Source organism: Dendronephthya gigantea, unplaced genomic scaffold, assembly GCF_004324835.1.
Source record: "Dendronephthya gigantea isolate DGI-Jeju-01 unplaced genomic scaffold, DenGig_1.0 000128F, whole genome shotgun sequence".
NCBI lineage: Eukaryota > Metazoa > Cnidaria > Anthozoa > Malacalcyonacea > Nephtheidae > Dendronephthya > Dendronephthya gigantea.
The window spans coordinates 303,676-447,854 of record NW_021163138.1 but is presented as its reverse complement, the minus strand read 5'-3'; the positions used below and the strand labels follow the sequence as shown (position 1 = coordinate 447,854).

Below are 144,179 nucleotides of genomic sequence, written 5' to 3'. Positions count from 1 at the left end.
ATATAGTAATTTTCACTCATGCCTCACAAGTAGGTTGGGGGGCTATGATCGAGAATGGAATTTGTACTAAGGATATATGGTCTAGGCATGAAGCCTAGATGTTATCTTTAACTGTAGTAAAGATAACCTGCATACACCTGTTGGTAAGCATCCGTTGGTGTGTAGATATGTTAAAGGATATTTAATAACAGAAACCTGTACCAAAATACCGTAACATTTGGTCGGTTGATAGGGTGCTTGAATTTCTTCGTTTATATTGGCCGTTGGAGCAGCTTTTTCACTTTGCGTTGACTCAACATCTCAAACAAGACAGGCCAGGCAATGTGTTTGCTAATGTTAGGTTATACCATTATCCAGTCAAGGAGTTGTGCGTATATGAGACACTGCAGTCTTATTTGCAGTTGACTGCCCCTTTGTAGGGCTTGTACAAGTTTAGTGTTATCATATGTAAAGCGTTTTAAATCTGTCAAGACATCTACAATCGGTCGTAGGGTTAAGACAGTGCTCGCCCAGGCGGGGATAGACACCGGTGTGTTTACGGCACATAGTACCAGGAGTGCTGCGACTAGTAAAGCAGCTACAGCTGCTGTTCCCTTGGATGTTATACTCAATAGTGCAGGGTGGTCTGCGGACAGTACATTCCGCAGGTTCTATAAAAGACCGGTAGCTTTAACTGATGAATTTAGTGTTGGCGTGTTACAAAAATGATTTAGTTATTAAATGATTACCATTTGGTGTATCGTGCTTTAAAGTCTCATGGTAACCCGTATGTGCATGATGATTTAGTAGAATTTAAAATTAAACGAGACTTACCTGTAAGTTGAAGTTTGATGATAATTCTTCCAAATCATTATTGCACAGTAGGGTTAACATGCCCATTAAACCCTAGGTTACCCACCTATGGTTTTAACAGGGTTGTCTACTAACGTCTTTCATTGGTTCTACCATAGTCTATCATTAATAGAAAATGCTTGTTGTCGCTGTTGACGCGATCCCCAAATGGTATACTTTGAAGGACTGATTCACGACAATTCACGACAATGCATGCGCATCTCATGTTAACCCTACTGTGCAATAATGATTTGGAAGAATTATCATCAAACTTCAACTTACGGGTAAGTCCCGTTTAATTTTAAATTATTAACGGGACAGTGTTTACACAACGCAGCATAGCTCTCCATTTTCGTTCGACCACGATTAGAAAGTGTGGTCGTGTCGCTGCGGCAAATACGTTATCGAAGAAACTGCTCCGGTGCAGTGTAATCGAGGTTTTGTTACCATTTTGCACTATTTTCTGACTGGTCGGGAGCAGTGTAAGACCAAACATGAACAACATAACTACATGAAAATTTTATTGCTCAAACGGCATAATAAAACCCCACAGAATGAACAATTGAAACTAAACAAATAAATCTACTTGATATTTAAAATAAAGTGTTAACTTTAGGTTCTTAGACACCACATAGTTAAAGTTAGACCTAAGACCAAGTACGTCACTACATACACACACATTTGTGCACTCCTAAGTAAATTTCTTTTAAAATAAACGCATGTACACTTTCTACACTGCCGTTTTCACGCCGAATACTACATCATAACTGGATTTTGACAAGGACTAAAATCTACTCCGTGTCACTGAGCATATCAACAGCATAATCATCTACAACAGATTGCCTGATTTCCTGAACTTCATCGTCGTTCAATACTGGGTTAAATTCGCTTGTATATACGCTGTCATTGCTCTATTATCTATCCCAGGATTCAAATCTGTAATTTTACTGGCATGGCCAATACTCTGTTCGAGATTAAACTGATATGACTTAAGTTCAGTAAAAACTTTATCTAGATTATTTTCCTGGATAGTTATTTGTTTTTGTAACATTTTACAATCACTTGACCATTGTTTCAGTTGGCCGTGAAAGTCTTCGATTTACTTGTACACTTTTTTACGATTCAAAAGCGGTCCAATATTTGTAAAAAAATGTTTTCTTCACTGGCTTTGTCAAATTTTGTATTTCGAGCTTTGATATTTTTTATGTATATATATATATTTCATACATATTTTTCCGTTAAAGTTATTTGCCTTGTCTTTTGTGACTGTTATGTTATAAAAAAATCCTGGTTGCCTGGCTATAGACTTGAATGGTAGAAGCAAAATACCACGGCAGATGTCACAAATACATCCTCCTGTCTGTCGTGAACCTCAAAAATACACATCTATGGAACATTGATGGTTTACTTTGTCCAGAGATACATGAAAAAGTAGTATTCTGATGATGAAAAAAAGAACTTGTATACAAGACATTTTAGGTTCACACCATGGCTCTTTTAATAACAGAAAATTTTAGACGAAAGGATAAGTATTTTGGCGTTGTAAGAATGTTCCGAAGACTGCAATAGCGCCTTTGAGAAAAACAACTGCACTGATTATAATAACCTATTTAGAGCAATACAACACAATGCCATTTGCAATGGAGAACAATAGAATTAATTAGTTCCACAAAAATATGTTTGATCAAAAGCCCTATTGCAAACGTTTAAATGGCTTGCCCTATGGTTAACAAAGCAAAAGTTGAAAGAGACTTAAGCTAAAAAAGCTAAAACCTCAATATACGAGCTAGGCTAAAACTTCACTATGTGCGAGCTCCGCAGAGCTCAGGACACATTGAAACAAAATCTAGGCGTTAAAAAGTCCAAATTAGCAGAATAATTTCAGCTAACATTGTCATTGGTTTACCTAGCTGTTTAAAAAGGACCAAAAAAAGTTCAAATTGCCATGGACATATAAAAACAGACAGGTATCAAAATGGCCATGTTGCAACTTTTGCCATTAAAGTTTGATTTTGTGAAAAAGCATGGCTTTGCAATGTTTAGTTTAAAGTTAGCAAATGTTAGAGGAAGTCTGTACACCAACATTCGTCATACACAACACGCAACCAAAGTGGTTTAAGTTTATAGTCATATAGACTAATGATTCTGATTGTTCATATATCAATGTAAGGATTATAAGATTGGGATTAAAGTTTGGTCCTACAGTGTAGCAAATTGCTAAACTTATGGAAATACTAATAAAATTAAGGGAAGGACACAAAGTATAAGAATTTTATCGGGAGAATAGAGATGAAGGTTAATTATTTACATATAAATTTGATCAATTTTTTCTGGTTAGCCAACCCTCTTGATATATTTAATCATCTGTCCATTGGCATTGTTATATTGTTTGATATTAGTCCCATATGGTCAATTTTTTTGTGTTTTGCAAGTCATCCATAATTTCGCAGTATGTTATGTCTTATGATGTAGGTTCTATAGTGGCTGACACCTATGATAAACCTGTTAATTTTTTATGACACTTTTCCCTAGATTAATGTTTAGTATAAAGTGTATATAACCTTTGAAAATTTAGTCTGATCAGTTAGTCTACCTAAATTTGCCAGGGCTATGTAAATGCTCGCTACAATTGTAACACGTTACAGTGTACCTGCCGGACCGCCAGCGCTGTGAGTAATTACATATTTTAAGACATTTAACAAAAAACTTAATTAATTAAAAGAAAAAGGAACCTGTTCCTTTCTAAGGAGAAAATTGAAAATTCCTTTTCTAAGTAAATTTCGACAAAAATATATATGACGCGTAGCCTACATGACACAGAAGACACACCATGTATTGCGGAAGTGTAATTGCCAAAAGTGCAAATGAAATACTTAATTCCCTTATAGTCATGACTGATTTTTATCTTCAGAGACATTAATGGATCAGAATATGTCCTTGATATGACCCTGATTCCCTGGCTTTCTCAGATATGTACAATTAGATCTGAAACGTTTAAGTTCTTTCAAAGATTGTTAAAAACTTTAAGCTTATCAATAACAAATAAAAAATCAAAAAGTATAGGAAATTGTCAGACAAACAACACAAAGAGCACATAAACAGAGATTTGAACTAATTGCATCCTAAACCCTAGGCTTTACATGCTTAACAAAGTTAAAATGTACTACTTTTGACTATTATTCTATTTTTCATGTTTATGAATAAAAGATTATTGATTATGTACATTGATAAAAATGTCCCAAAAGGAAACTCATGATGTTTGAATAATTAGTTAGGACTTAATTTGGAGAATGGCTATAGGACAGTTTGGGAATTGGGGATAAAATGTTTAAAACCTTCTCTAACACAAATCTGGAATTAATTATATCACAGTGGATTATAATAGAAACACTTGGAATTCCAGGCACCTTCTTTTAGAAATAACAATTTCCAAGGGTGGAACAAGAAGTATTCAAATATTCCAGGGACTTGAAGAATATTAGCCATGGAATTCTAGGGTAGTATGCAGCATTCTGTTAAGGGCAGAGTCTTGATATATCTAACAGGAGCACAATTGGTTCTTTAACTTTCTAACTTAGATATGAAAGCTTACCGATCTTTTGATCAAAGACTAACACCTGTATTCAAACACCTCACTCACACTCACTGAGTGTGACATATAAATTTTGTTAATATTGATCAATGAGAAAGTTTTCTCTGAATAGATGGAAAGATATAAGGTAAATCACTGGAAATCAAGCCCCTATTCGGCTGGAAATACCGCCATTCAAACGTTATGAGAAGATTAAGATCTCACACTCAATGAGTTTGAGTGTGAGTGAGGTTTTAGAATACATGCGTACGTGCCTAGCTTTGTCAGGAGAGTTAGTACCGATTGATTAATTACCGATTGTGCTCCTTTGAGGCATACAGGCTACCACCATAGCTTGTTGTTTAAATTTATTATTTTTAAACACTAAAGTCTGAAGAAAGTTAATATGCTGTACTTCCCAATTCACTTTTGACAAGTTATAATGCCACCATTAAATAAATGTTGTTTGAGAAATAATGTAATGTAAACAAACCATACTCATGAACACTGAACAACTTGAACGGCCAATTGTCTAAGTTGTGTAGGCATCTCTACACAATGAATGTGAAAAGGTGTTTGCAAATTTGATGAATATGTTATAATTTGTAAAATATTGAGATTTTCATTTTATTCAGCTTCTAGGAATTGCCGGTTATGAAATGCTGATAAATGCACCAACTGAACAAGTAACTGCAAAAAGCACAGCAATGGCTATCGTCATGCACTGTTGGAAAATGAAATTATCATCACGGTACATGTGGCTTCATATTTCATAAGAAAATTCTTACCTACATACTTTTACTTGGTAATACATGTATTCCACAAATCAAACTTTCTTTTTCTATTTATTTCTTGTTTTATGGCGAAAGTTTATAAGAGAAACTGGCCTTGAAGGCGCAAGAAAAGTAAAAGATTTCTGGTGCGCATATTACCTGTGGAAGATTGTACATTCATACCGTACTGCGATTTTAAAAATACCATAATCAAGTATTTACAGGTGGAGAAATAATAAAAAAGATTTGGCACAGATGTATACTCCAAGGATTCATTGACAATAAATAATACATCAATGACGGGAATCTTGTTGCTGCCGAAGGCAGCTTCCTATTCCTGGCAGGGTAGGCTAACTTTTCGCCAGAGTTCAATAGACCCAGTCTTCAGCGCGATGTATGTATTTGTGTATGTAGTCAAAATCTCGATTTGTAAATGTCTGTCTGTCTGCGTAAATTTATGCAAAATTTATGCAAACTGAAGGAACGTTACACAACTCACATTTCTTGCCATCATTGCTATTGCATATTGATCATGAACTCGAATGTATTTGTGTATGTAGTCAAAATATCGATTTGTAAATGGGTCTCTTCACATTTATGCGAAATCATTGCTATTGTATATTGATCATGAACATGATCATGAACATGATCATGAAGGGAGAAAAGCAGGGTTCGAAATAGCCGTCGGGACCTTCGCAGTTTCAGGACCTTACTGGCGATTTCTTATTTCAAAGCATAGGCGATCAGCGAAAATATTTATTCACCGATGACTCCATTACAATAACACGAACATATAGTTAACAGTTATATATTTAACATCATGACATCGACTTTGCTTTGTATTCTTCCTTTGCTCATCATGCTGCTGTGCAGTTGCGAAAATTCAGTGGTGAAATTAAAAGTCAAGATGTTTTTTTTTCGTTGTTTTTTTTTCAAGTTGCCCGCGTTTTTTATGTTTATAGCGGCTTCATTGGTACTTCATCTTACATACTAACGCAAGTTGTGCATTTGTAGCGCCTTGTCACCAAATAACTTTGCGCATCGCCCAAAGAAACAAAGGACGCAGATGAAGTAGCACACAGCATCGCCAAGCTCTTGAATACTCGCGTTTGGATGGAAGACGCCACTGAGGACAAGCTGTCGGTACAAATGGAAGCAATCTCCAATGTTTTCGAAAGCTTCAAAGATGTCGACCCACTACGACAGATCAGCAAAGAACTTTTGCAGGAGCAGTATGTTATGTTAGTGCAGTGGGCAACCGCATACTTTAACATAGCTGTTATTGACTCCATTAATCTGTGGCCAAGGCTCTGGAAGATAAAGCTTGAGGAGATACTAGGAGGAAGTCATTTATTTGTACTTGCAAGTAGTCAAGACTGACTGGCGCAACTGGTTGAACGAATGCAACCTGACTGATTTAATGCGCATTGAAGTGATTGGTCCAACACTGCACGTTTTCCGTGAGAGTTTTGGTGAGCTTGCTGTGGACATCTGAAATAATGAAAAAATTGCGAAGGAAGAACCAAGGGAAAGGAAAGCAGTATGCTGCAAGAGAAAGCGCATCAAAGAGGACAAGGGAGACAGAGAGGGAAGAATTCTTAAGAGATTGGTTGAAAGACGTTGGAGCTGAGTGCGGAGAAAGAGTGGGGAAAATGAACAGGATATGGAATCTGATGTGTCAGAGGAAGATTCCCCAGGACCGAGTCAAGAAATCCCACCAGTTCAATCTGCTCAGTTGGAGTTGTCGGACAGTTTCCAAGACTGTGATTATTATCGCGAAGACCCTCTCCTGGGCGGAATGAGAAACAGTGACTCTAGTCTCAACTCTGAGTGACCGTAACTGGTGGTGATTCCAACTAAACTATATAGTACTGTAGTGTTTATAGTGAAAAGATATCCAAAATGAACTGAGCACCAGATAAGTAGACACACAGCCGGAAAAACAGTTTTTGGAAAACAGCCGGCAAAAATTTTCACTTACATTACAAATTAGACATATTATTAGAGCGTTATTTCGAACCCTGGAAGAGATACTCGCACAAATAACTAATTTTTAAAATTAACACAACAATTTCCCAAGTGGCAAGTATAAAAACATTTAGAGTACTCTTGTAACAGTCAAATATCTAACAACAATTACAGTAATGCTCACTTGTGATGTTCAGCCAAAATACCCAAGTTAATGTTTACTTGCTAGGTACAATCAACAACAATAAAATAATATATTATTTAGAAATATATGCCCAAGTAATGTTCACTTGTTCTGCATTCAACAGACATGACAACTCCCCTGATTTGTGCGGGAGACTCCCGCTTTTGTTGCTCAATTTTACCTCCCACACTATTTTGAAAAATTACGTAAAACTCCCAATTTGTTTACAGCATGCTAATTTTAAATTCATATTAACTAAAAAGTTTTATTTTATTTGAATGTGCAAAGCATTCGTTTCGAAATCTGCCATATTGTTGGCAATAAATATATAGCTCAAGGATGCGAAAGGTACTTATAGGGATTTTCCCTGCTTGCAAGGGACATAAGAGGATAATAAAGTTCGTCACGTCACGTGGAAACTCTAAAATCAAGACAGATGGCGGAGTCAACTCAACCAGTTCCAAAAAAGGAAGAAATATTTTGTTAAATTCAAAGACTTATGGATCGAAAAGTTTAACTTTATCAGAAAATCTTTTAAAGGTGAGAACTTTGCTTCATGTTCTGTCTGTAGATGTGATTTTAGTATTGCACATGAGGAAAAAATGACATTAAAAGACATGCCACAACTCCAAAGCACAAGGAGTGCGTTGAATCTTTGCAAAAGAAAAGAAAGGCAAAAGCAAAGAAAGTTAACTGATTGGGGAGCAAGTGCAGCAACTTCAGATTTGGACCAAAAGATAACCAAGGCTGAGTTACTTTTTGCAGGGTTCTCAGTTGAACACAACCTTCCTTTAGCCACCACAGATCATGCTGGGAAATGATAATGCTGGTCGCACTAAAATGTCTCATATGCTTACTGGATCAGTCGCAAAGCACCTTACTGATGATTTGAAGGAAGAATTGTCATCAAACCAGTGGTATGGTTTAGCTACAGATGGAAGCAGTGATGAGGATGATAAATTTTTACCAATTTTGGTTAGACATGTTGGAAAAACCTCTGGTTTAATTGAGACCTCATTGCTTGATATGACAAATATCAACAGTGGGTCTACAGCTCAAAAGATGTATAATGTTTGCAATGAAGTAATAGATGACTTCTCATTGGATTGGAACAATTCGTCGGACAACACAAACTCAATGGTTGGAGCACACAACAATCTCCTGAAGAAAATAAGACTCTCAGAGTGACCAAAAGGTTTTTGACATTGGATGCCCCTGTCACTTAGCCCATTTATGTGCTGGAAAGGGAGCAAAAGAATTGTCAGTCAATGTTGAAGATTTTGTAATTGATACGTACTATCACTTTCGACGAAGTGCAAAGCGTAAGGCACAGTTAAGGTGGCTCCCTACAGTTTTAAGAATATTGAAAACTAATGATTTAAGATTGTAATTTTTGGCAGGAAATATCTTCCTAGACAAAATTTCTTCGTAAACGAACATTCTAACATTCGAAAATTGTCTTTGAGCATCACGTCATTACCGTTGTTATGGTAAAAATGGCGATTCAATATGGCCGTCATTTTATCTATTTACGCATTTTACTCGAAAACAAGTTTGGTTACGCAAATTTTTTATTTAATAAAAAGTTTTCTTACAAAAAAATGGGAAATTTCAGCAAGTTTGGCAGTAAAATTAAAGGATAATTAAAGGATAATTGTCTCATAAGTATGTCCCCAAGAGATTAAAGAGTAAGTGAAATAAGGATGAACTAGAGCATAATATAAACTAACAAGAGTTGCTTGATCAACAAAATATCTTACTTTCGAAAGTAGTCCAACATTTATAAAAATCTTTTTCGTTAAATAATTAACATTGTAGACTTTAACTACGACTCTTAAACTCTTAACCTTTGAATGTTTTATTTGATCTAACTCAATTCAGCGCTACGCGCTAGATTCAAAGTTATTCGTTTTCGCGAATAGAAATAACTCAAAACGTGCTATCATAAAATCTCTATCTTACACTTTCAAAATCAAAAAACGTTCTTACTCCGTACTGTTCGCGCCCGCGATACTCGCCGAACACTTCATGTCTCTACACGCTCCACCTCGGAAAGCGACGGAGGAGTCTTTCTTAACAAATATTAACATCATAATGTATAAACTAATCAAACGTTCCAGTTAACCTTTACATCTATTCGTCTAGAAGTTTCTTCTCTAGTAGGCATATCTTTCTGATGTCTCTTTGATAAATGCCGTCTGCTGTCCGGATCGTGACTCGTCGCACAATTCCATCGACGTCTGGAAAGACTTCCGTGATCAATCCCTTTGGCCATTGACCTCGAGGGACGTCTTTATTCACCAGCATCACTAGGTCCCCGACATTATGATTAGGCGTTTTCTGTAACCATTTCTGAGTTTGTTGTAAGGTCGGCAAGTATTCGCTTACCCATCTTTTCCAGAAACTGTCGGCTAACATCTGAATATATTTCCATCTTGCGTTGTAACCGTCTAGATCTCCAAACTTTCCCGCTGACGTGGAGGAATTCTTACGAAGCAATAGTATATGGTTTGGCGTCAAAGCTTCGAGATCATTTGGGTCACTGGATACTGGCGTAATAGGTCTGTCGTTCATTATTTTCTCTGCTTCTACCATAAACGTTCTCAGGCTCTCATCGTTTAATTCACGGTTTCCAACCAATGAACGGAGGATCTTCTTAGTAGAACGTATCAGACGTTCCCAAACACCTCCCTGATGGCTCGCAGCGGGAGGGTTGAACTTCCACTCAATATTCCTTCTCGATAACGAACCTTGTATTCTTTGTTGGTCCCATTCTTTCAACGCTTGGAGTAGATCTTTCTCTGCACCTTTAAAATTCGTGCCGTTGTCACTACAAATGATGCGTGGGGCTCCTCTTCGACCAATGAAGCGCAAGACAGCGTTGATGAAGCTATCGGCAGACAGGTCTTCTGTTATTTCGATGTGCACCGCTCTATACTTCAAACACGTGAAGATGCAACCGTAACGTTTCCCTAACGATTCGCTCTTTTTCGATCTGGTTCTCGGACCAAGCTTGACGTACAATGGGCCGAAGAAATCTACACCCACCGATTCGAACGGATAAGCGACGCCGACATCGTCATTCGACACTCTTACGCTAGGCAACGGCGCCATCACTTGTTCTCCGACACTTGCATTCTCTCGTTTGCATACTTGGCAATTCTTGAGTACTCGCTTTACGTACGAAGCTCCATTAGTTATCCAGAAATGTTCTCTCGTTTTTGCTAAAGTTTGATGACATCCTACATGACCGTTGAGACGGTGATAGTGCAATATGATCAGCTCTGAAACTGGGTGGTTCTTGGGAAGTATACACGGGTGCTTGGCATCATAGCTTAGATTCGATCGATCCAGTCTTCCTCCCAACCGTATTAGATCTTTTTCTTTAAATGGTTTGAGTTTGGCGAGGCCACTCCTTTTATTCGTTGCCACCTTTTCGTCAAAGGATTCTTTCTGAACATTCTCGACAATTTTTTCTTCAGCTTCTTTCAACTCCTTAACAGATAAGAATGGTCTAGTCTGGATCTCACCATCCCGATAGCGTTCTTTCTTAGATACTGCTCTCCAAACACGACAAACTCTGATCAACCAAGCTACTGTTCTTCTAAGCTTTTCCCATGAGGAGTATCGACGAAACAGTGAGTTCCAAAATTCGACTGATATCGCAGTTCCCGCAATAACGATCTTTTCCTTCTTCACTCCTTCGGCGTCAGCGTCGAGGCTTTCCGCAAGGTCGCGAGGTTGGACTGGCCACTCTTCTTTCGACTTCCATAAAAACTCTGGTCCGAGTCGCCATCGCTCCAGTTTTTCTTCTTCGGAAGCTCTGATGCCTCTGGAGGCGTAATCGGCTGGATTAAGCTCTGATTTGACATGACGCCACTGTTCTGGCTTAGACTCTTCGCGGATGGCTGCGACGCGGTTGGCAACGAAGGTGACGAAGCGTCGGGACTCGTTTGCTATGTATCTGAGGACGATCATCGAGTCCGTCCAGTATAGAACTCTGTCAAGGTCGAGTCGCCCTTTCAACTCTTTGACGATGATTCTGTTTACTCGCGTTGCCAATGCTGCTGCTGTAAGCTCTAACTTCGGAACCGTGACTGCCTTCTTTAGGGGTTTGACCTTCGCTTTGCCCATGACGAAGCTGCAATGTACTCTTCCAGCGTCGTTAACTAGGCGCAAATAAGACACTGTTCCGTATCCATGTTCCTGTGATGCGTCCGAGAAGTGATGCAATTCGACTTCCCTAAGCTTTCCGAAATCCTTTGGTTTGAAACATCGTTCCAACTCATATCTATCGAGACTCGCCATATCTTCTTTCCACGTGATCCAACGTTTATGCAGTTCCGTTGGGAGTTCGCAATTCCAATCAAGCTTCAATCTGCATAACTCTTGATTTATTTCTCTACCGGGCAAGATCAGAGGACTGGCAAAGCCCAAGGGATCATAGATCGTTGCTATCGATGATAAAACACCTTTCCGATTGCTAGGCTCCTTCTTGTTACTAGCGACAAGGACAATAGTGTCCCTTTGAACGTCCCATCTAAGACCGAGAGCGTGATCTACGGGCAAGGCTTCTTCCGATTCCAAATTCAAATCTTTGACTACAGGAGCTCGAGATTCAGGTGGGAATTGTTCCAGCACTTCGCGTGAGTTCGAATTCCACTTGGTAAGTTCGAAGCCACCTTTTCCCAACAGATTCTCTAGTTGCTTGCTTACTGATACCGCTATGTCCGGGGTTGTAAACGACTTCAGGAGGTCGTCCACATAAAAATCACGGAGGACGGCGTCAATCACTTCAGGGGGATGATCTTCAGCATTATCTTTGGCGGTTCTTCTAAGGGCGTATCCCGCGACGCTGGGGGATGACTTGGCGCCAAAAAGATGTACTAGCATTTGGTACGTTTTTGCTGCTTTGGTGATGTCACCATCCGGCCACCATAAGAAACAGAGCGCACCGCGATGTTCTGGAATCACGTGAACTTGGTGAAACATTCTTTTAATGTCTGCCGTTACCGCCACAGTTTCGACTCTGAATCTAAGCATCACCCCGATAAGCGTACTCGTATTCTCTGGTCCTCGCAATAGTTCGTCATTCAGTGAAGTTCCTTCTGTTTTGCTCGCGCAATCGAAAACCACTCTAGGCTCTCCCGGTTTCCTTGGATGCCATACCGCATGGTGCGGCAAATACCATAAGGGCTGTAGCTTTGATAACTCTTCTTCGGGGACTACTCTAGCCGCTCCTTCTTCTTGGTACTTGTTCATAACAGTACTGTATTTCTTTCGGAAGTTCTCGTCTCTTTCCATCCTTGATTTCAGGCAACTTAATCTTCTTTCTGCTGTGGGAAGGCTATTCGTGAAGTGTGGAGTGTTATGTTTGAAAGGTAGACCGACTTGATAATGCCCGTTTTTCAGAACTGTCGTTTCAACCATCATTTCTTGTGCTTGTCGATCCTGAAAGGACGGGTTTTCTTCGACGTCATCACTCAGATCATTGAATTCCACGTTGTACATCCGCTCTAACTTCTGCTCTAGGACTTCGTATTCAGAACGTGAATAGTTAATTGAGACCTTCTCGTCTCCTTGCGAACCAATCGGACCGAAAACCGTCCACCCTAATGGCGTCCTCACAGCGCAAGGTTGTCCTCTTTGGCCGTCTCTTCTTTCAAGATAATTATCAATAATGTCCGGTCTATCACCCCCTATCAGGATAGTGACTTGCTTGTCTCCTGTCTCGGGCAAGGTAACGTCTTGGAGATGTGGCCACTCTCGGACTTCTTCATTGGTTGCGATGTGACTTGTATTTACTGGTAAACGATCAGTGGTTAGAACTCTTTCAAGCCGGAAGGTCTCGTTGCCGGTCACTGACTTCACATCAAGCTGTATCTCGTATCCAGATTTCTTTTGTTGAGAGTTCACAGTCGTCATGGTGTATTCTGCTGACTTGGCGTCATGAATGCCGAGTTGGTGGATCAAACTCTCCAGGCAGAGTGTGGTATCTGAACCACTATCTAAGAATGCATGCGTGATAAGTTCGGTATCACCTGTTACACTCCGAACCTTTACTGGCACCACTTTAAAGCAAACTCTTGGTCGACTAGTTCGAATCGCGCTGACGTTTGCAGCTGAGCTCGATTGTATCTGTCTGGAGGCATCTTGGCCCTCTGGGGGTTTCTGGTCAATCTTGGCAGGGTCGGTCTTGGTCACATCTTCTTTATTAGGGGGATCCTTTTCTTCTTCGGTGTTGGGATGTATCAGTTGATGGTGAGGTTTTCCACATCCAGGAATGCGGCAGGTAAAACCACTCCTACATGCTCTAGCGAAGTGACCTTCGCCAAGACACAATCTGCACAGCTTTTTTTGATTGATCACTTTCAATTTGTCCTTAAAGGACAACGCTTTGAACTCCAAGCATCTCCAGATTCCATGTTGACCAGAACATTGTTTACATGTCCTATTCCCTCTTCGGATGCCTCTTTCTTCATTCTGGGTTGCATACACATGGATTCCCTTTGTTTGCCCCGACTTTAGATTACCCTGATAGTTCTTAACGTCTTTCTCTGACTTGAGTTCTCTTCCATATCTATTATTTCTACGCTCAGCAACACTCTTCAGGAATTGAACAAAGTCATTAAATTGTGCGATGCCCTTTGTTTGGATCAGGTCTCCTGCTTTGTCAGCCCATTTTCTCTTCAAGTTTTCCTCCGGTAATTTCCTCATCAACATGATAATGATGTCCTCGTTATCGAGCCTGTTAGAGTAATTGGAACCCATGCTCTTCAGAGTTCTCTCGCTATCTTCCAAGTGACGAACAAATTCCATTAATGCGCTTGCATCAGCTTTTCTAATTTGCAGTCCTTTTATCTTCTCTAGGTGGGCTTCAACGATCATGTGAGACTTGCCAAAGTTGCGCAGAAGGCACTCTTTAGCTTCTTTGTACCTTGTACCAGCTTCAAGATTCACACAACTGCGAATCGCCTCTCTAGCTTTGCCGACACATTGTGCCAATAGACGAGTGAATCTTTGTCCTTCATCGAGAACCTGGGCTTCAATGTTGTCTTTGAAGTTTGATGTGAACTCCGCATATTCCAATGGGTCACCGCTAAACTTTAAAAGCTCAATTTTTGGGAGAGAGGGTCCCTCTCTTATTGCCTGTGCAATAGAATTCCATGCTTCAGTTTGTGCAAGCGTCGGTTGGAGCTGTTGTTCTTGTGGGATCACGATTTCCTGTGGCTGAGGTTGGGGTATGAATTCTTTCGTAGATGGGTCAAGAGCGACTGGATTTTCATGAGCGGGATTATTCTCACCTTGTGGAAGCACCTCTGATTTAGTTACGTTTTTCTTCATCTGGTGATCTTGGAGGTATGCATTCATTCCGTCCATTCCTTCATCTTCAGGTACTTGATCAATCACGAAGTCCATCTCTACCTGCTTGAGTTCTGTCTCTGCAGCGAGCAAATTTAGCTTCCTATTTAGCTCAACCTTAGCCTGTTCTGTCACTTCGAGTTGACGTTCCAACTCGTGTTTTTTCTTCATGGCTTCCATCTTCAGTTTTACCTCTTCTATCGCCTTTCTCCTTTCCTTCGCACTACTTCGGCTTGATGATGCTTTGCTCCTTCTACTCATCCGAGAGGCTACACTGAGATTGAATTCAGAAGGTGGTGCTGCAAACCGTTCCTTATTTATCTCCCACATGCTAATTACACAATCTATTTGCAGCTTGAGGTCTCTCTGGTTGTTGTAACTATCCGTCATCAAGTTTCGTTTCCCTTGATCACTCTCTTGTTCTATATACCGCTCGTGACTAATGACGAATTTATGAAATGCATCTTCGTATTTGGCCTTGCTTGCTTCTACTTGCCTTGATTCTGTCTTAAGATCTCTCGTGAGTTGTTGTATTACACTTAGTTCCTTCTTAAATTCTTCCAGCGATTTATTCCTTTCTTGCTCTACGTCGGTGGCAGTTACTGTCCTTTCTCCACCACCCTCTGACTGTCCCTCGCTTAATCGTGCTTCCACTTGAATTTCCTGAACACTCTTTTCGCTTGTTGCCATAGTAACAGTTCAATCCTGACTTTCGAATTTAACTCGTGAATAATTCATATCTTTTAGCTTTGTAATCGTTAGACACACTCATATACTGTAGCACCTTGAACACCTTTCGTTCACAAATACTGCAATCTTCTTCTTTCGCAATCCTTTCGATTCGAAACAACTTCGTCTTCGCTTTATCGTATAATAACTTTGAATGATGTAGACTTTAACTACGACTCTTAAACTCTTAACCTTTGAATGTTTTATTTGATCCAACTCAATTCAGCGCTACGCGCTAGATTCAAAGTTATTCGTTTTCGCGAATAGAAATAACTCAAAACGTGCTATCATAAAATCTCTATCTTACACTTTCAAAATCAAAAAACGTTCTTACTCCGTACTGTTCGCGCCCGCGATACTCGCCGAACACTTCATGTCTCTACAAACATGTTCTTTCCATTTGAGATGTCTATCAATGATAACCCCCAGATTTTAGAGCATTGACTAATGTCATTAATATACAATAAAAACAATAAAAGTCCGAGAACAGAACCTTTAGGAACTCCTCATGGATTAGTAAGATGACTTGAACATTTCCGACCAATTGAAACAAATTGTTTACGTTCAGTTAGGTAAGAAACGAACCAGTCATACGCGACTCCACATATGCCATAGTGCTCAAGTTTTTTAAATAAGATTGAATGGTTTACAGTATCAAATGCTTTACTTATATCTAAAAAAATACCCCATGAGAATTTTCCATCCTCGACTGCATGTTCAATTTTATCTATTATGGATAAAATAGAATGTTCTGTAGAATGGCATTCTCGAAACCCAAACTGTTTGCTATAAAGAATATTAAACTTCTCAATGTAACTAATTAATCTTTTGTACATTAACCTTTCTAGGAATCTATTAAAAATACTTAATAAAGAAATTGGTCGATAATTTTCACACAGACATTGAGTCCCCTTTTTGAAGACGGGGAGTACTCTAGCTAGTTTAAATTGACATGGTACCGTACCTGAGGAAAAAGAAAAATTAAATAAAATCTCCAGTGGTTTAGTAATCAAGACCTTTAAGAGCTTTAAAATTTTTGTGGGAATACTAAATGGCCCAGTGGCCTTGCTTTCATCTAGATTTGAAATTTTATCCACTATATCTGATTCTGATACAGAAAAAAGATAAAAAGAATTTGCCAATTTAGAAGGAAGATATTGCAATGGGGTAGTATTACTTTGTCGTTATTAGCCAAATTGGTCCCAATATTGCAAAAAAAAAATTAAATTTATTTGCTATTTTTGTGATATCAGTTATTTCAATACCATCTACTGTTATTTTTTGGGGTGGTTGAATTCTTTTTGACTTACTAGTTATAATTTGTTGCCTTGCCATTTTTTTTTGTATTGTTCTGGTTATTTGTAAAATAGTTTTTTTAGTAATTTCGTTTAGATACTTTAATTAAATTATTTAGTTTATTCCTATATAACTTCAATTTTGTTAAGACTTCACTTGATCTTGTTCTAATAAAGTTTTTAAACAATTAATTTTTTTCTTTTATAGCAGTTCTAATACCAATTGTAATCCAGGGTTTTTTTTCTTCTGTTTGAATTGCTTTCGTGATAATTTTCACAGAGAGACATGCTTATCAACTATATCTAAAATCATCGAATGAAAAGTATTAAATATATCATCAGAATTATGGCAATGAGATAAAATTTCTCTCCAATCTAACATTTTAGTCTCATCAAATAGAGCAATTTCATTTAACTTTGAATGATCTCGAGTATAATTGTCTGTTCTGCAATGTGAAATAGGCATATGATAGATTTACAAAAAATTTTGGAGATGATCAGAAATGTCACAAATCAGATTCCCACTTATTACATCATGGTCAATAGAATTAAAGAAAATATTGTCTATCACAGTTTCAAATTGATCAGTTATTCATGTGGGCTGAAAGATATAAGGTTATAAGAAACAAATAACCGTCCCGTAAATTGATTCCCATGGCGTCCGAAAGATGCACGTACAGGAAAAGGCTTTTAACCGGGGAGACCACTGAGTCAGCACATGTATGCACCGCGAACGTATGGATATTGTTCCCTCTGAGTGTTTTCCCGAACGTATGACGAAACAAGAGTCTTTCCTTGTTGGGCAAAGAAAGAATTTCCTTGGTTTTGACACGTCCCAGGTCCGAGGCACGATCCTGAGAATAAAAGACTAGAGCGAAAAGGCAAGGTCGTGAGTGAGTAGGTAGCGAGATTTGGGTGGTTTATCTGTAGCCAAACTTTGTTGGCGTAAATATGCACAAAGAGACTTGAACTTATCGAAAAAGAAAGGCGCGGCTGCACCGAAAGATGTGCAGCTTCACCGAAGGATGTGCAGCAGGATTGCTGACGTTGGAACCTATGGACACAGTGTCTGATTGACCAGTCGAAAGAAAAATAGTTTGTAACTTGGCGATATTATTATATACGGTAGCCGCTGCTAACCGTCTGGGACAATCACAAGTAGTTTGTCGCGCAGTCATACTAAAAAGGGGACAGTAATCCTTGATAAGAAAACGGATTAAATCGTCCGGCGTAGCTGAGAGAAGTGACTTCGATATGGTAAAGAAGCTAAAAATGACTAGATGCGGAGGCTGCACTTGTCCTATGTGTCCTACAACTTGTAAGGACCCATGTTCGTGATGAAGAACCGCTCAAGAACCATGTTCGTGATGAAATCTTCAAATCAACGACATGAACTATTGTTAGGGAATATAGTGGGTGGTGGGAGAGCAAAATCGTAGTTCTTGTTAAAAGTACCAGTGAAATGACGCCAAAAGGAGTGCACATCAACTCCATTGGTGATACAGGAGTGTATTTCAGTGCGCTTGATGTGGTGGCGTAGAATATGTTTCCAAAAATGGGCGTGTTTATGGACCTCCCACACAATAAATGGCCTGGATGTCAGAAAGAAAGCTAAGCTGGAGTGGGAAGCACCCGGCCCAAAGCGACCCATCCTAGTGGAGGGAGCGGTCCCTAGGGAAGTGGTCCCCTAGGGACCGCTTTTTCAGTCGTGGAAGAACACCATTCAATGTGATGCACAGTATGTAAAGCTTGTTGCAAATCAGCGTCAAAATTGTGGAAACTCGGCTCTGCCTGTGAAACAAAAGGAATCAACACTGTAATAGTTTATATTTTTATTACACGCAATGGCATATAAATATTGACATTGTAGATATAGGAGGAAGATCGCCATATAATTTAAAAATAATTCAAGAAAGTACGTTTAAATGCCATGAGTCGCTGAGTGTTCGAGCAGTGTCAACCGTCATTTGGGATACGGACAGTTTCGCGCAAAATGACCAACCCAACAACAGTTGTAGCAACAAAATCTAGATTGGTTGTACGGATGAGGACGAGCAACAAAATACACCAATGTTGAAATGTGCAACAGCATCATACACACCTATCTGGAAGACATCAGAACCAACAAATACTGTTTTTGGAACTCGTTGCCATATCATGCCATTGAACACCTCATTTTGGTTCTGTGTCTTCCCATCTAGGCATTTCTTCAATAGTGCCTCATTGCTTAGTGTTGCATACACTGGTTTGATGATGTGTGTAACATCACGAGGCAAGCCTTTCCCATGTTTGTATGTTTTAGTGTTGAGTGCTTTGTCACGCATATAGCTGCACCAACTTTTTTCACCAGAAGGACAGTATGGTCGTCGGCCAAGGATGGTCGTCGTTTGATGCACAATGAAATATTGTAGCAAGAGTTCTTTTTCATTGCCCCAAGATTTCCAATTTGGTAATCGCAATGCCATAATAATTCTGCATTTTATCTATCATAGCATCTGTAAGCTTTCCTTTCCCACCCAATCCTTTCTTCTCTTTCTTCAACTTCCTCAATGCAGTTCCGAGGCGTTTTTGCACATGGCCAACACATTCCTTCTTTTGCACCACCACACCAGACTCTTCCTTGTAAATGTTCTCAACTGCACTGAAACTCTTGCTATCTCCATCACCAAACAGTTCATCATACTGGAGCTTGTGAGAACTCACTGACCGTTTAAATATGCGTGTAGCACCTTCAGACTCCATAGCTGGTGCCCACCCACTGTAGTTTGCCTTGCACGTTAAGGCATGCTCAACCCTCTTGACTTCAGTAGAGACATCAACCTTGCATGTGTGGCAAACTTTACTTAAAGGTTTCACATCCACAATCTTGCCTGTTTCCATCGAGATTGCTGTGACGCAACGTGCAATGATGAAAACCCTCGTCTTTGCCATGTACCATCACATGAAATAGCAGTCTTAAAACTGCATTAGTATCAACTTCAGCAGTTTTTAAACTATGAAGTCCCTTAGCAGCATCTTGAATTGTGGATTCAGCAACATCTTTAGTTGCCCGTAGAATGGCTTTGTTTGTGTCGACTATATGCCCTTGGTTTTACTGGTGGCGGCATATCCATTGTCGAACAGAATTTCTTCATTCCTGATAAGCTACAGCCAATCGATCTCATGCCATAAACCATTCTTCTATTGACTTTGTAATAGTGACCAATCTTTTTTGAAGAATAAAATTCTTCAGAATGGCCACATGAAGTACATGTGACAGAGAAGCAAGAAGCATTCCCCATCCTCTAGCTATCATGTTCAACTAGCTGTACCTTGCACTGTAAACATTCCTTACAATGGCATTGACTGAAACATCTTTCCCAGAATGGCAACATCATGATTCTATAACCACCCAACTGATGTTCATTTGAAGAACAAGCACATTTTAATTTACAATTTTATCTACGACACCAATTTTCCTAGCCAAAACAGACAAACACGTGTTGTCAGCTTGTCATGCAAATGACTTTGAGATGACTCACCACTTGAACTTGCGGTCGACGTTTCACTTGTTTTCAAGCTTCTTGAAGTTGTAGTGAACTGATTGCCGCTAAACTTACGTTTTTTTGAATACTTTGTGCGTTGCTTGCCCATTTTCAAACAAAGAATTACGAAGAAAACCAAGCAGAAGGATTGAACGAACAACTTTCACTTTGCTAATTTTAATATTTCGCATTGAAGCTGTAAGCCAACAATGACTGGTTATTTCATATAAGGCATGTTATAATGGTCATATATTATTGTAACGTGGGAGGGGTACGTGGGTACAAAGTATGATCACAGAAAAAGTGAGCAAATGGGACGAATTTTACAATAACAACTGGTTGCTAATGCCATTGCTAAGGCCGTTGCTAAGGCTTATTTTTAATTACCTGACTTTGAAGCACAAATTCACCTCTAAATAGTCAGAATATGACAAAACGAATATGCTAGCCTGAAAGTACATATAATAAAGTCCGAAAATTGATGAAGTCCAAAAAAGTGGAAAAATGAAAAATTGAAGGCATAAGAGCACCTTAGTGGATGGAGAGGGTACCGTTTAGGTTCCATATCTGATGGACGTACGCATGATTGAAAATGACAGTAAAGACCATTAAATGGTACTTAGCACCTTCACATCGCCAACCTCTTTCGCTTCACCGAGCTCGTTCGCTTCGCCGTGCTGCCGTCTCCATCTCTACCGATCCGCAGCGGGCATAACTAGCTAGGTTACTATATTCACAGTATTCACTAAGCCTCGCTTAGCCTTGTTGGGCCTTATCTGAGTATATTAAATATATATACATATACATATACATATACATATACATATACATATACATATACATATACATATACATATACATATACATATACATATATGTTGCATGTCAATCGATGAAATAGTGTTCAGAGCATAACATGTATTTTAAGGCTTTGAACCAGAAATTATTAAATAATTGGTCTAATAAATGATTAAACAAATTATTCCCCTACTGTTGCTGTTTAATATAAATGCTCATAAATAATCCCACCAAAATAATTTTAATCTTAGCAAAGCAACAGATAGCCTGCGTCACAGAGGCTGAGCCAACGACAAAAGGTGAGATCGAAGGGGGCCCGAATTTCAAAATGAGGGCGCTCATAAGCGCCTGTGCAGCAGCGACGCTTAAGGTGTTCTATAATTTATTCGAACGCCAGATTGTGTGTCGTGTGGGGGGGCGCGGAGAAGCCAAAATTATGCAGATTAAATGACTATTATTATATAAGTATTGGATTTTATTCTTCTTATGGCTTCACAATTTGCAGACACGCCATCTATAAGCGAATTTATTGAACTTCAGAAGAACAAGAATACAAGAAAAAAAACACTTCAGGACATTCGACTTCTTCAAGAGTTTTTATCGTCGAAGAATGAATCGCGAAAAATCGAGGACATTTCCGTCGAGCAACTTAACGAGTACCTGAGCGAATTTATCATTTCTGTCCGAAAGAAAGAAGACAACAGAGAATACGAACCTAGTTCCTTACGCTCAATGTTTGCTAGCTTCAAAAGATACTTGAAGAAAAAGAACGGGTTTAGTATCATAATGGACAAGGGTTTTGTACGCGGAAAAACGACCGAGTGAAATGAACACAGACGAGGCACCGTTTTACCTTGCCATAAACCACTGCAAGAAGGCTTCTCCAGTAAGGCTTGGTTCAAAAAGTCTGCTATTGGCGTGAACAAACTTAATTCGCTCATGAAAACAATGGCTCAGAAGGCTGGCCTTGGTCCACACATCAGCAATCATAGCGGGCGAAAAACGATGATGCAGACTTTAACCAACAATGACATTCCTCCCACGGACATAGTTCAACTATCTGGGCATAAAAATGTGCAAAGTGTCACGAATTATTCAACAGTATCGCAAAACCAGCAAATGAAAATGTCTAGAGCTTTAGCGAATTTGTCGACATGCCAAGAGTGCCCTGTACGACAAGTGTTACCGAATACACACCAAATACGGATGTCAGCGAACTTCACCAGCACCAACAACAACAACAACAAGCAATGGCTTTGTTTTCTGGTGCAGTAATCCGTGGGGGTGAAATAAGGATTTCGATCAACAGCTTAAATCAATCTCCCGTGGCAGTTACAGAAAATGTGTCGCCACAAAAATACAAAAGACTACGATTAATCGACTCTGATTCAGAGTAAATGTTACGGCTCGTTGTCTATTTACATTAATTCTTTGAGTGACACTTCGTTTTTAATATATCATTTATTGAAATATTCGCTGTTTCATTTAAACTTTGCCTAAAAAACAATTGCTGATTCAATTGTTGAATTTTATAAATTAAAACACGGTATTTGCATGAAGCAACTCTACGATTATTGAGGGGAAACTGTTGTACTAATTTAAATCACAATGTAGCTACTTTTATGCGAATTATATGTTTTTGAAACGTTTGAATTGTGTTCTTGATCCCGGGGTAAATTTTACTAAAAATCCAATACTTATATAATAAACAAATTACTTCATGGTTGGCTTGTTTGTACGATTTTTATTATGCACTCGTTGCGAAGGATCGCAAACTCACTCGTTCGCTACGCTCACTCGTTCGTTTTGCGATCCTTCACAACTCGTGCATAAAAATCGTACGCACTCGCCAACCATGAAGTAATCTCTATATATAGCATGACGTTTAGGGGGCTTGGAGAAGCGAAAATTATGTAGATGATCAAAACATGTCGGACATATGTATATTATGTCTGCTTGTTATTGTCAAAATTACTGAAAAACTTCGCGTCGAAGGCAAGGGGGCTTTTAAGATCATTCCTGAACTTGAAAGTTTACCTGTCTAAGTAGAAAGAGTAAGTGATTTTGTCTGCGCGTTCTGCGTGAAAAAGCTAAAGAAACGAAGAAACCTTCTCGAACAAATTGAGTCAATCGATGATTTCTATGCAAATAACCATACTAAACTTCCTTCGTTGAGTTCTTCACTAATGAGGACAAGTGAGATTTGTTTGGAAACTGATGGTGTTGGTGTGAAGGTACATCGTGGCAACGAAGGAGAATATTTGCAAAGGACCGAATCGCAGACTGAACCGAGGAACCGTTTTGTAGTTCACCTATACGCCAAGCAACTATGCCAGCAATTATCAACGCCAATCCGCAATGGCCTGTGTCACCAATTTATCCTCGGAAAGATCCCGAATCCACCAATGTGTCTGTGAGAGTTGAATGGCCAAGTAAAAAATACGAAAGAAAACTGTCAAAGGATCTCGAATCTCTGGGAAAAATGCTTGTGCGAGGAACATATAAGCAGATAGCTCGCGCAGCGTGGAAGAGTGCCAGCCTAAAGAAACAACTCCAACTGTTAGTTTTAAAAGAAGTGGATCGAGAGTGTACAAATCTTTGTTTGAAGAAAAATCCCAGTTGCCTAAGAAGCCCAACCAAAGAAGATATGTTGAAATTTTCAATCGAAGGCCTCAACAAAATGTTGAACATTCCAGCTTGGATGCTTAAAGATGGTTGTCATATTTTGGCAAAACCCTTGACAGATATGATGAACAGAAGTTTAGCTGAGGGCAGTATCCCTACTGAATGGAAGCACGCTACTGTTACACCAATATTTAAATCTGGGTCTAAAACTGACACCTCAAACTATAGACCTATATCGGTATTAGCAGTTTTCTCCAAAATTTTGGAACGTGCCATGCATCGAATGGTCTATACATATCTTCAAGAAAATAAGTTTTTATCTATACAACAATCTGGATTCCGCCCTTTACACTCAACAACAACATGTTTAACTGACATCACAAATAGTTTACTCTACAGCGTGGATAAACGTCAATTGACTGGCATGGTGTTTTTAGATCTCGCCAAGGTGTTTGACACTCTTGATCACACAAAAATGTTACAAAAACTTTCTAATCTTGGTTTTTCATCTTCAGCTGTGCAATGGTTTAATGCCTACCTGTCGGACAGAATGCAGAGTGTTAAAGTAGATAATGTTCTCTCTGATCCACTACCAATCCAGTATGGGGTCCCCCAAGGATCAATATTGGGACCATTACTCTTCATAATTTATATTAACAATATATCCTCTGTAGTAAACTGTTGTCGTATTCAGTTATATGCTGATGATACACTACTCTATGTCAGCAGTCCTTCGGTAAATGTGATTGAAATTAGATTGTCTGAAGACTTGGAGCGGATTATAACTTGGTTAAATGGAAACTATTTGTTCTTACATTATGAAAAGACGAAAGTGATGCTGGTTGGAACTCATCAGAGATTGAGTAAAGTTACAAACTTCACTGTTAGGGCAATGGATGCTGATAATCAACAAATTACTCTTGAGAGAGTTTATACATTCAAATATCTTGGTGTTATTTTAGATCCAGCACTTACTTGGAATGATCATATTGATTATATTGCCAAAAGGATATCATCAAAATTGGGATTGCTTCGTAGGGCATGTAAGATTTTACCAAGACAAGCATGCGTTATACTGTATAATGCAATGATACTGCCATTATTTGACTACTGTTGTGTTATATGGGATAGTTGTGGTAAAACAAATCAACAGTATTTGGACAAACTTCAAAAAAGAGCGGCAGGAATCATCGAAGGTCACAGAGTAAACCAAACTGACCTGATCCACACTCTCAACTGGCAATCATTAAAATCACGAAGAGCCTACCATATTTGTCTACTGGTACATAAGTGCCTAAATAATATGGCACCTGAGTATTTATTAGACGAGTTTCATCATTCAAGTGAATTCCACACATATAAATAACACAAGAAACAGAGACCTACTTCGTCCATCTGCTGCAAGAACCACTAAATATCAAAGTTCATTTAAGATAAATGGTGTAAGAACATGGAATACTCTTCCAAATAATCTTAGAAATGAACAGAATTTTCTAACTTTTAAGAGACGTCTTAAAAATTACTTAAAAGGACTTTAATTATTAACTTATTCATTTAATCTATATCGTTAAGTATTTGTCTGGATGTAGTATTGTTTTTGTATTGTGTAAGAGTTTGTAATTATCATAGACACAGGGCTCCTTTTAAACCAGCTTTTGCTGAATAGGACATCCCTGTTTAAATATTATTAAACTCAAACTCAAACAAAGAATTGAAGGAAAGAGCACCATTGGCATTCTCTGTGCTAGTAGCCGCTTCTGTGAACACTCAAAGTAGATCCAAGAAGAATGCACACCTAGGAGAAGATTTCTGGTCGCCTGCTGTTGGTATGGCTGCAGCAGTTTGCTTGAAAAATAGGTCAAAGTATATGAATGCATTACAAGCTACAGATTACAATTTTCAATTATCACTCAGGGTGGCAGGTATGTAGAAACAACGTTTATTTATTTCCATGGTTATGTTTATGAATTTTAGGGTAAAGTCGAGGGAACATGCTTACATAATATATGTGTGCAATAATAAAAATCTAACATACTGATAACACTACCAAGGTGATCAACGTGCAATATGCTGCCTAATGCACCTTAGTTTGCAATTTTAATCTGTGTACGTAACATCATGTGCTTGCAGGATAGCTACAAAATAACTACAAGATTAAATTTGTGTATACACAATAAGTTCTTTGCTGATACTTTCCATTTGTAATCTTATATTATAATACTTTAGGCTACTCTTGCACGGCTGGCTATACTACGAATTATGACATTGCATTCATATCTTTACAAGAAGCTGGATGAATATGGATCTGGGTATCGTGACAAGATTTTAAAAGCTGTTGACAACCAGTGTCAGTTCATTAGAGAGAATGAAGCAGATACACAGCTATCATGCAACATTGGACGAAAGATAACCAATGACAACTTTGACTACCGGGAGAATGTACACCATATGACAGAACAGCACCAGAACATTGCTGTTCACCTTGTTTCTGTGATGTCAACAGAAAATCGTGTTGGAGGCATAGAGTTCAGTGATGAGAAAAATGGTCCTGCAATTATGAAGCTTGAGAATGGGACATTCATACCAAGTGATGGTGACCATCAACTGCATAGGTCGAATTTTATCACCTTGGTTGGTTGCATACTTGTGGATAGTATACCATGTCTGAAATTCCTTGCTGATATTGTCACGTCCCATATTCAACATAAATACAGCTCAGAGATGGCAAAGAAGACAGATACTGTAAGGAAATTTTTTCTGTCTATTTTGATTTTCATCTGGCAGAACATAATACTTTAGACCTATACTTATCCATCCATAATATATAGGTATTGTTATGTGTACCGAAAATGTCAGTTTAATTTTATGTGTTATGAACGTACCTCTAGACATTTATGGGTCTCATTTATGAGAACGAAAATGATGCAGATGGTATCACAAACGTCATCAAAGAATTGCATCAGTACGTGCCCCACGGTCTGAATGATGATGAAACTGATGGAAAGTATGGTGAACAGGGGATTGTTGGAGACCAGCTTACTGTGGAAAGATTTGTCAACGCACATTGCTCTCTGGCAAATGGATTTACAGAAAAGGAACAGTGCAATGGCCTTCATCTTGAGATAGCAGATTGGCATTCTGGTAATAGATTCTTACAGGTACAGTATATATGAATATATAGTATTATTTTTTTAACAAGACTTCCAGGGAGAGTTGCCTAGCGTGGCAGCATACTGCCAGAAAATCTTTCAGTTGTAGGAACCACTGAGTATACACAACAATGGTAACTCTGAATAAAGTAAGCATTTTTATTTCGTTAATGTTTCGACTTAATTTAGTCATGATGAAAACCTATGATCTAAACCTATATAACTGACCTATAATCAAAATCAGGCTAAAATTTAAACTAAACCTTTAACTATGTGTATGTTTATATTATGTTATGTACATTTTTTACAGTTAGCATTCCAGAACCTGTACAGCCCATCATCAAATTTTGACAAGTGCACAATGTATGCTGACCGTACTTTAATCAACCGACGAAATGTGAAAAGTGAAGTATCTTCTGCTGCAAATCCTTGCCGACAGTTTTTTACCTTGGAGGTAAAAGCTTGTGTCATTGCTGGCTGGGTTGACAGTGTTGAAAATGGATAAATTAGAAGACGAACCAGCCAAGGATTTGTCCTTTTCTGGCGATAATTCCTCGAAAGTTGAGAAGACGAATTATCTCAAATCCATCTCTGCAAAGGTAAACTTAATTATTTTTCTATTATATGCTAGTAGTCATGCCTGTAGAAAAGCCCCCTGGATGTGCTATGCCAAGAAAAATCAACTGAAAAATCATCTTGCAAGTTGCATGCAAAAAGTAAGAAATTAAAAAGGAAGAACGTGACACGGCACACAATCAGTAGGTACAGTATCTAACTGTGAGCAGGCTAGGATGATATAGTACACAACTGAGAGGAAACAGAAGTCTAATATTATAATTCCTATATACTGTAGGTTGTTGATGAATTTATCATTGATGGAAGAAAGAATGAAAGAATCCTTCAGTGTATGGATAACATTGATCTTTGCAAGAAAGCTAAAGAGTTGTCACTGGATGACAATAATAGATACCGATGTAGATATGAAGGTTGTTCAAAAACATTTGCGCAATATGGCAAGAGAATGAAGGACCATGAGGCGAAACATGATCCACCTATATTGGAGGAGGTGAAGCAGTCAGTAACTGTGGATACCACATCCGATGAAGACCAAGATGACATGTTTTCCTATCAGAAAGCATTACTGGAGTATGGCATGCTCATCTTGAACTTTTGGGATGCCATTTCTGAAGGGGATGGTGAGCGTATCATGAGATGCTGGCGGTTCTTTCTACTGTTGTTATCACCACGATGTATCCTTTTCAGAGTTAATTATTGACGTTATAGTGAACTTTATAGATTAGAGTGATTGACAGCTACGCTGGGGGTAATAACGAGGAAGCGTGCGATATATATTTTGATATTTTGTGGGAAAAGTAACATAGAACGAAGAACATGTTAATATAAAGAGTTTAATAAGAACATATCGATTGTTATAAAGCTGCAAGGTCATGTAAGTAGATCATAGAAATATTGTTATTGTTATAGTGGATTGATAGTAACATTCTATTGCATGTATTTTAGTGAATCGCCTTGATAATAGCGCCTTGAAATAGCGCCTGGAAAAGTCTGAATAAAATAAAGAGAAACCAATCGATCATATATGGTGATATCTAGCCTTGTAGCTATCTTAGAACTGAAATAAATCACGAAACTGAAAGAATATAACATCATTCAATGACCTTGCAGATTTCGATCGAATCTTGACTTTGTTTGGTGGAATCAAATACACGAACGTCTTGTTTACGTATTACGCATTTGAAATTCTGAACCGAAACGTATTAAACTCGAACAAGTTATGCGTTTAAAACTGATATAAAACGTTATAATGGATAAACCGAATGAGAAAGGCGAAGAAAGTGTAACGTCTAGTGAAAAAGGCGGTGAAAAACCGCCCGAAGAGCCTGATATTCATGACAAATATGCGAAAAATAATACGAGCAACACCCACGAAAATATCGAAGCTGAAATCGAACTAGGTCTACGGTGTAGCAGAAGACAGAAAATACCGAATTATACTGATAGAGAATCTGTAGAAAATGAGGAAATATATCGCCAAAAGCGTAACCTAGGCGGTTGCCAAGGGCGTGTAACAGCCATGATAAATCATTTAGATAGTTGTATCGCGAACGGGTACGGACCCGATGACATTATGGGGCTCATAGAATCCCTTGAAAATGCATGGAAACTTATAATATGGCGTACGGAAAGTATATCTCGAAGAACTTGCCAGAAGAAGAAAGCTGAAAGCAGAGGCTGCTCTCGCAGAGCGAAAGGCAGAACTAATACAAGATGATGACAGTGATGACCTGTCGAGTCCGAATTGCGAAAACAAATCTAGCATAAGTAATAAGTCTCTACCACTCAAGAATACACAATTAACAAAGATAGAACAGACCGAGTTATGGGCAAAATCATGTCTAAGCGTAACATCAAATGATCGCACCGCCTTTAAAAATTTAGAGCCCACTTGGTGTGATGACGACAAACCAAAACGGGATGACAACAGAAATGACATGGTAGAAAGTAAAACTGGAAAAAACGAACATGGTAGTTTACACCATACCAAGACTGCTGGATGTGAAAATCCTAAACCGGAAGCGAGTAAAAACCAGATTTCGGATGCTCAAGCAGTAATGTTAAAAGTAAATATGCTTCAAGCGATGCAACCCGTGAAATTTGATGGCAACCCAGCGGACTTTCCTACTTTCAGAAAAAGGCTAATCGACAATCTTGAGGATGGTATTCTAAATGACAGTCTTTGAGTTTCTCCCTAAGTTTGTGTCGGGAGAAGCGTATGAAACCGTTAAAAGAGTTACCGGCTGTTCTTACCCGGATATCGTCGCGATTTTGCAAGAACGATATGGCCAGCCAGCAAGAGTGGCTGCCTCTTGTATTGAGTCCTTGATATCCGGTCCAAAGTTAACGAACACTGACTACAAAGGATTGCGTAACTTTGCTGAACAGCTCACATCGTCTGTGAAAAGACTTGATACTGAATACGAACAAGAAGCAAGCACAACATCGAATTTAAACTTGATCGCCGCCAGGCTTCCAAGCTATCTGATCAACAAATGGGGAGACGCGTCATACTCGATAAGAGAAAGTGGAAGAAAGCCACAACTCAAGGATCTTGCACAATTTGTCAAAAGACAAGCGGCCATCAAGAATGATCCTGCATTTATAGGATCCATCACTGGGAAAAACATGGATGTAAAGCCAAAATTGGGCGGATGGCGCGGACGGAAGAACGAAGACACCAAAAGAATGAGGGAAACCCTGACATACAATACCGATCTTGAGAAGAAGAGAACAGAGGAAGGTCGTGAGAAAGATAATAACAACCCGAAACCCTGGAAAACAAAATGGCCAAAATGTCCATGTTGTCCACGGTCCCATCAACTCGCCTTTTGTCCAGAATTCAATAAGAAAGATTTGAATGCAAGATGGGAAATCGTGAAGGAACAGAGACTATGTCATGTGTGCATGAAGGTTGGACATTTCAGAGAGAATTGTCGCAGTACCGACTCCTGTCCCTGTGATAGTCAGAGGAAACATCACGTGCTGCTCCATAACACGAGGAAAAAGGATGATAATAATAACTATAATGACAAGAAATTAACCGAGGATACAGAGGAACGCAACAAATTACAATGTGATAAAGAAAAGAAGACCGAACAGTATGCAACAATAACAAACACGGCCTCGAAATTGGTGTTACTTCATGTAGTTCCTGTGCAAGTAATATCTCCTGAGGGAGCATCGCTGACCACATATGCTCTATTAGACAATGCCTTTAAGGAAGAAATAACGAGGTTAGTAAAGAGTCTGACGGTCAAGGGCAGTAGGCTGGCAAGTTTAAAACCGATCCTGGACGAAGAAGCCATCATACGAGTCGGGGGAAGAATATCAAAGGCACCAATTTCCCGAGATGCCGCAAACCCAATGATATTGCCAAGGAAGCACCATGTGACTGAGATCTATATTCGTTTTTTGCACGAACAGAACAGTCATTGCAGGCATGAACAAGTTCTGGCGCTATCAAGAGAATTCTGTTGGATCCTGAAAGCACGTGCGGCGATAAGAGAAGTTTTAAACGGATGTATCAAATGCAAACGACGAACTGTAGTAAGACAGGACCAAGAGATGGCCGAACTGCCTAAGGCTCGACTCACTCCATACGAACCAGCCTTTACCTATTCAGGAGTGGACTACTTTGGCCCCTTTTTTGTTAAGCATGGAAGAGGAAAAACGACCGAAAAACGATGGGGAGTGATATTCACCTGCATGAACAGCAGAGCAGTTCATCTAGAAGTAGCGAGGTCGCTAGAAGCCGACGATTTCATTTTAGTCTTGGTTCGATTTTTAAATCGAAGAGGACACGTGAAAGAAATGCGTTCTGACAACGGAACAAACTTCGTCGGCGCCGAGCGTGAAGTCCGAGAAGCTATCCAGCAGCTGGACGAAACGAAGATTAATAACGAGTTATCTAAGAGAGGATGTAAATGGGGTTTTCATCCACCAGGAGCCTCGCACATGTCCGGTGTATGGGAAAGACTGGTTCGAACAGTGAAAAGAAGCTTGAAAGCTATAGTCGGGAAAGATCTAGTAAACGAGGAAGTTCTGCAGACGGTTTTTACTGAAGCTGAACGTATTGCGAACGCACGACCGCTCACCCGGAATCCACTAAGCCCAAACGACGATGAACCCCTTACGCCAAACCATTTCCTTAACGTTCGTCCAGCGATTTACCTACCCCCCGAGATTATTTCCGAGAATGACAAATATAGTAAGAAGAAATGGAGACGAGCTCAACTACTTGCAAATCATTATTGGAAAAGATGGCTGCGGGAATATATACCAACATTACAAGAGAGAAAGAAATGGAATGAGCCCAAGAGAAATTTGCAAGTTGATGACCTGGTACTTATTGCGGATGATAATGTACCCAGAAATACGTGGCCAATGGGAAGGATCGTAGACGTATTCCCTGGTCCGGATGGACGAGTAAGGACAATTGACGTAAGATCAAAAAACTCGGTATACAGACGTCCGATCGCGAAAGTTTGCTTACTAGAAGCTGCTGATGATCAAGATATGTAAACGGACAGTCGTTGAAACGTGGTGAAAATTAGAATCGGTTTATGATGAACTACATCTACAACAGATCGTTCATGGGGGGCGGGATGTTATCACCACGATGTATCCTTTTCAGAGTTAATTATTGACGTTATAGTGAGCTTTATAGATTAGAGTGATTGACAGCTACGCTGGGGGTAATAACGAGGAAGCGTGCGATATATATTTTGATATTTTGTGGGAGAAGTAACATAGAACGAAGAACATGTTAATATAAAGAGTTTAATAAGAACATATCGATTGTTATAAAGCTGCAAGGTCATGTAAGTAGATCATAGAAATATTGTTATTGTTATAGTGGATTGATAGTAACATTCTATTGCATGTATTTTAGTGAATCGCCTTGATAATAGCGCCTGGAAAAGTCTGAATAAAATAAAGAGAAACCAATCGATCATATATGGTGATATCTAGCCTTGTAGCTATCTTAGAACTGAAATAAATCACGAAACTGAAAGAATATAACAACTGTACTTAAGAACAGAAGGTCAATCAGCTGTGAAATACTCGCTTGAGGGTTTATACCTTATGTGCCAAGCTAATGCTCTTTTAAGTCCACAAGCAGCTCCCAGATTGATATGGAACCAGTCGGTGAACAACAAAGATGGGCCTGGTGGCAACATACTTCTTGACCTCCAACTTGAGTTTTTCAACCGAATCATGAAAGCAGCAGTTAAGAATCTTGGGCCAAATGCTTGCAAATCATCACTTAACAGAATTTCACATTCCATGGGTGTGACAAATGTGTTGATGAGGCAGTTCGGACATGAACTTTCTGTTTACAGATGGTCTGGCAGACATATTACTACCTCATCAAATAATGATTTGCTAAAGGTTGTAAAAGAACTGCTGAGTGAGAGAGCATTTCATGTTACTCCCGGGAGAAAATACCACCACTTTAAGAACATGAAGCAAAGTTTATTGCATGGTTTAGACTTGCAAAAGCTATTTAGCTGGATTAATGAACACAAGAAAAACCTTGTTTTACATAGAAGAGCTAGATAGTTGTGGTTAAAACTGTAGTTTGGTTCTATGTTATATTCCATGCACTGTACATATTCTAAGCCTAGTTTACATGCACACTTGATTACACTAAGAGTCCAGTAGCAAGGTAGCCTGACAACCTGATTATGCTATGCAAATTTCAAATCATTATCATCTCTTTAGAAACGTCTAAAACGTATTTGAACACGAGAATGTTTGCATAGCATGACATCCAATGATTTTAACATTGGAACAATTTTACTATATTTTAGTGAGGCATACACTCTCATTTGAGGGTTTATCATTCTAAATACAACTCTAAATTAGTTAAGTAAGTTCTGAAACAAGCCACTGTTACCAGAATAGTTTGAGTCCATCTCAGACATCTCAGTGTCACCAAGTGTCGTGTCTGCAATTGTGTTATCAACACTATCAAACATGTGGTTAAATGAAGAGTCGTTCCTGAGTTCATTCCATGCAGAATTAATTGATTCATCAAAAACAGAAGTGTTTCCAGCACTTAAATCACCTGGGATGTCATACTCAATATCATCAAAAACCTCTGCAATTACTTTAAGTATAACACAAGCATACTGATTCCGCCAAATTTCAATCCGTTCATGAACATCGGTCAAGCTAAATAGTAGATGGCAGTTGTCTAAAACTTGCTTAATATGGAATTTGTTGAATTCCATTAAAACATTAGGACATGAAACGTACTTTGTTGCATCCAATCTGTTGGTCAATAGTTTTTGAAATTGCAACAATTTCTGTGCCAGGTCTTCCTTATGTTCATCAAACACTTCGAGTGCGCAAACTACTATTAGTTGGGATACACAAATAATCATCATCTTCTAAATCAGCGTCCTTAGAAACCAAACACCAACTCAGCCTACAGTCCAGACCATTACAATAGCAATTAGCAGCACATACATCACAGTAATTGTGAGCAGGGCTTACTTCAGTGCAAGCATGTGTGCTAAACTTCCTCATTAACTCTTGCCGTCGGCAGGTATCTGACTGCAAGAATTCCTTCATGTCATTCTCACAGTATGCTGCAAGCCACCCATTATAGAGAATGGTACATGTACTGCTCTTCCCATCTCCCAGCTCTTCCAGACTTTGAACATACTGTTCTAAGTTTTTGATGGCCCAAAATGGATTACACGTCTGATTTCTTTACAATTCACTCCCATGCCAAAAGCAATTGTAGCTATTAAAACACGCAAGTGACTGTCAATAGCTGTCATATTTGCTAAAACATGGTCTTTCACAGACTGTGGTGTGCCAGCATGGAACATCTCCACAAGCCGATTGAGGTAAACATGAACCATTGTACATGTTAGCACTAAGATTGATTTCAAACATGCGGAACAATACTGAACATTTTTCCTTGTCTGACAATAAATTATTGTTCTTTCAGTTTGGCACTGAGTCTTTGAAGTTCAGTTCCTGACACTTCAAGACCACTTTCCTTATCCATGTAGGAGAGCATATACATTAAATTCATTCTATTTGGGTTCTGCTCAACAGTATACAGTTGATCCACATTAATGTCAAGACTTTCTAGTATTTGAGCTTTGGTGGCTTTTGTTGCTGTAGCAGTTACAATTACAAGCTTGGTGTTCTTTGGAACTAAGGCTCGGAGTTCTCCAAGACACCCAAACCATTTTCTGAAGGGGATTTTTTTGTTTCCTGCAGACAAGCCCCTAATGAAAAAGCTAGTATTAAACCCTTATTTTAAATGATATATACTTTTGCAATTCAGGGTTTGTTTTGCATACGATAAGTACACACGAAGATAACACTTTACACTTACCACTGAACAATACAATGAGATAATACAATGAGCTTTATCAATAGCTACGCCACAACTTTCGACGTGGACTCCGTGTCTGAAAATATATCTCTCCACGTCTCTGATGACAGGAAGCATTCCGGGGAACCATAAACGACTGTATAAGCACCATTTTTAACTTGCTGAATGGTGTCTGGGTCAGAACATAACTCGTCAACGACAGCCACAGATGGTATACCAAGATTCTGCAAATATTCCACTTGGTCTTTCATCAACGCTTTAAGTGGTGATATGACAACAAGAACGCTTGTTCCTCGAGGGTTACCAAACAACGAGTCAAACACGACCGTCAAACTCTGAAATATTAGAGATTTCCCTGCTCCAGTCAGCAAGCTAACAAAAAGATTCAAATCTCTTTCAAAAAATGCTTTTATTGCTTCCTCTTGTTCTGGATACAAACTTTCAATGTTAAATTAAGTTGCAACAGAAGAGAATGCTTTTCCCCAACGAATTGCCGCCGCCATGTTGCGATTATATAAAAAAATTTTACTATATATAAACATAAATTAACCACGGCGAACCAATGAAACGCCTGTATTACCTGGCGACCAATCACAATGAACTATCCAGATTCTGGATAGTAGCTACGTCACAGAACACGAAAAGTTGCGCTGATTCATAGTCTGTTTCTTCCGGCAAAACAAAATAAAGCAAACAGACTATGCGTAGTCTAAGCAACAGAGCAATTTCAAAAATACTGTGTTAAAATACCAGACAACAACATACAAAATATAGTAGCTATGCTCGAAAAACTTGTTAATGACGATTAGATGGCGGATTGAATTGGATTGTGAACCTACATACAGGATACTTATAAGCCATAGCATAACTGAAATTATATATTGGAATTATATATGTCAACGCACGATATGGTTTTGTGATAATTTATAGCTTAAAACCGAACAATTTATGATCAGTGATGTAAAATGATAAAAGAACGCTGGGGTACCCTAATGAGAGAAAAATATAAAAAGAATTTTGACGAAAACTAAGCCTTTAAAAGACCTACTGACCTAGTCAGGAGGGAGTTCAAATTTGATGGAAATCGCTTCGCGGGAATTATGATTGTATTAAAGTTATATCGCTGCAGTTAGAGATATTTAAATATAGAAAGATATTAGATCAATAACTTTAAACTAACCTTTTAGGAATCTTTGACTCTTGCTTGTATTTTTCGAGGTAATTTACATCACTTTTGATGTGTCGAACAAATTATTGCGAGTTCTGCTATTCTGTAAGTTTGTATTTGCATTTAGATAATATTAGATAATATTCAAATAGAGTAAAAAAGGGGAATTGCAGATATTACAGTACCTGTAGAATGGAGAGAAAATTTTAGGATGTTGAAGCAATCATTTACGTTATTATGCAGAGAACTAAATCACTTTATTGCCCGCAAAAAAACACATCTCAGAATTTGCCAAGGGTGGTAACACTCCACAGGAACAATTCTCTGGGTATCGCCTTTCATCTGCTAGAATGGTTGTGTAATGTGCTTCTGGTCGTCTCAAAGCTCGTTCTGGGATCTTTCAACGCCCTATTGATCTAAACATGGACAGCATACCAACAACCATTCATTCTTGTTTTGTTTTGCAAAATTTTTGCGAAATGCATAAAGAATCAATTCCTGATGACCAGACCAGAGCAGTGACTCTGCATGACCAACAATTTCAACCTTGAGCTGAGGCAACTGCAGAAATGCATAACAATGAACGTGATGGCAAAGTAATAAGGAGTGTATTCATGAAATATTTTGAATAAAACAATTGCTACAATAAATGCATAAAACAAAGGTAGTATATTTAACTTTAACTGGGAACATTAACTCGTTATATTTACGTCTTGCAGTAATATAGCACAAACTATAATACCCTACTGTTATGTATACCCTACTGTTTACTAATAGTTTTTATACTATTGTTACTATAATTAATGTTAATGATTGTTTTTGTCCATAACTTCTTGGGCATTTCACAGTAGAAATGTTTAAAGATATATACTATAGCAACTATAGTATAGTATAGCAAGACAATATGAACCCTACTCTTTTATAAATTATGCCATAATGACCTAGCTGCTAAATTAACATAAAAACTGTAAACTCAAAAGTAGTTTTTAAACCTAACCTGGTAGTTGTTTTTGTCCATCACTGCTTGGGTTGTTCATGAGTGAAAGAACTGGTGGTATTGAAGCAATTAGATGGATAGTATTGATTGAAAGCCAATGGTATTTCCTGATAGTTGGCAGAAGGAAACCTGCTATTATAATAGATGGGTGGTTTCTGTTGGCCTTCATACATCTTTTCCATCAAATTCATCAAGGCATACAGATTATTGTCAAAATTCTTCATGATTCCTTCAAAAAGCATTCTCATGAAATGGGTGGCAACATTTCCAACTGCTCCTGAGTTGACCCCTGCTGGGCAAAGGAAGTGCTAAGACAAAAAGTGCAAGTTATGAGTGACATCATTTACATATTAAAATAACTTAATTGAAAATAACCTTATGAAGTATGATCTCTATTTTGATGAAAAAGTCGGAACCTGGGAAGACATAAAAATTGTGTACAACAGAGATCAGCAACAATCCCTACGCTGTTGTCCAAGGCTCACACAAAGGCATAAACTGTAAACCCGAATACATTTGAAAAGATGAAAGTTTATAAATATGCGACACAAGCTCTTAGCCATACAGTTGCCTCAACCGTTTGCCTATGTATCTCTTGGTGCTTTACCACCTGCTGCTGCTGGCACAGCTGAGCTGCTTTGAAACTTTGACAACATTTTTGACTGCCTGGATATCTCTTCACTTAACAGTCCAAAGCTTTATAAGCAAGTAATTGCAGCAAATTCCACCCACCAGAAATTCCTGAAAGATATGTTGAAATTCATTTCATCAATAAAGGTTATTGAAAGATCAAGCTAAGAAGATGTAACAACGGAATTGTGATGCCTTAAAGGATGCCAAATGACTACAAACAGAGTTTTAGCATTGTGGAATGATTTGCAAAGAAACCATGGAAGAACATTTCTCAGGACCAGATGCTTAAAGCAAGACCCGCTTGAGAATTTCCTTGGTCTCATCAGGCAACAAGGTGGCAATTCTGACAACCCGACAACCACTTCAATTTACCAAAGCTTTTCGAACACTTTTCTTTAACAACTATTTGTCCACACTGCCTTCATTTAATTGCACGACTGATGCAAGCACATGTCTAGTGGACATTAAAGACGAAACCAAATCGAATGATTGTCTGGGTAATGAGAACAGATCAAAGAGTGCTAGATATGTAATAGATGAGAAAGAGTATAAAGACAACAAGCTTGAGAAGAATTTATTGTCTGTTAATGCACTGACATATGTTGCAGGTTATCTACTGAAAAAATGCCTCTGCAAACAAGAATGCATTACCTGTGCTAAAATATTTTGAACCACCAACCTGACCAACAGCAGCCAGTTATTTTGCTATTTCAAGGCCTACAATTAAGAAAATGGTGACTTTGGAGGATTAACAGTCCCTAATAATTAATTTGTGCAATATGTTACAGAAATAGAGAAAAAAGTGGTGGGGGAGATAGGTTCTTGCATCCAAGCACCTAAAATTACAGAGCACCAGATTGAAAACTACCATTGTTTTATCTGCCTGAGTTTTGGTAGTTCCCAAGCAAATACCTCGTCAAGCTCTTTGTAAAAATGCGTTTGCATTATATCTTAAAATTTAATAATCGAGAACTTGGTAAAAGATGTGTGAAAACGAAAAACAAAAAATATATTAAAATTCAACACCTGTAAGAAGACCATCAGTTTGATTGAAATAGTGTTGAATTCTTATAAAGAGTATTAAAGTACTTTTGACTCTCTGGATTTGAAAAATATTCACTGTAGCATTTTGAATATTGAAAAGTGCTACATAATTTAAACTCTAATCGATTGAAATTTTGTTCATATTTTGTCTTTTTAAAGACCTTAACTAGCAGTCCAATTTACGTACATATTTTATGTAAAATAGAAGCAATACAATAATAAGAAATTTGACTTTCTAATCTTATTTTCGCTATTGTTAATCGGCGTAATGATGACCATGTTTCGAAATTTCAAAATGTCTATGCGGCCTTGTGGCACAATATTCTGCTATTTTTAATCTGAAATTTTTAACAAAAAAAACTCTTTCGAAACAGTAAATATGTTATATGAAGTACTTACCATTCTTCTGCAAAATACGAGTCCCAAAACGTCCATTGTTTAAAAAACCTTTGTAAAAGAAGCATTCTTAATCGTTCGAATGCTGTTTTGCTAACTATTTGTATATAAATTCAGCCACCGACAAGGTCTGACACAGGGCGCTTATATATATAGGGCGGTGCAACGCCAGTACTTTTGTTGATCGATGTGGGGGATTGGTGGCTCAAAGCAGTTTTGCTTGATCAGTGGTGTTGCTCATCTATTTAACATCGCTTGTTTCCCAATTAAATCCAACAAGCTCAAAGCTTTAAATTTTCTTTAAAATTTTGGGGGGAAATTTTGTCGATTATTTGTAAAATAGAATTACGTAACAAAGGCAATTTATTACTCTAGTGATTACTACTTCAGATAGCATTGTATATTCTCGATACTTGTGCAGTGTATACGTAAAAATGTTGTGCGTATAAAACAAGGCTGAGACCTCAGGATAAAATCAATTTATTTCACCATGCAAGTAAAATAAATTTCATCTATTTTGTTACAAATATCCCTTTGGGGACATCTAAGCGGTAACAACGATGCAATAATTTGCACCAATTTTTTATTTACCATGTCTATAGCAATTTCGGGTATTGCAGTCTGTACCTCATAATCATTTCAAAATAAAAAATATATAGCAAAATTGCGATTTATCTACCACGGATGTAGACTCTTGCAAGCTTTATTGATATTTTTCCAAGATTGCTTCTGTGACGCCGACGTTATAACTGCGGTGGTAAGCAACCATACAACATTATAGTAGAAAGCGTATTTATGCAAAAAAGATTGAGTGGTTCGCAATATACAGCGTTGCAAAATTCATGGGAAAATTTTGTGTCTTATCCGGACAAGACACCCAAAGGCTCAACCAGTGCATCACAAGGCATTTCTCCAGCAAATCATGCAGCATTTTTGGTCAGGGAATTGTAAAGCAGAAACCAATTCAAAAAGCGATGAGTGCATGAATGTCAAACATTTCGAAGCTAATACAAATTGCCACAAAATGAGCGAGCATGAAACGATCAAAGATCATGCTGGATGGGCTTTGAAGAGATCGAGAGATGTTATTACAAAAGGCTCAAGCCAAATACCTCTACAAGAGAGCAATTAAGCATCATCAGTTTTATTTGCAGACCGATCGTCTGCATTGAGAAGTATTTCCTCCTTGGACAACAACTATAGGTTTGTTGTGAATGATAATGTCATTCCTTTCTTCGTGTTTCTTCATAAACTTGTCAAAGATATAATTAGACGAATCAATTTTGTGGCTCACAGAAGTGAAATTTTGTTGAAATGCCTAGAAGAGTTAAGCCGAAGCAAAGAGTTGAGAAAAAAATGGCTGGTTTTAATTTCAACAAATGCTGATACGAAAGCTGCTACTGTTGTGTTGCAACCATTGGCTATAGTGAAAAAAGAAAAGGCTATAGTGCAAAAGGGCTTAAGTGGAAAAAAAAGAGAAAAAAAATCGCTAAATCCAATCTGTTTTCTCTTCACATTAAGCTCATTTTATGACAAACAAATAGCAGTTCAAAAAGGAGGTCGAACTTCGAGAGCACATCTTTTACAAAAAAATGATAACAAGGCTGATCTGCTATACCGGACATTAGTGCACACCAAAATGCAATCGATATCCAGTCAGCTGGATTTTGTATTGTTCGTTTTTTAAACTTTCAATAACAATTTGTGAATTTGATTAACATAGATAGTATTGTCATGCAAATTATAAACCATCTAAAGCATATATAAATAGCAACAACTAAAGTATGCATACCGCATCATTTACACCATTTCCCGTTATTAATCTCCAATAGGAGAGTTATTAAGCTCCAGAGAGGGCGGAGCTGTTTAGGGTGACAAGGAGGCAAGTGACAATGTGTTTGGTCTGGGGATAGTGTTACAACTTGGAGGTGTAAAGATGCTCTTCAAAAATATACAATTATTGTTGATATGTGTGTGCTGGTTCTACAAGCTGGCTTATAAAATCTAATCCCTTTTTTACTTTTGCAATTTAGCTGAAACGTTGAGTTCATCCTAATGGCATCCCAAATGGAATTATTAACATGCAAAAATGATTGTGTTGCATATGTAGTTTTGATTCCATTTTGTTCTGTAGCGTAGCCAGCCTAAAAATTTGTCCTGCTATACATGCTAATATTTTGATGTTCATTTGACTGTGAAAACAATAAATTTCTAAAGAAATGAATAATTATAATAACTTGAAATTTATTTCTTTCAAATCTTTCAATCCATTGATGGATATTTAGAATGATTGAAAATATTTCTTTAATGTATGCAACAAAAGTTATCCCTTAAGTATATACTTAAATGCACTTTTGTTCAAAATTGAAAGTTATACGTTCAACAAAAGGAGATGGTTAACCATCAACCTTCTTGAAAATAGGTGTAGCGTGAATTAATGTAGACGATGAAGGATCTAGCAAATCTAAATCACTGTTCTCAATAGCAGATCCAGTGCATACGGTACATTTCTCAAGCGTTTCTATGACATGCAAAAGTGGACAAAATTACTTTTCCCAAATATATACATGACTCAATATTAAATATAAAGCAACAATACAAACATAGTACGAACTGCCTGGTATATAAAACCTGTAGTAAATATGTAAAACCATTTTCAAATATAAAACAAATTTATTTAGATAAAAAATCACCCGTTTCGCCAGAATCTACCAAGTGTAAATACTGTCAGATTGGTAAGGCAGGCGCAGTATTTTTTATACCCAGATTACCAATCCCAGGAATGTAGAGAAACACTACTCCCGGTCTACCGTTAATCATAGAAACATGTTTAAGATGGCGACAGTTAATGAGCGGCGTGCATTATGCTGTCTTTTATAAAACTGAAATATGCCTCGAAACATCAAACGAACGCTCCCAAGAGGACCTAATTTTGAATTTGTCGCATTCACAGACTCTTCCCCATCTCCAATACGACAAAGAATAGAATTGGCATCTCCACAAAATTGTGATAAAACGTCTGCGTGTGTAAATGAAGTCGGTGAATGTGAAGATAATTTAGGAACGTCCATGCAAACTTCATCATCATTTGTTTTCAGTGAGAGAGATCTCACTGGGATATTTAGTGAAAGTGATAGTGATAGTGAAAATAATGAGAAAGCTCCAGGAAAGTCAATTAGCTATGCTAAACAACAACAAAGCTCGACAAGAAACTGGGAAAATATATGGGAAAGCATATGGTAGATTGATTAAACTGCATTTCCCTATTAATGGAATATTTATATTTATTTTTATTCCTTAAATTAGCATTCTTTTTTCTGCTAAGGATGGAATGTTTTTACCAAGTCCAATGTTTAAGAGAATATTAAATCCTCGACCTTGGCATTCCTGTCTCGCATCAGAAATAAAAACAATTACTGCTATATGTGATGATGGTAAGTCAGAAAATCCAGTAATGGTATGTATGCCATATAAGAAAGCATTGTACACTGTAGCATTAAAGAACAAAGTCAGGCGCACATTGGCCTAACAAAAAGTGAAATACAATGAATGTTACATCCATTTCATTCTCAAATTCATTCAAAACCAATAATTATCAACTCATTCCAGGTATTATTTAAATGAGCTATTATTAGGGCTAGCTGTGAGTTAGGAAACAATGCAACATTTTGAAAATTTTGTATTTTCAAAAAAGGCTTTTATTTACACTGTAGAGTCATGTAGTTTAATTAATTTCCAAATATCTGCAGGTCGAAGGCATGAACTTGGTATTATGTCTTGTTCATGTGAAGCTTTTCCTGTATTCTTAGCAAGATTATGGCTGTGGCCAACATGTTCAAAGAATCCATCTATTGTTTTATCATTTGACCTTTATGATTGGATGAAAGCATCACTTTTGGAGTTCCAAGTTTCACTGAACGATTTTTGTAGAGCATTAAATTCCAAGATATGTCAAGGTAACATACGACCCATTAGTATTATTTCATGGGCGGGGTGTAATAATTTTCAAATTTTTCAACATTTCAACAGTTTTGAATGTCAGCGAATGCAATTAAACATGCCTTCACCATATTTGAGTACAAGACAGGTGCTTTTAAAGAGTCAAAATACTAGTTAATGTACTCCATTTTGCCCCCAAAATGGTGGCTAGTTACGAAGTTTGTCATGTGTGATGTCACATGCAAGTGGTCTATATACAACAAATTGTAATGACTCATGGAACTTTATTTATTACTTTACATATCCTTTATTATTTTATAGAAAAAAAAATTTATATCACCTAATCAGTGATTGTTTTGAAGAGTATAGGTAATTTTAATTTTTTAATTTTTTTAATAAATAAATGTATGCATTATTTGTTTAAAAGCCAAATGCATTTAACCTCTGCCTATTTGACCACACCCTTTCGTTGAGAATTTCAGCCCTCTATATATTGAAAAGTAAATGGTTTAGCCAAAAATGGAATTTGTTATTTTTTAAATCAAATTTACTTACAGGTATATGAAGAATGAGCTACGCACTCTTAAAGTAATGTGTTCAGAGAGAGATCATGGAAATGTTTGCCCAGCTTGCCCTGTGGTAAGATCTGTTGCAATATATATATTACTGTAATCTTGTGCCTGTTGTGCAACATTTCTCATAAAACATAATTAATAGTAGCTATTCAATTACTAGGGTGATGGTACTCTTATTGAGTCATTTGATGCCTGTTTTTGCTTACCTTGTAAGAAAGCTGCTGGGTCCAGTGTTCGAGAACCATTGCATGGGGGAACATTTTTCAGCAATCAAGAAAAAGTTGACAATTTTGTTGATTCCTATCCTACACAACCAAAAGTATCAAAGGTTAGACACACAGTGCTTACTGTATTTTTTGTTTGTTCATTAACATAACGTAACAATAAAAAACTAGGAATGCATTTATTTATAGCTATTGGGTAACAAAGTAAACTACTGTAACTTTCTGATGACTAATGATAGTCTGTGATCTGACTAACCACGTCCTATTAACTAAACTTGTATTACACCATCATCAGCAGGGCATCAATAGTATTAATGACTTATGGCATTAACAGTATTAATGATTTATATATGGTCAAATCTAAACTTCTCTATTGTAGTGTTGTAGTGTGGAAAAATTTATTTCAAACCTTTTATAGGATTGTAATGATTTCAAAGCTGGCGACGTTTTAAGATCTAGAATGCAATTTAAGGCTTCAGATGAGACTGGTGTTTTTGGCAGGGCATGCAGACATGGTTTCCCAAAACAGTTTGTAAATTTGAAACATGGTGAAAGGTAATCTTAGAAATATGCAGTGATACTGCATTTAGCAGTGCATGGTATACTGTAAATTTAGATGAATTATGGCTAACTATGTGCACTATTATGTATACGATAAACTGTGAAATATTGTGTTTCTATAAATTAGTTTTTACCAATAGGATAGCATATACTGTTTGGATGCTAAAAGTGGTTGTTGCAAAATGTCATCCTGGAACCTATGACATTAAAATTATGTATGACATTAGATGTTTGCAGGTAATAACTAAGAATTTGCAAGTAATGTCAAATGACAATATGTGATTCTTTGATAAAATATAACATAATATGCCAACATTGTAATGGTTAAGTGGTTAACTTTTTTAATGCATGGATTTATTTTGTTTAGTTGATGAATTATTAGAGTTTTTGAACATGTATGAAGGCTGAAGACGATGTTTGCATATATATAATGACTAAATTTGTGTCTTGTGTTTTTAGTCCTCTGGGCCACTTGATTTATTGTCAAATGTGATTCTGGTCTTTCAGTACCTGCGTACCTTCAGTATCTGCCTTTCACATATATGGACATATAGCCTCATGTCAGGTATTGTATGGTATATGGATTTTAAAACATACAGTACATGAATTTAAAATACTGATCAATAATAATGCTGCCCTCTGGATTTTGCATTCAACACTGGTGTTCTGTGAAAGTCAAGCATGTCATATTTTGCTTAGTAAAAGGTATTTTCTTATCTTATTTCATTCTCGCTTGGGTAGCTAATTCTTTAAAAATATTTCCAGCTTGAGTTCAGTCCAAGACGCTCTGATAACTTTGGGTTGTCGGATGGTGAGCAACTAGAGAGATTATGGTCATATCTACGTCGCTTTTCCAAAATGACCACAGAAATGCGTCTTTCTCATCGCATTGATGTGTTGAGTGATGCGTTGCTCCATTATGGATTTCATTGTAAAGATAGCTTAGGTATGTAACTACTGCATGCATTTACATTGCCATTCAAAGAGTCCCTTTTTTTTTCATCAGGTTACCAGGCATTTGAGAAATGTTTCTGTGGGAAATCTAACATAATTTAAATCCAATTTCAGGGTTATTAAAGAACTGGAAAAAGTCTGCACAGTGCATAGAAGCAAACCAGAAAAACATAGACGATTTAGCCAATAAATTATCAGGTACATATAATGTGCCAGGAACAATGAACCATTATTGATTCTGTATGCCTTTACATGAAGATTCGCTTTCATTACTTTTTTTTTACCTTTGTCACATGAGATTCTAGTTCTATAATGCAATACATTTAGTCACTTACTTCCTTGTTATGTTTTTTTGTGCTTTAAGTTCCCTTGACAGAGACTGTTATTGAAGAGTTGGCAAACCAGGAACGCCAACGTTTGTGTGGTGAGCGGACGAGTAAGTAATAACAATTTGTTGAGCACTAATTAAATAGAAATGCTCATGTTGTTACAGAATACTTATTTTATATTACTTAATAAATGTGTAATCAGGGCAAGACGATACCGACACCTGTAATGACTCGCCTATTTCCACCTATGTTGATCAGCTAAGGATTTTTTATGTCTTAAGGTTTGTTAAATTATATAGCTTTATATTTGAATTTGAAATGATAGTAGAATATACCAGTATTCTCATGTTTATGATATTTTTTATTGATTAATTTGGCAGAAGTAATTTGTGTACAGATGTGTTGGAGGCTGATGAGGTATTGGCTATCACCAAAAAAATGGAGAGGTAAAATTATATGCAATAAATTGAGATTAAAGTTAAATGTATTGCACAGTCTGAGAAAATAAGGTAATGGCGCGTAGCATTTATTTATTAGAAATAGCCGAATTATTTGTATATTCGTATTTTTTGAGATCTTATGTAACTATATGTTATTAATAATGTTAATTACAGAAGGTAATGTGTTGGCAAGAAAATTGGCAAACCAAGTAAAGAAGAGTGAAAAGAATATTAAACTGCTGCTGGTGGAGTACAATTGTTCATGGGATCAGCTTGGGGAAGAAACAAAGAATAGGTGTCCAAATCTAAGCTTTGACACGATTAAAACACATGACATCAACATTGAGGAACACAACGCTGGTTTTCGCAGTATTCTATTGACAGTCAAACGTCACGCGGTGGAGATGTTGAACCTTCTCAAATGTAGTCGGGAAGAGAAGGTCCTTTTGAGCCCTGAAATGAGGCAGCTTTTCAACTATTACCTCGCCGACAAAGCCAAGGTTTCCAGTATTGTAAACACGCTGTCTTCAAACGATGCACTTAGCAAGTATGAAAGAGGCTCACTAGTATTGTTAAAAGTGGAGCAAAAAATGTTGAGACATCGTGTCTTTTTCATAGGTGATTCATTCAAGGATTACGTAGATATGCCTGATGTTAGCTATACGTCGCTTCCAGACGTGAACGGGATGATTGAACATGATAACGATGATGATGATGAAAGCATTCACAGCCAATCATCTGATAGTGAGTAGTTTGTACAGTATTTTATAAAGTTGAACATCCCAAGATGATTAAAACAATCCCGAAGGAGTGCATATTAATAGTACACAATTTATAAAAACTGTATATTCCGAATCAAATCTGATCCATCTTTCAGTAGTATGTTTTGCAAACTGCTGAAGATGAATCAGATTATGTGCACACGGTAACATTTTCAAGCGCTTTCATTTGTGTTTTCTCGCAAAGACTGATGCAAATACGAGCAATTTACTGCAGAAGTTTTAATTAATTCAATACATTGAAAACGTTTTATCTTGAGATTTTGGATACGGTCTACGAGTTTGTCTGTGTAAACAGGGCGCTCGGAAACAACGCCCATGTGCATATAGCCTCAGATTTGATTCCAAAATATACAGTTTTTTATAAACTGTGTATTATTAATATGCACTTATTCGATATAACTTTTACTCTACTTTAGCTGAAATTATCAGCGGAAAAAGCGTTTTAGTCCATAATGTTAATTCACGGAATTTAAAGTTCATCATTTTTTTAGTGGCTTAGCCTAAATTGTTGCAGTATTTCGGGAACTTGGTGTGTCCAGTTAAACAGCATAATCTCTGCGAGATTTCTTGGAACATTTTCCACCTCCATAACGAACCAAACGTACACCTGTAATACATCATGATTTGCACTATTGTATATGGTATGTAATTATCTGTATCAGAAGTACCGTATACAGTATCTATAGTACATTGTAAATAAAAATCACTGTACAAACCTCTGGAATTAGTACGTCAGTGACACATTGTAACTTCCACATATCTTCATACTCGCGTTCAGGTGGCATAAACATACCGTGGACTATATCCATGAAATCCTCATCCTATGGATAGAGCCAGTGACACTTGTATGAAAATAAAAATAAGTACTCCTTGTATGAACGAAATTTTTACGTTACTTACCAATTCTTTGGTAAAAGGCAATTTCATTCCTGCTGACAGTTTTTTCAATAAAGCACTGCTTTCTTTTTTTATATTTCATGAAGATTCTGTGACGGACACTAGACATTTTTTTGGTGACTGACATTTTCAAATGTTCCTAAATAAGGAAAGAACGCCTTAACATAAGTTATCATGCAATTTGTCCTGCAACTGCATGGTGAAAGGACATGCACTGGCCATTACCTGGCAGTTTCGAGCAGGCAACGTTGTCTAAGTAGAGCACAAAGAATATAGACGGTTCCCTCACTGTGCTTGATGAATACCACTTCCGTGATTATGTGTGGGTATTTTCTCACTATACATCCACGAACACGAAAATAATCATGGTAGTTTTTTCAAGTAGTATTTAATACTGTGTAGTGCACCACATACTGTACCTGAACGGTCTTTAAGACGTGTAGCATCTCGCCTAGATTTTGGAATTGACCTTTCTTCCTATATATTACCAGAGATTATATATAATCAATAGGGTTCGCACAAAAAGCTGCTATCCTTTATACTTATATTACAGGCTCACAAATCATACGCTACCTAAACTCGAAGACTGAGTCCGAATTGATGGTTTCCATTCCATAACACCATTTCTCTGGTACCTGATCTTCTGTCAGCATGTCAATACAATGTAGGTGGTACCACTTTTCACAAGTACCACACTGTGCCCATCCTATGTCTTCGAAAGTTGGGAATTGCAAGCCAATGCCTCACAAAGCTCTTCTTCATCTTTTTTTCCTTTAAGTTTACGGAATCCACTGGCCAATTTTGAATCAATCAAACCACCAACTTCTTCGGGACAATCAGCATCTTTGGGAGTCAGACGAATGAAGGAGCACGCGATATAGTTTCCGGTTACCATATGTATATCTTTGTTTCATTCTTAATATAAATTCATAAGACATGTAAAGACTAAACTAGCAGTAAGACTAACAGTTGTGTAGAAACTACTGTCGACATTAATATTTTCAGATTGATCGGCTCTTACCATATACTTTTTCCACATAAACCTTTCTGCAAAGTCCACGATGTAATGACACAAGTTCATCATGGGCTTGAAAACCAGGGACAACAATTCCTTCTCCAACAACTCGACCTGGATCACTAGCATATATCTGTCCAGAATATTCACTTTCATCCAAAATGGCAAAACTAAAATGCGAAGCCAAAAAAAGGAAATGGTCTAAGTTTAATCTGGCTATTATGTTACTCATCAAAGGCATATACTTCCACGAGCGTAGGATTTACTTTTTAAACTAGAAATACATGCATGCAGCAACCCCTCGCTATTTCAAACCAAGTACACAATTTCCTGAGTTAACCTGACCTAAACTTATATTATGAAATGACACAAAACTCAAATCAGTCTTAAAGTTTCCATCATTCAATACAAAAATAATCACAAAGCTAGTGTAAACATTGCCCGTTCAATTTTGCTGCATTATACCATGCCAGCAATTAAGTAACGGTTTAAAATCGAAGTTTCAAACGATTAAAACAGTACAAAATCTTCACAGACAAAGAAAAAACTTCAAATGTTATTTTATTCTGTAATTGCAGTCAACGCCGGCGGCTAAAAGTTTCAGTATACTTTATAAATATAGTGTGTATTTTTGATACCAAAATTCAAATTACACTTTCAAAAACACTTTTTGAAGTTAAAGCAAAGGTGTAATAGCCCTTCACAGGTTTATGCGTTTGCAGAAAAAGCTGAAAATTTAACAAATGAACGGCATACAAAGCTGAAAAGTATACAAATACGGCTCATTCTTACCGCGAAACAAGTACGAGATAAACAAAGTAAACACGTACCCTTTGTCTTTGAAAACATTTATAAGCTTGCAGATTATGAATTATTCCTCTTACACGGCTTTGTTTTGACTGTATCCACGTTCATCTTTGCTATCTGTCATGCTTCATATATCTTGTTTCTTCTCGTTTTACTTTCTTTGCACAAAGTTTATGAAACGCTTTTACAAAAATGTTTACGAAATGACAGTTAAACTGCTGACGTTCTCATTGAATTACAAACTTTCTGTCTTAGCCAATCAGAACGTTCGTTGATTACCAGTCTACACTCGTTCGCATTTCACGCATGCGCACAAGTACCATGACCATTGAACGTCCACGGTCCACGACATAGAATTTGAGCAACTTTGGATTCCGCTATGTTCTGTCACAATACCCAGGTGTAATAAATCTCCCAGCGGAATTAGTACCCTCGCACGGCGCTTCGTGCCGGCTCGGGGATAAGAAGGAAAAAATTCAGAGCACCCACTTTTTATTTTTGGTCTGGTACTTCGTCACTTTACGTACTCCCGATATGTTAAAGATTTAGGCTGGGTGCTGGGGTGGGGGTTGCCGGTTGGGTGAAAAAGGGTTGTGTTGGTTGGGTCTTGGAGGGCAGAACTGGTGTTGGTTGGGTCTTGGAGGGCAGAACAGGTGTTGGTTGGGTCTTGAAGGGCAGAACTGGTGTTGGTTGGGTCTTGGAGGGCAGAACTGGTGTTGGTTGGGTCAGGAAGGAAAGAACTGGTGAGGTTGTTGGTTGGATTGGTGAGATCGTTGGTTGGGTCAGGAAGCAAATCATCGCAATTGAATTGGTTATCAAAAAAGTTGTCGTGGAATATGTCATCCTTTTTTCTTATTTTAATTTGATCTTTGCACTCAACGATTTTCTTCAGTTGTGCAGTCCCGTACGCACTGGTTTTTTTAGTGTTATTCCTTCAGGCAAGCACTGCGCATCAAACTCTGTCAGCCTTTTCTAAAGAAATCGACCCTTCTCCCCAGTTTCCTACTCTATAACAGATAGAATGCGAGTATGTCATGCTGAAATGAATCAATGTTTACTTGATTTATATCAAATTTGTGACGTATGATAAATTAATATAGCTGTTGCAACAGCGGTATTTCATTCCGGTGTCATGGTGCCTTGAACTTACAGTATTTTTGATTAAAAAGAGACTGGACTTCCTTGCGCAACTGGTCTTCTTCTTGTTTTCTTGTTTCTAAATTATAAAAACGGTTTTTGCTATTAATTAATAAAACTCATTTTCTAAGTACAATATTTTAAGCTTTTTTGAACAAAAACTTAAGTGCTAATTGCATGGATCGGGCTGAAAAATATATGTCACGCAAATAAATATCAATACATATAATTAATTACCTGAGGAGTCAGCTTCCTTTGTAAATATGTCCTCGTGAATCATTTTTATTGTCTCATCACGAAGCTTTGCCTCAATATTGTGTGATCCAGCAAAAAGTATTTTGAGGTTTCTGAATCCAATCATGAAAGCTTTTTTCAACTTTATCTGCAGTTGACTAATCAGCGCAGCTTTGAGTAGAACTACACAGAGTCTGTGGTGACAGGAAAGTCAATTTAATGTTTATATTTCATGCAATTTTAACATTATTATTCATACCGTGTTGTTGTTCCGTACTTTGCTAAAAATATCTGTAACGATTTTGGCACATTGCGGTTCTGTTAGCACATCTTCCACATGATCAAGTACCAAGTGGGATTTAGCTTCTTCGGAAAGGTTTTGAAATTGCTCTGCCGCCGTTTTTTTAAAAGAGCTTACTCCACAATTTGACATTCATTCTTTTCCTTCTTATAAGTATTATGAGAAGCATTGTAAAAATATTGATTATTCAGCCAGTAAGGCAGTATATATGTAATTATGACCAATACTGTACAGTGTGTATAAAAAACAAAATACAATGCGGACATGACATTTTTGTTAATGATTATTAGATTTTTGCTAATGCTTTAAATCCTGAGCTGTCTGTGGTAATATTTTTCTTCACGTCCGCATCGTAGTTTGGTGAATTTTAAGCTCGCTATTTTCGGCCCGTACGCCTATGCTATTCCCCATAAATTGGTTTGGAACACCAAAATGGCCGCCATTATGTCATATGAAAACATTCTATACCGGTGTAGTACATATTTTATAGGTATTTATATAAAAATGTGTTTATATAAAAATATGTAAATTGGTTGCTACCTGTCAAAAATGGGCAACGCAAATGACTTCATTTTCACGTAGGGCCTATATAGCTAACTAACCTTATGGCCGTAAACTTAATTTATTTTTACCTTCGCTCGACGCAAACTCTTTTTGAAACAAATTCCAGCTGCTCTTTTTCTCCTTGGTATAATGTCATGCGAGGAGTTACCACTCGCGTCACTTGTGTTTGTTATTGATCTTTTGTTCTTTGAGTTCAGCTTCGACTTGTACACCATTTTAGTTATCCAGTTCTGTTAAATTGAAACAATGTTGGAGGTAAAATTTTTTACCACTTTTTTATGAGACCAGGCAAAAACTAATTAATTGGGCATGTACGGCAATCCAGCATGCCTCTAAGAACCAGTGGGATGCAATAAGTGATGCTTGCATCCATTTTTCTAGTAGTTGCCGAACATGCGCCAAATTAAACGTTCATCCACAATTGATATTCTTCGGCATATGTGGCTCTAATCACTTTCTCTAAAGAATCACAATTTCACAATGTTTTATAACTCGTGACAATGTAATAAACACCCAATTATGATTATGTCAACTAAATAACATGTATATGCTTATGTTAAGTTAACATCGAAATGAGAACAGTGCATAAAGAATTAGTACCTTTTTATTGTTGTGGTAAAACTAGGCTTAGCTAATACAGGAATCGTATATAAGGCTTTTGTTTTAGATTCGTATGACGTGCTTCTACATCTTACAAAAACCCTTCTTTCTCTCTCTGTTTCTCGAGGTGTGCATCCTTGGCAAGGAACTGCCCCAAAAATTAAATGTGGGCAAATTTTACAATCATCCTCAAGGAGAGGCGAGAAGTTACATGAAAATATGGCCAAAGTTTAGTGAAATCGACTGTAGCTTAAAGATTTCTGCCAACAGACAGTAACTGTAAGCAGAAATGACGCATCATGCCATAGTATTATTTCATTAAACCATATCTCGATTAATAACATACGGTATAAAACTTCAAACGGATTTAAAGGTTTGTTATCCTGACCTTTACTTGTTTTTCAGATAATCCTGTTTCAGCTACAGCAGCGTTTATCTTCTCAGCATATTTTTCACCCACACCTGTCATGCCATTGTTGAAGTAAGGCCGACCTTTGCGATTTGTTGAAAGGTATGCCCAATAACCAATCAAAACGTAACTGGCAATCTACTACTACTTAAAAATAAAATATTCTGTGGATTTTCCTTATTTCTGATACTCCTTTTGATACACAACAAGTCAGCAATGAACAAATGCTGAACTAGAATTACCGCTACTGGCTAGGTGACACTAGAAGTTGTCACTTTCGTTTTGTAATTCGGAACAAACTTCCAAAGTTCAAATCGAACTTCCGAATTTCAAATCAAACTTTGCGGACAATTTGGCTATTTTATAGCCACTATAAATACCAGGGGCCAGTTGTATGAAAGCTGGATAGCACTATCCACCGGATAGTGGTTTTTTCAATCTCCTCAAAATTGCCTGTTGTTTGGTATAACTTCGATTAAATCTTAGTACTCCTAAATTAAGGATCCTCTTTAATGATTGTTGGTTCCAAAGCTGAAATTTTATTGCTCTTCAAGCATCTTTAGAACGGTTGAAAAAATCACTATCTGGTGGAATGCGCTATCCAGCTTTGATACAACCGACCCCAGGACAAAGCAATTACAATGCAGCAAAGAGCCATTATTATTGTAATTGCTTTGTCCTGGTATTTATAGTGGCTATTTTATAGCGATTAAGTCAAATTGTCCGCAAAGTTCGATTTGAAACTCCGAAGGTCGATTTGAACTTCGGAACTTCGTTGCGAATTACAAAACGGAAGTGACAACTTCCCTCCCCACTTGACAGCTTCCAAACATAGCTCGCAAATGAAGCAGCCAACAACTGTAACATTTTACATTTCTTAAAATTGTAAAGATTGCTAAGATTTTCAAATTTTTAGGCATTGTTTGAGTACCTGATTGGGAAGAATTCTTCATTATAATTGTGAGCCTATTTGGCTATTTATACAAGCGCTGTGACGTCATGAAGAAGAATTAACAGATTAGTTAGTGGTTAGAGCCGGAAGTGTGAGTTGGAAAAGTCACAGTTCTTTGCTTGCTTTAAGACAATTGTTTAGTTCTGGTTTGTAAGACTGGATGAAAAGTGCTCCCGTCAAAAAAAGTCGTGTTTTTCTGTGTGTATAAGTAAAGTATATTCTAGTCGGTGAGAATTTAGGGAAGAAAGAATTTAGTCTGTACAGACGTGCTTTCCATGAAAACGGAAAAATAGGTCGACATTCAGATTTTGTATTGAAAATTGAATAACGTTAATCTATATGTTACTTGGAATTAATAAAATTTTGAGATTCTGTTTGAATGATAGCATAATTGGTGCTAGATTGGAATTAGATTCCAATCTCAACTAGTTTATTTGGTGCAAGATTGGAATTAGATTCCAAGCTGAGGGAATTGAATTTGTCACTCATGAATTCTGAACGATTCCATCACTTTAATTTGTCATAAAATCTAGATCGGTATTATAAAAAGATGCACAAACTGATGTTCCATGATGAAAATTACAAATTCAAAGTTACATCAACTTTTGCATCAGTAACAAATAATTGTAAATGCAAGTAATAAGTTAATGTATGTGAGTAGCTTGATGCAAGTAACTTAGAACTTGCTTATAGCAAGTTGTAACGATGAATGGTAACTTGGTGCATAACAAAATGCCAGTTAATATTTTCAAATAAATTGCGATAAGATAGCTTCGATACAGGAGCCTGATGAGAAAACGGAGGTGGGTGCACACAATACTAAAGAGTTATGCACGATAAAAGCTATTCTGGCATATTCCATTAGCTTACTTTTTGCAATTCACTCTATTCTTCACACATTTTAAGTAAAGCTGCCATGCACATAAATGATATGGGCCTTTGCGATACAATGTAGTCGAAAAATACAATAGACTTTCCACACTTGTATATTTGTATATTGGCTTTACTTTAATCTAAAGAATCTCTCTCAAAAAGATAAATTTCATTGTCCGAGGTCTAAACACCCGCCGACAATTTTAAAAAATATATAACAAAACATAATTCGAAGATTAACATCTTAAAGGTTAAAACAAGAAAACAAGGATTTTATTCTAAAATCACTATCATTAGTTTTATGATGGTCTTCACACACTCGTTGTTGCCTTGTTTTAACTATAAATCTATATATGTTCATAAGTTAACACACACTACACAGTCACGCTAATCCTGCAGTCAGACCAGTGCTGACAAAGTGGTTATTATTTGTCACATGAAGGGTTCCCCATAAAAAGATCTCTGGTTGATATAAAAAGGTTTGCTTTTTGCCGGTAACTTCCTTACCCAGCCTTGTTATGTTACGGCTAGTTCACACAGGCAAATTTGCTGCGATTTATGTCGCAAAGTTATGGAATAGGCTTCATCATGTTAAGTAAAAAATCTGTTAGCGGTAAGAACATTGAACAGCTCATTATTACTGACGAATATCACAATAAAAATTCAAACGCTAAAATAAGCGATAAATATATAAAAATCGCACATTTCAACTGGCCTTTTGGTCTCTCGCTTTCAAGTCTCGCCATCTTGAACGCGTTTCTATGATTAACAGTAGACTGGAACTAGTGTATCTCTACATTCTTGGGATTGGTAATCTGGGTATTAAAAATACTACGCCTGCCTGACCAATCTGACAGTATTTATACTACGTAGATTCTGGCCAATCGCCTGAAAAAATTTATTTAGATAGAAAATTTCTATAGCAATATCCCAGATGATGAGCTAAATGTCTTTATTAAAAGAATATCATATTTATCTCCGCATCTGGTGAAAGAATGGTCCTTGGATCTCTGGGAGCACAAGGAATAAAAGTGCAAAGAAGTTGTGTGAGGGAAGCAATTGCTCATGTAGATCCTATAAATCGAGAAATGAGAAAAAGAACAGCTATCAACCACTGTGTACAACGTTCCAACAGTGAATGCCTTATGTTATGTATTGCATTACTTTAAATTTTTTTAGAAGAAAACCTTTGCACTGTGCTTTTACCTTAGTCTGCCTAATACAACACAATTATGTTGACAATTAAATAGGGAAGTAGCATTTTTTCATTGTCCAATCCAAGCAAAATTCCTGTGCAAGTGTGTGGAGTTGCAAAATTTCATTACAGTGATCACTTTATGGGAGGGGAGGAGGGGACAGAGGTGCATGAAAGTGTAAAAAATTTTGGTTTATATATATAATTAAAAATATATTTATTATATATATGTATATACATTCTTGGAATATAGACACATTGATGGTAACCACAAGCTCATTCATCAGAGATTTGTGTTCCACAATGGAATTGATGGCTTTTCCAGAACAATTGTTTACTTGGCATGTTCTGATAACAACAGAGCGGATACCGTTCACTCTTTATTTGTGAAAGCAAGTGAACAATTTCATTTTCCAATAAGAGTCAGATATGACCCTGGGACTGAAAATGTATCTGTTGTAGGGCATACGTTACATCATTATGGCACTTTGAGAAATCCAGTAATTACTGGTCTCTCAGTTCACAACCAGCACATTGAAAGGTTATGGAAGGATGTCAACCTTTACATTGTGCAATATTTCAAAAACGTTTTGTACTTTTTTGAGTCAACTCAGTTGTTAGACCCTGACAATGAGGTACATTTACTCTCCCTGCATAGAGTTTATAAACAACAAATGAAAAATGCAGTGGAAGCTTTTGTCCAACAATGGAATCATCATCCTTTTAATAGAATTAGGAACATCAAATATCCCTAACAATGAGCATGGTGAACAAACTTACTTAGTCTGTGCAACAATTGAAACTTTGTTGGCAGAAACAGATTAAAATTAAAATTTGTTTATATATACAACTCAGCTTTTCCATGCACTAATTAAAATATTAATATAAACAAAGTGCGAGTGTGAAATGTTGCCTCATAAATGTAGAGTAAATAAAAGATATATTATTTCTCTAATAACACAACAGTGAACTTGTAGTTTTGTTTCTCACCTGAGCGAATCAACAAACTCTACGTCATTGAATAAACTTAGATTAGAAGTTTCCAAATCCCCTTCTTTCTTGAATGGCTGAAACCAGAAGGTCTTTCATACAATCAAAGCTGTTTAGGTTTACTGGCAGGAATAGCTTTAATAAGCATGTGGATGCAGTTGGTCTGCAACTGCAACCTTCACCACATCCATGTACAAAACAAATTTCAATTTGATCTCCCAGACCTAGTGGACGGATAGTGAAAGAACCAGTAATAAACTTAAGCAGATCTGGCAGCAATAGGTCAAATTCATTAGGATCTAAATATGTGATAAGTTCAGGTCAATTAACAACTATGTTATTAGCTCATAAGTTGCAGAAAGGCTCCATCTTTGAAATTATTTTTATATACAACTAAAACTAGTCATCCTGAGGGAATTTAAGTATGTAATTCCAGACAGAAGATTAGGGTTTAAGCGTTTGATAACCTTTTTTAACCTATTTCAATATTCTTACCAGCATGAAATCAGAATTCCACAACATCACGAAAGTGCTTAAGAGTATCCTACTCTTTGTGTTTCTCAACTTGCTTTTCACTGTATGTCACAACTACATCTGAAAGAAACTCATCAGGTGAGGCATTAAGGTAATGTTACACGGAACAATTTTCAACATCATCTCGCAACGCAATAATGTTGCGAGAAAAATTGACGCGTGTAACATGGTGCTTGTGGACAATTTTCAACAGCAAAATTGTTGCGGAACAATGTTGAAAGTTTATGAACGGATGTCAAATCCATGCAACATTGTTGCTCGGAATTTTGTTTAATTTACCCAGAGACCTTTGTTTGAGCTTTGAAAGTGGCGGGAAATATAAACAAAATGGCGGAAAGCGAAGAGAGTCAAGATACAACAAATATTTGCGATCATGTTTCACCTCAGAAATCTGCTGCTGGCGGGCTTTTCGATAGTGATAAATTACGTTTAATAATGTTTTTTAATAATAATCCCACATTATGGGATAACAAGCCTGGGAAAGATGGGAAAAAAGAAAAAGAGGAAGCTACAACTCGTTTAGTTGAAACATTTGAGTACAAGTATACAGCGACCGAACTATTCGCAATGTGGAAGAGCCTGAGATCGTCATTTTTAAGGCAACAATGTTGCATGAAAATTTTCCTCGTTTGACATGTGCTAATTTCTTCGCAACATTATTGCGTTGCGAGATGATGTTGAAAATTGTTCCGTGTAACATTACCTTTAGGCATTGATGAAGCATCAACAACAAACAAAGGTTGAAAAAGATCAGGAATATTTTTCACTTCCACAAGAAATCCATACAGTTTAAACCTTACTCTAATTGTGATAGCATGCTAAGTTGGGGCTCAATGACTGCATTCACTGTAATTGATCTGCAAAAATGGTAAATAATGTTGACCGCCACGCCGCCCTGGCTTCTTTGGAAAATTTGGTGGATGCATCGCGCGAACATCAAAATAATCTCACAAATCGCTATAATGTTATATATAAACAGTGTCGCCCACTCCTTTACCATGCACAATTCCAAACCATCTTGAAAAAACTTATTTGTGACAAAGATATGGCGGTAGCGAAAATAATCGAGAAAACCCTCCAAAAACCCCCACCATCATCCCCCCCCGCCACGAAACCCAACCACCTGTGCCACAGTATAGATTAATGGACCAAACATACCCACCTTCTCTACCCTTACACTCGTCCATGAGACTCCATTGTCTGTTTTAATTGCCAAGGCTTTGGCCATTATGCCCGTCAATGTCCTCGCTCCTGTTCGAAATGTCGATAATAGTCTCTACAATGTGCATGTAATTTGTTCCTTCGCAGTATACATTAACCTATGTAGCGTCTACTTAAAGTTGATTTACCCTGTATTATCAATATTAAATTAAAAATTCCGGATTTAATTGCTATTCTTTGCCTATTTTCTTTATTTCTTTATGAAATTCGTAGTAAAAGAAATAGAAGATGCTATAAATTAACTCAATGATGACTTGCGTAGGGTTGCAATTTGGTGTTGTAGCCATAATCTCCTTATAAATCCAGAGAAACCCGATGTTCGTTTTTACGCTCTTTGAGTAAGGGGATTGTACCAGATTGTATTGCATTGCTGTTTCCGTCTTTGCATTGTGATGCTATTGTCAATGTTGTCATTTTTAGTTGGTTGCTCGTACATGAGTGTTGGATCATAGTTGCTTTGTGTCTGTCCATTGTTTTACAGTTGAGATGCAGCGTCAAAAGTTGTTTTGTTGCATGATAGTTTGTTGATTCGTTTGTTGATGCATGATGGAAGTTGTTGTGTGATGGCAGGTGGGTGATTGGAAAGGCGGTTGATGTATAGTGGATTGTCATTCGGTTTTCTGTAGGGTATGTATGTTCCGTCAGTCAAGTCAAGTGTGACGTCAAGGAAATTTACCCGCCTCAAGTTAGCTGTGGCGGTGATTTTCAGCTCGAGATTCTTGAGAGTTTCGGTCAACTGTTTCGATTTTAAAACGCGCTACAAGAAATACATGAAGGGGACCGAGCTGTCAAAATATATATGGAAGCTGAAGGAAGCTAAGAAAGCATTTTCTATAACATTTTCCCTCCTGAAAACCATCCCAGCCTACAAAGCCGGTTCAATGATGTAACCTCTGCCTTGAAGAGAAGCTATACATTGTGAAACACAAAACTAAATCACATCTGAACAAACGCTCTGAACTTTTCACTCGATGTAGACACATAATCCAATACCTTATTAAGAATTAATAAAGTATAATAATAATAATAATAATGTCACTTAATTATTTATTCACTTAATATACGCAAAAGCTGGGAACTTTAACAATAAGTGCAGCCTGTCATATTTACAATTAAAGGTTATTTATGGAGCGGACAAAGTTAAATACTTATTTTTCTGGGGGTAAAAATGACCAAAAGTTATTTTAAATTCGGAATTTACATGATAAACTATATGGCTTTTTAAAAAGGCATATGAGCGAACGCACTTTTTTCCACTTTTTTCAATATTTAATGATATTTACAGTAGCTTATCAGTCCCAACAACAGCGATTGTCCATGTATGGGAGACACAAGCGAAGTGTTTGTTAAAATGTCTTGTGTGCATAAATCTTTGTCGATTCTCCCTTTGAACTTGACTCTTGTTGTATAAAATTCCCAAAGTATAAGCGCAGATGAAAATCAAAATGTTATTTTTGTCTGGGTAAATAACAAAACAAACTTACGAAGACAAAAAATTATGTGAAAAGTATTCATTTATTAGTTGGAAAAGTATGAGAACACACTTTTTTGAGTTATTATTTGTGCCGAAAACAGCAAACTCAAAGAAACAGAGTTTCACCCCTAGCCCGATTGTTTTGCTTGGATACAGTCTCCATCCCTACCGATCGGCAGTGGGCAAAAATATAGTGTAAGATTTGTGAAAATCACGCCAGAGAATCCCTTCAACTAAGACCACTTTTCTCACATTAAGAGAGAGTTGGCCAATTACAGAGTAATGCAGCCCTGTACACATATATATTTTCGCCCCAAGGTTCCTCGATAAGTGCCAACACTGCGTTAAACTTGGGGAGAAATCTCAGATTGGTTGCCAACGAAAGCAGGCAGACCCCAGGGAACTAAGCTTGGACCTGTTTTTGGTCATGATAAATGACCTTGATGTAAAAACACACAAAATGGATATTTGGAAGTTTGTGGATGATATATCAACATCTGACCTTGATGTAAATAACCTTGATGTAAATGACCTTGATGTAAGGGGAACTCCGGAATTATCACCATTAGTAATTGACAGTCACTTGATTGATGTTGTGCGGTCTCATAAAGTACTTGGTCTGGTTATTCAAAATGATCTCAAATGGAATGATCATATCGAGTCAGTTGTATCCAAGGCCTCTAAACGTTTATATATAATCCGCTCTTTACGACGAGGTGGCGTTCCCGCGGAGGATTAACTGAGTATATATTTTGCCATAATACAATCTGTTCTGGAGTACTGTTGCATTGTATGGCACCATGCTTTACCTTAATAGCTTGCTGAAGAGTTAGAGCAAGTACAAAAACAAGCTCTGAGAATTATTTTACCTCGCTATTCTTATAAGGAAGCCCTAGCACGCCTTGGGTGTTCCATGATACAATGAAAAGTATAGAAAAAGGAGTATCTTTGGCAAAATTATGTTCCATTGACCAGGGCTTGTACAAATGATTACCAAATTAGAAACTCAAACACGTTAACAACAATAAAATGTTGAGCAGAAAAATACCGCCGTAGTTTCTTTCCTAGTACAGTAGTTTTATTAAATAACAGTAAATGATTTCATGTGTAATATTTTAATATGAGTATTGTTGTAGTAGTGTAATAGGATTTTTAAATTGGACTTGATTTAACTTTTTTACATGTAAATATAGTGTATATAATAGCTACTTTCATAATTTTTGTAAATGCAATTTACAAATTAATAATAATGAAAACTTTATTGATTTTTCTTTTATACGTACAATTGAAAATCTCTCTTTTAAAGGTAATTTACAATTGGCTACTTGATATATGGAGATAAGATAATGGTTACAAAACACAATTACAAAAGTGAATTGTTGTAACCATGCATGTATGAATAAGCTTATAAACGTTTTTCTTTCATTTCAAACAATATTACTTCGTCATCCTCTTCATTCAGGTTTAGTTCTAATGGTAACTGGCTGATCACGCATTGTCTCTGTTGTAGGAACCTAAGCCGACAGCGCTGTATCAACAGAACACACATTGCCAAAACAAACACCACCAATATAACGAACAGCCATAGCATTCCTTTCTGTTCTGAACATTTTTGTACCTTTAACGTTTCGTTTAAATAAACCAAAGTGTTTGTAGTTGAAGTGTTATTCAAACCTCGCAAATTTGTGCTTCTGTGGTAGCTTGTGACAGCTTATGTCTAGCTCTTGAAAACCATCTAATATTACATCGGTGTCTTTCTTGGTTAGTCTTGTAAGTTTGTTGTGGACCAGCACCAACGTCTGGTACCGTTCACCACTTCCCTGTACATGTGGAATATTCGTAAACCCTCCAAACGCACAATTAATCATTTTCCTACTCGTGGAACACCTGCAAGACTTTGGACAGGTTAAAACTGCCGAGAAATTAAACAAAAGGAGTAACAAAAAGCACAACATTTCGATTACTAGAGAATGTCTTGAAAGCGCGCTGCAATACGACACAGGGCTCATTTCACTTTTTAAGCTTGTCATGTCAACATGGGAAATTGTTTCGGACAGCTGCATAAGCAAAATTTACTACAGTGCCAGACACAAAGTTAGTTTTGGAGGTTTAGAGAAACGTCCAAATATATAAGTCGAAAAGAAGTGTGTGAATGATTGCGCTCGAAAGAAAGGTATACTTTACACAAACTGGTTCGTAAAAATTACCCTCGCACAAAAGTTTTTGTGGCAGGAATCTCATCCAAAAATACTGCATTCACTTTTTCAACTACCAACAGTGAGACCAAAGCTAATATAGCGGAAAGATTTATATGAGCATTGAAGCAGAAAATATATCACTATATTTCACAGCGGACAACACTGTCCATTATATTGATACGCTACAGCAATTAGTAGATGCATACTACGCCAGAAAAGCCAACTAACATTACGAGGGAAAACAAATACAAAGTCAGGCAAATGCTTTTTGGAAAGAAAAAACCTAATGTCAAGTTCAAGTTTAATATAGACGATTTAGTCTAAATTAGCAAGACAAGAAGACAATTTGAAAAATCCTATAACCAAGGTTGGACAGGGGAAAACTTCACCATAGCTGAACAAATCGCGAAGAATCCTCCAGTATACAAGATGAAGGATTATGAAAACCAGATAATCGATGGTATATTTTACGAGCATGAACTAGCAATAGCTGCATGGAAATTCCAAGTCAAACTTTCCGAGGCAATTTCCCTGACAGGTGATTGGGAGGTAGCTCTTTTCAGGCTTCAATATACAAATACATGGAATCCTATATGGCATGGTACACAACAAACATTTATATATAAAGAGGGCGGTGAACGACATCCACCAATCATTGATTTTATAAAAAACAGCTCCCTATACAGCGGATATAAATGCGGGATTCTTATCAATGTTTGTGTATTGTCATATTGTGAGTGATCAAATTGTTGGCAATAAAAATGTGCCTTTGCTGCGTGCTGTTCAAATTGAGGGTAAATATAGTGATAAAATAACAAAAACATCAGAATCCCTCATACATTCCAGTCGGAACGAAACGGTTTGAAACAGTGGAAGTACACATAACGGACGAATCAGGAAGAAGAGTGCCATTCGAGTACAGTCGGTGGATCTGTACACTTCATTTCAAACCTAAAATTCAATATACAAAGGTAATACCCAAAGAAATAGAAAGTCATTTTCACAAGATGGCGGTGTTAAGAAGTAACAAAAATAGTTTAGTACATCTTCCCTTAATGTTAAATTAAAAATCATTCCTTGGTTAATTCTACACAGTCTACTTTCTGTGATTAAAAAGAGAACAATTTATTTAAATTTTCCTTGCTTATACTGTAAATGCTTACCACCCAGTCATAATATTTGGTTAGGTATTAAAATACTGGGAAAATGAAAAATATGATTTTATGCACATGTTTACTGGCAGTTGCAAACCATCTGTAAACAAATATTATTTGAACAAATATCAAAAACTGTAAACTTATTTGTTCTTTTAACCACAATATACCAGGGATTATCTTTACAAGATTTGTTGGATCAATATTCTGTGGCAATTCAATTGGAACAGCTCTACAACTGTGAAAGGTACAGTTAGTAATTATTGTGATGCCACCAGTATTAAGCAGGTACAATTACAGTAATTATGCACTCAATTGAGACATCTCAAATGTTACTGTCACATTCACCTCATTTTTTAGTGTTAAAACATTATTTTATGTAATTTTTTAGTGGACAGTGTTAAATTACGAACACATAAATTTGTACCCCATGCACTTTTTGGTTATTATCAAGGTGTGGTAATGGAACTGATGCCTAAAAAAGAACCTTAGTGCAGAATCTGCCACAGGTATTATGCATTCAGTTTTTGCTCTTTGACACAAATGGTAAAAAAAAGCTTGGAAATAGATTACCCCCTGAACTAACTAAACCTGAGTACCAACGTGATTTAAATGATGGCAGAAGTGAAATATTGAGAGCCGAATAAACCCCTTCTTCTTCAATAATAGTACATGAAGGAAACCAAATATCATCCAGGCATTATGTCTGCTTCGTTAACAGGAGCGGGAGATGGTTTTATACAAGAAACATCACAGTTAGCAGCATATCACCAGAAGAATGCATACATGCTCTTTTACGAGAAAAAGGAGCGACAAGCCCACACTAGGGCAAAGGTGTTTACAAAAAAAGCACCAGTGCCTACAATGAATAAAGAACCTCTTTTAAATATTAACACTTATACAAAGGAGTTGCAAGGGGTTCTTCCGACAACTCTCATGTTAAAATGCACTGTTTGTCATTATCTAAGAAATGCAAGGCACTCTTTCAAAGAAACCTTGTAGAGATAAAAAACTCTCTTTGTCAACATCAGTTGGCCCCATGACAGATGCCGCAAAAACTAAAGAGTTCAAAAAAGAAGATCCACCTCACTCTTTATCACCCACACTCGCTTCTAATTCTAACAGTTCTATGTCATGGTTAACACCTGAACAAGAGTCAACAGCTGAAAAAAATTCAGTCTCGAGCTCTGAAAAGAACTCCATGGGTCCAGCTCCCGAAAAAGAGAGATCTTTTCAAAGGAAACTTTTAGCTCTTGCATTTGGTAAGCCACAAAATATTCATGTCACTGCTCAATGCTTTGGAAGAAATGTGAGTACATTGCCGCTTGACAGCATCATCAGAGACACTGAAAATCCTTTTCATTTTAATGTTAAAAGCAGAAAGAACAACGACCTTACCTACCAAGTTAATACCAGTTAAGGGATTTGTACCTGCCCATACGCGAAAATGGCTAAGGATGTGCACATCAAGCAGCCGTTGCCTTAAAGGAGGTGGTAACAGCAACTTTATCCCACGATCCGCTCAAAATCGGTACAACCTTGCTGTTTTAGTAATAGGAGATAATCCCCAACTCGACCTAAGAGAGTTTGTACAGCCGCATTAAAAATCTGAAAGCATTATGAACCTGGAGAATGATGGAATTGAAACAGTGCCCTAGAAAACAAGGAAAATATGAGGAAAATCAACATCAGCATGACACCGTCCTTGACCATACAGAGGACAAACCTGTAGCCCTCGAAAAAATTAATATTGTCCAAAGAGTCCAAGTTTTTACCCATGTGTGACCTAATTACTATGGATTATACTACGCAATGCGTCAAATTGGCAGTGAAAATACATCGATCTCGGGAACTACCAGGATAAATGGAAATGCTAGGATTTTGATGTACAAATATTCCCTATTCATGTGCCTACCATTATCAAGCTTGGCAACCATGAAATATTCCATCAAAGTTTGATATTTGTATCGATTCCCGTAGAGTTTATAGTAAAATTTGGTCGCCATATTGGGACAATGTGTGCATGTAGATTGTTATCTTGTTCATATTTTTGGTAATGCGCTGCTTGTCAGATTTTGTCAGTGATGTTTGCAAGTCCTGCTGGAACAACTTGGCGAAAATTGAACATGTTATGGTGAAAGATACTGGGATTAATTATCCTCTTCGTCTTAGGAAGATGGCGCAGGGAAGCTCTGGTTTGCTTTAGAAATTTCTAGCATCTTTCATAACCCTAGTTCCTCATAGCATGACAACGGAGCGAGTTGTTTCTCATTATAACAATGTGAAGACATTGTGCAGGTCTTTACTTAATCCTGAGACGATCAATGGTATATTGCACATTTCATTGAACGGAAAAGGTGCATCCTTTTTTGACCCAAGACCCGTGGTTTCAGGGTTCTTCAGAGTGAAGAATTATACAAACAAAGAGAGTTTGTGAAACATTTTTTTAAAAAAAGAGTCCGGATGTCTGTGATTTCATTGTGATTTTGTGATTATTGATTGTGACTTCACCACTAAAACGTCCCTTAAAAAACCTTAGATATCATTGCATTTGAAAAAATGTTCCAAGATCAAATTTGCAAAAATTATGATGGCATGTCACCTTCGAAGCTTGTGTGGCATCCAGGGAGGGGGTGTCTGAGCCGTGCCGTGGGCCCATTTGTGGTTTTGCCCTACCATTGAGTAATCCTTAAAAGATGCCCTGGATAAAGGAATAGGCTTTTTACAGCTACAATTTTGCCAAACGTTTTAAACTTCATACTCAATTGACACATCAGTTGAAGGAATCGATGAGTGTAAAGGATATACAACACCTTTTCATAGTTTTAGAAATGCACACGTAGCTAATTACCAGCAAGTTTTGAAATAGCCGATGTCCTTTTAACAATGAATAAATAGACCATACTTCAGAAAGTTAAAATACATGTAAATCGTCCATCAATCTGAAGTTATTTTGTGTTTTATTAAATATTGATAAATATGAAACGTTCTAAGAACCCCTCAGACAAGAACATTTGACACTAGCTGGCATTAACCTGATTTTTTTTATCAATTAATATTCATGTACTGTATGTTGTATCAGGTTCATGGCAGATGAACTTAGTTATCGTTTATAGAGCACCATATTCTGTGGTCCATGCAGTTACTGGAGACTATGATGCTATTAAATTATCAGAACTTTTCCACAGTTTTGGTCTGACTCAACATGTTGAAGTCCCTACACATCCCAGTGGCAACATCCTTGATCTAATAATATCTTGACAAACTGACAACCTAGTTTCTTCTGTTCCCAGGGTGGGCTATTTTGATTGATATCAAGTTCTCAGATCATATGCCTGTCTTCTGTGAACTTGATATGGGTAAGGTATCTTTTACGAAATCAAAAGTTGCATATCGGAACCTCTCGGCGATCTGATCTTTCAAATTCACAAGCTGATCTTTCAAACTCTGATCTCTGTAAAAACACTGATATGTTTGATCTAAATGAGCTTGTTAAATGTTATAACAAAACCCTTGAATCAGTAATAAATAAGCATGCTCCATGAAGAACTAAAATGATTTTCAGTCAGCCCTATGCACCTTGGTTTAACAGTGAAGTAAAATCTGCAAAAAGAGAGCAAAGAAGAGCTTGAACAGAAATGGAGAGCTAAGCAGCCTGATGATTTTGAAATCTATAAATCTCAGAAAAACTATATGATTTCTGTAATGAACCGTGCTCAAAAGAATTTTTATTCAGATATTGTTCTGGAACATAGATCAGATCAACGGAAATTATTTAATGTCACTAAGACTCTATTTTCTCAAAGAAATTATCTTAATTTTCCTACATATCTTCATATCTGCAGAACAAATTAGCTAATGATATTGGAAAATTTTTTGTTCAGAAAATTCGAAATGAACTTGATTTGTCAGCTTCAGATTCTTACAACTCTGTTCAAGACGAATCTCTTGCATTGAATGTCTGTTTTGATTCATTCGAACAATTAAGCAAAGAAGATGTAAAAGATCTGATACCTATATCAAAAAGGAAAACTAGTTCATTAGACCTAATGCCGACTTCGATTGTTGCACAATGTCAAGATGATAAACATGTCATTAGATTCTGGTCTTTTTCCGGATGAGTGGAAGGTAGCGGATGTTCGTACATTATTTAAGAAACCGAACTTGGATATGTGCTCTGGTTTTAAAAATTTTAGACCAGTTAGTAATCTGTCGTATCTATCGAAACTTACTGAACGTACAGTCTTTAATCAGACAAATGATTTTTTTACTATGTATAGATTTACCCTCAAGGTCAGTCGGCATATTGTAAATTCCACAGTACTGAAACGGCTTTGCTATGTGTAACAAATGATATTTTAATGAACATGAATCGTCAACATGTCACATTATTGGTTATGCTTGATCTTAGTTCTGCATTTGACACTATTGATCATGACATCTTGCTTGGCACATTGAATCAAGAATTTGGAATAAAGGGGAGAGTTTTAGAGTGGTTTACTTCTTATCTAAATAAATGTTGTCAGTGTATTTCTGTCAATGGTGAGTTGTGAGCGACTGCGAGTCAAAGTTGTGAGCGACTGCGAGCTAAAATTGTTGCCAGCAAGAATTAAATGAGCAACCTGAAATGAATAGCCCACTCAACATCAAATATACTGTCTTCAACGGCTCCAATTCTACCATCTCAACGACCCCCGCAACACTAAATCTACAGTCTTCAATGGCCCCCACAACACCAAACCTCCAGTCTTCAACAGCCCCCCCAACACCAAATCTACAGTCTTCAATGGCCCCCTAAACACCAAATCTACAGTCTTCAACAACCCCCTCAACACCTAATCTACAGTTTTGAACAGCCCCCTAAACAACAATCTTCAAAGACCCCCTCAACACCAAATCTACAGTCTTCAATGGCCCCCTAAACACCAAATCTACAGTCTTCAAAGGCCTTCTCAACACCAAATCTACAGTGTTCGATGGCCCAAAATCTGCAGTGTTCAACTGCCCACTCAACACCAAATCTACAGCCCTTGTCCCACAGGAAGGTGCTGACACAGTTCTGTAACATATTATTCCACCAAATATGCAGTCTTTAACCGCTCCCGCAACACCAAATCTACAGTCTTTATCGCCTCCTGCGACACCAAATCTACAGTCTTTAATGGCTCCCACAACACCAAATCTGCAGTCTTCAACAGCCCACTCAACATCAAATCTACCATCTTCAATAACCCCAATTCTACAGTCTCAATGACCCCTGCAACACTAAATCTACAGTTTTCAACGGCCCCCTCAACACCAAACCTCCAGTGTTCAATGGCCCCCCAACACCAAATCTACAGTCTTCAACAGCCCCCTAAACACCAAATCTACAGTCTCCAAAGGCCCCCTCAACACCAAATCTACAGTGTACAACGGCTCCCTCAACACCAAATCTACAGTCTTCAATGGCCCCCTAAACACCAAATCTACACTTTTCAAAGGCCCCATCAACACCAAATCTACAGTCTTCAACGGCCCCAAATTTATAGTCTTCAATGGCCCACTCAACACCAAATCTACAGTCTTCAATGACCCAAAATCTACAGTCTTCAACACAGGCCCCGCAACACCAAATCTACAGTCTTCAACCGTTGCACCAAATCTACAGCCCATGTCCTGCAGGAAGGAATCCTCACGAGTAGTGGGTGACAAATTATGCAAACGAGACCCAGGTTGCTGAATATTTTTAAAAGTATTTACACATAACTCACGCCTCCTATCGTTGGAGCCCTGGATAAATTATGCATAGAGCTTTTTTCTGCACAAGTTCAATTTTATCTGATAAGTATTTGGGAAGATTACAATTCCATGTTGGACAGGCGTATTCAAGAACTAGGCGTATCAAGGCAAAATAGATTGCAAGATCTATTAGAAGACTGATTAGAAGATCAGATGGTGAGACACCACTACAATGCAAAATCTGTATGATGTATAATCATTTAGAATCTTTCTTCACTAATACTTCTGTCTTGTCTTTCCATTTAAGTTGGTTGTTAATTGTTAGGCCGAAAACACTAAACGAAGAAACCATATCGAGATGTTGTCTATCAATACAGAGTCAAGGTAAATCTGGTTGATTGTGAAGGAAACTGACTATCATCTCCTTACATTTTTTACCATTCAGCTTCATATCATTCTGTTCTGCCCATAATCAAAGTGCATCAAGGTCAGATTGTTGAGTTGAAACCTCATTAATTGACAAGAACTCTGAAATTGTGACATCATTGACAAATTTCCAATGATGGTATTAGGTGACTTTAACTCCAAATCATTAATCGTTATTAAGAATAACATGGGTCCCAATTTTGTTCCCTGAGGGACCCCTCCATTAGTAAAAGCCCAATCAGAACTAAAGCTATTAATATTGACAGACTGGCCACGATTAGAAAGAAGGTTGCAAATCTATGGGACCAGTGACTCTCTAACCCCAAGCGAGAGTAGTTTTCTAACCAAAACATTGTGGTTAATGCGATCAAAAGCTTTGCTAAAATCCACAAAGCAGATCCTAAGAAAACAAGACGGAGTTTCCAATGTTTTAAGCCTATTGTTGATCATATCTATACGGCAGAAAGTCGATGTTTCCTTTAAGCTTCCAAATTGCTGTGGGTCGATTTTATGTTTAATATCATCCAACATTCAACCAATGACAAAATCTTCAAGGATTTTTGACAAGTTTGCTGTGAGAGGGATCGGACGGAACTCATCTTCGCAGCATGCAATCTGGGTCTTAGGAACCGGTGTAATAATTCTAGATGTATTGACGGCAGAAGAAAAAGAAAAGTATGTCCCCCACTACAACCATAATCATACACTTACAAATAGTAAAATCATTAAGAAAATCTGGCGCTCATGCATTTCTGTTGGGTTTATTAACGAAAGGTAAACTGACAGAGAAAATATTCTTGATAAGTCGTGGTTGTGGTACCGGAACCATTTCAAGAGGAAACGCCTGGTTGCAGATAGCGGCGATGAACAGAGACATGCATTTGCAAAGGATTTATTAACAAAGGCAAGATTGACAAAGAAATATTTTGACACAATCGTGGTTATGGCTACATGGATATGTTTTCGTGTGGGAATGATAAACATTTTATTTTTCTGTGATGACAAACTCATTACTTGAATGAATATGTGTCTTCGTAGTTTTATGGAAGTAAATTTATACGGATTAATGAGAGAGGAAAGGGATAAATGGATACCCAAAATACATCAGGATCAAACATTTACGGATGAAGAATTCATTCACAAATTGTGGCGCTTTTGTCTACGTAATGATTATGTTTAAAAGTGTGACGATATTCTGGGGAAATACCTTGATAAAATGAGAATTTTCACGTAAAATACATTTTAAACCATATATTTAACTTTTCAAACATGTAACAAATAAATAATTTTTAAAAACCATAAGGTAATGTCTTGTAATTGTCCACAATCACACATTTATTGTACACAATGCGTTAATCTACCTGCATTACCTTGCCACGTATCCCACACACCCCATGAAGATGAACCAGTTGTTGTATCACTTCAAAAGTTATTTTCTGCCTTGCCGTACAGTCCAGCGTATCTTTGTCTCGATCTTGTTCGTATTGAGTTCAATAGCAATAATTCTTAGGACCACCCGATATATGAATGTTGTAATGCGCGATACGGAGACTTTGCCTTGCCCTCTTTTAACAACCCCACTGGTCCTGGTGTAGTGAAAAGGCTAGATAGGATTAAATTTTCTAGGAGAGGTGATCCTGGTGTGCTCATTGGTAACCGAGCCTCACTTCCACAATGGGGACAAATAAGCTCAAGAGCTCATTTCCACAAAACCCCGAAACAGGCAATTTTCTGAGTTTAAAGGGATATTGTATGAAACTCATTGCCCCATACATGCAATAAACAGCTTAAAAAAATCATTGCCCCTTGCTTGCTCATAGTTTTAAACATATCTGTTTTGGAAGAACATTAGTTTAATTATTAGCTGTAAAGAATGACACAACTGAACCATCTGGGTGCTAACTCAATAAACATTGGATCTGATTCCACATTTCCCCTTAGCTACATGTACTTATGGTAGTTCACTTATATTTTTTATCATTAATTTTAACATGTACCTAATCTATGGTACAATCAAGTTTTAAACAAATATCTACAACACTTTATCGTACGTTTTTACTGGCTGCAATTACATCTTTGTGCCACATTCCATCCTTTGTGATTTCTGATGTCAAGTAATCCCATTCTATAGTATGTTGTGCAGAAGCAAATGTTGCACACTGAAACATCCAATCGTTTTAAAATAGGTTTTAAATACTGTGTTAATTATATTGCAATATATCCTACTTACTCAAATTTCGCACCATAATCATTGACACTAATATAAACAGCAATTGCCTTATTGTCAGTTACGTTCTCTGGTTCTTCCAGTTTAGCATAGACATGTCGATTGTAATTGTTCAGGTTCAAATAGGCTGCTTCTAGCATAGGCTTGAAGGGAAGAGTGTGTGGACGTTTCAAATCTGTATCATTTTCACTCTGAAAATGTTTGTGTCTTGTTCCAAACTATGACATAGTAGGGGAGGAACAACCCACAACACGGTATATTCTTCATTGTCAATATTAATTTTGCAATGGCTTGTACAGGTGTATTGCCCTGGCATAACATTTGCATCTTTGCTCACCACTCCACTATAGTCTTCACTATTGTATCTAAACTTGATTTATCTCAGGTTTATTGATAAGACAGGAAATGAAGGAAATGTCCATGAGAACCAAGCTTCATCTACTGATATGACAGTAACATGCATTTCAGAAGAGTTACAATCTAACAAAAATGACACAAGTAAATATATCTGGCATTAGACAGTTAAAAATAAAAGAAGGCGTATTTATGGTTAATCAGTTAAAAGTAGAATTCTGTGCTAAGAAAAATTTGGTTCCATGATGTTGGCAGTGGATCTTGCAACACCCCCTCATGGAGATATGGAGTGTGTCCATATCCCATAGACAATTAGCAAACTTGCAATTGAGTACTTTAGGCTTGCATCATTGTTGTAATATGAATCAGTCCCACAACAGTCAAGTTTTGGAATATATGTTTCCTAAATTAAGACACACAGATATGGAAGGGACTAGACTCAGTTCTAAAATATCAACCACTCAAACCGTCTTGACCTTGTAGCTCAGTTGGAAGAGCTTTGGACTAGCAAACTAAAGGTCGCAGGTTTGATTCCCACCATGGTCAAGCTAATTTTTCAGCTTGCCCGGTTGGTTACTCAGAGTAGCAACATCACCTATACATTTAATATGTTTCCTTCAATGTACAGCTTTGTATATATCTCATGCTCTTATATATCTCTTTTTTATATGTAATTATGCGAAGTGTTTCAGTGGTGCATTACTTTTACATCTAGCCCACAGTTGTTCCTCTGACTTCTGGTTAAGCTGTGTTCTAGCGCTGCTATGCGAACTGCTATGCTGTATAATTGCTAAGATTATGCACTATACTTATACATATATATATGTATATTCAAATCTACGCTACAGAGTCATTATTAACCTCTGCCAGAGTAATTGTTAGAAAATTGTACTCTTTGCGCATTGTTTACGACAACTTGCAGAGCTCCTCTCCTTTTTTTATCTTCTGTTCCCTTTGCACTATTGCAAGTTGCATCATACAAAAATGTATAGCTGTATTACATGGTGCCTCACAACTAGGTTGGCGTTAAGATTGTCTCAGCATCAGCAATTCAACTGTAGAACTTGTCGTTTCTTTTTTCATATTTTACATATGGTTCATATTACAGTTATATACGATTGTTAGCAATAATTATGATCTTATAATCCTCTTTGATCCGTTTTTGTTAAACAAGATAAACTTACACCAGTCAAACACTCAGCAAAATGTAATATTTTACAACTAACTCAAAATTGAAATTCAGTGGCGAATGATAAATCAATCATGGAACTCAGTTCTTGCAAAATTTTGTGATTTGTCAGTGGCTCACAAATCATATTGTTTAAATCAAATTAATCTCGAGGACTATTTCGCCTAGCAGAGTAAAAAAGGAAAACAGTTTTAAAGCCATCAAGGGGATCCCCAAGGCGACATAGAGCGTAAAATGACGTACTTGTACATCCTGTGCCTGAGGTTAAGGTTCAGCAATTCGCTGTTCAGCGTTTGCTATTGCAGGTGTACAAGATAGCTCAGGCTATGAAATTGCCTATAAAAGACCACAGAAGGAGGTGCACAATTCACTATTAAAGCCTTTGATGCGCTTGTTTTAAAGCATGATGAATTAATGAACCTAATCACAGACAATGAATAATTTGAAAAGGAAGAATTGTGGTTAACAGAGTGTCAAGAATCCTTTTTTAAGAACTGAATAAAATTATATGTACATAGCCTCCATGTTGAAATTTCGAAAATAAAGATTTGTTTGACCAAATTAGGGCATATTGGTAATTTGAAATTATAATTATAATGAATTTATAAAAACAGCAAACATGTGCTCCCCAAAGACAGAAACGGAGAAGAGAGCTACACATACACTCTATATAACGAGTCAAAAGAGAAAGAGCATCGTTACTCAATGAAGCTGTTCGAAGTAGAGATGTAAGTTGAATCTCAGATAGAAATCAGTTATTCACAGGAGTATGTTGCTAAACAAGCTCAAATGGGAAATGCCTAAAGAAGCGAAGGATTGTTATTACGACATATTAAGCAAACAACAGTATTTGATGATCCGAGAAGTGGGAAAATGTTCCCAAAGTCAATACTTGAATTGTTGACATTCAAAAGCATCTGATAACCATTCAAGGGCCAGGACTTCAATATATTGTTACTGGAAAGAGCATGATATCGAAATAGTGAAATAAAAGGCTAGCCAAAGACCAAAGACTGTGAGTGGGTGAGCTTAACACATGTCATGACTGTAGTTTCGAATTAGTATGCATAATTTTTTTGATAATATATATTAATGTCATTTAGATAGAGTTTCTAGAGTATTAAATATTAAAACACAAAAAAACAGAACCGGCAACAGAACAAAGATTTGTCACTGTTCGCCACAGTTTTCAGGAATGATTGGAATGCAAAAGAAATGTAAAACAGAAATGTACCGAATACACCTAGTCGTAATCTACTGGCAGACATATAAACAACAAAGTAACATAATGATAAAAAACCAAAACTGGCAAAAGCTGTGCATTTCCAAGTAAATTTAAACCTCATACCAATTGAGCTACTGTACAAATAATTGAACAAAGAATTGAGCTACTGTAAGAAAACAGGCTTTCCTAGCTGGTGTTTGAGGAGGGCAACAGAATGTTCTCCCCCTACTCTGCAGAAAACATGATTGCTCAAATCCACAGAACAAGACAAAGAAGTTTAATTTTAATGCTTCAGTTAGGTACAAACATAAATCAGTCGAAGAACATACCAATACCGATCAACATTTGGCAGCTGTGGAGGCTGAACTAATAATAAACAGGGTTTCTACATTTCAGAAGTTGATTGATAAAAGAGAAGATGTACCATAACGTCTTTTTGAGCTTGTACTGTATATCAAGAGGAACTCTCCAACTGCAAATTTATTTGACTTATCAAACTGCTCAGACAACTGAAACTGTCTGATATGCAATACTAAGACCTTAAGTTTGAGGGTTTTGTGAGACAGATGTTTCTTCTTTTCGACGAAACAATCAAAGAGAACATTCTTCAGAAAATAGGCAAAGGTAGCTTTTTCAGCATTCTTTGTGATGACGTCTGTGATATCTCAAACAAAGAACAACTGTTTATTTTCGTTCAGTATGTTGATCAAGACTTTGGTAAGCCAGATGTCAAGTTTCTTGCAGTTAACGATTTTTTGGAAGAGTTTATTTCTGCTAATGCCAATGCAATCAAGAGCACGTTAACAAAGCAGCTAGCTAACTGGTCTTGCTACAGATGGCTGCAGTATTATGACTGGAAAGAGAAATGGAGTGGCTGTTCAGCTACGTAGAGAAAGCTAGCTCATCTTGAATGTTCACTGCATGTGCCACAGATTAGCACTTGCGTGTGGTGACGCCAATGATGACGTTAACCGCATAAAGGTAATTGAGAAGGTGTTGGTGCAGCTTTGGACGTTTTTCAAAAACTCTGCAAAACGCAGTGCAGCCTATGCTAAAGCAGCAGTGGCAGAAAAGGCCCCAGTCATTCAGAATGATAAAAGCAAGAAAGTTATCAAAAAAAAATTAAAAATGCCTGTAGAACAAAATGGCTGTCAACTGATCTGGGAATTAGAGGAGTGTTTGAAGACTTTGCGCCTTTGACACAAACCCTCAGACTTCACAAAGAATTGGAAAACGACAGCATAGCCATTGGTCTACTCAAGCAAACAGCAAATATCCAGCTCCTTTCTGCTGTGTACCTTCTACACGCAGTCCTACCTGCCCTTTCTCATCTGAGCAAAGCTTTTCAGCGAGGTACTGTATCATCATGAGAGTATTTGTTCAAAGCGATTCACATGCATAGTTTCAACCACAAAATTTGGTTGCATAGCTTCAGACCAATAATCTCTCCGACCAGGCAAATGAGCAAGAAACATGTAGAATATTATTGCAATAAATTTCTGTATTTCATCCTGTGTGATGGGGGCCATTCTTGTTTTATTCATCTGTTTTCGTTACCTATTACTCTTTAAGGTCAATAGTTCAAGTGTTTCTCTCCCAAACATTGCAAAAAAGAAGTCCAGTGTTGATTTTAGGTCTTTAGTTCTTTCTTTAGCCTGGAGTACATTAGTTGGCGGCTCACCATCTTCAGTCTTATCTTCGGCATTGTATGAGCCTTAGTATATATATATATATATATATATATATATATACATGTACACCTTCTGGTAACATATGTTTGGTACTATTCCCAAGTAGAGAAAAATGACTATTTATTTGTTCGACCTTTTCGCCAGTGGTCCTACCCGCCCCTTTTTGCTAACGACCACCTCAGAGTACATTAATTAAAAGGAATTTAAATGCATGACAAATTGATAGAAATGACTAATGTGAGAATGGAGGAAGTCGACAGACATGGAAATGTAAAAGAATAAGGGACGTTAATAACTGTTTCGTTTTGTGGTACTACGGTCTATGTATATCTCTGTATTCATTATTATATAAAGGGTTATACCTAGTGTTTTCCGCACATTTGAATATTTATTATCATTTCGCCATGTATAATTAAAAAGACTTTAAATAATAGTAGCTTTATAATGACCAATTGCCATGGTATTTATACGATCCTCCATGATGATTCGCTTATCATCTGCTGATAATGCTATCTTATTTACCCTCTCTGTGTATGTTTATGACTATGGAATGTATTCATCCCCTAATATGATTTACCCTTCCCATGAGGCATCCCTTATAGTCCTCAAGGGTGATCTCTCTTCTCACCACATTTTTTCACACCCTTACACTTCTTATGATCAACCTCATCCAACCGATAAGCATACAACTTACTTCCTTGGACCTACACACCGCACCGGCATTACACTAAACAACAGTCCGAATATCGGTATCTAAGTCATTGAATATTTTAATTCGAAATAAACAAAGTTTGCACAACAATTACATACCTAATATTTACAGATTTCCGAGTCAGGTTTTTTCACTTTAATGCCAGAACAGCAAGCTGATTCAGTTGTTGAATTTGCAGCCATTTACGTAACAAAAATATTTGGAAAAATCTTTGAAACAAGTCAGAGAACACGTGTTGAACGGTAAACAAGTTGCGAAATTTATGAACAGAATGTAATTTATGCGCGCATGCCTAGAACAGCGACACTCATATATTTTGCAAGTCATAAATTTTGTGTGACACTGGCCAAGCGAGTTGACTCGGTTGGCTGGGACGAGTTGAGTCATGCAATTACATGGGAAATGTTACATACCTAAATTTGGCGGGAATTACAAAATTATAAATACCACCAATGTTTATTTGAATTTCAAATATGGATCCCCGTCGTTTTCGTCAATTCTGCGTAAAAATTGTTTTTCCAACTTTTTTGCTTGCTATATGTTTACACAAATAAATGTATAGCGATTTACTACGCCACAAAGCAAACTATTGCTAGAAGAAAAGCTCGACACATCAGAATGAGAAGACTGCTGAGAAAGAAGTGATCGCTTTGGGTAAAGAATGGAAGAACTGACGCCTGGTGGAGAAATATGATTAACAGCATATCGGCATCAGAAGACTGGAAAAGGAATTTCCATATGTCCAAAGAACAGTTTATCGAACTGTGCAAAGAACTTCGACCCTTTATTAAGCCTGGTAAAACACCAAATTATCTTTCATTATCCATTAAAAAAAAAAGTTGGCGTCACGTTGTATTATTTAAAAGATACTGGGTCTATCTGGATGACGGCGAATGCTTTTGGTATACATCAGTGTACTGTATCAAAGATTATCCTTGAAGCTTGTACAGCTATATCTAACCATCTCTCTCCTAAATATATCCATCTACCCCAAACAGAAGATGAAATAAAAGCTAAGGTCGCAGAGTTTGAAGCACGTTTTGGCATGGTACAGGCATTTGGAAGCATTGATGGCACACACATTCCAGTTCTAAGACCAATTGTTGACTCTGAAGGTTATTTTAATTATAAACAATTTTTCTCTATCAGTGTACAAGCAGTGTGCAATGTTAAAGGCTATTTCATGGATGTAGAGTGCAGATGGCCAGGTAGTGTCCATGATGAAAAGGTATTTTTAAATTCCTTTGTAAGGAATAAGTTACAATCTGGTGAACTACCACAAACCTTCAACCATCTACTACCTGGTCATAACCCTATTCCAAACTATGTTATTGGTGACCCTGCTTATCCTTTAACACCAAATTGTATAAAAGAATTTCAGTCATGCAAGACTGATGCCGAGGTGATTTTTAATAACATGTAAATTTCCCCCGAAACCCTATAGGGTGCGCATTTGGTCGTCTAACGGCGAGGTGGTTGATTCTAACAAGAAAAATGGATCTCAAACTGGAAACAATTCCAAAAGTTGTTTTGTCATGTTTTATGCTCCACAACTTTTGTGAGCTTCACAATGATACCATTGACGAAGAACTTGTTAGAAACCAAGTTGCAAGAAACAGATCAATGGAGACTGTTTACCAAAATGTTCCTGATCCAGTTTATTCTTGCACTACTCAGGAAGGTGAAGCTATAAGGGATGTCTTACACAATATATACAAGTAAACCTACCTGATAACAACTAAAGTACCATCAAAAGTACCTCCTTGTAATATATAATAATATGTTGATTAACTAATAAACAACTCAAATAAATGTTAGTCAAAATGCTTTGTTGTTAGCAATTTATTAAGACAGTATAATATAATACTAGAAATACATTGCATGCAAAGTCCCCTCACCTAAAGTAATAAACATATATTTCCATCACTGAAGTGAAATGCTATAATACTCGTTTCTGCTGAATAGTCAAAGTTGTAAAGTAAAATCCTATATCTTGGTACAATTACAAAGTCGACTCTCCAGCTATCAAATTTGACTATAATCATATTAATAAATTGTGCTACGAATAGTTTTAAATACTACAATTTTTAGCAAAATTTCAATTACTTTTTAAACAGATTCACCTTTAAAAATAAATACTTTCTTCCAAATCAAAATCATTTCAACGAAATTGACGAATAAATTCAAAACTTACAAAATACTTGCATGGTTTAAAATACAAAATCTACCCATTTACCTGTTCAACAGCACTTCAAAAATGCCTCAAAATTGTAGTTTTTTTACCATCCATTTGAATGAAAGTTTTTCTAACCGAAGGCATTTTTTTCACTTATATTTTAATCAATTTTACGAGTCAATTTTTCGTATATTTTTAAGACCATCCAAATGAAAAATATTATTTAAAAAAAGTTTTATCAGTTATCCTGACGTGATCCAAATTTTAATTTAGCCAATTGCACGTTTGTAAACGTTTGCTAATTACCAGTTTTAACTCGTCTTAAACTCACGCATGTGCATAACTTACAAAAACGCCCAACGTCCATGACATAATGGCGGACAACTTTCATTTCGCATTTCCATTCCCGGGCGTAATTAAAATCTCCGGGCGGAATTAGTGCCCTCACGGCTTGGGGATGAACATTAAAATATGAACATTAATGGTATTGTACATGACCACATTTAGCTAAAAAACCCAATTAAATATCAATGTGAAAACAAATAACTTTAATTAATCACCATGGCATGTTTTGCGTTTAAAACTTATAAAAAGTTTGTTGCTCATTATCTTCATTCTCGCTGTTATTACTACCAGGTGCCATAGGATAAAATTGTGTTGCAGGATTGTAAATGTAATTACCCTGTTGGATTATGTTGGGCATGGACTGAATATTGCCTGGAATGTGGGCAGGGGCCATATGATTCATATACTGTGGTGCTGCACCATGTTCAATTGATCTTGGCACTCATGGCCTTCATAGACTCAGTAAATATATTATTAGATTCCTTTAGAGAACTTGATAAATCGTTGCAAAATTTTTTCTCTTCTTGACTTTCTTGCATGAGTAACTTGTCCCTTTGTGCTGCTGATAACTGTCTTTCCATATGTTGCCGTTTATTGTCTATGAGTATTGGAACTTGGTTTGAAGCCAGGCGTTTACGGGTTGTCACTTCATTATTTGCACTACTGGTACCAACTACATTATTACCAAGAGAAATAGTTAGGAAATCATCAGAATCATATTCATTTTCTTCAGTTCCTAAACCAGAATTACCAGATATATCAACACCTTGTTCTTGACTTTCGTCTGCTTGACCAGTTGAATAAGCACCAAAAGAAAGAGGCTCAGTGGATGGAGCCCCATCCCGTACAGGGCTCAAAATAACAGTCAAAATATCAGCGGTCAAAATGCCGGTCAAATTTATTTTAGCTCGGTCAAAATAGCTTTTTAACCGGTCATGCACTAATACAAATAATTTAAAATAAAGACAAGATCAAAAAATGTTTTCAGTCATACAGATTCTTATTTTTGACATTTTAAATGCTCAATTTGAGGAGGAAAATTGATGTTTCGTGCATCGCCTTTCTATAGTGGTATCGGTAAAATCATTAGAATTATAGTTTGAAAACGTTGGCACAAAACACACATGAATATCGTGTATTAGTAATAACTTGCACGTACAAGAAAAACTCAACTGAACATCTCCATCGGTTATAGAGATGGTAATCAGTAAATAAGATTATAAAACAAACTTTTAAAAATAGACTTGAATTACATAAATGACGTAGACATAACACTTTTCACTATTGCCTTGCATAAAGGCCAAGAACAAACACTGTTTTTCCGCATATGCATAAATTGATTTAGGTCTTTTTTTGCGTACAATAATTGCATTTTCGACAAGAAATCTAGTCTTCCTTAAACAGCACTGAAAAGAGCACTGATTAGTTAATTTTTCCGAAAGACTTGAAAACTTGGCCAGTCAAAATGACCGGCATAGTAAGACAGTGACCGGTCAAAAAGCATTCTTGGCCGGTCATTGTCCGTTGACCGGCTGTTATTTTGAGCCCTGCCATATAAGGGCCATTAAGTCATAGAACTCCATGACCATCTTACCACATCCTGAGCGTCTGCCAGATGTCACAGCAGCGCTAAATTTCTGCCTTAACGCCTTGATTTTTTCTACGCCACTTTAAATACTCATCACGATCTTCGCCGTCTTCGATTGGTGTGATATTCTCTGGGCCAAAAAGTGTTGTATCTTCGAAATACTTGGAAGCCAGAATTACCCGTACTGCCTTGTATTGTTTATTTTTGTCAGCATCTATGTAATACCATAATAGGTTCTTCGCGCCCATAGTTACGGCTGCAGAACCTTGAAACATTGTCTCTAAATCATTCTTCGGATTTCAAAGCCATTCACCTTTAGAGTTTGTTTGATCTTTTCAACAGTATCGCTATCCAATTTTTTGGACAGCTGTTCTATAAATACGTCTAATTCGGACATTTTTACGGCTTCCCCTACCAAGTTCGCTGTAAATACCTACAGAAGTAGGTACGAAAGTTGGCTACGTAATTCGAAACATAGTTCCCAATTTCCTAATGTACTTCGCAACTCGGCGCGGAAAAGTAATCTGAAATTGACGGTAAAAGACAAGGCCCTTTTGATCTTCGTTTTGTCAACAATTTTTATTAGTCCATTACTTTGATGTAATATAAAAGTAAATGATTGTAAATGAAACCTTTTTATAAACATATAGTTTTATTACTTCCCGGATAAAAGAGGCCAGGCTAAATTTTATCCACAAAAAGAATTGTTCTCAAATGACTGATGTTAAATATTCAGAACTTCCTTATAACTGATTATTATTGTTTATGATTATTGTTTTTTAGCCATCTGATTATGAGGAGAATGACAAATGCTTTATATTTTAAAGGACATTGGCAACGAAAATTTTTATTGCTAGTCTGTGTTAACCATACCTAAGGAATACTTAATTTCGTATTTTTACTTGCCTATCGCATTTAGTTGTTGAGAAATGTTACAATAAAGTTGAAGCCTATTTATGTTTTGTCTGCCATCTTGAAAATAAACGCGTATGCTAATTTATGCATGATTACATTTCTGACGTCATTGGCTGGGTTAAGGCCAACATATACACATATATACCTAGCATATATACAACACAACACTGTCTTTACGGTAGTTGTTCGCGGTACCTAGCAAATACAATTAACTAATAATACAAAAAGTAAATATGCGGATATGTTTTCAACAATTGTTGCAATAAACTTGTCTATTTGTGCTGCTCCCATACTATTATAGAGCGCGATTATACGGAAAGTCAAGCCAGACGTATAACATATTTGTGGACCGGGTTTCTTTGGCCACTAATTTTGAAAATCACACCATGTCAATACTATAGAAGCATACAGGTCAAAACAGACCGAACGCGATGCGGCATCACGGCGCGAATTTTCAGTTTTTAGAAGCAAATAAATAAAATTCAGGCAGCAAAACGTGGAATCTATAGACATCAAAGCAATGCATTATCGTCGCCTTGCCAAATTGCATCCTGTTTGTGTGAGCCTTACACCGGGCGCGATGCACCAAGGCACCGCGAATTTTTAGTTTTCACTTTTCTGTGGCAGCTAAATTGAATTCCGAACGCAAATTTTGGAAGGTATGTATGCCAGAGCAGTCAAAATTTACTATCATTGAGTAATCTGCAAGAATATCATGAAAGGATAAAATTTATTAGCTTCGTTGCCAAATCGTTTGCGGTCTTGTGTGGGCCTTTAGTGGCGGGAAATGAGTAAATTTAATATCAATTCATCCGGATACACCTTTGATATTTTTTAACGTTCTTCCGCTTTGGCGTGGTCTGATAAAGAAACAATAATTATCTGCACAGGCGTTGAAAGGTAGTAAAACAGCATTTTTTCCAACAATAGCCGTGCAATGCAAGCGTATGCTCATTCTTGCTGGCAATGCGAAGGGGCCAACATGTATTGTCCGGTATACGGTTGTAAAAGTGACTTTAAAAAAAACACGAGCGGTGTACATTTTTTTCGGTTTCCAAGTGGGAAATCAGGACCGCAGCAAAGGAGGAGAAAGGTTTGGGTTGAATTTTGCAAACGCAAAAATTTCAATCCATTAGCCAACAGTAGAATCTGTTCGCTTCATTTTGCCAAAGACGCCTACGAAGCAGGGCATTCGCCGCAATTTCTGGAGCGAATAGAGTGCAAGGAAGCGTTTCGAATACGTTTGAAGAGCGATGCCGTGCCAACACTAAATAAAGCATTGCCCGAAACTACGACAAGCTCCAGCAAAACAAGGACGCATACGGAGAAAAGACGACGAAAAAAGGTAACAATTTTTGCTTAAAAGCCTATGTATATATTTTACACGTGGGCCTTGTAGTGTAAGCAATATATAGGTGGCGTACAAACATTCATAAAAATTTTTATTCTAAACAACCATTACTTTTCAATATCTGAAGGCAATCGATGATCTTATAAATACCGGCGAAGTAGAAAGAAAAGAATCTTCAAGTGAAAACGAATTTGAAGGACTAGAAAGTCAAAGCGTGCCAAGTTTGGAGCCATATGAGGAATTGCAAAATCAGCCTGGGACAAGCAAAACGAGTGAGATGTTCGAGACTGAAATACTGTTCACAAACTCAAAAGAAAAGTATACACAGACGTCAAAAAGGAAAACAGCAACAAGATCAGTTAAAACGCAAACACAAATGACATCAGCTTCAAATTTTTTTCAAACACCAAGAGCGACAAGATCGGCCGGGACACAGACAGTAATGATATCAGACATGACTTGCCTACAGGGGTATTCGACAACTTTGCCTTTACACAGTTCGGATGCGCAACCGGTAGACAGTGTTACGGCTATCACAGTAGATTCGACGAGAAATTTAGTAACAGAGGTTGACCTTGAGAGCGTCAAGAGTGGCAGTTCGAGTGAAGAAGCAGTCACATTGCACAGTGACTTGGCAATTCCAACTGACACATCACCAACTGAAAGCGAAGAAAGCAGCGAAGAGGACATGGATTTTGAAAAACGCAAAGTACTAACAGATGGAAAACCCCCCCAAGAACAAATGAAATTTATCGTCTTCGAAGAAGCAATTCTGGATGTTTTCGGTAAATGTATTCAATGTGGTGAAAAATGTGTTTTGACCATAGAAAGTAAAATTGGCTCATCATGCAGAATTGGCATCACGTGTTCCATTCAGTCTGAACATTCCTTTGAGTGGTCAACTGCTCCATCCCTGTCCAAGATGCCAGCATTCCATTTGCTGTTGGCATCTGGCATTCTTGCAACAGGCATGGAATCGTCGAAAGTTCTTCGACTTTTCAATGCGTTAAATATTCCTAACTTGCAGCAACGGGAGTTGTCAAATATATTAAAGAATTATGTAATTCCCGCGGTTTATAAAGTTTGGCAAGAGGAACAGTCTGCAAGGTTGCGTGAAATTGAAGGTCAAAAAATTGTGGTAGCATCTGATATGCGTGTTGACAGTCCAGGTCACAGTGGCCTATTTGGTTCAGGAAGTACGCTTGACGTAGGAAAAAATGTTGTATTGGATACCCAAGTAATCAAGGTAGTCCTAAACTTGCAGTAATTGTACTAAAATAGGGCATTTTCAAATACAGAAATTCTATTGACATTTGACAATTATTGTATTTAACAATTCTTTATATTTGACAGTCTACAGAAGTAAAAAACTCCAATGCAATGGAACTTGAATCACTAAAACGACAGCTGAAATACCTGGAGGATAACAGAATTGAAGTAGAAAAACTAGTAACAGATCGGCACGTTCAAGTATCTACGTATATGGCTAACGAGAAACCAGAGGTGGAACACTCCTATGATGTATGGCATGTGGCAAAAGGTATGATTCACTTTCAAAAGTAATTCATGTGATCCACTTTATGTGATCCCCCAAACCAACAATATTCAGACTATATCTTGCAATTAATTATATACTTTATTATATTATTATATACAGTGTAATTAATTATATACTATAAGTAGTTTTTATTTACAATTATTTTTTTATCATTTGAAGGTGAAAAAAAGAAACTGACTAAAGTTGCGAAGAAGAAAAAATTTAAGAAAATTAAGCCTTGGATTGGGGTTAGTAATAAATCAAACAGATTTTAAACATACATAATATTGGATAAAAAATATATTGATTTGTGTAAGTGTACAATTTTAAAATATTATTGCCAATCTCATTCACTCTTTATTTTATACTTTTCAGTCAATTATTAATCATATTTACTGGGTTGCTGACTCGAGTGAAACCGAAGATGAAAGAGTAGAGAAATGGCTCAGCATTCTCAATCACATTGTCAACATTCATCAACATGCTGAGCACAGCATCTTTGTTGAATGTCTTCATGGACCAGTTGAAAGAGATTGGCTTAAAAAAGGTTAGTAAGGCTAAATAAAAAATATAATTAAATCCATGTTGGCAATGTATATTATATAATATTTTATTCATTACAGGCTCAGCAGCTTACAAAAAGTTAGAAGAAATGGTAACTAGGCCTCGACTTATTGCTGCAATCCGCAAGTTATCTAAGTATCACCAAACATCAGGCTTGGAGGCCAAACATGCTTTAGATAACTTGTTTGCTTCAAAGAATACCTATCACTCTTATCATTCCCTGAGTGCAAGGTTAATTTTTTTAAACTTTGTATATTTTACCCAAGTATTGCATAATATTATATGTAGCTGCTCATCATTTTCTTATAATATTTAGATTGTACTGCTCAAACTTGCACTACAATGAGAACAGCAATAGGAAGCAAGCAACAACTGCTGATGGAAAGTTAAGATGGGCAATTTCTTATCCAAAAGCCTTCAAAGGGGAGAAAGCAGTTCCAAAACCTTTAAAGGAAAAGCCAACCTATAGTAAGTATTGACACCATATTTTTAGGTTCACCTAACATACCATTATCCAATCCAATATATAAATTAAGAAACTTTTAACATCTGATTTAACAGAATATATACACTTGATATTAAACAAAGTCATTGAGATGAGAAGCCAGTATCCTTCACTGAAGAAAGCTAGAGTTTATGCAAATGATATGCTACCTGCTGAACCACAATCTCTAGTTGAAAAGTATTTGGCAGAAAGGGAGAGACCATCAAAGGAGCATGTTGTGGCCAGCAGAAAATCAAGGTTTAGCACACCAGCTTTACCTATAAGTGAAGAAAGAAGAAATAATAAGCCTTGTGCTTGTAAAGGAAAATGTGCTACTAGAAAGTGTGATTGCCGGGCATTGGAAGTGATCTGTGACAGCAAATGTAAATGTAAAGTAGCAAAAAGTATAAATCGAGAATGAAACAAATTTTAGACCATGTAAAGTCTGTTCTACACACCAGGTCTGCTTTGGGTGCCACAGCTATATGTTTTACTGCTATATTTGCAAATAAAGCAATTCCAAATGAAATCAAAGTGTTTGTTCACATTATGGAGTTTACATGCTCTATAAATTTATGTGAATATAAATACATGCACAGAATGCACATAGGCAGAGAGGATTATTTCACAGGGGTTAGTTAGTTCCATTTAACTTGAATATAGCAAATTAAAATATTACCTCTTTGATGTTTTGGCATATTTAAAATGCGTATAGAGACCATCCGGCGAAGCAAAGCAGTCTCGTATGCTTGCATATACACAGGCAGGAAACGGTCTGCGCCTCTTTTTCCCCAATATCTGGAAAATCCAGCGTGAGCATCGTTGGTATGAGACTAAACGGTAGAGCTTGTGAATCTTTTCCAAATCCCCATCGTCTAAAGGCCAATTTTCTTCGAGATAGCGACAAACATCTATCTTCAGCACGCCTTTGGACAACATGTTGTCTCGAAAGTCCGGATGTAACGTCAAACACTTTTCGCCCTGTGCTTCTGTTTCATCAAGTAAAACTTCATACTCGCCATACTCAACTGCTTTTTCATGGCAACAAAAACACTCAATAGTTTTCGCTGACAATGCACATCGACCACATTTGCACCAACTTAAAGTTTCCAGACGCCACGCGTTCGCTATTTCGAAATTGTTATCGACTTCATCCTCAGACGAAGACAAAACACTACCTCGTTCCGAATCGCTTTCATCACTCAAATCACTTGTTTCTGCCCCCGTTTCTGGCTCAAATTGGTAAGGCAAGACTTCGTCTACTTGGTTTTCGTGAATTTTTTCCATCACAATACTAAAATTTCTAAAAAGCCAGCCAAGCGCCGTATAAAGATATATTGCTGTTTGTTTTAACCCAGCCAATGACGTCACAACAAGTCATGTGACCCATAGATAATTTTTTACGGATTTCATCAAAGATGGCGGAATAAGTGATAAATTGTTACATGTTTAGCTGCAAATAACTCCTGAGCAAAGGAGTTCTGTAAAAAAATAATTTCATATCCAGTGTTAACTGACCAAACTTTGTCGTAATAGGGAATAAAAATTTTCGTTGCCAATGTCCTTTAAATGAATATGAGTCAACAAAATGCATTGTTTTAAGCTAACAGAATTTATGAATGGATTATATAATTATTACCTTATTTTATATACATAAATTGTGTATAATGTCCTGGGGCTGGTTGTTCGAAGGGTATTTAGCTTAAATGTCAGATAAGTTGAAGTGGAAAACAAAATGGAAAATAAAATTATCTCTTTATTGGACAAGCAAGTTGATACATTTGTAAATAAACCATTTTCGTACTTTTCGTCTTCGTCGTACTTTTCGTCTTTTTACATACATGTATATATGTAAATCACAAAATAAACTTTGGTAACTATATCAACATTTATTCACATCCTACGTTTCGGGGCATGCCCCTTCTTGAAGGATGAATATAGAAGTCAATGGCCTAATGTCCTTTATATACCTATAGTAATTACCCTACATATTATTCAAAGTCTCTTACATTTAATCCCCGAGGTACAAACGAATCTAATTTGTATACCCAAAATGCCTCCTTTTGAGTAGGCTTATCAACATTGGTCTTATCAATAATGATAACCCTCACATCCCTTAAATCTTTATGCCCAAGGCCAAAAAAATGTGTCATAAAAATGATGAATTTATAAAACTAAAGGGAATAAAATGTTTTTTACTTTCATTATACTCTAGAACTTTGTCAAACATTGCGTATAGTAAATGGTAAATGTGGCCAGATGTAGCCTGGCAATCGTTTTGCATTGCGTGTACAAAAACCTTTGATACAAGACGAAATGACTTGGTAAAAAAAGATGTCAACTATTTATACAATAACATAAAAGTATGGGCCGCTCATTTCGAGGACGAAATAAAAAAGATTGACCACCGTCGCTATCCTGACCTTGTTTGCTGTCCCAAACCCGCCGCCACGAATTGGTATGAAAAGGAAACTCTTAACACGGGAAGCGACAAAAGACGCCATATCTAGTAGGAAAACGGTTTATTTACAAATACAATATGTCAATATAAACTATATTTTTACATGCATGGTTTAACAAAAGTTATCTCTAAATCACAAAAATTTAGGCAAGAAAAGAAAAGTTATTAAAATCACACGAGTTACGCGTGAAATTTCACTACAGAAAGGTATTTAAAATAACGCTACAAAAACAAAACTTGCGACATTTTTTTCTGTTTACATTCTGAGTTCTTAAAAATATTATGACACCTTAAATTGTTCTAATGACTTTAAAGGCGACATCAGCACGCCAGTTTCAGCAAGAACTTTCATACTATACATAATCACCATACTATACCATCAAATGTCAAATTGGGAGGTAAGATCAGAGAGGAAGAATATGATCTTTAGTTTGTGGTAAGATGTTTCTACCAAAACATTTTCCCTACTGTTTTCCCTACTGTTTGTAATTGAAATTTACAAATATTAAAGGTCCTGTTACACGGTGCAACTTTTCTTGCAACTTGCAATGCAATTCTACTTTTCAGAGACGTAAATTTGGCCACTATGAAACTTTTATGTTTATTACACTCCATGTACGTTTCTTAAACTTACATTTTTAATACTCTGCACTGATTTACATCTCTTAAGAATAGAATCGCATTGCAAGTTGCAAGAAAAATTGCACTGTGTAACATGGTCTTTAATAGATAAATCAATTAATAGCCAGTCATAGTGGGCCCTGTGTGTAGTTTTACTGACTGACATTTATTATAATAGATTCTTTGCAGAATCAAGACCCTGACCAAGACCCCGACCAAGACCCTGACCCAGGCCTTAAACAAGACCCTGACAAAGGCCTTGACCAAGACCCGGACCAAGACCCCGACCAAGACCAGCCTTGAACAAGACCCTGACTAAGAGAGTTTTGATGATATCAGAGAAAGTAATAATCATGATGCATTTGGTTAAGGTACATATCAATTATAATACACATATTTAATGAACATCGATAAACACTGAACATCGATAAACACTTTGGAGATGAACAGAGAACAAACCGAGTTGCCAAAGCTGCACTTGTCTTTATGGCAAGGGGCATCACAGAAAACTGGAAGCAACCTCTTGGCTACGTCCTGGTTCATGAGGCTTGTCCAAGCAAAAATATTAAATCCAAGTTATTTGAAATGATTGATGAATTGACATCAATGGGCTTATTCGTTAAAAGCATTATATCTGACTTGGGTTCAAACTTCCAGAAGTTACTTTGCGAGTTGAATGTCACCCCTGAAAAGCCTTGGTTTTTGCACGCGGGCAAGAAGATTATGTATTTTTTTGATCCGCCACATCTCATTAAGGCAATACCTAACAATTTAATGGAGTACGATTTTCACTTCGACCAGAAAACTGCATCTTGGGATGACATTGAAGTTGTTTATGAGCGAGATAGAGAACAAACTTTAGGCTGCTGTCCAAGACTAACAAAAAAGCATCTAAATCCAAACAGATTTTAGAAGATGAAGGTTAAGTCGGCAACCCAACAAATGAGTCAAACAGTAGCTGCCACCATCTGCATGTATGTATCACTTGCTGCACTCCCAGAGACTGCAGTTGGAACATCTGAACTGATAGCAAAAAACATGGATAACATTTTTGATTGTTTAAACAGTTCAAATCTGAGAAGTGCAAAGATCCACAAAAGGGCTATTTCCAAGGAATCATCACAACATGGATTCTTTAATGTTAATGATATGATAAAATTCCTTAAATCAATTAAAGTCATCAACAGACAAACTCAAAAAGATGTCACCAAGCAGATCAGATGCCTCAAGGGACTACAAATGACACTAAATTGTGTAATGATCTTGTCAAAACATCTTAGTCAAGACCATGCCTTGCAGTTCCTGATGACCAGAAGACTAAATCAAGATCCATTGGAAAATTTTTTTGGTTTAATCAGACAACAAGGTGGGAATTCTGATAACCCAACACCTCTACAGTTTACCAAGGCATTTCGCAAGTTGTTTGTTGACATGTTCCTAACTCCTCTGTCATCTGGTAATTGTGCTGAAGATTTTAACAGCTTTTTATTCGGATTATCACCAAGGAAAAAGAGAACTGGAAGAAATCATGCGTGGACTGCGTAGAACAAAGCTAGAAAACAAAGGTTATGTTAATATTATCTGGCTAATTTATTCAGTAACCTGGCAACCCTGGATTATACGTCTTTCTCCTAGCATGGCTTCATGATAATATCATAATAGTATTTGAGATGCTAATCAAGAAAGAATCTCATGTAAGAAACATTTAACTTTTACAAATCATTTGCATAAAAATGGATGTTGTGATTTGTGCCAATTCTAAGTTCTGAACACTATGGCATGCTATGCAAATATATTTCTGGAAAGTATAAAAATGGAAGGAAATGCCCATAAAAATAACTTTTAATGGTTTTTTTAAAATCAAAGCTTACCTTATTTGCAAATTTGATACAAGCCAGATTCAGATTGGACGAACCACATGTTTGTCATGGTGCTAATGCTTCCACTCAGCAAAAATAGCTTTCCTTTTACTGAGAGGGTATGCCTGTTCCACTCTGTACTTCCTTTTTCTCTGTGGTGGGCCTGTAGTGGCGATCTGCGTAAGTTGCTGTTGGTTCTTAGTTAGCAGGTGATATTTATTTTGCTGCTTGAGTTGTAAAATTGATTTAAATTCATATTAAGTGGTGATTTTGTAGCATTTAGTTTTTGTAACTTATCTTGTATAGTATTGGCCAGATACAGTAACATGTTGTTGTGTTTAAAAATATGCTACCAGTTTAGGTACAACCAGTTTTTGGTTTTGTTTTATTTGTTAAAATGAATGTATGCTAAATACAGACAGTACTGACAGTACATTAAATTATTACTGTATGTATTTGATGTTTCATATTTTTTAATTAAGGTGTCTGTTTTGGCTAATAGGTATTTTTATTAAGATGCTGGTCTTTGGCAATTCAAATAATCATTGATAAATAATCATTGCATTGGGTCACCCTGATGCAGCCAAATATAATTTACATATAGATGCCTTTAGAACACTTTTAATCTTCCCATTATTCATTTGTATTCAATGCATCAATAATCCAGCAGTGAAGACAATGATGATTGCTGTCATGATTATCAACAGTATTAATCATGGCAGCAATCACATCTTCATTACTAAGTTGCTTACCTACAGATTGGTACAGGTTGATAAAATTTGATAAATTAAACCGGAAAATTACACTAGGTCTGTAAAATATTTGCACTTTTTTACATAATTAAGATGTGCCTAGGTGTTTTGTAGCTCATCAATCTTGTGTACTAATAATTCCACTGCTTGTATATAAAGGTCTAACCGCATTTCATTTGATTCTTGCATTAGGTCCAGTCTTGCAAGTACATATGATTGAAGTACATCACCATAATCTACATTGGTTTCTTCAACTACAACATTATTATCACTGTTATCAAATGGGCTAGGGGCATCTGGATCATAGCCATACATTACCAGGTCAGTGGGATCTTCATCTAATAGTCCTTGAGTCAGTCGATTGTGAGGGGATGACATACCATTCACCCACATTTGGTAAGGAGACCAGTTGTGTTCTGTACGCACCTTATGGTGATTAAATGCTTCTCTAAACTCATTAAGAGCAATGTTAATCCGAGGCAGAAAAATCAAGTCTAATGTGAAAAGGTGTATAATGTTGTTAGGATCAAGAACACCCATAGACTCCATGGCATAAAACAGGTGATAGTAGACATGACATACACAACAAAATACATCTCGCCACAATCTTTCAATGCGCTGATTGTGGGTTGATGTGCCAGCGATAAAATTGCCCCTTCTCTCACCTCTGGCCTCTATCATGGCATCACATACCAGGACATTCAATCCACCCTTATTCTTGATGGCCAAAGATTTCCATCCCCAGTCACTGCATTCAGAAATAATGTTAACACAGTTTCTGAGTAGTTATTAGCATTGCATTTCAAAAACATTTTCCTGGAATAACCATCTATAAATCCATGGATGACCAGCTTTCATCGAATTAATGCATGATGACCATCTAGGTGCCACAAAGAATTTGGCCAAGGCACTTCATATCTTCTACGTGAAACAACAACACCCCAACTTAGCACCGTATTCTGAGGATCAACTCTAATCATGCTTTCCCGCATTCTTTGCCTTTGAATTCTAAGACCAATGGACTATAAGTGCCCTGCCACATAGCTTTGTCCAAGGGCATTACCATGATTCGAAATGAACTCCGAAACCACTCTATCCAAATCTTCGTTAGATAAGTCATGGTGTCCCGTCATGCTATCGAGCCCATACTCAACTACTCTTGTGTGTATTGTCCACCTCCACACCCCCAACATTTGTCCAATCTTAGTCCAACTCAATCCAAGTTCTCTCAATTCTTCTAGCATTTCAGACCGGATGAGAAAACTTGGTCTGCCAGGACATCTACTTTTCCCCCTTTCAACACGGTTTTCAGAACTATTGCTTGGTAGCCTCGTAGCATTTTGATGATTCACCAATGCTCAGGCCTCAGGGTCAATGGCAATACACCCACTTATTGCCCTAATTAAGTGTATGCATTGATTAATAACTTCTGCCACATATTCCTAAGTTTCGTTGTTACTGTTGTTTGGGGAACAGATTCAGTGTTGTCAAGAATAGTAGGGCAAATTTGGCAAATAAGACATAGTTTACATTGGTATATAGACTTGGGGGTGTTTCCATAACACTGGTTCTCATATGAATACATAGAAGTTGTCCAAAAATGAGGCCACTGGAATAAAAAGTGTTAAAGCAGTAAGTCTGGTAACACTTTGTCCCAGTGGCCTAATTTTTGGACAACTTCTATGTATTCCTCTGATATGAAAACCAGTGTTCATATAAAACAGCCCCAAGGCTATATAGCGATGTAAACAATATCAATTTGCTCCTTGCGCCAGTGTCCAAATCTGGTGTTACATATGGTTCTGATTCCTCACTGTGGGATGCACTTTCTCTTGTAATCTAAAAGGGCATTTAGAATGTCCAACTCTAATGAACTACCCACATAATTTCTCTAAATAAGTCTAAAGCATGAGAAACTGTAACATTCCCACTTTTCATTGAATCGCCCTTGCAGATCTCGCAGATAAGCTCATCAGTTTTTCGACCGCAATTTGTATCGTTCTATACACATTAACTCCAATTTTGTGTCTCTTCAGTCGAGGGAATGTGCGTTGTTCTAAACCACGCAAATTCCCAAAAAGTCATCCGACTTAAAATGCTTGGAGCAAACATGGCTTTTGCATGGTGGCTCCCATCCAACACGCTTGAATTGAACAAAGTCTATCCATTTCTTTCGTCTCCTTACTGTCTGTGGGCACAAATCTCTGTTATATATTTGATTTTATGCATCTGGTGTGTTGGAACAACCATATACGACACATCTAGCTGGCATTTTGCAACGCAAAGTATACAAATTTTGATGCATACGACATATATTTATTGTAATGAGACACTAGTTGATTATCGTGCCTGCCCAGTATGACCTCAAAACCCTAATTAGTTTTCAGACTCTTTTTCCAGGCCAAATTTTGAAAAAACCCAATTTTGGCATGTTTGATCCAAAATATCTTTAGAAGTATTTATCCGATCGGGAAATGATACATATCATTCGAATCACCTGATTTTTGGAAATTTTTGGTGAAAAAATAGTAATCATGTCATATGCACTTTAAAGTGCCTATATCAACCTCAGGGAAATAACCTACTTAGATAGATCAGACGATTTTAAGAACATTTGCAATATATTTGATAAGACGAAAATTTGATCTTTATGTACTTTTCGGGCCTCAAAGTTGGCTTTTTTCGTGTTTGACCGTGAGGTGCTGTGAGTGGGAACTAGTTGCCCTTTTTCACCGGAAGTGACGTACATTAGAGAACACGCTAATTTTGTAAACAAGAAACACGCTTTAAAATATAGAAATATTGCGGCAATAAAGTGCCAAATCTTGTAGTATATAAACTTTTTGGTTCGTTTTTCGCTAAAACGACGTCGTCAAGTTTTTCCGACAACTTAGACAGCCAACTTGATTGACTTGAGTGGGACGTGTACATGAAGAAAGAACGCAGCTTCTTTTATATCGCAGAACTGCCGGACTATCCCAGTGTCAGATTGGTAAGTGAAATATATAAAGGCACTATATTATTACATATAAAGCACGTGTTTATTTGCCTGTTGATTTCCACAAAGCTGTGTGAAAATACTGACATTTCACCCTATTGTTTCACAATCAATATAAATATATGTTTTTGTAGGTGCAAATGTAAAAATTGCAAGATCGATCTCTTGGTGAAAGAAAAACAGGAGCGTTGAAGCGTTGAGTGGAGAACTTGTCTTACAAGAAGTTGGAGAAGTCCCACATTGCATAACAATGCGCCCTGGTCGTTCCGTCTGTTTCATAACATAGATGGAAGGAAGTATAAATATGCAAGGTGATTAAAACAGGCAAGTATTCAACAATAACTAGTGGCTAATATGCATGTCCTTTAGCCATTTCAATTCAAACATGATAATTTAGAATAAGTTCTCAATACTTCACATTGATCTATATTGTATATGCTTATGATTTCCAAAAGACAAAGGTTTGAAGGTTTTAAAGATCTTTCCTCCAAAACTTTGTCTGGAATGGAATCATGAGCGCATGTCGACAAAGCTATTCCTCTCTCTCCCAAGTAGCCATAAACCAATAGACCTTTTCAGCTTGCATGCAAATTAACCCATTTCAAGTCACAATTGCATGCAAGCTGAAAAGGTCTATTGGTTTTATGGCTACTTGGGAGAGAGAAGAATACCTTTGTCGACATGTGCTCATGATTCCATTCCAGACAAAGTTTTTGAGGAAAGATTTAAAACCTTCAAACCTTTGTCTTTTGGAAATCATAAGCATATACAATATACATCAATGTGAAGTATTGAGAACTTACTCTAAATTATCATGTTTGAATTGAAATGGCTAAAGGACATGCATATTAGCCACTAGCTGTTGTTGAATACTTGCCTGTTTTAATCACCTTGCATATTTATACTTCCTTCCATCTGTTATGAAACAGACGCAACGACCAGGGCGCATTGTTATGCAATGTGGGACTTCTCCAACTTCTTGTAAGACAAGTTCTCTACTCAACGCTTCAACGCTCCTGTTTTTCTTTTACCAAGAGATCGATTTTGCAATTTTTACATTTGCACCTACAAAAACATATATTTATATTGATTGTGAAACAATAGGGTGAAATGTCAGTATTTTCACACAGCTTTATGGAAATCAACAGGCAAATAAACACATGCTTTACATGTAATAATATAGTGCCTTTATATATTTCACTTACCAATCTGACACTGGGATAGTCCGGCTGTTCTGCGATATAAAAGAAACTGCATTCTTTCTTTATGTACACGTCTCACTTTAGTCTTCATTATACTCAGCACTGTCAGTCGGTCAGCAATCGGTTTGTCTTGTTGGGTTGATATAAACCGTCATGTGTAGGCATACTGTCTCTTGAAGCAACAGTATCATCGTATCGTCTTCAACTTCCAATATTGGCAATACATAATCTGGGATGAATTAAATATCCAAATCAAGTTGGCTGTCTAAGTTGTCGGAAAAACTTGACGACGTCGTTTTAGCGAAAAACGAACCAAAAAGTTTATATACTACAAGATTTGGCACTTTATTGCCGCAATATTTCTATATTTTAAAGCGTGTTTCTTGTTTACAAAATTAGTGTGTTCTCCAATGTACGTCACTTCCGGTGAAAAAGGGCAACTAGTTCCCACTCACAGCACCTCACGGTCAAACACGAAAAAAGCCAACTTTGAGGCCCGAAAAGTACATGAAGATCAAATTTTCGTCTTATCAAATATATTGCAAATGTTCTTAAAATCATCTGATCTATCTAAGTAGGTTATTTCCCTGAGGTTGATATAGGCACTTTAAGCTACTTCATAGTAATACGACTACCATTTCTTTGTTTACATCAAAGCTGGTTGTAATATGTTTTCGTTGCTGATCACGCTTCCCTTATTGTGGGCTATTCTTAGCCCACAATCAGGCACCTCTTTGGCAATGTAATGTATTCCAATTTGTTTTGATTTTTTGTTTTCTTGGTTGTCATAGAGAGTTGGTTAATCAGTTGATTGATAGCCAGGTTGTTGTGAATAGTATCCAAAAAATCTGGCGGTTCATCTTCTATAAAGTTGATATCGTGATTTTCGCCCACCATGTTTTCTAAAAAATTAACCGCTCGCCCCAATCCCCAGGATTGAATGAATTTCCAACCGGATTGAATGAATATTTTTTATATTGAATTGAATGAAAATTTTCGGTGAAAAAATAGTAATCATGTCATATGCACTTTAAGCTACTTCATCCATAGTAATATGACTACCATTTCTTTGTTTACATCAAAGCTGGTTGTAATATGTTTTCGTTGCTGATCGGGCTTCCCTCATTGCGGGCTATTCTTAGCCCACAATCAGGCACCTCTTTTGCAATTTAATGTGTTCCAATTTGTTTTGATTTTTTGTTTTCTTGGTTATCATAGAGAATTGGTTCATCAGTTGATTGATAGCCAGGTTGTTGTGACTGCAGGAATCTTACTAGGTGATTTTGCGCACCACTCTCGCCTGGAATGTCATTATTTTCATCAACAACAGCCAGGTCTTCTTCGCCATCAAATTTTTCGCATACCTCAATACGAGCTTCGGCCTCTGCAAGTTCTTCCTGGATCTTGAACTTTTCGTTTGTGAGTTAAATTTGATCCTTGACCCGTTTTTCTTTTTCTTTAATTGCTTGTAGCCTACGTGTGATAACTTCTAAAGCTTCGTTGTTCACTCAATTAGCTTCTTCTTTCTCTTGCACCACACACATTCTTGCCTTTAATGCTGCTGCACCAGCCTCGTCCCCGGCGCGTGTTTTATTTAATTGGTGATTAATCGCCTATAGTAATGTTTGTCTCGCGGGAAGACACGCACGAAGCGACAGCGTGGGGGGGAACGCGCCTGGCAGAAAATGTTTCGAAAAGTGAAATTTGTGTCGAAAAGTGAAATTTGCATTGTTGATAATCTTTGATACCTTGAATAAGAACAGCATTACAGTTTTAAATGGTTGAAGAACTTAACAAATCGTTTGAAAACGTGAATATCGAAGGTAAATTCTTATATTTTCTAACTTAATCCTCAAAATTAGTATCTTGACGTTTATAAGGTAGTATGAAATCTGATTATTCATAGCTTTAATAGCCGCTTAATAGCTTAGGCTAAATGTGCTAATCTGTATTTACATATTACTGTGATTTATTTAGTAATATTTCGTCATTAAATATGTAAATGACCACAGCCGAACGATAAACTATGAATATCGCTTTGCAGACATTTCGGTCGATCCCGATTCACTGCCAGAAGAGTTTGCTTGTGAAAGACTTGTCGGTAAGTATTAAAAATTCAGTGTGATCCTTGTATTATTTCATCTTATGTTTACTGATTCACAGATGACATAATATTCACTTTATAATATTGATAAAAAAAAAATGCAGTAAATTATGTTTATATAACATAGAGGAAATATATAAAATATAATATAAAGAATAGCTGCAAGGGCACTATGTGAGTGTTTTTAATAATAGTATTTACTATATATAACCACTATAATAATGATCTGTTGGTGTTGTGTTTTTTAAATTGTTTTCCAAAGGTCCTGATAAGCCCTTTCCAGCAACACCACAAAAAAAAGAGCAAGAATACCATCATGGTAAACACTCCTTGACACCTGAATCTAAATTGGCAGCTGAGACCAAACCAAAACGACTTGCAAAAGCAAAACAAGTGCAGACTAGTAAGTTATCACATGATATATTTATGGTATATTTTATGTTTTTTGTTCATCCATCTTGAAGTTCTTGGGCAATGCATTCCAGGACAATATTTTTCAAAAATCTCTTCACATTCCACACAGTATCTTCAGCATATATATCTGTGCAGCCTACAGTTGAAAGCAATATTCCAACACCTTAATATTGCTGATAAAACCTTTAATAATTGCCAATCTTTTAAGGTGCCTTGAAATGGAGTGCAGTATAATTACCAATGAGTAATGATGCTATATTCTTAGAGGCTAAACTCTATCTTAATATTATCAGGTACCAGCAATCCATCAAGTAGGCAATGCACTGAGAGAAGGAGAAAGTTATCGGAGGACATTCATGATTTTGTGGTTGCTGCAAGTGATTCTAGTGCATTTGTCATTCAGTCGGAATTGATGAACATACTAGACCTAACAGATGTTGACAAGAATCGATTGACTAGATATGTCACTTCTGTTTTTCCAAACTGCACTAAAAAAACAGTAAACTCAGATGACAAAAAACAGTAAGTAATTGAACAATACACTTTATATACAGTCATATAAAGAATGTGTAAAAAAGAGAGGTGGATAGGAAGAATATATGATACGGAAAAGGGGGATCATCAGCTATTATGCCATTTAAAGGAAGGGGGTAATAGGACTAAAAGTGATCTTTAATTAGATTATCCTTACAAGCTTACAAACAAGAGCTTAGTGATAATGTGACTATTTACAATGGCCTACATATCCCATTTACAACCATTTTTGGTTGAGTCAGATCATTAATTTACATACACACGCCCCCTCAATAAATTATGTACATATGGTTTATTGGCAAGGTATTACATAAACTGATAATGGAGGAACATGACCCAATTAGTAAACATATGTCATCATGTCTCTTTGCCAAAAATTTAAGGAGTGCATTTTTTTTCTTCAGTGTAAAATTGACCTTCTTGCCAATTCTGAATTTTTCCAAAAATGTTTTAATAAATAAATTTATTGTTCATAGGCCAAAAAATATGACTAGCAGCAAGGTGTCCTCACATCCCTCTCGATTTTATTGGTCAATGATAGAATATCGTACCTTCAACTACTCGATTATAGGTTAATTGATGTTTTAACTATTTTCTTAGAGTTATTTACACCAACATCTCGTTAAAACCACTGTCATCAGCAAGTATTGTCAAAGAATTGTTTGTCGATTCTTCCAATGAACTGCAGCAATTACAGAAGGATGTAGCTGGAGTTGAAAAACTTATGCTACAAGAATGGGAGGTTGTTGTTGAAAAACTAAACGCTAATGATATTCATGAAGCTAACACAGCTGTTTTAAGATACCAGCGCAAGCTTGAGCAGTACATTAATTTAAATCATGTGCTTGTTAAACTGTATGAAAAGGAACTTGATATGGTACAAAAAATGAATTGGGAACATCAAGTTACATCGTCACAGAAGCAACAAATATTGAGAGAACTGAAAGAACTAGAAAGTTTCTGCTGCCTTGGTTTAAGAGCAGATGGGGATATTGAAGGTGTAATCAATGACAGAATCTTCCCAAGACTGCTGGAGAATATTGAGGAGAGCTGTCCCTTAATCTTCAGCCTTCTTCAAACTTTCTTGATATCTGATGAACGAAAGAGGGTTCACAAAACTCCAGAGTACAAGTTAAAGTGTGGAGTAAATTCACTAGTGCTACTTCTCGGTGTTCGTAACCAAAAGTTAACCAATGATGTCCGGCTCCTTTTTGGATTATTATGTATTACATATGGAGCAGGAAAACAATTTATCAACATGCTAAATTCAATTGGAATAAGTTCACATTGGGATACCTTGCATGTGGTAAATTCATTGATATAATAATTAGATTTAATGCCTAATAAATATCAGTGAAAGTTCTCTAAGTAAGCTGGAACGATAACTGTAAAGATGCCCGTACTTGCCTGAATCCAAAATTGTTTCTTTCTTACCCCAAGATAGGCAATAGATTCTCCCCCCCTGAATAATCATTCCAGTTCACTTTCAGTTTATATCGGCTAAGTCATAAAATAATTGGTTCTGGATGATTGATGTTAATTGTACAAATGAATATTTTTTTTTCAATAGAATATCTTTTCTTGACAAAGGTCTGGATCAGTTGAATACTTCAGTAAAAGAGAAGTGTGTTGATTCTACTCCAGTTATTCTTTTAATGGACAACATAAATATATACCAAGGAAAGAAACGTCATGACCGTTTATTCACAGAACTTGGTCCCAAAATGTGGAACTTTACCGGACGTGTCGCAATTATACCAAATTTGTCCGACATCATAGATCTATTTTCTTGCAAGGAAACAACAACTCAACCTCAAGTTGATATTACCGATTTGCAACCTAAAGATATACTCTTAGGTAATTTTTTTCAAAATAGTGGAAAAAATCGTAACATTGTATGGATCAAAAGTTATTCTAAACTTTACAGTATCATAAACTCCTAAGTATATTGTAATTAAGAAGAAATTTTAATTCTTATTAGATTCAATGCCTGATCACAAGTTACTGTGGAATCAATGGTGCGACCGCTATTACCTGGAATTGTTAGAAAAGACCTTAAATAATCTTCCTACTCCACCAAAGAGCTTCTCTGAAATGAATGAAGCTGAAATTCATAACTGGTTGCAAAATACCAATTTTGAAGATTGTAAACAGAACAACTACAGAATACTTGTACCAAAAGTTGAAGAAATTTGTAAAAATTCGCAACATACGGAGATGACAGATGTGATCAACCTCTCGCTATCTATAGAGGATAACTCCACCTTAACTGGAACTGCATCAATACTAGATGAATTTGCCGAAGAATTCTCCATCCCTCATGAAAAACAAAACGTATATATAGACTTTGATAAAGACAAAAAAAATTTGATCTTAAGTCATCTCGGGAGCGTTACCTTTTCATGAAGTCTATCCAGTTACATCATGCTGAAATGAAAGAGTTTGAAAAGCAGTTACAATCAAAAGATAAGGAAATACAATTACTCGACATTCCAATCTATGACACAGAAAGCAACTCAGATGAGGATGAAACTGAAGATGACAGTCAATTAAGCAGTCTTAGTGATGATTCATTAAAACATGTGGATGCAGATGACAATTTTTCTAAATTATTGAACAAGCTAACTGATTTGGCTCAACAAACTGTAATCTCTAGTGATGACGGCATTTTGGATAAAATTGTTTATGACTTGTCTAAGAAAGGACGTGAACTAAACAGCACAAAGGATAAATTTGACAGAACCGTCCTCCATGCCGCAATTGAGAACAAACAGTACACATTAGCAAACATCTTACTGGCCTGTGGTTTTAACCCCAATGCGAAAGAAGGCTGTGGGGCAACTCCGTTGTCGTTGGCTGTGTTAAATGCGAATATCAATCTTTGTAAGCTCCTTGTTACAAATTTTGCTGAATTTCAAGGAGAGATGTTTAGAAGCTTTCCTAGCCCACTCGAGATGGCAGAAGAAATGGGTTTAAATGAAATTATAGATCTATTCAAAGTATCATCTCAACATTTAGAATTTGCATCTGTATCAATAATACAGAACGGCGGACCATGCTCACAAATAGAAGATGGGATATTGGAAGAGGAAATGTGCGATAGTAACATTCCCGTCGCCTTCACCTATAAAAGATCGAATTGCAAAGAATTTCCGACAGCAATCGTCGGAGACGTCGGAACATGTAAGAACAATCGTAGTGTAAATAATAGAAATGTTACAGCATTTGGCTGGAGTACCGAAATCCCTGGGGATATGCATGCAAAAGGGTTTCTTTGTGAAGCTGCTTTTAAAGCTCATGGCACTGGTGGATTTCAAAAACTTGTTAATGTTGTTATGAAGCGTCCCAAATTGACAAAAGAAGTATTCAAGAAGAGGAAATTTTAAGATCAAAATCTCCAGAAAATTAAAGAAGCTGTTCGAGATGCCAGTCAATCATACGGAATGGCCGCAGTAACAGCATTTAAGAAATCAAAATTTTTCCCTTCTATTAACGAGTTAAAGAAATCTATGCAAAAGTCTGGGAATCATAACGACATACTTTTACAAAGATTTAAAGAGTGGTTAAAAGATAGAGCGGAAAATGATGAAAGCCATTTGTATCACCAGCAAATGTTCACCTTAGTTGGATCACTACTGGCTTTGTTTATTGTTGCGGGAAAGTATGGTGATAGACATCTTAGGGAAATTGTTTGGGTTATACTTCTTCCTATATTTGCCCAGCTTGGCTTCCGAAATTATTGGACAGAAGCGTTTGTCCACGTAACGAATTTCTCAGCTCTTTGGCCACTCGCGTTTAGACAGATGATAAAAAACAACTCGACTGTTAGTCTCAGTGGTAAGGCTGGCCACAACGTGGATCTAGATGAGTACATTGAAACGTATATCGTACGACCTCTGAAAACGTATGTGACTGGTGAGTAATAAATATTTAACAGGATAATTGTTTGGATTAAAATTATTAATTGGGTCAAAATTATTTCAATCCTAGGACTGGATCAAGGTACTGAATTTACTAAATCATCACGGTCACTGCAACTGGTTAATAAAATAATATTAAGGCGGATTTCCATTCAGTGCAAAAACTGCAAAATTTTGCGACTTTTTGCGATCGCTTTTTTTCAAATACAAACAGGAAAGTGGCACAGTCAGGTGGAAAACATGCGATCGCGAAAAATCCATGGCGCAACATTTTGCACTGAATAGAAATTCGCCATTATTACAGAGAGTTACAGTAATGCTTCTTTACTCCTTAAGAGAAGTGATGTTCTAGTTACTTAGTTTAGCTATAAGTTTTACAATCTTTGTTTCAGGCCACACATCCGTTCAAATGTGTAGAAGGTTGATGGGAAATCTAAATCTACTTGGCTCTACTCGTAGTTCGTACTCAAGTAAACAAGCCTTTGATTGTCATCCAACAACTAAGCATAAGGAACAAAGTGCTTTACCAGACCAAATTAAAGGCATGTGGTTTTGTATCAAAAATGATTTTTTTGAAGTGTCAGGAAGTAAAGTCCCTTTCCAGTATCCTTTGCAAAATGAGTCCCATACCCCAAAGCCTGTGTCAAAGATGTTCATCAGTGTCAGAGACAAAGGAGAACAGAAAATTGTAGAGAAATTTGAATCAAAACTCCACGACTGCTTTCCGGATTTTCGAAAGTTTTCTTTCGAGAGAGTATCCATTGATGCAGATTAACTTGGCAGTCCACTCCTTTACAGGTAATATAACCAAGAAGAAGCTTGAGTAATTTCACAAATTGAGGGAGATCTGAATAAGTCCATCCTTTAAATCACCTGCTTTACTGCCCAGTGTCACAAATGGAGCAGTTGAATTGCTATAAACCGTTCGAACTTTCTCAGCCAATATATCTTTAAGTATCAGGTGATGAATAAATGTAATAGCATCTGCATCATTTTTGAAGACATTGCGCTCAGCTCCATAATGTGCTACATTTTGGAAACCTTTCTGTTCCACTTCACGTTTCGATTTTGATCCTTTAAATGTCAGTGCTATCTGTCGAGCTGTTAGTATAGGAGATAAAACCTGCATTTCTTTGACACACTCGCATAATGAGACTGCATCATGGGTGTAGTTCTTCAGTGGTTCGTTGGGCTTAGTACAGTTATCACACTTTTTTTCACACTGCACATCGGAATTGTCATGAAAATAATCCATGATCAACTTTCTCCTACATGTTGATGACATGCAATAGGAGACGACTGAGTCCAAAGAACTCTTGACATGCTCAGCTTGTGGTGATTCATCTGAAGAGATAGTTTGTATAAGCTTGTTTCTATCGGCAAATCTAAACATGATCACGCATGACGATTGACTTCCATCTCTTCCTGCTCTACCTGCTTCCTGATAATAATCTTCAAGGGATCTAGGTAAGGAGTTGTGGATGACAAACCGCACATTTGGCTTGTCAATCCCCATGCCAAATGCATTGGTTGCACACATTATTAAAGCTTTGTTATCAAACCAAGATTTTGCATTATCTGCTTTCTCAAAATGATCTAACTTTCCATGATAGTACACAGCCTTCAAACCTTTTGTTTTAAAAATGTATGCCATCTCAACAACATCCTTTGTAGAAAGACAGTATACAATGCCACACTGATTTTGGTGGTGATTCATGATGTATTGCACCACATCTTCCTTAGAATTTTTTTCATTCTTTATTACTGAAAATGTTAGATTGCTTCTATTACAAGAAGCTCGAAAAACATCTGGTTCTGTAAGCCCCAATCCTTCTATAATATGCTCTTCAGTCTGTTGTGTAGCGGTGCCAGTAAATGCAGCTATAGGTTTGCAGAATTTCTTCAATTCTAGAAGTTTTCCATATGCCGGTCGGAAAGTGTTCCCCCATGTGTTGACACAGTGTGCCTCATCAATGACGAATCTATTCAAGGTTTGGTTTTCAACCATGGACTCAAAACATGTGGCAGCTTGTATTGATAAGGCAAACTCTGGTGTCACATATAAAAACTTGTATTTTGGATTTTCTTCAGTCAGTTCATGGAAGACAGAGTTTCTTTCTTCTAGTGCCAAGGCTGAAGTCACATAACAGACTGGTATGCCATGGTGCTTCAATGTTTTCACTTGATCATGCAACAAAGCAATCAGTGGCGTAACGACAACTGTCACACCAGAATTCACAATCCCAGGAATCCAATAAGACATGGACTTCCCATCACCAGTTGGTACAATAGCAAGAACATCCTTGTTGTTTAATACCGATTGAACTATTTCTCTCTGGTTACTTTTGAAATTATCATGGTGAAAAACATTTTGCAGGACATACAGAAGAGGATCTTCACATTCAGGAGTCATCACATCACCTGCTGAAGAGCAGGTTGCCAATGTTGTGTTGCTAGGCAGAATTTCAGAGTTTAATCTTAGACCCTCTGAATAAATGACATATTAATTAATCAATGCAATCTAATACACTAACTAGTACATATACATGTACGTACCCTGTCAATAAATGACATATTAATCAATACAATCTAATCCACCGACCAGAACATGCATGTAATACATGTACATGTATGTGTCTATACACTGAAAGCAAAGATTACTAAATTAAAAACATTTTTTCTTTTTTGTCTCAGTTGCCAGTATCACTTTAGCAAACAATTTATAGACTGTTTCATTTGTTAATTATTGAAACTGTTGAATTTTTGTAAACAAGTTCTGATTTATTACATATCAGTAAATTAATATGCAATTTTAATTGTTTTGCTTTTGCCACACAATAAACAGCTTATTGACCTATTGAGTTTGTTTGAAGAAAATTTCCAAATCTGATTGCATTGATTTGTACAAATCTACATACCCGTTTGACATAGAAAGCTTCCAGCTTAAATGTGACACAACTTGAGCCTTCCTTCTTCTTTATGTACCAACAGTTGAACTTCACCTCTAAAGCTTCACATTCCACATCAACTTCACAAGGTTGGTTTGCCTTGCTATAAGGTTTTAGTACTCCACCATAATATAGCAATAAAGATATAAATTGAACAGCTTCACGCTCATTTATTGCAATGCAGGTCAAGCTTCTGCCAAGTGCTCTCACATTACAGTTTGAGAATGGTGTTCCTATAGTAAAATGGGAAAAGGGAAAGTGAAAATGACGGATTGCTTGAGGATACAGTATTTTTTCCCATTCAATTTTAAGTATTCAAAACTCAATAGATGTAGTTGCAGCAAATATTTTTTCGGTATTTTAATATCTACTGAATGCTCGACGATAATTATGAATTTGTGATATTGGATGAATAAATTATGTATGTATAACTATAATGTATGTAAACCTGGCGAGATTCCTATAGCCAAATCATTGGAACATCACCGTCAAATAGGACATAAAATTTGTGAAAAACTCACCTTTGAAAGACGGACTTTGAATAACTGCTCAAGACATGCCTTGGTTTCTTTCTCGTGTAAAAGTCTCCGCATCCTTACGGATTCTTGGCGGTCAGTCTGTGTGAAATCCGCATTGTGTTTCAAACGATAATGATGTTGAATGCCACTCTCTTCAAAAAACTTCTCAACACACAATTTATTTGGACACAAAAACTTTCCTGCCTTAAATGCTGCATGTGCTGGTCTTTTCAATCCTTCAATCGCGCATAATACATCTTCGAATGTTTCTTCCGCCATCTTGAATGCATTTTCTGCCAGGCGCGTTCTCCTCTCCCCCACGCTGTTGCTTCGTGCGTGTCTTCCCGCGAGACAAACATTACTATACGCGATTAATCACCGATTAAATAAAACACACGCCGGGGACGAGGCTGCCGCTGCACCCTCTTCTAATTCTTGCCGTCTTTGTCTATTAGAAGAGTCTAATAAAATTAAAAATAATAATCCTACTGATTTCTTTCCGCATTAGTCTGAAATCACACAACTTCTAATATGTAAATGATCGCAAACGTAACCAGTACAATGTTCGATAGTGTTTGACAAATAAAACAAACTAAAAAAAGGGTATTTACATTTGCGTGGTAGTCTGGCGCGAGTAGAGACAGTTACGCAGTGTGATTAAAAACACACTATGTAGTTGTCAAGTTCGGAGTTCCTAATTAATTTATCATTTAATTATAATTCAAAGTAACTAAATTTACTGAAGTTTCTAACCTCATCTGCCTTCTTTTTGGGTCGCTTCTATAATAAAATAACGTCATAAAAATACATTGAGATGAATATACCATGAATTGAATATACCATGACTATACCAAGGTATTGTATCAATTGAAATTATAAGTACCTGTTGCTTTCGCTGGTGTGTTAGTTTATCCCCACAAAATATCTGAACTAATTTTGAATCGAAGGTAACATAGCCATGTCCTGGGATATCAAAACGTCTTTCAAAGAAAGACTTTAAGTTCTGTGTTTGGTAATGTCATTAATGATAATGTTATTGTGGAAAGCCTGTTCTGCAGTTGTTGCATCGTTGCACCACAACGAGTTTGTCCCTTGAAACTATGAATATATAAAAGAGAATTAAGAGTAAAACTTGTAAGCTGGACTTTATTGTCTAGTTTTACTGAAATTTTGGGCATTATTAACCTTTTACAAACATTAATAAACAGTAATATAAACATTTTACAAACAGTAATAATCTAACAAATTTTAAGAAACACAAATAATAAATTTGAATAAACAATATACATGTAATACATACATCAATTATAGATGGTACTGTCGGTAGAGGGACATGCATTATTGATGAGTTTTCTCCTGAAATTAAAGTGATAAGATATGATTTGTATATACTGCATAATACAGGCTATTCTGCATTGTATATGCAAATTAAATATCAGTCTAGTGATGGCATAAAATATTATACAAAGAACAAAATAGATGGATACCAGAAGAGGCAATTTACATTATACAAAATAATTTTCTGTAATTTCATTTCATACATACCATTCTGAATTACTGCTGCTGGCGGTAAAGTTAAAAATGACAGAAATGGCGAGACATCAAGATAATTCAGATATGACGCTGCAATTATATTAAATATTATATTAAATCTAATCAAACAAAACCAAAGACGTTGACTTTTACTCTGTTTGAGTATGAATCGCTTTGTAACCAACAGAAGAAATCTAACGATTTGTTTCCTGGTTATGATATTAAGTGTAATGAGGAGAAGTACTACAATCCTTTGAGGCCTTCGTACTTGCCGTAGGCTGGGACAAAATACCCGTTGGTGGGGAAAAGTATGGGAAACCTATACCGACTCTAGATTCAAGAAAACCTTCAGAGTATCTTGCCTGACATTTATGTCTATTTTAAACCGAATTAAACCCTATATACAATGCAGGACAATTACTGAAGACCCAATTGCTCCTGAGCTAAAGCTAGGTATATGCCTGTATCGATTGGGAAGAGGCGACTACCACTATACAATTGCTGAAATGGTGGGAATTGGCGTTTCCACTGTATGTTCCTTTGTCAAAGAGGTATGTCAGATTCTCATAGGACATTTATGCAATATCCAACCATATGCCAAAATCGCTGGAGGAATTTAAAAAGAAGATTTTGGACATGGAAGAGTTGTGGCAGTTCCCCTGTTGTTGGGTGCCTTCGATGGTTGCCACCCATAGAGTGTCCACCTGGCATCCAAAGAATACCACAATTTTAAAAACTTCTATTCAATCGTTCTTATGGCCCTGGTCAATTTTCACTATAGATTTGTTTGGGGAAGTTGCAGATTCCCTATTAATTCTCAGGATTCGATATTTCTTCAGTCCACGGATCTCTGGTCATCAATCCAAGAAGGCTTTATTCTTGAAGTAGGAAAAATAAATATTCTGCCACTGATTTTGGCAGATTCTGCTTTCCCTCTTTGTCTAATGTGATTTCTGATGTAAATAATCATTCGTTTTTCCAAGAGATGGTAGTTGCTTGCCTTAACATTAATAGTCTTGTAGCCCACATTGATTAACTCCAAATAACTTTAAGTTGTTCAAAAATTGGCATTTTATGTATTAATGAGTCCAAACTTGACAATAGCATTGCTGATCATGAGGTCTGTATACCCTGTTACGTTATTGTTAGAAGAGATCGAAGTGTCAATGGAAGATATGGGGTGGGGTATGTATTTATGTCCGATCCAATTTAGACCATGGGACATTCGCTTCTATGTTAAAAGTTTGTGATCCCCCGAGTGGCAGAGGTCATAAATGTTTTTTAATGTTAAGCTGAAGTCACAAAAAGTCTGTTATCAAATAGGCAATACGGTTTTCGTGCAAGGCGATCAACTGAAATGGCAGTCATACATTTTACTGATAAAATCCGTCAAGAAATGGACAAAGGCAAACTAACTGGGGCAGTTTTTGTAGACCTGCAGAAGGCGTTCGATACTGTTCATCGCTGGACCATCACAAACTGTTTCAAACACCCTCCGATTGCCAGATATTCATGATCTTATCAAACAACATGCTTGTATCCTTGTTTTTAAGTCTCTTAATGAATTCTTGCACGAACCTTTTAACAGTTATTTTTCGTTAGTAAATCATGAGTATAATACTAGAAATAATAATTGTGTTATTCGACTGCCCAAATTAAAACTAGAAGTAGCTAGAAAAGGATTTTACCATATGGGAGCTGTGGTATATAATAGCCTCCCAATCGAAATACAATGTCTACACAGTTTAGACACATTTAAAAGTAAAGTAGCTGAATATTTCTTATTGTCCTGAATTAAAAACTATTTTAACTTCAAACATTTTTAAATATAGTATACTTTTTAGTCTTTTAATAACTTAATATAGTATTCTTATTCATTAATCAAGCAGGACTCTTAGTGATAGCAGTATATATGTAAATACTGATAAGATTATCCTGGGTAAAGATTATTAAATACGAAATACGAAAATACGAGGAGGGTGCATACCCCTGTACCCTCAAATATATCCATCCCTGTATCTACAGTATCTCTAGATAAACAAATATATACAAATTATAGTTATACCTTCCAGACTTGGACCAATGTCTCAGATGTTTCTGGTCTGATTACTCCAAGCAGCTTATCTGGCAAAGCTTGAAGTAATAATACCTTGTCAGACCCCATCAAACTCGTAAAGTCATTAAGTCTTCTCCACTTGCCATCCGTGTCCATCTTTTCCCACATGCTGAATGATACTCCACAACTTCAAATACATTTCACAAGACTCTGCAAATGGCTATCTGGTCTGTGATGGGGAGTTATCAAAATTTTCTCTCCTATCCCATTCAGTTGCATCATGTACCAGGTTTTTAGTTAATCTGTATGAAGAATAATAGTAATAACATTTCATTCTTTGAGCTAAATTTATATAAGTCCAGGAAACTCTACCAACAATCATTAATGAAACATGCTAATACTAATTAGCACATTAACTGACCTGTAACATGCAATATTAAATAAAGCTCATCCAATACAACATTCTCAAGCTCAATATCAATATCAATGAGTGGTTGGTGATGGCAAGAAAATGTATTGCTACTTGCCCACTCCTTTATCTTGCTTATAGTTCTAGCCAAATCTTGCCAGTAGGCTTTTGGCTTAGACATATTATATCTAATGTTTAAAAATTATCAAAGCTATTAACATAGATAAGATTACTCATGCCAACATAAGAAAATTGGGACACCTGCATATTGCATCACTGTTTAGGTTTGCCTACACGTAAAAAGTTTTGTATATGTGTAGACAAATATGTATTATCCTACAGTTATGCAGAATGAAAACCCTATATCTTGCCAACATGTATGTTTACTTCACTTTCTTTTGTGCACTTATTCTGGTTGCACTGCTAACCTTTTCTGAATTCCTAAAGCTCTTAGAAAAGTTGACAAAAGTTGGCAAATGTCATATTCAGGAGCGAATAAGTTGAATATTTCATGCAAACCTACCTTTGCAATTTATCAATGAGACACCAGATGTAAGCATAGTCTGATGTTGCTGGTTTCATTCCCAGTATCAGAAGCAGAAACTTAAGAAGCAAAAAATAAAACAATTGTGTATATTGTGTTGTAAGATATTACTTCTAACTTTTAAAGCTCTTAACGGTATGGCGCCAGACTATATTAAGGAGCTCATTAATGGAACATGTACGTTACTCGTTACGCTCCAATTCAGGTATTATTTCCCACCCAGTGGGGAAGATGTGCAAATCATTCAGTGATAAATCTTTCAGTGTAGCTGCGCAAACTCTCTGCAATGCACTTCCTGCAAGCCTTCGTAACATTAGTTCTCTGTCTACTTTTAAATCTTCCTTGAAAACATATCTTTTTAAGTTGGCTTTTAATCTATAGATATAATTAACTGCTTTATAATAATATTGATTGTGAGTATTTATCAGATTTTTTAATTCTGCTGATCTGGTTCACTTAGATCCTTATATGATTTTCTGACATTTGTAGAATAGGACAGGGTATGATTTTCACCATGCGCATCCTTGAAAATGGCAGATTGTAAATCTAACTTAAATGTTTTGGAAAACCAAAAGGCCTTCTCTACATTTGTCTTGAGCTCTGTTATCTTCTAGAGTGTCATACTACTCCTGTAAGACACCATTCTCCTTTTGGAGGTCTTCATTTCTGGAATTTTTCTCATTTAGCTCTGCAGTTAACTCTGAGAGCATCACCAACTCCTGTATCTGTAGGGATATACTCAATTCTTTTTTGGGAAACCTGTCAGTAAGCTGCTCCATTCTTCCCGACAAATTTTGCCTTGAAATCACTTGTAACAACCCCAAGACGCTCCTCAACACGTTGGCAATTGTTTTTTACTTTAAATCCAGTTGTTCCACATACAGAAATGTGTTGAGAATCTGAATAAAGCTGCATGGAATTTGCTTTGCCAAGGCAGCCATTCGAGCGCTACCCAAAAGACGAACACACTTGTAGGGTAAGTGAGCTGTGACGATTATTTTCTTGTCAGAAACGCCTTGGTGACAGATATATTTGAGGCAGTGATAAGTGTCTACTCGAATACAGTTCTTAAATCGCTCAAAGCTGAGAAGTTTTAGTATTTCCTTTGGCAGACCATCCGACATTTTCGACTTTTCGCGCTCGCATGCAAGCGTGTCAACACCTTGTACTGCCCCTGGGCAGTTGCTGACCAATAGTCGTGGACGCTACTTCAAAATTCCTTATTTACATTATACTATTCAATTGTTTATCCTTACATTGAATATTGTAATGTTGTTTGGGCTTTGACTTACCGACATAATCTTTGACGCATAAACCTATTGCAAAAACGTGTAATTAGAATTTTAAACAAATGTAAATTTGATGCACACACTGATCATTTATTCAGGAAATGTTCTATTTTAAAAGTCCATGATATTTTTTAGCTACAAACGGGCAAACTCATGTATTCTCAGCAGAATGGTTTTTTGCCTGAAAAATTTCTTGACATTGTTCCAACAAAATAATCAAATTCATTCCTATCATACAAGGAATGCAACGGCCATTAGAATACCGCTGTGTAGAAATAACATTTGACAATTTTCAATAAGATTTCAGGGACCTAAACTTTTTAACTTGTTACCCATCGATATACCTACCGCAACTTCGCTTTCCTCTTTTAAGTTTGAGCTTAAAAAATACTTGATTAATAGTTACTAATATTATCTAATGTGTGTTGGTGTTTTGTGTTATGAGATGTGTTTTGTGTACGTGTTGAGTGTTTTGTGTTGCGAGACTTTAGTATGTGCGCAATTAAAGAATGTTTCTATTTCCTATTTTATTACTTATTATTTATTATTTTATTATTTCAAAACTTCATGTACATGAATAACAACGACACATACATAGGCAGGTGACAACAGGGCTATAACACCCTAGCTAAGGCCACCCACCTCTATTTAAAAACGAAAACAGACAGAAGGACAGACGGACGGACAGAAAGACAAACGGACGGACATGATCTAATACTATCATGATCTAACAGCAAGATGAGTCAAGTGACGGTTGGAAGAAGTTTCTGATGGTGTTGCAACGTAGACATATTGATCGCCAGGTTGAATTGATGTCAATGTCGTAGATATTTCGAAGAGCGGAGGTGTATGTAGTTTTAAGGATTGCTTTAAAAGTGTTATATACAGGAATTTCTTTTAGAGGTGTAGGTAAAGCTTATTCTATTTATCATTCGTTAATTTTTAATATGTTTTCACCATATTAGTTAATTATTTTTGTTAGCTATCTAATATTCCCCTGTAAACATTAAGGGAGCTTGAATTTATATAAGCCTTATAGTTTCTTTTGAAGCTTCCTTGCCACTATGATTTATCTATCTAATATGTTTTTTTTGGAATCTTTTGTAAATAATCCTGTAATGGTGGTAAATTAAATGATTAAATGATTAAGTCGTAACATCAAATCTGCTATGCTTTGAAACCTTGTTCACCCACAGCATTTGATGGGTTGGCATGATAGAGAGGCTTATTTGTGACTAGTGGCAATTGACCTGAATCACCAGTTAAAATCAATGATTTCCCACCAAAAACTTTCTCATTATAGCCAGTTGCTTGTTTGCAATGCTTATCTATACAGCCAAATGTAACTTGGCCAAGCATGGAGTACTCATCAATGATGATGTATTCAATGTTATTTACATTCTCTAGTAATCTACACAAGCTTTGTCCTGTTAGATCTTTATTACTTCTTGATCCTATAGGTAGGTAACTTTAACAAGAAATGCACAGTCACACCGTGAATGTTATAAGCTGTTTACCAGTGGTAGCACTAAAGGCATATTTATTTTGCAAAAGACTCCGAAGAGCATTATTGAAGTAACTTTTACCTGTACCTGCTAGAATGACCTGAATGACCGATGGAAACATGGTCCAGAGTTTCTTAGTTCCCCGGAAGAATTGCCACAGAAAACAGCTGTTCCCGAAGAAGAGCTTGTTGAGGTGAATACGGAGCGGTGTAAAGCAGAGATCGTCTGCAAGTTAACACTGTCGAAAGCCGAAGAAGAGACGAATATTAAGAAGTTTTCGAGTTGGAGACGTTTGATAAGAGTTACTGCCCGAATGAAACGACTGGGTCGAGAAGCGCAAGAAAAAGGGGGAGAAACAAATGACGTACAAAGTTTGAACATGGCAAGCTTGTTGGCCACCCAGGAGCTGCATGAAGCTGAGGTATTTTGGATCAGAGAAGCGCAAAAATGCGTAAATAATCATTTAGCAAAAGGAGAGTTCAAGTCTCTTAGCCCATTCCAAGATGAGGACGATGTGATCAGAGTTGGTGGACGAGTATATGAAGCAATCGTTACCTTTGAGTGTAAGCATCCAGCTTTATTACCCCACAATCATTGGATTTCCTACTTGATCACGTGCAAAGCACACAAGTTTGGCCACAACAGAGTGGCAACGACAACCGTGAAAACACAAGGAAAGTATTGGATCCTAAGAGTGCATGATCTCGCCAAGTCGATCAAGTATTGTTGCGTATTCTGTCGAGAAATGAAACACAAAGTTGAGTCGCAGATTATGGCTGACCTTCCACAGTTACGTCTTGTACCCTGTACACCCCCATTCCACACGGCATGCGACCACTTTGGACCATTGATTGTTAAGATCAGTCACAATAAAACAGCAAAACACTATGGAGTTGTCTTCACCTGCCTCAACACAAGAGCAGCTAATCTGGAACTCGCTTTGGATTGTTCAACAATGGAGTTCTTACAATTCCTCAGTAGATTCATGTCAATCAGAGGTCAGCCAACAGTCATGAGTGACAATGGAACCCAATTTGTCGGAGTTATCATCCCAAAGGCCCCACACCAGAATGAAAGCGCTGAAGCTATGGGGAAGACATGCAAAAGGGCGTTAAAGAAAGTGATTGGAGATCAAACATTGACCCCCTTCGAACTGTATACGTATTTGCTAGAGTGTGCAAACTTTGTAAACCAACGGCCTATCTGCAGAGTGCTAAACAATCCTGATGGATCCTATCTGTGTCCATATGATGTACTGCTTGGGGCGAGCAACCTCTGAAGTGCCTCAAGGTCTGTTCAAAGCAACCAGGAATCCTCGAGAACGAGTGGAGTTCGTCCAAAGGTTGGTCGATTCCTTTTGGAAACGTTGGACTTGGGATGTATTTCTGACGCTGGTTTTACAAAAGAGACGACAGACTGAAAGACGACGTAGAAGAAAATGCTGTACAAAGAAAATGGAAGCAAAATAGAAGGGAAATGGGTAGAGTCATTGAAGTATATCTTAGACAAGACGATCAGGTAAGGAACGTGAAGTTAAAAACATCTCCAGCCGAGTATACCAGGCCGGTAATGAAAATTGCTTTGTTGTATCCGGCAGAAGGATACACTGAAGAACAACAATGACCACATCCTTTGGAGGTAGGGAGGGTGTTTCAATGAACGAGCAGTGAACACTGATTCATTAACGTTTATATATATTAAACATTTATAATTATCAGCCAATAAGGACTGTGTAATATATTAATAGACATTTTAGTCATATGACACTGTTATAGGCATGCACGTGTGAATAAGCGCCAGGATAGTATAGTCAGGTGTGGACATGCGTTTATGAAAGGATTAAATCTGTTTTACTGTGAAATTGGGAACTAGCTTTGAAATTGGAAAATTGCTAACCAGAATCAGGAAGTTATTTATATGGAAAATTTATACGGAAACAGTTTAAGCCCTGGATATTGCCACAGAAGTGAGTAATCTAGATCTAACATGTAATAATTACATATTCATAGTCTAGGCGCATTTATACTTTATAAATAACTGGGTTTTAAATTTAGTCTTTATAGAATATTTTTCTTACTTTTAATCGAATTGTTTTATTTGTAAATAAAATATTAATACGATACACGATATCCAGTATGTGCGATTTATCAACTTACGGAACCAATTTGTTTAATTTTTGTATTTAGTTCCGAAATTACCATTGTAGAGTACTCAAACTTCTGCCTAAGGATTAATGTTTTTTGTTTTTAGCATGTCTTTTTTATTATTTACGCTTGTTATATAATTGCATGACAGCTCTAAATTACATTCATCGGCTTTCCTAGATTTGCATACTTGAAGATTTGCATACAACTTCATTAATTCTATTATTTAATTTCTTCTCCATCGCAGATATTCAGCCCAATATTGCTGTAGAATTTTGCTATATAACTTGTATCAAACAAATTATTTACTCCTGATAGATGCTGCTTAGGACTTTCGGCCAGGTAGATAGATAGATAGATTTAATTACGATAACACATGGCAGCCTATAAGGCTGAATTGCGTGCTAGGTCTGAAACTTTGTCAAATAAACACTCAGAATGTTGATTGTTTCGGATACTCTCAACTGTATGAAATATTATACTGTATTTATTAATTCTGTAATTCATTTACAAAACATTATACCTAATATTAAAAATTCAACTCATTTTAAAAACTATTTAAGTTTATATTAATTACTTACTTAGAAATACATGCTGCTCATGCCCAGTTAGTAAGACATTAATAATAAACACTGGGAAAAGATAATATCTCTACAAATCATCAATATCAAGACTAGCAGTGGTGAGAATGAACAGCTTACAGTTTATAATCCTTGAAATCAGTGGCGTCGCCAGGCAGTTTAGACTGGGGGGGACAACTGTAGCGCCGAAGGCGCGAGATCGCTAGGGATGTTCAGGGGCATGCTCCCCGTAGAAAATTTTTATAACTAGAGTCTCTAAAACACTATTTCTCACATTTTCAAGCAAGTTTTTCCCGCATTGTCAGGCAAGTTTTATGACAAACTGAATTTTTATGACAAACTGGCGATTTTTGTTATAAACAAACAATTTTTACAAGGGCAACTTTCTCTTGTTAGCTAATCTAATGATGTCAACAAGAGTATCCAACTCAATCTTATCTGCGATGTCTCTTTCTATGCTGATACGAACTAAATTTTCAAGCCGTTCATCGGACATCAATGCTCGAAGGTAGTTGTTTATTATCTTCACTTTACTACGTGCTTGTTTACATGAAGCAACTGTTGCAGGAAGAGTAGCAACAATTTTTACCACCTCAAACAGATCAGGGTACAGGTTGATGATGGAATTCTCTCCAAAAACCTTTAAAAGAGTTGGCAGTCAAAGCCAAGTCTTGGTGCTTTCGTCGAGGGGTCATTGTTAGCTTTCTCTTTCATCCTAAGCAGTTCTTCGTACTTCTCCTTCCAGACTTTAAATTCTCGAGACTTTGAAAACATAATGAATTGATTTACGACAACATCGGGATAGATTCCGTAGAATTTGGCCAGGTTTTGGGCTTGGTGGGAATTTTCTTCTTTAAAATATTTGGGATGAAAAACGTTAGCCAGCGACAATATTTCACACGCTTTAGAAGAGAACCTCCTCTCCATCTTATTGTGAATCCAATGCAAAAATGGAAAGAAAAAATCTTGCTTGAAGAGATCTCTTGGGCGGTCATTACCAGGTATTTCTTCTTGGATTGCTCTGGCGTCTTGGTCTAAACAGAATGTACCATTGTTGAAATAGGAAGGTATTGTGCGCCGATGCTTTGATCTGTTTGGACGTTGCTGATCCACCTGATCGAAGTCGTCCACAACCAATCCTTGGTCCGTGCAATATTTCCATGCCTCCTGTAGAAACTGATCCATCTTTTCCTCGTTTCGAAACAAGGACAAAGGCTGCTTCAGTGATTGCACACCTGACACCGCTGAGACCAAGTCCATGTTTTCATGCTGAAGATATTCTGAGACCAATCTACTTAAAGTACATACGTACAAACAATCCATCTGCAGCTGATTCGCCTTCTTCAGACATTGCTTTAAAAATCGCTATGATTGCATGCAAGGTGTTGAAAACAACCTCCGAATTGTCGGATAGAGCAGTGCATCTTGTGTCTGAAAGCGTGTGTAGCGCTATCTTTCCCTTTGATATGCCATGAACTTTTAGCTTCTCTTCACATAATGCATGCCTCTTTGGAGACCCTTCGAGATGATAGACGGAACCAATAATATCAAATACATCATTCACAGAAGGTACGTTGTTAACACTTTTCTCCAATACAAGGTTTAGTTTTTGTGTGCAAAACAATGGAAACATATAGATTTATCAGCACCAGCTGCGGTGAGATGTTGTTGAATGCTTTCGCCCTTGCCTTACATGTTACTTGCCCCATCAAAGCCTTTACCAACTAAATTGGAGATGGGAAAGTTCATGTTCGCAAGAATAGCAATGATAACAGCTGCAAGGCTTTGCCCTGTTAAACTAGTCACACGATGTAGCTTGATACACCTTTCCCAAATACACAAATTGTAGACATACCAAACAACAACGGACATGAATGCTCGTTTGTGGGATGTTACTTTGTCACATTCAATTGAGAAATACTTGGCAGAAATCACTTCGGATTTTATTATTTCAATAATCATATTATATTGCTGAGCATGCCAATAATTTCATTTTGAATACTGGGAGAAAAATACGACAAACTGTGTGGACAAGTTTCCATCCAACGTTTCAATGGTTTATCATACTTAGATAAAAACAAAAGTTCTTCCAGGAAGTTACCACGATTGGCTGAATCGTTTGTGTCTTCATGTACACGAAATGCGCTATTTTGCTTCGCCAAATATCGGACTACATCAAAAATCGTCTGAACAATCCGTCGATTTTCTTCTCGTTCTTGTTCTTTTCCTGTCTTTGAAGCTTCAGCTATGCCAGCAAGTTGCACATCAATACTTTGGTTGTCACTTTTAAAGTTTTGCATCCGCTCCATTGACACAGTATGCACTTGCGTTTTAGCATGATTAATCAGTTTTCCACTTTCGCCGGAAGCTTTTTTCCATGTACGAAAGCCTGTCTTTGTGAATGTTTCTTCTGAGCTTCCAACTAAAGTTAAGTTGTCAGTCCAAATTATACCACATTTAGCACATTAATAAATTACGCTAATTGTTTTGTGTGGCAAAATATGAGTGGAAAAAAGAGCAGTTTTCTGACAGTCAGACTGCTATAGAATGAACTGAGCTTGGTTGAAGTGTGCCTATTGCAGCATATACTAACTTGAAGTATGACACGCCAAAAAAAGCAGACTGCCAGAAGGTACAGATAGTGTCACAACTGCTGCTTAATATCTGTTTTGAAAAATCTTATTAGGATATTGCCAGATGGTAGGAATAGTGACAATTTACTGTCAAAAATCACTTCTTCGTTTTATTAAGCCTTTTTTGTCTAGTAGCCTTAAGTATAAGGATGTGTTCGTTATTAATCCCAATTTATTATGTTAATTTAAAACTTTATTTATTAATTCATTTACCTTCGCCAGTTATGTAAATTCTATGATGCTTGAAAATTAAGTTGTAAATATTGCATAATATTCATTCACTTACCAAGTGACCCAAAGCACCTACAGTAAAAACAGAATGCTCCATCTTTCAGTACAGAATATTCTAGCCATAAATGAAGGTCATACCAACGAGATTGGAACTTGGAGGTTCTTTTCCGATTTTGATACGGGAAATTCGATAATGGGTCTAACAGGACCCAAATTATTTACTATTAAAGCTCGCTTCGCTGACGATCTCTGTAGAGGGGTCTCGCACAGTGCCATTTATGAGGATCTAGTATTTCCATATTTCTATATATATAATGCACCAGAAAAAATTGAATCAGATTAAGCAAAGGCAAAGGTTTGACTTCCGGTTTGAGCTGACGAAATGTTGATACTTCATGTTATAATGTTATTCTTTATGTGATCAAAAGTAATCTTTTAACAAAAAAAAACACTTTTACTTACACAGCTGTTGGAAATTAGAATCATTGTACCCCCCCTCCCACTTTTCTCTTCATATTTAGAAAAATCAACCCCAACAAAAAAAAGAAATTTCAACCCCAACAATAACGATTGCTTTTTTGACGATTTGGACAAATTCATTAGTAAGAATCATGGAAGAAAGGATTGAGCTAAGTATAATATTGTTTATGTAACACTCAGCTCCTGAGTTTAATTCTGATCTTAATATTCCTAGTCAGTCCAATTTTAAATATTACTCCACCCACCAGTTTCAAAATAATGACATAATTGATAGTTGTACTTTATCTGATCATTTTTCTGTCTTACAAAAAAATAGAGGTGCTGGTTTCTTTATTTAAGATAGTCTTTCTTATCATGTCCAATGTGATCTTTCTAGTTCATTAATAGATTATGAAACTCTCTGGATTGAAATTCAGAGTAATTTCCATAATATGATTTGTGGAGTGATCTATAGGCATACACATAGCAATATTGAAAGCTTTATGATTTATTTAAATCAGACACTTGATAAGATTAATAATGAACTATGGGTGATTTCAATGTCGATCTTCTAAAGTCTGATTCTCATCTGCCTACTGATGAATTTCTTAATACTTTGGGTACTTACTTCTTTAACCCACACATACTTCAACCTACACATATAACACATAATTCAGCTACTTTGATTGACAATATTTTCCTTAACTCCATAAGCCACCATACAATCAGTGAAAATATTGTTTACGATTTGACAGATAACTTACCTAATTTTCTTATTATAAATAAATTTTCTACTCTTCCAAAAAATTTTTAAATTTTCAGGAGAAATTTTTCAAATTTTAATCAGTCTGATTTTCTTCAAGATATACGAGATATCAATTGGAATTGTGATCACGACAATGTTAATGTGATGTTTGATTCATTTTATTCCAAATTGTCTAATGTTGTTGAGAAACATTTTCCACTTAAAAGTTGAGCAAACAGGAAATTAAATGTTGTTCTAAACCATGGAAAACACCTGGTATTAGAAAATCATTAGCAATAAAAAACAAGGTTTATTAGCGATTTATTAAATCACAGTCTATATATTGGCACTTAAAATTTAAGTTGTATAGAAATAAATTGAATCACCTCATCAGAATTAGTAGAATAAAATATTACCATACTTATTTTAATCAAAACAGGACTCGTATTAAAAATATTTGGAAGGGAATTAAACAAATTATTTCTCTTAAGTCTTCTAATAATAATATTCCATCTAAAGTTCTTGTTACAAATGAAGAAGTATCTGATTCATACTCAATAGCAAACCATTTTAATGTTTTTTTTTTGCTAATATTGGCCATAATCTTGCTAACAACATTCCTTTAACTGATAGCTCTCACTTATCATTTATGTTAAATAATACCCAGGCAAACTCCTTTTTCTTATATCCTACTGATGCAAATGAAATTGCAAATGAGATTAATAAACTTAAACTGGCCAAGAACACTGGCCCGTTTAGGGGCGACACCCATACTCAAATTGCCACTAAATACTGAATAAACGAACAGAGATTATTTTGGATGTATATATGGAAGTTAACTTGAAGTATTAGTGTATTTTACTATAAAATACCGCTGTACCAAAAGCTTTATGTCTCTTTAAAACACATTTTTTTGTGAAACAAAATTTTAACAGGTACTTATAATATTATACTGAAATCAATTTTGAAATCAGTCATGCATATTTCGTCCTTATTAAAATTATGTTTCTTTTTTTAAATATAATAAGAGCTTTGTTTAAAATTATTTATATAAAAAGTTAATTTCAAGTCAGATATAAATATTCATTAAAAATTACCATTACAAAGATAGAAATTCAAGCATCTTTTTAAATATTTTAACATGTATTTTATGCTCCGGTGCGACCTGACATAATATCATGACTTTTAATTACGTTTTCGTGGCCTTTCAGATTCTTATACTTTAATATGCATGTACAATTATATTCATTTTTTTCATGTTAGTCATGTCCAAGTAATTAACATTATCTGGAATAAGCTTTAAACCAAAGCCATATTTCAAAAAAATGCTTCCACACTTTACGAGAAATTTATCAACAAGAACTGGAGTAAGAGACACCATTGTTTTAACACAAAGCAAGAATTTATAAAAAATGCCCTTCATGAATGGGACAAAATTAAGTATGATGCAACTGTAGTGGACCAGTATCTTGCTGAAAGTGAATCACCCAAGAAGACTTCCAAACCATTTTTTAAAAAACTCCTTGAAATTCCTTGATGAAATTAGCTCACAGCCATCAGAACTCCTCACACTATATGTACTTGCTGATGAGTCATTTATGAAGTTTTTGACCTCGTTGATCTATTCTTGGAACACTTTCTTCACCCTTAAATCATGTCACAAGGTCATGGGAAAACACGTCAGAAAGTCTGCATTAAAATCTGTGCTGGAAGCCATTGATATCGGTATACAAAATTTTATAGATGACATAGGGACAGTTATCAATATCAAATGTTTATCAGGAATGAGTGCAAATTTGCTGAGTCAAAGCTATCTTAAGAGCCAAAGCATTGAAAAATGTTATTCTATCCGGTTCCAAACTTAACGTGCTAGTCTCGGACAAAAGTTTATTGAATTCACTGACATGCAGGGTAAAACAGCAAGAACAAAATAACAACTCTTTTACAATGCTCACCATGAGATTACCCAGTGAGTTGGTGTCTTGCTTTTGTGTTTAACAGTTCTTCTTTATCCTGGGATGACGTTTTCGCAAAGTTTATCGAAGAAGAAAACTCCCAAACCGATCACGACAAAACACTATCATAGCCATTGCTACACATTTGTCAGAAAATTTAGTAGTCTCGTCCGAAGAGCTTGGGCTAAAAAGTGAAGCTGAAACACTACAGGTACTTCAAAGGATGCCTGTAATTCTCGTGAAAAGCGAAGAAGTTGAGTTATCTGTGAACATTCATGAACTTGCATTCACACCTGATTTGTTTGACGCATTCATAAATTCGGAAAAGACGGTTGATTCTAAACGAGAAGGAAAAGGCGATGATAAAAAAGCAGAGTCAAACAACCAAGAAAACAAAGAAAAGTCATGCGAATATAGAGGACAACCATCACTGGTCACGAAGTTTCCAGATATCATCGACAAAACAACGGAATTTATTAAACAGCATGGTTTTGCTGCACAACACTGCAGAGGTATGTCACCTGGCTACTCGTTTGGTGTGACAATAGCACAAGTTCGCGAACACCTTGTGAAAGAGGTTCCTGGACTGAAGGAGCATGTATATCACCATCTACTATCCGACGGCTATTCAATGCTCCCTGTAGGTTGAGAGTGTCTAGTGCAAGATATAAAAAGTATATCAACGTAAGATTAGGAACAAAATCGAACTCCTATTGTGAACATCACCCTGATGCACATTATTTGTTTGCTCAGAACAAACAAAGCCAGGAGTTTGCAACACTGTTCAATAACCATGTTACCATCATGAGTACGGACGACATGGCAAAAATAAAAGTTGGTCCGCCTTCTGTATCTTGTTGTCATCAAATACAACGTCTTTTTCCAACAGGCAACTCACCAAATTATAATGACCATTATTTTCCTGTTCCTAACTACTTACTTTCTGTGTCTGGGTACATGGTATTGCAGGAGACAGACGTTAACAACGATGATGATGTATCAGAAACTGCCCAAGACCTTTCTAATGCATCTACATACAATTATACTCCTGGCACTACTGTATTAACACAAACTGAAAATTCGGTGCTAGAAAAGTTCAACATTTTCTTGGATGAATCTGTAAATGACTTATATGATATCATCAACTCTCAAGCAAAGACTCAACTAAACATTAAAACGACAAAGGAAAAGATCCTGGATGTTATAAAGGACGAAAAAGGCATTCCAGTTGAACGTACATGAAGTCATGCTCAAATTGAAGCAGTCCTTCTTGGAATATCATCATTATTTCAAACATGCATGGTTTTAATAAATGTCACAGACAATACCTTCGTTAATATAGAATGAGAGCCAGGTGTGGCAAAACGATCTGATGTGGCCACACTTTGCACTACCGTACTAGCTTGTTTGAACTGTGGGAACTTACTGGCAAAGTCTGATCCAAACAACATTGTGTCAACTTTGTTACTTCGTGCAGAAGCCTGCTTAAGATCTTTATTAAGTAGTGGTCGAATCTGATCTCGACGCCTAAAAGAGAGCTCTTTAGAGACGTGACTTATCATTGCTATTGCATTAGTTAATTTTGAGGCAATTGATCTATGGCTTGTATGCTTATCAGCCTCTTTATTCGATCGACATTGCCAGAAGGTCATTCATGGAATTTGATAGTGCAGCGATGCTGATCAGCAAGGTTTCTTGCAGATTTGCAAGCTTTGTCTTTCTTCTTGACATACCCTGGTAAATGTCCCCATATTTCGGGGGTTATTTTTGGTACATATAATGACTTGCAATTCTTTGGGCACTTCAGGCATTTCAGTTTCTCAGTAGTCAATTCCGATTCAAAATTTCTGTCAGTGTTTTTGGCAAGTTTTTCTGAAATAGGCGGGCCTACATCTTCGGAGGTGTAGACATCTTGTGACAAGTTAGTAAGAAAATCTTCATCGTTAACATCTGACTCATTGTCACTTGAGCTGCCAAAAATGCTCAATGTATCCTCATTCTCTTCAACTTCAATGGTTTGCTTGTCAGTGTGGTCTTTGCCACCATGCTGTTGGCCTAGCTGTGGGGCAGTTCTGGCCCTCTTTGGAGCTGGTTCGTCCTGGTTATCGGACAGAATCACATGGACCCGCTTGGGTTTCATATCTATCGTACTACCACTTGAGCTACAACTAGAGGAAGCTGCTTTGTCTTCCAAGATGTCCATACGCTTGACAAGCGTTTGAAGCAAGGCGTTCTGTTGGCTTATCACCGACGCTATATCTACGCTAGAAACAGGTTCCGAAGGAATTTCATCAACAGACATCTTGTTTATCTCTTTGTGTGTTGTCTCACCTAAGCGATTTCCTAAGAAAAGGGAACAGTATTTGGTGACTGTATAATTTGTACTTATCTTCAAGGATGCATGAATCATCCAATGGGGATCTTGTGTTTCCTAAATAATTGTCCAACGATGGAATGGATTTGTTTTTTAAAAAATTTACAAATAGGCGAATTTTGTAGAATACAAAAGCACTCGTCTGGTTTCGGCGGAAAGTGAAGCACAATTGGTTCTCGGCGAGTAGTCGGCGCTATCTCATATCAATTCCGTACAACTCCGTAACGACCATAGGCTGCTGATGTAGTAGATTTAACAATTATCAGTTCATACAGTTGTTTTTAAAATTTATTAATTGTAGGTGAAAAGAAAAGGCTACAAAAGACAGCAAAAACAAAAACGTTTCAAGCAATAAAGCCTTGGATTGGGGGTAAATATAGAAATAAAAATTTATTTTAGCATATTTTCAAGATTTTTAAAGAAACCATATGTAATTTTTTCACCATTCTGGGATGTTGATAAAGATTGGAAGAAAATTTTTTTAAATAGGCCCCTCCATACGGCTGATTTACATTTGGTATTAAGTAATGAACATTTTTGTGTTAATATAGAGGTAAGCAATAGGGTGTTTTTTCAAGCGAAAATAAGCCGTTTATTTTGAACGAAAATAAGCTGCAGCTTAAATAAGTTGCAAACAGCGCGTTTATATTATATTATATTACACGAACAGGCTGAATGCCATAAGATCAGTAAGGCAGTGGAAAAACAAAGAAAAAACACAATCCTTTCCTCAACCTTCATTAACCAGCAAAAATAAAACGACATTACCAACAAATTCCTTCTGCAATGTTATGGACTAATACAATGCCACATACCATATAACCGATACTCATTTATCACCTATTTGCACCATCTACAAGGAATCGAAGAGGGAAACCACCATCTTACCGTGATGACAATGGCAAGCGCTACCGATTGTATTTATGACGTGCAGTTACATTCATTGGTGAAGTTCATTCTTTCTCCCAAACCTCCAACTGGCCATCTTTGACACTGCCACTTGTCACTTAGGAGACCATTAGAGTGATGCTCGCAGTGCATTTTGCCATGTTTATGACTTTCTACGCCAACAATTAACAATGTCTGATGAGACTATTAGCAAAGTGATCACTTTATCATTGTCTGACTGTGAAGCTGTTTACAGTGGTGAAATTCAAGAGCTCCAAAGCCTCTGGAAAAAAAAATTCTACAAAGCTCATCTTCATTTTGGTGACAGAGCTCACAAAATCCAGTGGATGATAGGGATGATTCGAAAGGATGCAGAAATGAGATGGCTTGACAATATCTTGTCAAAACTGGACAGTATAATTTCAAAAATTTGTCTAACAATATCTAACAAAAAAAAACTTAATTACTTATCAAACTATTGGGGCACTCGTTTCGTGTCTTATTGCCTGCTTTCGTAAGAGAGATTTGAATCCTTGACTCGTAAACTCACCACCATTATTGCTTCCTATCCTTTTAACTTTGCTGTAAGGCGCAACATCAGCCAAAAGTGTAACTTTTTTGCTTTAAGAAATAGATCATGTTGATACCTGTATAATCATCTATAAAAGACAATGCATATTTAAATTCGTCTTTGGCAACAGGCTCAATTGGTCCGGCCAAGTCACTGTGAACGAAATCCAAAGGTCCTTTAGCCCTCTGATCTGGCTCTCGGTTTCTGCTCTGACACATCTTGCCTTGAATGCATACACAATCTACCTCTCTGTGGTCTGTTATTTTCATACCTTTTACTGCCTGTTCTAACTTCCGTACATCTCCAAAGTTACAATGGCCTAAAATCCTGTGCCACTCATTAATGGAGGTAGCATTGTTACACAAAGAAGAGATACTATTTAAATAGTACAAACGCTCTCCCTCTTCCACCTCAAATACCTGACCTTCAGCTGTAGTGTATTTACTTACCTGTTCTCCTAAAGTAACCGATCCTCCTCTACCTATTTCTGCCGAAACTGAAAAAATATTAGATTTTGTACATTACCCTTTACATCAAACAATTTAACCATTGCATTTCCCTTTCCTAAAACTATGTTAGCCTTGCTTCCATCTGCAAGTTCTGCAAAGTGGCTGTTTGGATCAAAGATTTTGTCAAAGCTTACATACATACATCACATTGTCTTTGCCTTCCATACTATGGCAACTCTTCGCACTTTCTTCATAGTTTTGCAGCGCTGTTTTAAATTCCCTGAATGTCATCTGCTTTTCACGTTGAATTACCACTGTAGATAATATTTTATAGTTCCCTGGGAGACCTTTTAAAACCTTTGCAGTTAGTAAGCAGTCCCTAATAATTTCCTCTGCTGCTTTGAGTGCTGTCGTTGCGTGCTGTCGTTGCGGTCTCCCGCGTATGATGTTGTGCGCTGTGGACTCACTTTCTCCTTTCCTCAGTGAAGTCAGTTCGGTGTACAGAGCTATAACTTTGGGTTTTTCCTTTTCCTTGATAATGTTCTCTCAGCACAGTTAAAGCCTTTCAACCATCATCCTTTGCCTCCCGTATCCCTAGGGACAAGCTTTGGTTGTTTAAACACTGTACTAGTTTGGCGAAGGCATCAGTATTCTTCGACTCATCTAGCTCATGCTCATCGTGGCTGGCACAAAATATTGTAAAGTGTTTGGATCCGCATAAACAATAAAAAACTTTACCTCCCATGATTTGTACTTTGATTTGTTTGTTATTTTGACGAAGCAATTGATCTTGAGTTTGAAAGGGTAAATGCTTGGCGCCTTCAAACTCTTATTTGGTGTAAATGTGGACATTGCACTATATCGAACAAAGCTATTGAGTGTTTTGAACCCAGTATATGTGATTGATTACAGACTGTATACTAGAAGTTACTATCGCAAGGGGAGTGCTGTCATGTGCAAAAATCGGAAATTTGTCAAATAATATTTGATCATACAAAAGCAGCCTAAATCAAGTCAACTAGACCAGCAAGCATTATAAAAACAATTCAACTTGAATCATGTTGAATTTTTTTTATTTACATGATTGTTCTGATAAAGGCTTGCAGTTTGCAGCCGAAATTTAAGTTATATTTAAAGAATTTTATTTTCAATAATTATTCGCGTTGAATAATATTTTTTGATTATTTCTTTGAAGAGACTTGATTATACATGGAAAGGGGAGGATAATTTATTTAACTGCTGATCTCATGAGGTATTTTGTGACTGACTATTAATCCAGTACTTTATAGACTGTAATGTTTCTGTTCTTATCAACGTTTGTGCACTTTCAGTATGTTTAAATGAGTTGATGTGCTGCAAAACTCATGATGCAAAGCTGCTTAACCATTGTCAAATTGGAAACATGTACTCTATATTAAATTCTTAAATGTGTATTTTGATATTTTCTTTTACAGAAGTTATACAAGCCATGTATTGCATCTGAGAGATTATGTAGGAATCTTGACCTTCTACAGGTGGCTCTGACAACAAAGTTAAAGTCAAAGAACAGGAACAAGTTAATTTTAAATTTTAAGCAGGATGTTTTTAGACATTTATTTTATAGGAAGGGAAGAGAATAAAGGGACAATAAGTCTATTTGAAAAAAAAATTTATTAGATGTAAGTTTTAGAGTTGTGAGATTGGTGTTGGAGTGACAATAAAATACCCTGTTAACAAAGTAACCTAAAAGTGGAATACTTCAGGAATGTCAGCGGATGTTAATTTAAAAATTATTAATTGATTTTGTATGACAACCTGTTACAGTTCCTACAGTAGATTAAATATACTATTATTCTTAAGTTTTATTTATGGTTTGCTATACAGTTATTTTTACATTTCAGTTAATTGTCTGCTATATCCTATTACGCCTTTTCAATTCTTACCTTAATTCCTTAAAGGGTATTGGCAATAAATTTTTTTATGCTTGCAATCAGGTAAATTTGACCTCCTGATTACGAATATGGTATTAGTTTTTACCAAAACTGTTTAGTTCTCGAGTTATTTTATGATAAACATTCAGTCCATCCGCCATCTTGGACCGATTTTCAAAAAAATTATCTTTTGGTAACTTGACACTTGTGACGTCAGGTGCAGGGTAGATCAAAACAACATATATATTTTATACGCGCATATAGCCATTTCGAACTTCTAGTGAAGTATTTAGCACTTTTCAATTTCAAAAATGGAAAGTATCCACGATAACCAATTAGAAGAGGTATTACCCTATCAATTTGAACCCGAACCGGGCTTGAATGCAAACAATAGCAGCGAGGATAGCGACTCAGATGAGAGTCAATCATCAGACGAAGTCGACCATGCGTTTGAGGTTGAAAATGCCTGGCGTCTTCACAGTCTCAGTTGGTGTAAATGTGGGCATTGCACGTTAAAACCAAAGGCCATAGAATCGTTTTGTTGCCATGAAAAAGCATTGGAGTACGAGGAGTATGATGCGCTCTTAACAGAGGCTGAAGCGCAAGGGGAAAGGTGCTTGACAACGCATAGCGACTTCAAAGCAAACATGCTGTCGGAAGGTGTCTTGAAAGTAGACGTTTGCCGCAATCTTGAGGACAACTGGCCTCTGGATGACGACGATTTGAGCAGAATGCACAAACTGTATAGACTTGTTGCATACCAACGATGTTTGCATTGGGTATTTCAAATTTTGGGGAAAAAGAACAGAAGACCGCTTCCAGCGTGTGTTTACACGACCATTCGAGATCGATTTTCCTCTCATGATGGCGTCTACACTTGGTCGATTATTTACTATGGAAAGCCGATGCTGCCAAAAGTCCTACAAATAGGTCATATACCTTTGAGTTACAAAAAGCTATGCTTGAGCTAACTTTTCATATAATTGAGCTGAAAATGCTATGGTTCAACCACGAAATGACATAGTCGAGTTTTGACATTTCTCGCCTGCGAGTTTTGACATTTCTCGCCTGCGAGTTTTCATATTTCTCGCCTGCGAAGTTTTAACATTTCTCGCCTGCGAGTTTTAACATTTCTCGCCTGCGAGTTTTAACATTCTCGCCTGCGAGTTTTAACATTCTCGCGCGAAGCGAGTTTCGCGCGTGGCGGCATATATAATTTTCGGTGTCTTCGTAAGTCTTCGTATTAGATCGTACGCGATCGCTGCAACGCATGGCCTACGCGCGATTGCATGGCGAAGTTGACTCTATCTTGTTTATCTACTTTAAATAAAACCATGTCGATGAATCCTATTATTCAGCAAATATTGCAAAACATCGATAGACTAGGACAGGAACTACAACGAGCCGACAGGAACAACAACAACCGTGCAAATAATCCAGAAACTCCAAGTGCCTCAACTCAGAATACGGTACGTATATTAACTATTTATTAAAGTCGTTTAACATAACAGATTAATTTATGGATATTTTATTCATGGTCGGTCAAATATACAATTGATTTGTCAAGCATTGTTCAACAGCACCCACGTTAAAAACAAAGAAAACAAGACTCTGTCTGCAGGCTACGGTGATGATGTCAGCCATGGCCCATCCTCCCCTGAGCTGTCCCCCACTGCAATTTAGCCTAACACCCCACCCCACCCCTCTTCACACACACATACAGTATTAGCACTTCAACATGGTGGTAAAGTTGATAAATCGTTGTAGTACCAGGCCTTTTTTTTAAATACATTTTTGCGTGGTTGAAGGAAATATTGTAATTGTTTTTTTGAAAGTTTTAGTCAAAAGTCTGCTTGCTGGAGCCAATTTTTATTGTTGTTATTCTTTTGGCAGGCTAGTACCAGCACTGAAGTTTCAAGAATTTTTAGGGGACCAACTTCTGCAAGTACTAATGCCTCCCCTGTTTCTGCTCTGTCCACTCAACGATTACCTGCTGCATCGAACACAGCTCCACGTTTCAGGCTTCGCCAAAATTTTCCCCAGACAAACAGAGGCAGGAAAAAAGATAAGCCAGCTACAGGTCCTTTTACAAAGGATGTGATTTTGTTAAGTGGTCCGAATGATACTACTGTACCACGCCAAGGTAGCCGTGTATGGTTAATGGAACATCACCATATTCTGTGTGGTGTGCAGCTTAGAAAAGAGTGGGATAGCGATAAACTGTTGTCATTTCTTAAACAGTTATTCCCATCAAAGCTGATGGATTCAGATGATGTTGAAATTTTACTGTCAGTTCATTCTAAATTGTTACCACCTACTCTGGCACCAGGGCAGTCACACACTTTCATTTTTTGTACTGCAAAAAATATTCAAGGACAAGCATTACATACGACCTTCTCGACTAATCCTGACTATGGAAATTGATGAGCCACTGGCAAAGAAAGAAAAGTTGGAAGATGAGGCTTTTGAGGTATGGATGTTGTAATTACACTATGTTACAGACTACATAGCACTTGGCATCACTGTACCAAATCTAGTTGTGATATTTTGCCATATTTGTTTTGAAAGTTGTTGGGAATCTTAGTATTTGGAATGGGGCAAAGAAACACTTAGCAAAGATTTTATCATCTATCGTTTCTCATGCAATTTGGGAAAACGTAATGTTCACATGTCTTGTGAGTTTTTGAGGCATTAAATTGCACTAATTGTCCTTCTGGAGTGATGCAATTTTGATAGTGACTCATTTATGTTTTCCAAAATTGCACTTGGAACCATACTGTCTACTGCCTATATTCACAATAGGATATTCTTTATTATTTAGGAATTCGCAATGAATTCAATCTGGGAAGATGACTGTGCAGTCTTTGGTATGTATAATATATTTTAACTGATCAGTGATCTCTCTCTATAAAGTGCTGCATGTTTTCATCAACCCTTAATTGAGAATGTGGATTATTATAAGAAAGTGGGAGTTTATGTAGATCATAAAGTTATTGCATTTGAACCAGGAAAAACTTTCCAATATTTTATATATATTGTTTTTTATAATACTGTAGTTTTATTTTACTTAGATGCCATTGAACCAGAGCAGTCCCGAAAGAAAGATGTGGAAGTGATAGAAATTGACTCATCAACTACTAGTTCACTGACTAGCCTACCGACTAGCCTACCAATTACCAGTAGCCCAACAACCACTTGCACACAAACCACCAGCCTGCAAGCCTCTCACTCAATGACCACCAGTTTCCAAAATCCAGACCCACCAACCACTTACCTGCAATCCCATAACCCACCAGCCCACAATTCCCTAACCCAACAGCAAATGACCCACCATCTGGCATTGATCATGTTATTGTACAGAAATGCATTGATTACTGTCATGAGAAAAATATCGAAGACCCAGTGGAAATATTAAGAGTTGCCCAACAATTTATTGTAACAGGTCGGAAGTTAGACGTCGTATCCCTCACTGAATGTGTAGAGGGAGAGACAAACTATATTCTGATTAACCGCCAAGATGTGTTGAACAGTGCAATGGAAGAAATAATGCCCTTGATCAATCCAAGATTAACATTGGAGGCATGTAGTTGGTGATGTACAAATTAGAATTCAATAAATATTAAAATTAAATAAATTAATTTGATGTTAAAGTTAAATAAATAAAATTAATTTGATAAATATTAAAATTTAATTAAATTAAATATGTTGATGTTAATTTGAGATTCCATGTTGTCAGATGAGAAGTATACATAACATTCATTTGATCACAGTTGATAGAATATACATGGTTTGGAGACCACTTAAAAATACAATACAACTCATTAACTATGTTATTGTCCAGGTTTATGCAAAAAACGGTTTCTTTCTCGTCACGTGTCTATTGTATTTTAGCCAAACTGACCAATGGCATTTGTCTTGCTAAGCTCCTCAACCTTGACTTAAAAATATGTTAATTAAAAGATTGCTATTGGTTTATCTGTGCAAAATACAATAGACATGTGATGAGAAAGGGACAACTTTCTGCATAAATGTACCTCAACATAGTTAATGAGTTGTATTGTAGTTTTACGTGGTCTCCAAACCATGTATATTCTATTAACTGTGATTTGATTAAATATTTATTCTCCAACATTGTCATTATGATTTAATCATGATATCTGAATCTGACAGTATGGTTTTCCTGCATTGATATGTTGCTTAGGCTGTATTGCCAAGACTCACTCCTTAGTTGTCACTACTGTAGGTTCTCATCTACCACTGATGTCATAATAGACTGGATAGAGCAATTAATTCAATTCAATTAATCCACATTCAAAAATGTATTAATTCTTGGCATGATTTTTCATTAAGGTGTAGTTGATCCATCCAGTTTATTATGAGACTAGTTATTACTAAAGTGTGAATTGTACACAAATTTGGATGTAATTTGGCTTATTTGATCACTGCAGGTGTCCTTTTATGGGGAGGCAGCCACAGACTATGGTGGGCCGAGGAGAGAATTTTTTCGGCTGTGTATGCAGGAAATCAAAGCTCGATACTTTGATGGTGGACTCAAGGATCATCTATTCGCCGACTACACTGTTATTGGCTTAATTATGGCTTTAAGCATTTTACAAAATGGCAATATTCCAAGGTTCATTCCTCCAGATAACCTGCAAGAGCTTTTTTTTTCTGAAAGCCCATCCCGATGCTTGCAGAGTCTTCGTAGAGGTTTAGAAAAACTGGGAGTGTATCAAATAGGAAAAGCAATCCCTAGCTTCCTGTATCTTTTCCATGAGTCGCCCACTGCAACATTGTCTAGGAGAAAGCTGATTCATATCCAGGGGCGGATCTAGGGGTAGTCACACCAATCACGCGACTAACGTGAAAACTCCGCACTAATTTGATTCAATGAAAGTGAAATAATATTCATTTTTCCGAACGCAGTCCAGTTGTAAATTTGCAGCGGCATAATTAATTTTCTGGCCGAATGAATTAAATTAACACTGATCTCTCTTGATTTCCCCGCTCTGAATTCAAATTTCAAACTGCACAATCGTGATCGTTCTGGAGGTTGGTTAGGGGCGTTTCTGGTCAATCTGATTGGCCCATTCGGTGGTTTCCAAGGAGACAAAAATGGTGATCGTTTTGGAGGTTTGGTCTGATCGTTTTAGAGGTTGGTTATGGGCGTTTTTCATCAATCTGATTGGTCAGATCGATAGTTTCCATGGCGACACAAATTGTGATCGTTTTGGAGGTTGGTCTGATCTTCATTTCTTATTGGCTGTTTAATTCCTGACCGATCACGACCGATCAAGCGATCAGAGTCAGACTTCTCCGCAGGCATCTCTTATGTATTTGTATTATGCATTTATATTTGACCGTGAGTAATATCACCGATCATGACCGATCAGAGCCCGTGTTTTGCAGTCGAATGTATAGTTCTTTGTAAGGGAATTCAAGAGAAAAACCGGTATAGAGCAGTTTTAATGCGGGCGCTATATTCATGACACTATTAAATAACATGTCGTCGAGAGATGGATGTTTCCGTATTAAATATACTCGCATGTGTTCGACGAATTGAGAAGTGTACTGTTATAAGGTAAATTATCCAATGTTGATGTTTATGTAAACTATACTCTGATAATACTATAAGTTCATATAAACAATGGTCCGATAATTTAACTATGTTATTGTTAGCTTATATATTTTACCTAGGCTTTGAGGCTGCTGTTATTAGCATATATTTGCATTCGCCCGTCACCCGTCAAATCGATTTAGAATTTCGAGCCTATTCATATTCTCATTTGTTGTATTGATTATTCGCATTACCCAGATTCTTCTTGCTGGCATTGTATAGATTGTGAGCTAGTGTAATAATCTGTAATTTGCAGTTTGAAAGATTTAGAAAGCGATGGATATTTGCGAAATCATTATAATATATAAATATAAAGCAATTTCTCTTTGACCAAATTCAATGATAAGGTAATAAACCTGTGTTCTTACATTTCACTAGACAATAACATTTTGAGCTGAAAATTTCTTGAGAGGTCTGTTCGAAGGGGTAAATTTCTACCATTATTGAGATTTGACTATTGTTATAAAAACATGCATTTTATACCCACAAAACGTCCCTTTTTAAACCTTCCATTTCAGTGCTTACACAATGTTTTGTGTGGCATTCGATAGCTGTGCCCTAGGAATTTAGCAGACTATAACCTGGCATCAAGCTTGGAAAGCCTCACACAAATTTCATAAATCTTGCGGGGGGAGGACGATTGGTGACGAAAATTGGCCTACGAAAATTTTGACTAACGTAAAAAAAATCCTAGATCCGCCCCTGTATCCTTTCTCCTAGCTTTTCTGAGGAAGGGTCAAATGCCTGTTCAGATGAGAATGTGGCCTATCAGTGCTTTCTCAAATACTTACAAGCTGCAGCGAGTGGGACAAGGGGCTCCATAACATTGGAACACATATTGCAATTTGTTACTGGGGCAGACATGGAACCTCCACTTGGCTTTGGATTGTCCCCAACTATAACCTTTCCACCTGCAGATGACCCCAGTCCCTGGTCATTCGTTCTGTCAGCAAACACATGCACCAACACATTACATTTACCAAGAGGTGTATCAGGAAAGCTTACTCAGCCAGAAGAATCTGTGCTATTTGACATTTATGATATAGCATTTGCAAATGCATATTTTGGCAGGGCTTAGCGATTGTTCCCATACCCTACAGTAGCCTGTATGTTTTAAAAAGAACGTAAAAACTGTTGTTCAAACATTTGTCCAGTTGAATTAATTTTTAAAGTTACACATTTGTATTGTTGCAGTTTTGTTAACACAACTATTACAGTATGCAAGTTATGAACGCAAATTAATGTTAATTACTATTAAAGTTATTTAAAATGTATGAACGAACATTAAGAAAATGTTGTATCCCTGAGTCTCTGTCATCACTCAGAGGATCAAATTCTTCCCGGAGCTCTATCTGCTCTTCCTCGGTAAGTTCTACTTGATTTAAAGGAACACAAATTCCATCTTCCTCATCACTATCCTCTCTTATTATCTCATAGTCAATGCCATAATTCTCAATATCTTCTACAATGTCAGTGTAGGCATTTGTGTTTTGTGTTAGCATGCCATAATTCCAAAGGGCAAGAGGAGACGATTGTCCTGCCGTTCTCATTCCATGATAGTTCCACTGTAGAATAAGTTCATCAGTAGATTTACGAATACGAGGCAGAAAAACATAATGCAGAAAAACATAATGCAGAACATACATGTCCAATTCACTGTTGCGGTCTAGGATCCCATATTGTTCCATATGCTGAAATATACCTTTATACAATTCAACAACTACTCTATTTACCTCTCTCCAAAGTCTTTCTATTCTGGTGTTATGGACACTTCTGCCTGCGATGAAACTTCCCCTGTTAGTGCCACGTGATGAGATCATAAAACGGGCAACATCATAATTCTCCACTCCTCAGTCACCACGCACCCTATTGGGAAGACCATATTGAACAACACCGTCCTGGAAATAACACAAGGTCTCGGCGGACAAATTATTAGTTGCACATCGCAAATAAATTATGGCCCTACTGTAACCATCCACGCACCCATGGAACACAAATCTCCATGAAATCAGTTTATGGTTAGAGTCTAAGTGCCACAAACTGTTGGGTGATTTGACATTGTAAACCCGTCTTCGTATAGAATTACCCCACCTAACAGCTCGTCCTATAGGGTCTACAACTTGAAGGCGATTTCTCACCCTCCAGCGTTGTATGACAATACCTCGACCTCGTAAACTACCTCGCACATAACTCTCTCTCACATTTGGAGTTAATGCTAATATCTCCTTGAGAAATATATCTAGCTCTGCATCGCTCATAGCAGAATATTCTGTATACAGGTTAAATTCTGCCACTCTCCTGTATATTGTTCTTTCGCTAACATTAAGACATTTAGAGGTTTTCCTCCAAGACATTCCATATTCACGAAGATACTCAAGCTGAGGCTTAGAGATAATTAACTTTGGCCGTCCATGAGTCATCTCCTGATTGGGCAAATATTGCGAAAATTGCAACATTGACTGTTCTGCTGCGATTCGGCCTTTGACTTCATCCCATTTAGTATAACTAAACATGTATAATTGCCTTAAAAGTACAAGTATATTGCTGGTCTCATCCCCTTCAACATTTTCAGCATTTTGAAGCAAACAGATGATCCCAAAAAGGACAACAATGAAATATTCTAACTTTCTTTCCAGATATTCTGTCAGCATATTGTCTGATATATTGTCCAACTGTCGCAACAAGTCATTAAAATCTCTAAAGTAACTTTCCAGTTCGTTCCCATTAGCCATGTCTTATTTGGGGGATCATAAGGAACTGGGTAGAAGTGAATGAACACAGCACTGCAGAAACAGGTGAGGCACTAGTACTTGCAGAAGTTGATCTCCTGCCAAAAGAATAACAACAATAAAAATTGGCTCCAGCAAGCAGACTTTTAACTAAAACTTTCAAAAAAACAATTACAATATATCCTTTAACCACGCAAAAATGTATTTAAAAAAAGGCCTGGTACTACAACGATTTATCAACTTTACCACCACCATGTTGAAGTGCTAATACTGTATGTGTGTGTGAAGAGGGGTGGGGTGGGGTGTTAGGCTAAATTGCAGTGGGGGACAGCTCAGGGAGGATGGGCCATGGCTGACATCATCACCGTAGCCTGCAGACAGAGTCTTGTTTTCTTTGTTTTTAACGTGGGTGCTGTTGAACAATGCTTGACAAATCAATTGTATATTTGACCGACCATGAATAAAATATCCATAAATTAATCTGTTATGTTAAACGACTTTAATAAATAGTTAATATACGTACCGTATTCTGAGTTAGGGCACTTGGAGTTTCTGGATTATTTGCACGGTTGTTGTTGTTCCTGTCGGCTCGTTGTAGTTCCTGTCCTAGTCTATCGATGTTTTGCAATATTTGCTGAATAATAGGATTCATCGACATGGTTTTATTTAAAGTAGATAAACAAGATAGAGTCAACTTCGCCATGCAATCGCGCGTAGGCCATGCGTTGCAGCGATCGCGTACGATCTAATACAAAGACTTACGAAGACACCGAAAATTATATATGCCGTCACGCGCGAAACTCGCTTCGCGCGAGAATGTTAAAACTCGCAGGCGAGAATGTTAAAACTCGCAGGCGAGAAATGTTAAAACTCTCAGGCGAGAAATGTTAAAACTCGCAGGCGAGAAATGTTAAAACTCGCAGGCGAGAAATATGAAAACTCGCAGGCGAGAAATGTCAAAACTCGCAGGCGAGAAATGTCAAAACTCGACTATGTCATTTCGTGGTTGAACCATAGCATTTTCAGCTCAATTATATGAAAAGTTAGCTCAAGCATAGCTTTTTGTAACTCAAAGGTATATGACCTATTTGTAGGACTTTTGGCAGCATCGGCTTTCCATAATTTACACCACATAAATATCATGTTTCTTACTCGCGATTTTTACACTTTTCCACTTTACAAGTACATTCGGTGTGACACATTTGATCTGTACCCCTGCAATCACATTTTCTGGTTGCACATTTTCCCTTACAAGCGCATGATACCTTTGCTGACTCACTCTCTGTACTTGCAGGTAAAGCTGGCTTGCTGAAGCGAGATTTGCGATTGGCCACCACTAGCTCCTTGGATGGACGTTCTTTCCCTTCAAGATACTGCTCAACAAGTGATTTTGGTTCAACAGGTAGAAATTTGATGGCATGGACTTTAGCATTCTTTAGTGTATTGTATTCACTTCTAAGTTGAACAGCTTCCTTTAAAATTAGATCCACATATGCTAAAAAATGGATTAGGAAATGTTATTTTTGTTAGCTCTACTGTAATTTATCTTAGTTTTTGGGAAGAGAGATTAGTTACAGAATGAAACTGTCTACTTTTTAAAACGTTTACAGTTTTAGTAAACTATTTCTTACCATATGTTGGCTTTTCCTTCAATGGTTTGGCAACTGCTTTTTCTCCTTTGAATGCTTTTGGATAAGCAATTGTTCATCGAAGATTGCCATCTGCTGTTGTAGCTTGTTTTCTACTGCTGTTTCATTGTAATGCAGATTTGCACAGTACAATCTTTCAAAAGATGCAAATATATCACTTTTATTTACTGCAGTATTGCAAATTATACTATATTGTCATTTACCTTGCACTCAGGGAATGGTATGAATGATAGGTGTTCTTAGAAGCAAGAACATTGTCCACTGCATGCTTGGCCTCCAATCCAGATGTCTGGTGATACAGGGATAACTTTTGAATTGCTGTAATCAGCCGAGGTCTTGTTAGCATCTCAGTTAACTTCTTGTAAGCAGCAGATCCTTAATAAGATGAATAAATGTAAAATATTAAGAATAAATGTAAAATATTAAGGGGTGTATTAAGGTCTAGATTGATTTCATAATTAATTAAATGAATATTAGTAAACCTTGTTTCAGCCATTTCTTTCTATTGGGCCATGAAGACATTCAGTAAACACCTTATGCCCTTCATGTTTGTGAATGTTTACAATATGGTTGAGTAGACTGCGCCATTTTTCCTCTCGTTCATCAGCAGTTGTACTTGAGTTCCCAACCCAGTAGAAATGGTTAACAATGGACTGTCAAGTATGAAATAAAACAAAGTATATTACTTCACATTCAGGTGTAATAAAACTTGTAACTAGTAAAAAATTACTCACGCCAATCCATGGTTTAATTGATTTAAATTTTCTTTTTTTGACAAGCTTTGTCAATTTTTTCTTTCTCCTATAAACATTAGTTATTGAATGGTTATTCTGATTGTATTTAACTACAATATCAAATGAAAACCATCATACCTTTTGCTACATGCCAGACATCATATAAGTGCTCAACTTCAGGTCTCTCATTGGCCATATAAGATGAAACCTGGATATGACAGTCTGTCACCAGTTTTGTCACGCAAATATTGTTTTCTTCCAAAAATTTCATTTGCCGTTTCAAGGACTCCAGCTCCATCGCGTTTGAGTTTTTCACCTCTGTTGACTGATGAAACATTGAAATTAATGTATCAATAAGTTTGCAAAAGATACAAATTGTAACAACACTGTTTACATGGGCTGGTTATAAAAATTACAAGTAAATTTAGTGACCCTTTTACCTTGATAACTTGTGTATCTAAAATGATGTTTCGAACTATGTCTAATGTGCTGCCAGAACCCAAAAGACCACTGTGCCCGGGGCTATCAACATGCATATCAGACGCCACAACAATCGAATCTCCCTTAATTTCATCTAGTCTCGACAATTGTTCTTTTTGCCAAACCTTGTACACGGTTGGGATAACGTAATATTTTAAAATATTTGATAATTCCCGCTGTCTTACGTTTAGGATCTTTAGCGCCGAGAATAGCCGTAGCACTTTAGATGACTCCATCCCAGTAGCAAGAACTCCCGATGCCAAAAGTAAATGAAATACGGGCATGCCATTTACTGTGGGACCAGTCATCCATTCGAAATGGTGGTTGCTTTTGCTTGTACAACAGCTACTTATTTTACAGGACGACCCTCGTTGGCTTTCCACTGTCACCGTGCATTTTGAACCACATAGTCTGCATACCCCGAAAGCTTCCAAAACTGCGTCCTCAAAAACGACAAACTTTATCTGTTCTTGTGGGGGTTTCCCATTTTGCAACACAACCCGTGTTTTGGGGTAAACTTCCTCGCAAGTGTCGTCGCTTTCGCTTGTAATCTCCTCGCTTGGTGAGTAGTCGTGTTCTGCCGACTCTTCACTTGCACTGCTTTCCTCGTCAATTTCGTTCTCACTGACACTGTGCTTTTTGCTTGTTTCAAAGGCAGTACAGGATTCCCCTGTTGGCTCTGGGAGTTGTAAATATTCTAATGGGGATCCTGTCTCTGATATGCGAAATGACTGTAAAAAACTTGACGTAGCATCGATGAGGGTTTGTGTTTTTACCGACCTTGTCTTTGGTTTGATTGCGGTCGTCTGGGTGTATTTGTTTCTTTGAAACGCGTGGAAAGGTTCAGGCGTATTTGCACTGCTGGGAATTGTATTTCCCTCTACTTCCTCGAGGATAGTGTCGGCGTCTAATAATTGATCATATTCAACTATTTCTCCGGAATCTTCTTCAGGACTCGCTTTCTCTTCAGACTTAATAAGATCCGCAACGCTCTTTAAAAAATAATATTCACTTGAAAATAAGCAACTTTGCAGCTATTGACACTGACACAAAGCAATTTTGAATTTTCCAACATGAACATTAAAATAACGTACCTTTTTTCGTTGTCTTCTTACAGTGAAATCCCTTGTCCTACTACTAGTCATGGCTGGATTTTCTAACGCTTTATGTAATGTTGGTAACGCATCCTTTTTCAAGCGGACTATAAATTTTTCTTTGTACCCCAATCGTTCAAGAAACTGCGGCGAATTTCCCGGTTCATATGTGTCTTCTGCAAAATGCAGAGAACATATTCTAGTGCACGACGATGGTTTAAATGCCTTTTGTTTACAAAACTCTATCCATAATTTTCTTCTATGCTGTTGGTCTGCCGATTTTCCAGATGGAAAGGAGAAGAAATGTGTTGCTGGACTTGTAACTTTTTGGCTGTCGCTATTGCAACAATACACTGGACAATACATGTTTCGAAAGCGCGCTATCACTGTATCACAGATACGAAGTAACCTACTCAAAACGTTAAAAACTGATGCAACCTGAAAGTTCGGCAACTTTTATGCGAAAAAACACCGGAATACGAAAAACGCTAGAACGTAGCATTTTACGCAAAGGATATAGCGTCATGACCACACTCGCCGCAATTTGCGCATTTACTGCTAAGACGTGCTAAGTGTAGATGTAGAATAATTAAACGATTTACGCATTTTGTGGGAACCTTTACCTATCAGCGGCAAAAAACAACTTTTTTGTTCCGCATTTAACCACAAAATAATTCAACCCAACTAACTCAAGCTCTATCAACTAACATTGTCATCTGATCTTGGTCGATCGAGTTAAAAATGTTGACATTTTTATTGCTCGTTGTGCTATTGTTCCTGTTTATGTTGGTTAAATTTTGGACTTTAAATACCGTAGCTAAATAAATAAGCGTTTGGTGTATAGTAAAGTAAACAAACATTGTTTGTCAGTGTGATCGCTGAGTTCAGATTATAAATAAATATACAAATAGCCGACCACAATATTAATCGCCATAAATACCAGCCGTAATGAACACTTTCACAGTTTTACTGCAACGAAATCGATGCGTTTATTTTAAATATATAATCAAAACGAACAGAAGGGTTGTGTTGCTTAGTTTTCTACCCAATTATAAGAAAAAGTGGGTTTATATGTTGTTTCTGGTCAAAATCGTCTAAGAATGCGCTTAGACGCAGACTATTATAATATCTGTTCGCCTGCACTTGACATCACAAATTTATTTTCGCATAAATTAGCATACGAGTCTTTTTTCAAGATGGCGGACGACTATCAAAAGTTTTCCAAAATATCTAAGGAACTAAACGCGATGGTCAAGTAAAAATAGGAAATTAAGTATTCCACAGATATGTTTAATTGATAGCAAGAATAAAAAAATTTATTGCCAATGTCCTTTAATTGTTAATCTAGAATAATCCACACTGCTGCTACTGTTTGTCATGGGTGTTAGGAAATTGAGGTCTAAGTCGAACATTTAACCGTATTTATTCATGATTGATAACGCTATACAAAAACATATAGATATCACAAAAAAAACAAAAGAACACGAGGTGCCCAAAGGCGCATGTGACAACAGTCATGTGACATGTGGTTCATTATATAAACCTTATATAAAGTTCTCAACACTCCCACTTAATGACCACATGTTTAAATTAAAATATCAACTCTACATGTAAAATTAAATCAACTGTCCGATTGTACACCCAACATTGCCCTAAATTTTTCAAAAGTGTTTCTCGGTAAGGCTTTGGTCATTACATCAGCTAACATACTTTTGGTGGAGCAATATTTTACAGACACTAAACCTGAATTAACTTGTTCTCTTATAAAATGATAAGAAATATCAATGTGCTTGGTTCGATTATGCAGTTTGGGATTACATGACAGTTCAATCGCGCCTTGATTGTCGATCCTCGAATATGATTGAAGGTCATACAATTTCTTGACTTGCCATGCTTAGGGCTACATACTCTGCTTCAGTTGTAGATTTAGATACACAGTTCTGTCTTTTACTGCACCAACTAATTGTATTGTTCTGTATCTGAAACACATATCCCGATGTTGAATGTCACGTTTCCACATCACCGCCCCAATCTGCATCAGGATATCCGTGCAAAGTAGGATCATCACCATTTGCAGTAAACATGAGACCATAGTTAAGTGTTCCCTTGATATAACGCAATACTCTCTTTACACCTTGCCAGTGTTCTTTCCCAGGTCTAGACATGAACTTTGAAAGAACTCCCACTGCAGCAGCTAGGTCTGGACGAGTAGCAGCACTTGCATATGTTAGGCAACCAATAGCCATCTGATAATTTTGAACATCTACTGGTGTCTCATTCTCGGGTAAAGACTCAAACTTTCTTCCAGGTCCTAATGGGGTTGAGGCAGGTTTACATGTTTCCATTCTGAATCTATTGAGTACTCTCCCTCTAGGTACTTCGGTTGGCTGATAGTAAGTGTTCTTGCATCACGGTCTCGCTTCACAGACATACCGAGAACATAACTTACTTCTCCCATATCATCAACTTTGAATCTCTTAGCAAGAGCTGCTTTCTCCTTCTTTAGCATCTCTGTGTTGTTAGAAAACCACAAGATATCATCAACATAAAGAGCTAGTATGATGAAATCAATCTTTCCATCTTTACGCTTAATCGACTTTATGTAAATACATGGATCTGCACTGCACTTTCTGTAACCATTTGATTTCAGATAAGTGTCAATGGCAAAATTCCAACATTGTGCCGCTTGCTTGAGGCCATATATACTCTTTCTTAACTTGCACACGTAATCAGGCTTTTCTTCATCTATGTATTCGTCAGGTTGTTTCATATAAATCTCTTCATCAAGTTCTCCTTGTAAAAAGGCAGTCTTAACATCCATTTGGTGGATTTCCCAGTTTTTAATATTTGCCAAAGCTAAAAGAGATCTTATAGAACTATACTGTACCACAGGTGAAAATATTTCTTGGTAGTCAACTCCTTCAGACTGAGAATATCCTTGTGCAACTAATCGTGCCTTTAATTTATCAACTGTGCCATCTGTTATATGCTTAACTTTAAATACCCATCTGCTTCCAACTATGTTCTTTCCAGCAGGGGTGGTAGAAGTTCCCAGGTTTGATTACTGATTAATGATTCATATTCAGAATTTGTTGCACGTTTCCAATCAACAGAATGTTCTCCCGTCCATGCTTCTTGAATATTTACAGGCTCATCAATAGTTCTCTTCATCAAATCTCGTAGGTGGTCTGCGTTGTCGCTTTGCTTCAAGATTTTGGGTTTCACAAATGAAGTTTTCTTCATATGTTGCTCCCGGTGGCAATTGTTGCCCATGATTTTCTGGTTCAGGAACAGGTTGTTCTGGCTCATCATGGTCAACTTCATCATTTACAAATGGAATATCTGGAACTTTGACTTGAACATCGTCCTCGATTGGATAAAGGCATGTTTGCTTAGAATTTGTTGTACCAAAGTTATAA

General features: G+C 36.9%; 8 protein-coding genes and 1 pseudogene across 8 annotated transcripts; 5 read left to right on the top strand and 4 right to left on the bottom strand.

The window, feature by feature from the left end:
- Positions 1–9,460: 9,460 nt before the first annotated feature.
- Positions 9,461–15,379, bottom strand: LOC114535963. Its single transcript, XM_028557302.1, has one exon. It carries the CDS (start codon positions 15,377–15,379, stop codon positions 9,461–9,463), a length of 5,919 nt encoding a protein of 1,972 aa, XP_028413103.1.
- An 18,958-nt stretch (positions 15,380–34,337) lies between these two features.
- On the bottom strand, positions 34,338–36,953 carry LOC114535962 (ATP-dependent DNA helicase RecQ-like). The gene is made up of 3 exons (XM_028557301.1): positions 36,914–36,953; positions 34,797–35,175; positions 34,338–34,602 (listed from the first exon to the last, which is right to left on the bottom strand). The coding sequence occupies exons 1-3, from the start codon at positions 36,951–36,953 to the stop codon at positions 34,338–34,340; spliced, it is 684 nt and encodes a 227-aa protein (XP_028413102.1).
- A 40,820-nt stretch (positions 36,954–77,773) lies between these two features.
- On the top strand, positions 77,774–78,313 carry LOC114535961 (putative nuclease HARBI1). Its single transcript, XM_028557300.1, has one exon. The coding sequence runs from the start codon at positions 77,774–77,776 to the stop codon at positions 78,311–78,313; it is 540 nt and encodes a 179-aa protein (XP_028413101.1).
- Positions 78,314–82,896: 4,583 nt separating this feature from the next.
- On the top strand, positions 82,897–86,460 carry LOC114535960. The gene is made up of 9 exons (XM_028557299.1): positions 82,897–83,259; positions 83,393–84,511; positions 84,619–84,805; positions 84,983–85,050; positions 85,178–85,349; positions 85,426–85,597; positions 85,683–85,834; positions 85,928–86,254; positions 86,450–86,460. Exons 1-9 carry the CDS (start codon positions 82,897–82,899, stop codon positions 86,458–86,460), a joined length of 2,571 nt encoding a protein of 856 aa, XP_028413100.1.
- Positions 86,461–86,525: 65 nt separating this feature from the next.
- LOC114535959 lies at positions 86,526–87,137 on the bottom strand. The gene has a single exon (XM_028557298.1). The coding sequence runs from the start codon at positions 87,135–87,137 to the stop codon at positions 86,526–86,528; it is 612 nt and encodes a 203-aa protein (XP_028413099.1).
- A 16,407-nt stretch (positions 87,138–103,544) lies between these two features.
- On the bottom strand, positions 103,545–106,460 carry LOC114535958 (ATP-dependent DNA helicase Q-like 4A). The gene is made up of 4 exons (XM_028557297.1): positions 106,185–106,460; positions 105,874–105,896; positions 105,634–105,766; positions 103,545–105,200 (listed from the first exon to the last, which is right to left on the bottom strand). Exons 1-4 carry the CDS (start codon positions 106,458–106,460, stop codon positions 103,545–103,547), a joined length of 2,088 nt encoding a protein of 695 aa, XP_028413098.1.
- A 1,200-nt stretch (positions 106,461–107,660) lies between these two features.
- Positions 107,661–108,664, top strand: LOC114535957 (annotated as a pseudogene).
- A 2,234-nt stretch (positions 108,665–110,898) lies between these two features.
- On the top strand, positions 110,899–114,796 carry LOC114535956. The gene is made up of 2 exons (XM_028557295.1): positions 110,899–110,928; positions 113,612–114,796. The coding sequence occupies exons 1-2, from the start codon at positions 110,899–110,901 to the stop codon at positions 114,794–114,796; spliced, it is 1,215 nt and encodes a 404-aa protein (XP_028413096.1).
- Positions 114,797–128,768: 13,972 nt separating this feature from the next.
- Positions 128,769–135,152, top strand: LOC114535955. Its single transcript, XM_028557294.1, has 8 exons — positions 128,769–129,236; positions 129,816–129,926; positions 130,351–130,731; positions 130,832–130,927; positions 131,279–131,324; positions 131,777–132,036; positions 132,906–133,273; positions 134,780–135,152. Exons 1-8 carry the CDS (start codon positions 128,769–128,771, stop codon positions 135,150–135,152), a joined length of 2,103 nt encoding a protein of 700 aa, XP_028413095.1.
- The last annotated feature ends 9,027 nt before the right edge of the window (positions 135,153–144,179 follow it).

What these genes read in the sequence shown, in the direction of transcription:
- LOC114535963 (XM_028557302.1), bottom strand. Translation starts at nt 15,379, where the DNA reads ATGGCAACAAGCGAAAAGAGTGTTCAGGAAATTCAAGTGGAAGCACGA.
- LOC114535962 (XM_028557301.1), bottom strand. Translation starts at nt 36,953, where the DNA reads ATGAACAACCCAAGCAGTGATGGACAAAAACAACTACCAG. An exon ending in TGGACAAAAACAACTACCAG is followed by an intron (nt 35,176 to 36,913) that starts GTTAGGTTTAAA and finishes GTTTGTATCCAG; the next exon opens with AACAAGAGGAAGCAATAAAA. An exon ending in TCCACGTCGAAAGTTGTGGC is followed by an intron (nt 34,603 to 34,796) that starts GTAGCTATTGAT and finishes AATCCCCTTCAG; the next exon opens with AAAATGGTTTGGGTGTCTTG.
- LOC114535961 (XM_028557300.1), top strand. Translation starts at nt 77,774, where the DNA reads ATGACGGCGAATGCTTTTGGTATACATCAGTGTACTGTATCAAAGATT.
- LOC114535960 (XM_028557299.1), top strand. Translation starts at nt 82,897, where the DNA reads ATGTATTGTCCGGTATACGGTTGTAAAAGTGACTTTAAAAAAAACACG. An exon ending in AGAAAAGACGACGAAAAAAG is followed by an intron (nt 83,260 to 83,392) that starts GTAACAATTTTT and finishes CAATATCTGAAG; the next exon opens with GCAATCGATGATCTTATAAA. An exon ending in AAGAGATTGGCTTAAAAAAG is followed by an intron (nt 85,350 to 85,425) that starts GTTAGTAAGGCT and finishes TATTCATTACAG; the next exon opens with GCTCAGCAGCTTACAAAAAG.
- LOC114535959 (XM_028557298.1), bottom strand. Translation starts at nt 87,137, where the DNA reads ATGGAAAAAATTCACGAAAACCAAGTAGACGAAGTCTTGCCTTACCAA.
- LOC114535958 (XM_028557297.1), bottom strand. Translation starts at nt 106,460, where the DNA reads ATGGCGGAAGAAACATTCGAAGATGTATTATGCGCGATTGAAGGATTG. An exon ending in TCAAAGTCCGTCTTTCAAAG is followed by an intron (nt 105,897 to 106,184) that starts GTGAGTTTTTCA and finishes ATTTTACTATAG; the next exon opens with GAACACCATTCTCAAACTGT. An exon ending in AAGCTTTCTATGTCAAACGG is followed by an intron (nt 105,201 to 105,633) that starts GTATGTAGATTT and finishes ATTTATTCAGAG; the next exon opens with GGTCTAAGATTAAACTCTGA.
- LOC114535956 (XM_028557295.1), top strand. Translation starts at nt 110,899, where the DNA reads ATGTACGTTACTCGTTACGCTCCAATTCAG. An exon ending in CTCGTTACGCTCCAATTCAG is followed by an intron (nt 110,929 to 113,611) that starts GTATTATTTCCC and finishes TGTACCTGCTAG; the next exon opens with AATGACCTGAATGACCGATG.
- LOC114535955 (XM_028557294.1), top strand. Translation starts at nt 128,769, where the DNA reads ATGGAAAGTATCCACGATAACCAATTAGAAGAGGTATTACCCTATCAA. An exon ending in GTGCCTCAACTCAGAATACG is followed by an intron (nt 129,927 to 130,350) that starts GTACGTATATTA and finishes TTCTTTTGGCAG; the next exon opens with GCTAGTACCAGCACTGAAGT. An exon ending in AGCTGATGGATTCAGATGAT is followed by an intron (nt 130,732 to 130,831) that starts GTTGAAATTTTA and finishes AAAATATTCAAG; the next exon opens with GACAAGCATTACATACGACC.